Source organism: Gallinula chloropus, assembly GCF_964237585.1.
Source record: "Gallinula chloropus genome assembly, chromosome: 7".
Classification (NCBI taxonomy): Eukaryota; Metazoa; Chordata; class Aves; order Gruiformes; family Rallidae; genus Gallinula; species Gallinula chloropus.
In genome coordinates, this window is record NC_140092.1 from 29,665,594 (window position 1) to 29,800,516 (window position 134,923).

General features: G+C 47.4%; 1 protein-coding gene across 1 annotated transcript; it reads left to right on the forward strand.

The window, feature by feature from the left end:
• The first annotated feature begins 39,579 nt into the window (after positions 1 to 39,579).
• Positions 39,580 to 117,764, forward strand: STOX2 (storkhead box 2). Its single transcript, XM_084266607.1, has 4 exons — positions 39,580 to 40,008; positions 103,108 to 103,260; positions 110,257 to 112,522; positions 117,056 to 117,764. Exons 1-4 carry the CDS (start codon positions 39,843 to 39,845, stop codon positions 117,249 to 117,251), a joined length of 2,781 nt encoding a protein of 926 aa, XP_084122733.1. The 5' UTR covers positions 39,580 to 39,842; the 3' UTR covers positions 117,252 to 117,764.
• The last annotated feature ends 17,159 nt before the right edge of the window (positions 117,765 to 134,923 follow it).

Here is a 134,923-nt window from a genome sequence, read left to right on the forward strand (position 1 = left end):
ATTTTAGGCACTTACATTAGTTTCTGCAAAACAGGAGTAGCAAATAATGTAAAGCAGTCAGCTTGCTGGGTTTTCTGATGCCAGGGGCCTGGAGTACCTGCTTTGGAAGAGGCTGAGGGACAGGGTCTTTTTCAGCCTGGAGAAGAGATGGTGGTGGAGAGGGACATTATAGCAGCTTATCCCTACATGTGGGGAAGTTCACGAGAAGATGGAGCTGGGCTCCAAGGGGCAATGGTTGCAAACAAATTATTAAGAAGAAAATCTCCATGAGGATGAGTAAGCATTGATAGATCACCCAGTGAGGCTCTAGGAGGTATGTCCTTGGAAGTTTTCAAAGCCCAATTTGACCAAGCGCTGTGCAAGCTCATGTGAAGTCAGGGTTAGCTCTGCTCTCAGCAGGAGGTTGGGGACTTCCCAAGGTCCCATCCCACCTAACAACCTTCTTTAGTGAGATTACACAGAAACACGGACTTCGGAGATGCTTTCTTTCCTCCTTCTTTTCTGCTTTCCTCCTTCTTTTCTCCTTTCCTTCTCTTTTCTTTCCTTCTTCCTATTCCAGTTCGGAATGGGAGCAAAAAGCGACACCATCATGGTTCTGCAAAACTTGGTGTCAGTGGGTAATACGTTGCAGCAAACCTTCCCTTAAGTGTTTGCTGCCAGCCTGATTGCCTCCCTGGGAGGAGGGTGAGGTAGTGACCTGTGACACAGCAAATACCGCCCTCAAGTCAGCCTTTGGCTTCGCTGTGGTTCCCCTGTTCCAAACCAAGGGGTGAACAGTGACAGACAGGATGGCTTCACCAAGATCGTGTTGCAGATCCCAAGTTTTGTCACAGGAAACTGGAAGAAAAATAAGGTCGGAGCGTTGCGTGCCGGCTGGAGCCTGCCCACCACAAGCATACTGGTGCTCCAGTTTGGGGTGCCTCTTCCCCTGATCGGGGCTTGAGCCATCTGTGGGGCCAAGAGGATGGCAAGCCCAGAGCGAGCAGGCTGGGGGAGAAAGCGGGTGTCCAGCCTGGGGCGAGCAGGCTGGGGGAGAAAGGGGGTGTCCAGCCTGGGGCGAGCAGGCTGGGGGAGAAAGCGGGTGTCCAGCCGGGCTGGGGCAGCTGAGGTGGCAGCAGCACCTACGGGCGTTACAGCGCCAGAAAGCAACGTCTGTGGGACGTGAGGGGCCCCAGGGAACGTGGTCCCTGAATGGGCCGCTACGGGTGACGGGCGCTGCTGGAAAAGCCAGCAGCCGCGGTTCTCCCGTCTTCGGAAGCCGGGGGGAAGGGGGTGCCCGGCAGCCGTGCCGCTGAAAGGGCGGGAAGGGGGCGAAGCCGCCGCTGCCGGGCTGGGCGGGTTGGGGAGGCCGGGGGAGGCGGGGCCGTGCGCAGCGGGTGCCGCTAGAGGCCACTCCAGGCGCGGGGTTGCGCGGCTCTGGGCCTGTGGGTTTCCTTTCCCGCAGTCGTGGGCTGCAGGCGGGAAAGGGTTCCGCAGCCAGACCCATTCGTTGGGTTTTCTACTGAAGGTTAGAACCGTCTCAGCAGAAGGGGAGAGGGAGGTGGTGTGTCGGGGCGCTCTGTTTTTGGGGGGGGGACCTCTGGCGCCGGCCCCCGTTCGACCCCCAGGCGAGTCCAGCTAAGCTGAGGCGGAGGCGGTGGGTGTGTGTCCCTCCCCAGCAGCGGGGGGAGGCAGAGCCCTTTCCAGACGTGTCCCGAGCTGGGCTGAGCTCAAGAAGCGTCTGGACGATGCGCTCAGTCCCATCTCTGACTTGGCTGGGCCTGTGTGGAGCCAGGAGTGGGACTCGATGGTCCTTGGGGGTCCCTCCCAGTAGATCCTGCGTGTTGCACCAGCTTCTGCCAGCACCAGCCCTTCAGCCGGCACACAGCGCGGGGTCACAGAAGCACCACGTTGGAAGCGTTACCTCTGCCTTTCTGGCTCTCCATTATTTAATTCTGCCTTTGGTTTTCACCTTCCCTGAGAAATCTGTGACGCTTTAGGTTGCTGGTACTTTCTTTTTTTGCCCTGCCTCTCTCTCTCCCTCTTCCTAGCCATGAGGGTTTTAAAGCAGAAATTACTGGTGGTCTGAAAACTTCAGCTGCATGAATTAATCATGCGGATTGTGTTTGGCCATTGCAAAGTATATTTGACAGCGCCCAGCTAAGTGGCTAAATGCCTTGGTGATTTATAGGCCACTTAAAGCGCAAACATAGTTATTCGTTTACCTCATCAAAACAAAGAAGTTCGCCCTTAATGAGGATAGTTCATCACAGCTCGGCTGCCCTGAAGTAGTCTGAGATGCAGGGCTGGCAGCTGAGCTCAGGGGAGGGCACAGAGCAGGGAGCCAGGATGCTCAGCGTGGTTGGGGAAGGCATCGCTGGGCACTGGCAGGTCTCCTTGCAGCCTGCCTCGGTGGGGCTGGCAGTAATTTCAGCAGAAAAGGGAAATACAGATAGCTGTGGGGTTGGTTTGGTTTTGGTTTTCCTAATGTGAATATACCTGAATATATTTTTACAGTTACTGGGCACTGTCCTGTGAAGTATAGTCTATATAAGATATCCAGTAGCAAACATTGTTCATTTAAATACCATCCAGTGCTGTTTCTCAAATGTAGGGTAACCCAGTATCAAGATACTCCTTCACAATCAGAAGCTTCATTGAATTTTGTGCATTGTTATATATCATCACTTAAAAACAATCATACCCGATCAACTGATGAAAAGCATGTTTTATAATGCTCTTCCCTTTTCTACCTCTTCAGTATATTTTAAGTTTAGAGACACACCAAATCAGATTTTTCAATATACACTCGAGCACAACAGCACTAGGAATGCAGTTTTGGGCTGAAACTTGAGCTCCCAACTTTCAGCCTCACAGGGAGACTTTGTATTTGCATTTTTAAGCTTGTAAAAACTAGGGAGTTGGAAGTTCTGGCAAACCCTGCTTCAGCATGTTGCAGTAACAGTCGGGCTGCAATGCCTGTCTGCACAGCTCACCACCATCTGCCTGTCTCTTCCCCTCTGGTTTTTTTTTTTCTTTTATATTGTTTAAATTGGAATGACTTTGTCTAAACAACAGGCTGGCTTCCTATACACAGTATCTTCTGCTATCTTACAGTAAAAGTTTACAGAGTAAAAAAATGGCAGGAAAAATGTTCTGGAGATGAGAATGGTAAAAGGGAAGCAAAGCTTTCTTGATCCATGTCTTTCAAGGGGTAAAAGAAGGCTATATTTCTACTAGCTGTGGTTCCTGAGGGTTTTGTGACACCTTTTTTCCACCTTCTTATGAGAGATCTAGGAGAGAAATTGAACTCTCATCCATCAGTGACCATCCTGGTTGCTTCTTCCCCCATCCTAACTGCTTGGTCTCCAGCTGCGGGGCTGCTCTTCCACAGCCTTTTTTGTTCATTTTCCTTTTTCAGGCTCCAACTTCTGTTTCTACCATATCTCTTCCTTCAGAGCTGCTGTCCTCATTCCTCATCTCATCCTGCTCTCCTGGACATGCAGTGCCCCGTGGCTGGTTCCTACTCGTGTCCCGCGGTTGTGCACCTTGTTCCTGGGAGGGAGAGTGATCCTCAGGATCCAGCGAGCAACCTGCAGGACTCAAACTGGCGCAGAGCCGTTTACCAACCAGCAGGTGAGCGTGCAGTGTCGAGCCAAGGCAGCAGGAGGTGTGATGGAACGCAGACGGGATGGGTTTAAGGACAGACGTCGGCCAGGTTCCTGCAGCAGTGCTGGCTCCTTGCCCTCTCCTGTGGTCCCATGCTGGGCTGTAGCACTGATGCCTGTCTGACCCTTTGGAGGCTTGTGTTAGCTTTAGCGTAGCAGGCTGAGACAGAAATGTCTCTGTCCCACAAAGTTGGGGTGGGGGAGGGGTAGGTTTTGAGAAGTTTCTGATTATTTATCAGCAAATCAGACCAGATTTAGGCTGGGACTTAACTCTCCTCTCTCTCATCTCCCAGTGATGTTTACTTTGTGAAGCAGGAGGTTAACAAACACAGCAAAATGTGTAAGAGGGAATGAGACAAAGAAAATCTCCCCTCCCTTTGCATCCCTGTGTCTAGCCATGCTTTGGTCCCGAGAGAGTTCCTCTTCAACTGAAGAGGTTATAAAGGATGAGATTTCACTTCTGAGCAGCCCATGGAATAGCCCAGGGCAAGCCATTCCTAGAAGATGCTTCCCCCTTCTTAAGTGGGTCATTAATTTTTGGAGCTAAATACTGCAGCAAGGAGAGGAGAGAAACAAATGGGGAAATAAGTTTCCTGAAAGGAGGAAGACTGAGCTGTTATTCGTATTCACTCATCTGTTCAGGATATTATTAGATCTGCGTGGGAACAGCCTAACAAAAGGAGGAAGCTTGAGAGATGCAAACCAGGTGACAGTGATGTGCATGGGGACAGTCCTGAGGGAGTTGATGCCGTGTCATCCTTAGGCAGAGACGTGGTTATATTCTTTCCACAGGAGATCTCTACCCTGTTTCTCATCTCTGTCCTCTGCCCCCAGCATGAGGGACTGTGGGGAGGTCTTTAAAAGGAAACTCGTCAGCTTTGATTGCTGCTGTGCAATCAAAGTCAGTCGTGATGTTGCTGCTACTTCAGTGCAAGGAGCTCAAGGGAGGCATGGTGACATGGAGCTGATCTCAGGTTGTTTTGGAGATCCCAAAGCATTCACCTGGTCTGATATGCATTTCTAGGATGGCAGGATTAAGCCAGAGGAGCTCTTGTCAGAGAGATGGGGGGGAAATGGAGCTCACAGACCTGGACAAGTGCCCCAAACTAGGAGTCCTGCGGGGAGGAGTGAGCTCCTGCTGGGTCTGGTTTTGAAGCAGCCTTGGAGAACAGCAAAGGATTAGAGCTTGCAGATTCTCTCTGTCCCCTATTGGCAAATCACTTTTGACCCCAGTCAGATTTAATTACTTCAGATAGGTAACTAACAGACACTCTTATTCAGTAATTAGGAGGTGTGTGTGTGATTATATTCCTGAGGGGGGGAAAGTTGTGGCTGAAAAGTCCAGCTGGCAGCGCTGCATTCATCTGCCCGCAGCATCCAGCAGTACAAGGTGTTAACACCCCTGCAGGTCTTCCCTCCCCGGGCAGCAGCCATGGGTGGTATTGCTGTAGGCCACTTGGATGTGGGTTTTCCTTCTGGTGGTTTTGTTTCCCTGGTCACCTGAAATGAGAGAGTGATAAAATAGATCTTAAAGGATGATGTGCAAGAAGGGTAGTTTCTCTGTGAAAGCTGTGGAAATGCTGGTGTTGCTGTACCTGGCTGGCAAGGCGAGGGGAGGGGGGGAGGTCTTGCCATATTCTGTGGGAAGGGAGCATGGTTATCTCCAAACTTTCACAAAATACTAGATTTTGGATTGCAGTGGCTGCATCAGGATTTAAATGCCATGTCTATAATGTTGTAGCTAAAAGGAGTCAAAATATATTAATGGGTAGCAAGGTTTTGTGCCCACTTAATCAAATTATCCTTGGTGGCTGGATTTCACTCCTGTAGATGCTTCTAATAGGTGCTGATGGATATAGCATGGCAGAAGAAAATAACATTTGTGTTGCCAGTGACATGAATTTCTCTGGTAAAATGAGGCTACCAGGATAACCCCTCTGACTCCTGTGATATTTTTATGAAGAATAAAATTGAGTGCTGTTGTTATGATGAGTCTATTAAAAAGCATTAGGTTTGTTGTCTTCATTGTGCAGTGCTTTCTCATGCTCTCTCTTATGCTGATTGCTAATGACAGGCTTTGGCAGGAGCTTGCCTAGGCAGTCTTTCCTGTGATGGGAACCAGATGGATGGCTTTGCTCTGGCTGCCCCTCCTATCCAACACCAGGAATGGGAGGAGGGGGGATCCCTTTTGGGGAGGAGGGTGGGGGGGCACTGCTAGAAAAGTAAATGAATGTTGGAGGACCAGTTCTCCTCTATCCCCCACTTCTCTTCCCTTGAGGCTCCCTGTTTTGCAACTTTCAGCCTCACCCTTGGCTTTGACTTCTTGGCTTTCAAGGGATTGTGCTGTACGCTACATTTTCATTACTGGTACAATTGATGGAAAATCACATTTTATTATGTGAAAAATGCAGTGTTCTTGACTGTCAAATCTCCATTCAGCTGGAAAAAATCTATGTGAGGCACTCTTTTATATTTCATGTATTTTGTGCATCGGTTGGAATGAAAAAATAATGAAAGGCTGTATTTTGTCAACTTTTGCATCTGTCTGACTGGCAGCGCTGACTGATTTGTTTTTTAAATGTATTTATTTCTTGCACTAAGCACTATTATTCTCCACCCTTTCATGATAAATGCAAATAATGTGTGGAATGTTGGGAAAAGATAGATGCAAATTATTCGATCCCTCCAGGTAGGTCTGCAAAGGAACTGGAAATGTGACTGCAGTGTGGAAAAGTACTGTCTTTAAACCAGGTGCAGCAATGACAACAGAGCTACTGCCTCTCTGTGTTTCAGGTTGCTGTGGGCACATCTATTTTATTTTATTTTCTTAAAATTATTTTTTTTTTCTTTTTTTCCCCCTTTCCTCTCCTGCTCTGAAACTTCAAATGGGATCTGGGTACTTTGAACATCAGTCACTCTGTCCATGAATCCCTTTGCCCCCAGTGGGACCACTGCTGCTCAGGCACGATGCGCCCAAACCACCCAGGCTAGTGGGTTGGGTGCTGGGAGGAAGGTAAATAGCCTTGTTGTCAGCAAGAGCAGGCAGATAGCTCTACACCTCTCCTGAGAGCCAGGCTGGTGTAGCTTTTAGCATGAATCAAGCTTTCCCTTAGGGGAGAAACGTGGCTTCCTTCTCTGCACAGCTGTGTGCCAGCTGCCTTGGTACGTGGGCATGAGTCAGATGAAAGGAGGCCAGGCTGACTCGGTGTTGTGAGGTGCTGCAACTCTTGGGATATTTTCACAGCAGGACTGGCTTTTGTTCCTACCTCTGCATTGCCCCTAATGTGCTTCTGCCCAGGAGAAGTCACACTGCTCTGTGCTGATGAGTGGTGGGATGTGGCCCTTCCATCTCAGGCATGTGCTTGGGCTCAGGATGCAGCAGTAACCTGGAGACAATTGTGTGGTGTAGCCAGGAATGACCTGTTCTGCCTGGTCTGCTGGGATATATTGTATGGTTCAGCCGTGCCTCTCATTCAGGATCTCCATCCAAAGGAAAGACAATGTTTTCTTCTGTGACAACAACATGTGTGTGTGTATGTGGTGTGGTGTAGTGTCAGAATTGTCTTCATAGCCAGATCACTGTAATTGCAATTTCAAGTGAAAAGCCTGTGAAAAGAGGTGTCAGGGTGCTCCTTCTCAGCATTGTTTCGTTATTGCCACTTGTAAAATTCACTCCCAGCTCCAGTTAAGATTTTAATGTGACACAAATTTTCAGTTATTCTAAATAGTAAAAAAGTGATGTCTTTATGCTTGCTAGATTTTTCTTTCAGTGCAGGAAAAATAAACTGAGCAGTAAAAGCTTACAGAGAAAGTAATAAATTAAAAGCTTCCAGAAAAATCTAGAAAATCCTTCTTTATACCTGAGACGCTTTTTACCTCTACACTTCTTGACTCCCAACCCTGTATGTGTTAGGAGCTCTTCAGTGGTGACCATTAGGACAACTTTGGCCTGGAGACCTTCCTGGCTGGAGGAGCGTACCTCACTGTGCCTTTGTAGTGAATTGACCTGAAAATCTTTGTGTGGGTGCTGGGCTTGTGAGGACTTGCTGGCCTGGATAGTAAATGGTCAGCAGCATGTTGGTTTGAGTGAGAAAGTCAAACAGAAGAGGATCCCAGGAGAAGCTGGGTCAGAAAGGACCTCATGGCATCTCTGGTCCAGCCTTCCAGTCAGGGAAGGGCCAGCTGTGAGATTAGACCAGGTTGCTCAGGGCTTGATCCGCTCAGGTCTTTGAAGGCCTCCAGGGATGTGAGTAGCACAGCCCTCCTGGGAAAGGTCTTTGCTGTTTGTTGCTACCTGGCACTTGGAGCAGTCAGCAGGTAACTTTGTGCTGTCATTCACTCCTGAGAAGATATTCCTGAGACTCTTTGTTTAGGAGGCAGTGTAAGCAGTGATCCTGCCAGCCTGGGACGCTTCTCCGACACATCTCGCTCCCTTGCCATGAGGAGGTAGATGCAAGGGATGAGGACCTGCTTTGCCCTCTTTTGGGACTAGGTGTGGGGCAAGCAAAGCCAGCTGATCAGGGGGGTGAGAACTAGTCTTAATGCCTTCTGTCTATTCCTCCCAAAGCCTCAGCTGGGGATGGAAAGCCAAGCCGGGCTGGGCAGGACGCAGCCCAGGAGGTGCCTATTGGACTCCCAGTGCATTTGCATTTTCTAATCTGCTGCCTAAAGCATTATCTTGCTCAGACAAGTCATCCAGTACATCAGGAGCGTGTGGGAAAATAACCCAGTCAGTCTAACCAGAGGGAAATAAATGATTGTGTGGTTGGCCATTTGGAGCTGAACTAGCTTGGGATTTTTTTTCTTTTAGCGACACCCTGAAAAAAACAGTGTGAATGGGTGTGAAATACAAAGAGTTTGCTTCCTTCTCACATAGGCATATATCCAAAGGCAGGCAGAAGTAAATATCCCAAGAGCTACTCCTAAATGCTTTGGTAGGGCTTTAGAGGATCCAAAGAATCACAGAATCATAGGGGTTGGAAGGGACCTCGGGAGATCATCGGGTCCAACCCCCAAAGGCTCGGTGTGTTTGACTGGTAGGACATCGGATCTTCTTCACTTGAATTAACTTTGAATACAGGGGAAGTCTCTGGCACAGAAGAGAGGAAAAGCCACGGTGATCACCTGGGGTGTTTCAGTTGTGCTGCTTAGTCACCCAGAGTCGACTTCTCCGACTGATTCTCCATTTGTATTTGAAGAGAGGACCCCAGCTGTAATGTAAGTACGGAGGGGCAAACCAGGTCCTGTGTTAGGGGCAGAAATACGAGGCTGCAGTGGGTCAGATCTGACAGGAGGCTGACGTTTCCTACCTGGGAGAGGAAAGAAAAGAAAACATGCCCAGGCTAAGGCAGTTCTGCCTATTAAAAACACAGAGTTACTTTGCTCCTGTGAGATGTAAGCTGGATTTCACAGCTACTGTTTGCTGTTGCTGTTTACGAGATGGCAGCAAAACAGAACAGGATAATGTCTTCTGCTGCAATAGAAATGCTGGTGTAAATAATTTATTTGCTAATTGGTGGATGTGGCTCTAATGACAGAGATCTCTAACAACAATTGATTTGTACCATATCAAATCCTGTATTCTAAGGGTGGCTCTTTCCCACTGTTGGGTGTTAATGCAGTTGTGTGGATTCATCGTACTGTAATGCAGCCGAACAGCTCTTGTCCCTGCTTGGCTCAGGGAGCAGAGGCTTTTTGGCTTGATACTTGCATGAGAAAAATCCCATCCGAGTTTTACAAAGTATATTTTGGAAATAAAGGACGAAGTTTAATTAAAAAAACAAACAAAACCTTTTTTTTTTTCCCCTCAGTAAATGAGGTCATGCTGCCTGATTGCCTGGCCCATCTGTTGCCGTTCATAAGTATGTTATTTTTTTAAAGGGCAATACTAAATGCTATTATGTAGTTATCTACTTTCACATGCCTCTTGGCTTGTCAAGCACTGTCATTGTATCGACCGCTGTTCTTAAAACAGGATTTTGGTTAAAATAGTATATACCTGCCATCTGGCTGAAAAATGTAAGCTTCCTACACAACTAAGTGGAGTTGTACTGTGGTATTAGGAATAGCTCATGTTCTCTTCAAAATAGCAGCTGATGGCAGATTGCAGAAATCAGCCAGTTATCAGTTGTCATTAAGCCATTTGATACCTGACACACATGGAAAACATGCTATTTATAAGTAGGCAATTATGATATAGAACTATTCCTCTTCTTTTTTTTTTCCCTTTTTCTTTTCTCCTTCCCTTTACTCATTTAAATGTTAGTTTGGCTGGACTGGAAAGCAAAGTCTCCCTTACGCAGACCAGATGTGCTGCAGACTGAAGGTGTGCCAGACTGCCTGTAAAATTCCTGCCATCAAAAAGTGGTCTGAGAGGGGCGTTGAAATAAATTTGGTGTTCCTGTGCTGTATAACTATGGGTGTCTAAAGAGAAGTGTCAGCTACAGAGAGCCCAGGAAACAGAAATATGTGGAACCAACTGGTAGAAGATTGCCCATCTCGAAATTGTAACGGAAAAGAAGCATTTTACTTTAATAAGCATTTGCATTTCTGCTGGGAGAAAAGAACTCAAGTCTTAGAGTCAACTAAAGCTGAAACACTAAAGGAGTAATTATTTACTAAAGCTGGGCAAGGCATGGAAGACTCTCAGAGCTATAGGCACCAAGCAGTAACATGAAAGCTTAATGCTAAGCAAAGATTCACATACAGTGCAAGGCAGAGGATGCTGCTGGAGAAGGCAGTGAGGCATGGTGATGCTATGACCTGTTCCCTTGTAACACGTTTTGGAGTAAATGATGATTACAGAAAACAAGGCAGAAACAGTGTGCTGGAAAAGAAGATCAAGTATTACTGCTGTGAGTGGAAAGGTGAACAAAAAGAGCAGTTGAACAGGCTGGGGTGCTGTAAAGGCTATTAATTTTACTCAGAGATGGTATGAGGAGGTATTATTTTCATGCAGGCTGTGGCTTAGACCGTGATTAATGTGCTTCACTGAGATTGAACTCTTCTGAGCACATCCCACAGGATTTTGGTTGAAAATGCTGTAAAATAATAGCTGATTATTCTCACAAGATTTCCATTACATTAAACCACAGAGGTTTTGAGAACTATGAGGAGTCTCCACTGGCAAACTCCCTGATCTCTTTTCCTATATGAGGGTTGACTGGACAATTGATGTCTTTGCTGTTTTGGCTTCAACACAGTCATGATTGGGTTTGAATCTGTTGGGTTTGGATCTGAATCCACTTGGCTTTTCAAATGACATCTGAGATCCTGGTTGTGAAAGGTCTCCAGTAATTTTGCTTTTGGAAGTTCACCCACAACCATCCATGTGTGATGAAAACGCATTCAGCTTCATAATTACAAGTTTTAGAGTGTTACACTCATCGGAGGTCTGTTCTAACAGAAAATTGGGTAGCAAAGGTGTGGGTCAGAGGTTGTGGTTTGTTTTTTGTTCGTTGATTTTCCTCACCAGAGGAGTGTTTAGAAATATTATTATGGTGACTTAATCATGTCTGCCTGGCTTCTGGCTTTGGGAGCCCTTATTAGGCCATCAAAGCAGTTTTGACAATCTCAGCATTTTGGCAACATTGCAGCCACCTTGACCATCAAAAGACTCAAAGCTGGTGCAGGGAGCACTCCCTGCAGAGGAAGCTTCACAGGGATGAGCAGTGCCAAGGAGCAGTTTGGGCTCTCAGGCACTCCGTGCCAGATGTGTGCACACATGCCAGCTCCCCGCGCTCTCCTGCTGAGTGTTCCTAGGACAAAGCCCCGTGGTCTGCAGGTGCTACAGGGAAGCCTTCTTCTGGAAGGTTGGTTGAGGAGGGACAGAGAGAGACCCCCTTGCAGAGTGGAAAATGCAGGTGTTTGGCAGTTCAGGGCGGCTTGGTGGAAAACACCTCCCCCTCTTCGCTTCCCAGACAGCGTACAGTTATTCCCCAGTCATGGCTGCTTATTTGCTAATTTAGTAGCTAACCACTCATCTGCTCTAGTATGCTCCTCCTCCTCTCCCAGCCACCAGCTCTCCCAGTTTGCTCACTTGCTCATCAGCCCATGGGAGCAAATTTACTACCTGGTTTGGTCCCCTTTGGCTCGACCTTCGCAGGCCATTTCAGCTCCCCCTACCCTGGCAAAAGGTTAGTGAAAGCCCATTGATATGCCTCTCTTTTCTTTGGTTTGTAAGTTTTTCATGCATTCATGCTTATCTGCACTAATATAGGTCCAGCAGACAGCTAATAAAAAAAAAAAAGTGATCTAAGATCTAAGTTTGCCTTCTGTGTGTGGGTTTGTAGAGAAAATTGGGAGGGAGAACAAGCACTCACAGGTCAAAAGTAGCTGTGTAGGCAATTTTATTGAAGGATAGAACACAGTGTGGTGCTTTACTTCTCACATTGAGATGAAAAAAGTGTTAAAAACACTGATTATAGTTGAAGAAAGCATTTTTGAGTGTATCAAAAACCTGTAAAGAGAGTTGGGAGAGGAGCGTGGTAATTGGGTACCAGTGTGAGAAACGGGCAGCATCCTGGAAGACAAGGATGTTGCTCAAAAGAGCTCAATGGTTTAGCAAGTGTGTAATGAAGTTTTCCCTTCTCTGTGCTGGAGGCAGATGCCAGTAATACTGGATGTGGTTGCTTGTTACTCCTGATTTCTGCATAAAGATGTTAGGAAATGATATAAGAACACAGTGGCAAAAAGCAGTTGTCTTTTTCAGCTGGGTTCTGGGAGCATTCCCTGTCCAAATGGATTCATTGTGTCAGGTGTAAATGTGAGAACTTACTCTCAGCAGGCCTGAATGGCTAAACTTTTCCCAACAGAAACTTGTCTGGGAAATGAGCTTTCTGGGACATCGTCCTGCTGATGTTCTCAGGTTAATTGTCCCATGTTGATTTTTCTTATGGAAGCTTAAGTCATTTTCTCACCTTCTCAAATTCTGACCTCTTTGTGTCAGTGTGGAATCTGGTACCAAACACCCATATTTAGGCCACCAAATGCACCAAATGTTATGAACGAATTTTTTTCTTTTTTTTTTTTTTTCTAGGGGAAGCAGGGGGTGGGGGAGAGAAATTTTAAAACTGGTTTTGTTAGCAGCAGCATATAACTTGCCATTGGCTATGGGGAGCATCTTTCCTTGACTCAGGAAGTTCTGCTCTTACCAAGAAAGAGCTAGAAAGTGAAAATTTTCTTACTGTGGCCTACATTCCTTGAGAAAACTTTAGGTGTGCCAGAAAATACATTCCCTGTCTGGACCACACAGCCTTTAAAGCAGCAGCAGCAGCCAGAATGGCTCAGGGGTTGCCTAGGGAATTGCAAGACAAAGAGGAGCTTCCCGGTGCCCCCAGAACCTTGCTTAAGGGCACCAGGTGATAAGAGTCTCTCATCTTCCAGGTGGAAGATGCCCAGGAGCACCCTCCAGGCTCTGGAGTTTAGTGCTGGAGAGGCAGCACTCTCTTACTCCTGCTTCCTCCCAGAGTAACCACAGTATCCCTGTCGTATGATACTTCTCAAGAGAAGAACATGTGTGCTGAGGGTCAGGGTCAGGTTCAACAGGCAATAATGTCCAATGTGACTTGTCTAATTAAGTATTTTTTTAGGTATGGTTGAAGTTTTTGATGAGTGTCATGCAGTAGTTGCTGGTGCCAACAAGTATTCTGCATATACATTACTGAGTATATTGCAAAGAAAATTAGTGTTTTGGCTTAAAATGAAAAAAAAAAAAGAAATAATAACTTAAATTCTATAAACTTGGCACGAAGTACTCTTGGTGGCAGCAGTGGTGGAGGCAACATAAGATTAACCTTCAGTGAAGAGGCCCATCAGGGTAGTTTGCTCTGGAATAATGACTTTCCACGATGTAAGAAAGCAGATATTTAGGGTTGTACACATATCGTGTAGGATGCACAGATGCATGTAATTAACAGCCTTGCTGTTCTCCTTAAGGCACTTTAGGACTTCATGTGCTAAAACCTAAAATTCAAAGTTCTGAAGGCTTAAGAAATCCCAGACTTGGGATTTCTGGTGCAACCATAAGTTTTGGTGTCCTCTTGCATCTGGGTTACGATGGACAGAGACTCTCCTGGGGTGTGTGCATGGACCTTGCTGTTTCCGTAGCAGAACACATATGGAGTTGCTCTGTTTCTGTGATCACAGCAGCCCTTGGAGGGAAGGATGTGTTGCTGTTGTCATTTTGCAGCTGAAAGCAGGAAAGAATTCCTGCTTCATGCTAGTTACACAGTAGATGTGTGAGGGAAAATACAGTGAGAGCCACTTGATTCGGGGCTGTTCTGTTGGGAAGGGTGTCCTATGGCAGTGCACTGGTGGTGGTACTGCATCACCACACGTGTTCACACATCTTCTCACCAAAAGGGTATGTAAGAAGATATGGGGAGAGCTGCAAACTAACATGTTTTACCTGAAATTATGCAGGTATACTTGTTAAACAGTCTCTTTTTGCTGTAGGGGACTCTCATTTCGTGACTGTGGTTATGATGTGCAGAAGGAATGGTTGGGGAGTACTTCTTGTGCCTGCTGAAGGGGATGGTTCTGGCATGTGGGGTGATCCTGTACTGTCCTGTGTGAGTGGGATTTCTGCTCTAGGTAATGTAAGGAAACTTAGAGCTTTAAAAGAGCAGTGTCATTTGGACTTTATCATCATGAAAATACGATTAAAATTCATCATTGGCTACAGGGAAGATGCAGGGTTTGGCACATGCAAGGGGTGCGTTACGTTACCCTCCCAGGTAGCAAGCAGAAGCCCACACAGTGCTGTGCTTGAAGCCTTGAAGACACGGGTTGCCTGTGGATCCAGGTCTTGCCTAGATGAAAGGCTCAGGTTGAGTTAGGTGAGGCACTGCAACTGCTCACATACACTTTGGTCATGACAAATGCAAAATTATTTGACTTATTTTACATCTCAGGGAAAAGCCCTGGGGCTAACAGCACAGCGATAACCTTCAGCTGATGCTGGGCAGCTTCATTATCAACTGGCAGCTGAGAGAAAAGCAGGAGTGTGGGTATAGGTGCTGCTGAGGTGGTTTCAGAGCGCTGACCGCTCCCAGCTGAAGCCCTGCTTAGTGTTGAAATGCAGGTTAGCTCGCTTTAAACAGGAACAGGCTGAATTCAACCAGCCAACACACATCTACAGCAGACTTGCCAAATGCTTGAGGGTTGCCTGACGTGTGATGTTTCTCAGCTCTGCTTTAAATGGGTTGTTTGGCGTCGCTGTCACGTTGTTCCCGCAGCCCAGCAGAGGTGCTGTGTGTTCAGCAGGGCTGCAAGATGAGCTGGCTGGGGCAGCTCGTGACCCTGGAGCAGAGCTCCAAGCAGCTCACCTCACTTGGGATTGCTGCAGGGGGCTTGTATGAGGAGGGAGAGACATCAGACGCTTTCTGCCTCCTCTGCTGTGGTGCCTGCCCAGCTCTTCTCTCTTCAGGTAGACCCTGCAGGAGCCCATGGATTTCTAGGAAAGAACATATGGAGAACTTGGGACTGGGCTATCAGGCATACTGCCAATTTAGCTTATGGGCAGGAATGAAAAGAGATGGAAAGGACTCACTTTTCTTTGGGGGAGGGAAGCTGGCCACAGCAAGCTGGCTGGCTGTACTTCTTTCCTTGCCACTGCTTTATATAAAGGAGAAGCCAAGGAGAAGCCTAAAACTTGGCCAACTGCATGGATTCATAGGGCAGAACCAAGCACAGTGATGATAATTGGCTGGTCTGCCTTGTACTTGGGCTGTGTAAAGCAGAAAAAAGGACGTGTGTATGAACTCTTTCTCAGTTCTTCTCCAGAATATCTCCTATCATTCCAGGCTAGAGCAGAAATTATCAGTTTGGGAAAACTTGTATTTTTTTGGAAGAATTTTTCTACTATTACACTTTCATGCCAGATTTTTGTTCAAGAACAGTGGGGAGACCTTGGGTGTTTCAAGTTTCATGTAAAATAAGAGAGCTGCTCTTGTCACGTGAGCGTGTTGGTGCGACACATCTGTTCCATGCAGCATGTATGTGTGCAAACAGCATCTTTTTTATGACCTATGAGCAGGTTTTAATCTTGATCAACTTTGAGTTAGATTTTGAGTAGAATGCTAATAAACTAGTTAAAATGCAGAAGCCTTGCTTCTGGAAAATATTCCTTGTTCACGAAATGGATCAGAATTCATCATCTGCTGCAAGAGTATTTCTGTTAATCTTCTTAAAGGCAGCAGATAAGATTTCAGAATCAGATTAAATATTTGTATTCCCCATTAGGAGCCCTCCACAGTTTTGCCAGACAATCAATAAATCCTCTTCAGGCTCCCAGTTCCTCCAGTCTGCATTTACCTCTTTCATGTTGAGCGCGAAAGACCTTTTATAGACAGTTAATGCACATTTATGTGGAAGTTGAAAATTACATCAGAGGTTGGACCTTCCCTTATGTTTGTTTCTCTTTGTTTTGTTTCTTTTAGCTGAGAGTAGGGGGAGATGGGCTCTCACTTGCATTCAGCAGGAGCGACCCGGGCAGTGTGTAAGCCGCGTCCCACTGAGCTGTTCAGCTGTCGTGAGTGTCTCGTGGTTAAATCTCCTGCTGAGGGTGCTGTATGCTCCCCCCACCCAGCGTCTCAGCTCACTCTCAGCGTGCATTTCCCACTGTGAGGATGTGGGAGGAGAGCTGACAGCTCGCTTGCAGGCGGAACACAGGATACTCGATGGGAAGAGGGTGTACAAAACAGCTGCTCTGAGCTCTGGTACTGAAGATGTTTGCAGGATTTATTGGTTAGTATTTTTAGAAAACAAGAGTAATTAAGGAAATAAATATTTGCCATACATACAGTGGATTGTGTTTAATATCAAATGATGTCATGTTTCAGGGGTGCTTTGCCTATTACCTCTGTATGCAGCAGAGGGCACTAGGTGGTGCTCAGCTTTTGAAGTGCAGCAAAATTCTGCATCTTTCTTCTATGTTACCCAGAGAGCTGCTTGCCTTAAGAATGCTTCTTGGGTGTCTCAGTTACTATCTAGTACTTTTTTGTGTGTGTTTCTCAGATTCTTTCCATTGTGTCTGTGTAAAACCTGGGGAAATGGCCCATCCAAGGGCAGCCTGTTGGTAGTTTTGCATGTTTTTTTAAAAATTAATCAGATGTTATGCTCATTTTTTTAGTTCATCTGCAGTCATCCCTGTCACTTTGACTCCTTGTAAGTTTACAAGCACAATTGTGATGAAGCTGGAGAAGACATAGACAGATATCTCCTACTGCAGTGATGAGGTAGGGGAACTCCTAGAAAAACAGGGTTAAATTTTGAAGGATTTGCCAACCTGGAGGAACCACTGCAAGATGAGAGACTGTAGTATTTTGATGACAGGCAATACATTTTGCACAATGCCATAACCACTTTTCAACAGAAAGATAATCTAAAATAACTTTTCTGGAAGCTGTCTGATATAAAAACCTGAGTGGGATGGTTCATTGCAAGTTTCATAAACCTACACTAAAAAGTAGTTTATATCACTACCATCTCTTGAGTGCATTCAACTTGCCTGGTTCAAAAATAAATTAAAATAAGGCAAGAGTTTATTATAAAATGCAGCACATCAGGGAGGAAAACATTCTTCACTGTAAGAAATGAAGAGGAGAACTGTTTCTTCTCTGAAGAAACAGCATGGTGTGGTCAGCCTTTGGCATGCTCATACATGCAACCTTGGCTGTAAGTTCCAGTATTCAGTAACACCACTGCTGAATTCTTTCTATATTGAGAGTGATGCTATCCTCAAAATTTAAGCTATTTAAAGTGCCCAGTAGCCACTGTCCTGTCAAATCAGGCAAGGTCAATCATGTGCAAATCTGTACTGGTACAAAAAGATGACATAACCACAAGCTGCAGTGGCATAATGCTTCAGAGGTGGGCCTGGGTGAACAACAAGGTCCTGCACATGGGTCACACAGAGTCATAGAATCACTGAATGTCAGGGAAATCCCAAGCACAACTACAGGCTGGGTGGAGATTGGATTCAGAGCAGTCCTAAGGAGAAGAACTTGGGGGTGTTGGTGGACAAGAAACTCAACATGAGCCAGCAATATGCCCTTGCAGCCCAGAAAGCCAACTGTGTCCTGGGCTGCATCAAAAGCAGCGTGACCTGCCCAGGGGATTCTGCCCCTCTGTTCAGCTCCTGTGAGACCCCACCTGCAGTGCTGCGTCCAGCTCTGGGGTCCTCAGAACAAAAAGATATCTAACTCCTGGAGCAAGTCCAGAGGAGGGACATACAGCTGATCAGAGGGCTGGAGCATGTCCCCTACAAGGACAGGCTGAGTGGCTTGTTCAGCCTGGAGAAGAGGAGGCTCCAGGGAGACCTTATAGCAGCCTGACAGTACCTGAAAGTGCCTATGAGGAGGTTGAAGAAGGGCTGTTTGCAAGGGCATGGAGCGATAGGACAAGGGTTAATGGCCTTAAACTGAAGGAGGGGAGATTTAGATGAGATATAAGGAAGAAATTCTTCTCTGTGTGGGTGGTGAGGCCCTGGCACAGGGTGCCCAGAGGAGCTGTGGCTGCCCCTGCGTCCGTGGCAGGGTCCAAGGCCAGGTTGGATGGGGCTTTGGGCACCCTGGCCTAGTGGAGGGTGTCCCTGCCCGTGGCAGGGGGTTGGGACTAGATGGGCTTTGAGGTCACTTCCAACCCAAACCTTTCTACGATTCTGCATGATGCATCTTAAAGTTTGTGCTCATCCAGGTACTGCTTGTCATGACCAAAATACTTTTAGGAGTTCAAAAAAAAAAGGGGAGATGATTCTTCATGGCAGAGGGATTGACCTGCAGGACTTCTGGCTGGGCAGTGCTGTGGGTGCAACATGTCTATGTAGGCTGATGGGGAGACTTTGGCAGAGCAGTCTCATGGATACTACTTGACAGAGGAATCACAGCAGGCACAGCAAATCCCTTCAGCTGAAAATGTGGTGGGACACACACTCATGACACAGGGATTGTTAGGGGGAGGTATGAATGCTGCCTTATTCTTCCCTAGCTGTGCACTGCTGGCCTCTTTAGGCTGAATATTGGGCTGGATGTGTATTGGGGATTGCTGGGGCCTTTCTTCTATTTTAGTGGTCTTATAACTCAGATTTTTAAAAATGAAGCTGTTGAAAGCAGTTCTTGTGCAAATGAATCATAAATGTAAAGCAGTTTCAGGTGCCTGACAAACTGCATTCATTGCTTGGCTATCAGAATATAAATCACAGTTATAAACCCACGCCTGTGGAAGATTTCTGCTGTATTTATTCAGATGGCTTCCAAGCCTCACTTAAGAACGTGTTTCTCTAAATGTTTTCAAATGCCTACCCTCTCATATTTTTTTTTTGTTGAATAGCTTACTAAAATGGTAGGAACTGAATAACTGTGATATTAATATTTCCTCCCCCTGGCCTCCCATACTCTGTCGGTTCCACTAATAGGTCTTCGAGTTGCAGGATGTTAGAATTTGAAATCGAGTAGTTGCTTTCTCTGATGTCTTGTTAGGAGAGTCAAAGTATTTGAGCAAGTTACAAATGCTGTCTGCTGTCTGAATGGCCCAGATGTAGAATTCTGGACTGATATAATGTGTGTTCATTGCAGGAGTCCTGTGGCCAGAGCAGCAAGTCCAGTCCTGTATTCTAGCAGCAAGGCAGCTAGTGCTGGCAGGGAATTACAGCTGCACATCCCACACTTGCTGCACCTCTGTGCAGCAGCATAGCATATCACCATCACTGGCTTCAAAGGCAAGGCCTGACACCTTTGAAGGGAGCCTTTCCTTTAGTGGCAGAGTAATCTTCCTAACCCTGCACTGGCAGGTTCCACTGAGCAGGCGGAGCCCCTCTCATCACGGCTGCAGCTCACGCAGGTCGTTGTGCAGGAAGATGAGGAGCACCAGCCTGCTGGTGGGATGCTCCTCCATCCAAGCAGAGCTCATCTTCCCCACATCTGACAGGGAGAGCCAGGAGCAGAACAGGACTTGGAAATGCCAAGGGGAATCTTGCTGTGGGTGCCGGGAGCGTGCGGGCACTGGCTTCTGGCGGGGGGTGCATGCTGTAGTGTTTGCCAGCCTCTGAGGAACAGCTTTTCCCTTGGCTGGGTTTCACTGTGGCTGGCCAGTCTGCCTGGGCTTGGGAGGGTGCTCAGAAGTGTACACTCCAAGGTTTGATCTACATTGCTTTAATCATCCCAAACAAGCCAGTCCCGTCCACATGCAAATACTTAGTAAGTGTTGAACTGTGTCATCCTTTTGTCTTTCATTTCACAGTTTAATGTTTTTCTTAGTTTGGCAGCTGCTGTGTGTTACAAGAATCTTAAACGAGCCCCTTGCTTGGAGTTGGCCTTTTTGCTTATTTGGGCATATGGTTTCAGATAGGCATCAGTATTTCAAATCCTGCTTTCCCCTTCTCCGTACCTCTGAGCGGGAAGTGCTGGTGGTGGGGCTGGTGGGATGGTCTGGAGGCACACAGGCATGCCTGACAGGAACTGGGCTGAGGTGGGGCAGAACCAGTTTCCAGATGGAAGCTGATGGAAGCAGGAGCCTCAGGCTGGTGGGGCTTCCACTTACAGGTGGAAAGTTTTGGTGTGGTAATGAGCCCTGTGAGCAGTCTCTCTTCTTCCTGCCTTAGATCACTGTTACATTAGAAGTACATTCCTTTTTTCCTACACCATTCTTCTCCACGTCAAACAAAACTGCTTTATCATAAGGTTGAGCAGAAAACCCCAAACCACACCAAAACTCTTCATTATTTTTTTCATGGGACTTTGTACAGATATTTTTGTATTCAATATAAATCTGTGTGTCTCAAAAACTACCTATGCTTGTCAGTTCAGAGCAAGCTGACATATAGGCCACAGTAATACATGCCTGAGGAACGTCTTTTTGGTCTCTTGTCGGGATGCAGGGTCAGCTCTAGGAGATGTGAGTGCTGTTCCTAACCGCTCCCTGTATGGTGCTGGGCAAGCTCCTGGGACACTCTGGAGAGCAAGTGGTGCACCAGAGTGTTGCCCTTTTGGGACTCTTATTTGGAGCCTGCTGAATTTCCTCCTTTTTTTTTTTTTTTCCTGGGATGCTGAAGCCCACTGGGAGCCAAGTGGCCACATTTGCAGCTGTGGGACTTTGGACTTCTGTCAAAAAGAAATTTAAAAACATCATCCTCTTGACTTTGAAAGATGAGGCAAGGGACATCACTGGAGAGCTTTTAAAAATGGAAAGTATTAGATTGTGTACCGCTGTCTCATCAGCTGGGAGTCTAACTAGCTAATGTCCCAGAGTCCTGGGAGGCTGTTTCAGTTACTTGTATTCCAAGCTACAGAAATGCTGTGATATATTCTATAACTGATAGACCACGCTGCCGTGTAGGATTAATAAACCCCACTGACTTGACAACTGAAGTACCTGGAAATTGGTTTGGTTTTTGTTTCTTGTTTTAAGATGTAGATGTGATTAGGAAAAAGATGGCTAGTCATTTCACTTATTTAGAAAGAACTTTAGGGTTTTGGGGTGGTTTTTTTCCTGGTCTGGATTGATGTTTTCATTGTATTTGCATTAATGTACAAAATGTAGTGTTCTTTCTTCGTAGAAGAATAAAGAAAGATGCCACCCAAGAAAAAAAGAAAGTTGTTTCCTCTGTAGACTTTCTGGTCTCGTACAGCTCTCACTATTGTGCGTATTTATGCCTGTTAATTTTTACTGAAATAAGAGTTTCTTCTAGTTAAACTTCATGCACCCACAGAATTTCTCTTTCCTTTTTTTGTTTTAAGAAACAGTGCAAGCAAATTCAGTTAGAAAACTAAGAGCAATGTTGTGGGAGATGAAGAGGACGGGCTGACTTTGTTTCTCCTTCCCTACATGTAGAAATGGAAATGTAGGATTGTATGAGTGCACTTAGAGCATCTCAGACTACTGCACGCGGGAGGGAGAGAGGGAGGGAGTCAAGCACTACAGTTAAGCAGATGGTGTTCATGAGTCTGTCTGTGTAACACTTCCTACACCCTGGAGTGGGTGGAGGGACGGGGGTAGACTTCTCTACACTGGCACAAAGGCGCAGATGCTGCATCAGGTAGCTGCGCTGCCCTGGCCAGATGTGGATGGGACAGATGTGAGCGTGCCTCCTGGGAGCCCCGCTTTCCCACACCGTACCTGCTTCCTCCTTCTGGGCTGCAGCTGTGGGATCTGCTGTACCCACGGTCCTGCTGAGGTCACTGGGACCGCGAGTTGTTGTGAGAGGAGTTGTTTGAAGTTCAGTAGTTTATTCAGAGAGGCTCACCTGTCAATTCCTGTGGTAATATACCTAGGAATGTGGAGGAGGATCTGATCCATAACCAGCTGATCTATGCATGCCCGTCGGTGAGGGTGCCAAGAGGCACGTCCTGCATCACATTTACATCCTGGTAATTCAAAGAATCTCCTGAAAAGTGTCTTCCTCTACTTTCAGGACTCGTGCCAGTATGTAAAATTACACTAACTACCTTTAATCCTTTACTCACTTTAGTTGGAGCACAAGAACACCGCGGAGCTTTTACCACTGGGAAAACAACGTAAAAGCTCTTTGTCCAAAAAACACGATCTAGGAGGAGGTTGCCAATCTCCTGTATGGTGGTAAGGCTGGTTGTTAGCTGTAGCTGTAGGTAGCAGCATTCCTGGAACTGCAGACAGAAAATGCTTCCTGGTGATTTTCACAGGGTTACTTGGTCACACAGTGACCTTTCTTTCCTGATTCTCAGCAGCTAATTTGTCAGCTGAAATATTTTAATTCTTTTTCCAGCACTGTATTTATACATAATTGGATATTATGTGTTTAGAATGGTTGCATTATTTTTCTATGCCTATACAATAATGAGAACAATTAAAAGAAGATAATGAGAACTAACTTAAAGAGGGGGCGAGATGATCTGAGAAGAATCTGTGTTTTCAGGAATGGCTCTCATGACAGGGCTTGCTGACATACAAACAGTGCTTTTTCTTTCTCAGCCAGCTGATGGTGGTTTCATCACGCATCGTGCCAGGTTAGCATGGGTGGTGTTGCATCAACAGGGGGTAGCGAGGAGGCTGCAGTGGCAGTTCCTGAACATTGGGAAGGGTATGAGGAGCAATGACAGGCTCACTTCCCCACCCTGGGTGTCCTCAGCTACTTCTGTCCTGTCTCCAAGCCAGGGAGCGGGGCAGCCGTCACTCTGTGAGCCTCTTCTAACCAGCTCTCTCTCCAGCTGCGGTGTTAGACACACCAGCCACTTAACTCCCTGGCCCTTGGAAGGGTCAAGTGTGGCTCTTGTCATTGCAGGAGAACACATGGCAATTTGAGGTTATATATACTGAAGGATCAGGAGAGGAAGTCTCATGAGGAGAGGCTGAAGTCCCTTGGTTTGTTCAGCCTGGAGAAGAGGAGGCTGAGGGGAGACCTCATTGCAGTCTGGGGCTTCCTGATGAGGGGGAGCAAAGGGGCAGGTGCTGATCTCCTCTCTTTGGGGGCCAGGGATAGAACCCAAGGGAACAGCATGAAACTGTGCCAGGGGAGGTTGAGGCTGGATGTCAGGAAGAGGTTCTGTACTGAGAGGGGGGTCGGGCACTGGCACAGGCTCCCCAGGGAAGTGGTCACAGCCCCGAGCTGGGCTGAGCTCAAGAAGCGTCTGGACGATGCGCTCAGTCCCATGCTCTGACTTGGCTGGGCCTGTGTGGAGCCAGGAGTGGGACTCCATGGTCCTTGGGGGTCTCTCCCAGCTCAGGACAGCCTGGCATTCTATGATACTTGATGCCTTGATGTTGTGTGTAAGTAGTGGTATGTACTGTATACATAACATATACATAGTATATAATATAGCTGCTGCTAACATAAGGAAAGTTTCTTTTTTGCAAACATGTGAGTAAATAAACAAGTTCAGCCCACATAAGTCATCAGACCCAGAGTGATAACTCATTGGCCATCTGCTTCTCTCTGCAACGTTGTTTACCTTGCCTGCTTTTCAGATAGGAAAATGTATCACTTCAGCTTGTCATCTGCAGCCAATGCAGTTGTGGCAGCCACCCTTGGGAATGATGGGTGACGATGGTTTGTTTCTGACCGTGAGAACCTCCAAGAAAAAGCTGACTTGCAAAAAAGTCAAGCAAACCATGAACTAATGCATGAATTATGATTTCTCCAGTTTTTCAGAAAAACTGGTTTGCTACTGGAGTTATTTATTTTTAATCTAAAGCCAGTAATTGCCCTTTTTGGTAAGTGTGGAACCCTGGCTTGTGCAGGAATAGGTTCAATCATGGGGCAACATAATTAAGTCTCTTTAGGAGCGTTCTGTACCTGATAGTTTGGCTCCATCTCATGGGAGGTGTTCCTGCTTGTAATACCTGTAGTAAGTTGTATTCATGTTGCAGGATACATCTCCATACCAGACTCTAAAGCTATGTGTCTTCTTCTGGAAAGGATCTCTTTCCATTAGAGATGGGTAGTGTCACCTTTTTTTTTCAATTTAAGAGGGGGGAAAAAAGGGTCTTAATGGTTTCTGAATTTGTTCATGGTTTTGACCACTGAATATTCTCACAGTTGGTAAGCTCAGGTCTCTTGTCTTAAACATTATTTTTGAGTTAGAATTTCTTACCTAATTGTTCCAGAGGTGGTAGAACATTGGTGTTAGAAAATGGATGTGCTGAAATTTGTGTTTCTAGCCATGTCACCTCTTGATCTGTTTGTCCTGAAGTCGCCAGGCTTTGCACTGATTTTCAAGATGAAGCAATCAGGGAGAATGTGATTTTCTGAAGTGCTGCAGATAAACGTGGATCTGTTCAGACATCCTCTGAGTCAAGATCTTACCACTTTTGAAGTGGCCTGCTCCACACCACAACTTGCTGAAACAGGAATCTGTGTGGTTGTAGGTGTGTGCTCAGACAACAGTGCTCTCACTTGGTTTGTTGGGTTTTTTTTCTTTAAACAGGGAAAAGTAACATGCCTTGCAAACTTCTCTACCTGATTCCACTGAAACAAGAAGTCAAACTCAGTATTTCAACCAGTGGTTGACAGTAGAGTTATGGAGAAATCACCCTTTTACCCTGCTAGTCCTGCATGTCTCGTTAAAGTTGATAAGCAGTCTCACTCATCAGAAATACCTGAGTGCAGAAAAATTAATTAATAGTGAATCATCACCATTCTTTTGCACCTCCTGGGTGGTTGGTTACTCTAGGTGAGGACAGAGGGTACCAGTAGGTTTGTTTCCTGCTGGTTATTTTGTTTTCTCCTGGAGTGCTGTGTGCAGTTCTGGGTGCCACAGTACAGGAGGGACATGGAGGTGCTGGAGAGGGTGCAGAGAAGGGCAGCTGGGCTAATTAGGGGTCTGAGAACAGGGCTTAGGAGGAGGCTGAGGGGAGACCTTATTGCTCTCTACAGCTACCTGAGAGAAGGTTGGGGTGAGGTTGGTGTTGGCCAAGAGGCAATGCTCTCAGGTTGCCCCAAGGGAGATTCAGATTGGGTATTAGGAAAAACACCACAAGAGTGGTGAAGCACTGGAACAGGCTGCCTGGGGCGGTGGTGGAATCGCTGTCCCTGGGGGTGTTTAAAAAACGGGTTGATGTGGTACTTCAGGAGATGGTTTGGTGGTTTGGTGGTGTAGGGCTGATGGTTGGACTTGGTGATATTGAAGGTCTTTTCCAACCTTGATGATTCTGTGGTTCTGTGAAACCAGGCTGACTGACTGCAGTTGATATTGCAAGCAGTGTGAGTCACTGCAAGCCTGAGCTGGGTCTGTGAATCATTGCTGTTGACTCCTAGGAAATTTTGTGGACCTGATCTCCTCTAACAATAAAGTACCTACCTACCAGGGTTCTTCTAGGGACACCTCTTTGGCTGCATCCTTTGCCAAAGCCTAGGTGTGGGTTACAACTGCCTGGAGTTCATGCCTATTGTGTAGGGCTGAGGAGTCCAAGGGACAGGCAGAGACCACTGTGTATCTTGCACTGATCCTGCCATGAAGAGTGAGGATTGAATCCAAGGAGTGTTTCTGTCAGCCAGGGCTAGATCTGACAGTGCCTGTTCTCCAGCATGCTTCAAAGCCTTGATACTGCTCTGCTGGCCCAAAGCAGGGGGTCAGGGCAGGACCTCTGTTTCAGAAGACCCCTGTCCTCTTCCAAACTGCAGAGAGAGACAATATTGCCAGTGTGACTGACTTACCAAGGCATGTTCTTCTGTGTGCTGGGCTGGCATGGTATAAAAGATGTCTTTGTTCTGTAATCATAGGTCCTGTGCTTGTTTAATCATCATGGAACAAGAACGCTTCTGCTTACCCTTCTTTGCCTTTCATCCTCCTCCATCCCACCTTGCCAAAAGCATGTGATGTTCCTGAGCTTGCTATAAGCTTTGGGTCCTTTTCTATAGCTGGAGTGTTTCTGTGAACAGGCTTTCCCTCCTGTGAAGGTACCCAAATAATGTATTTCTGTCTAGAAGCAGAGGACAGCAGCTTGTCAAACATGCATATGGCAGTTTATGTGGGCCAGGCTACACTAATTTGCAAATAACCCAGCATTAAACAGCTTGAATAACTTCAAACTGCAGTAGCCTGGCTCTTCATGATCACCACTGATTTAACCATGCATTTGCTGCTGACTGGAGTGCTTGCTTCTATTAACCACTCCAACTAATTAAAGGCTTTTCTAACTCTTGGTACCTTTCAGGAGACTGAAGTCCAAAGGTTTCTCAGACTGTGGGCATCACTGTGGCAACTGGTTAAATTCCTCCTCACCTAAACAACCTGTAAATCTAAACAGGGATGGTTCTATGTCTGGTAGAGCATCTAGCCCGAAGCTAGTGTGGACTGGGCTCCTGAGACCTTATGTGACAAGCAAACCAAACACAAGCTCTGGAAAATGAATGCAAAGCGAATTTTTTATTGAGTTCAGGACTCCCAAATGAGAAAGAGGAGTCACTGAGTGTTCAGGGTGGGGCAAGGGCCAGAAATAACTTTCCTGCCACCCTGTTTACCCCCAGGGAGATGCAAGTGGACAGAAAACCTTGAGCACCTACCAGGTGCCTGATTCCCTACCCAGTGAGCAACTCTCTTGCAGCTTAACCTGACGCTACTTCTTGGCAAAGCCGGTACACTAAACTGATATTCCTTTCTTTTTTCCCAACCTGCCTTGAAAACCCCCAGCCTCCCAAGTAATTACCTGTATTTGCTGAGGAGAATTGCAGTTGGAGAAAAGGCTTGTTAGTTTATGGGATAAGAGGGGATAAAACAGGTCTCCCAATCCTCATTCAGGTCTCCCAGTCCTCATTCCTTTTGTGTGCACTGGAAGGCTCTTGGCAGAAAGATAGCTGGATTTCCAGTGCAGCAGGGAACCCCACGGACTTCTACTGAAATAATAGGGCAGATGCTACAGAAGATTATGCAACAAAACCTATATGTTACTTTTAAGTGGCTGTTTTTTTGGTAATTGCTGTAGGACCATTTATTAGGTAAATAATTAGTTTTTCCAGATAAGAGGTAGGATGCAATTTACATCGCAGAGATTTATGAGAGCTAAAAGGTAACACGTGCACATATTGGCAGCTGTTTACAGCACTAATCTGTGTGTTTCATTTCATTTCATCCCTGAATTTTTATTTCAAAAGCTTCAGACAAGGCGAGATTCAGAATATGGTGGCTGAAAGCAAAGCAACTGAGAAATGTATTTGAAAAGGCTGCATATGATATCCATTCCTTTTATAAGGAATATTTCCATTATGACCTCCTCCTGCTTTGTGTTTAACATTTCAAAGAACTTTGGGGGGGACTGTCTGTAGGCTGTGTCTTCATGAAGCCAGGAGCCAAGGATTTAAAGTATTGTCACTGCTGGCCCGAAGCTGAAAACTGCAGGCGGTTTTAATCTCGGGGAGTTGGAGGGGGGGTGGGGGTGGTGGTGTTTAAACCCAACCTTTTGTGTTCAGATTAGGAGCCCAAGAGGATAGACTTAAGGGGTGTTAGTGAGAGTTTTTTCATTGGCAGCTCAGTAATAGCATCGGGCTTTGGAAATACTTCATTCCAGTTCTTTGTTATTGCAGTAATTACTACGTGGTGGGTAGAAATCCATAGAGTTTGTGTTAAGTACCACAGCAATGACATGAGGATGTGGGCAATAAAAAGAAGTACTTGTTTTTATAACTTTTTACTCCTTGGATGATTGAGGGCACTTAAATAAATGCCTTCTCGGATAGTCTAGCATTGTTCCATTCCTGGATATCTGTGTTTATTTTGTCTTGGTTCCATCAGCTGGGATAATAGTGAGATCCATCTTTGGACAGGAAGGAATAAAAAAGCAATTTGACACTGGCATCATGCTCTGACTAATGTGAAATCTGACAGCTGTAGAGACAGATTGCCTGAGCTACCTTACCCTGTCTGGGAGATGGAAAGGTTACCAAACATCTCCCCCAGCAAGAACAAAGATCAAAGACAAGTAACCCAGCACTTGCCTGTGGAGTTTCTTTTACTTTCTTTTGGAACATAAGAAATATTTGTCCTGAGTACTTGCTAACTCCTGGAATAGCTGGGGGTAAAGAGAACTTGACATTTTTAGGGATGGAAACTCGGTGGCTCCTCACAAGAGTTTCTGAGACGAGCACTGTAACTAGTTTACTGTAACATTTACCCCAGTTGGCTAGTGAAGTCAGGCACTGAGTTCAGCTCAGTGGTGATCAGTTTTAATGAAGACTAAAGACTTTCTAGCTCTTCATTTTGTACGTGATTCTCTCAGATAGGACTCTAATGCCAGGAAATTCCACTTTCATGTAAATTGTCTCACTTAAGACGTTTGCTTCTTTTGAAACAGACCTTTTTAGATTTCCAGCAGTATTACATGGAAGTGGTTCTCTGGGCCTCCAAAAAATTCATTATAATATGAAAAGCGGTTTGAAAGAAACCTTATCCTATGCCAGTGCCATTCACATGCTTTAAAGGATGTAAGTATGCTTTTGTGGTGGGAGTGAGGAGTATGCTTTGCAGAGCTACAGAGCAGGTTTTGTCTTTATATTTTGGGATTTGGCTTTTAGTTTACTTTTCTAAATTTCACTGTTTCAATTTGGCGATTGCAGTGCTATCCTTCTGTAAGAAGGGATGTTTTCCCTCCTAACATCTCCAGATTTCTCTTGTTCTCAGCCTTGGCTCTGGTAGGGAAGCTGAGTGCTGTAAAAATTCACACCAGAGACCACTCTGACATCCAGTGTGACACGCAAGCGCTGTTGTAGAAGTCTTTTGCTCAGGTGAGCCTTTGGGTGCTACTCCTGTTTGGGTGCTACTCCCGTCTGGACACCTACCTGAGTGACCTGTCCTAGGGAGCTGCTTTGGCAGGGGGGTTGGACCCGATGATCTCTTGAGGTTCCTTCCAACCCCTAAAATTCTATGATTCTATGATTTTTGCTTAGCTCCACAGAGGAGTAAAAGACCTTGCACTGACCTTTAGAAAATCTGGGAGGTAACAACGCCTTGCTGGATTTAAGTCCCTTTTTGTATTTAAAAACAATAACAAAACAACTGGCAGCCACCCAGTAATATAGAAAGGATACATAGAAAAATAGAGCTCCCTGTGGTTGGTACATTTGCTTTAGCAGATTGCATTGTTACGTACAGCATCACTTGGTAAGACAAAAGCAATTCTGTTTGGCTAGTGCCCACCTGAAGAATTTAACTTTCTTACAAGGTGATGGGAAAATGTTGAGATCCAGAGCTGCAAAATGTTTTCCTCTTGTTCCTCCATTAGCATACAAAAATCTCTGCACTCAGGAGAAATAATGGTGCCTGTCTAAACCTTCATCTGAACAGGGCAATGGGAAATTGTCCCTGGGTGCACACAGAGGAGTAATGCCAGAGCTTCAAAAGCCAAGGAGAGGATTGCAACAAACCATGCTCATGGGCAATAGGCAGGCTAGCTGTCCCAGGAGCAGAGCCTTCCTTCTGACAGGTGCTCCTGTGACATCAGAAGAGACCAGAGAAGCTCCAGGGTCCCACTGAAACTAATGATTAAAGAGGACATGGGAACAAACTGACTCTGCAACATTGTGGTCTGGTCCAGAGAACTGCAGGCCGAGTTCTGCATTGATTTTCCAAGCCTTTGGTCAGGCATGTGTTGAGTCACCTAATTTCTGTCTGTGTTTATGACTCCTCTCTAGAGTTTCTTCCTAGTATATGCCAATGAGACAGCCTCTGAATCTAAGGCTGTAGTAAAATAGCCACAAATGAATTGAATTGCTTTTCTGCGAGGTGGTGAATCAGTGCTTTTTCATTCTTGGGTTTGTCTCTTGCTTCCATTCTTTTCAAACTGATGGGTGGAACCATACATTTTCAGTGTTAAATCACTATTTTGAAAGCTTGTTTAATACAGGCAGGGCTTCATGCACATATGGAAGTAAATTCATGACAAGAGGTTGTTTACAAAGGGTGGAGTAGCCTATTTTCAGGCCTCCCAACTTTTCTAAGGTTTTTAAGACCTCTGCCTGTTATATATGCTATATATACATCTATAAAATATACTAACTCTATTGCACAGCTGTATAAGCAAGAATTTTCAGAGAGAGCTTAGTCCTGGGCTGTTCCACAAATGCTCTGTGGAATTATAGCAGCTGCTGGGATTTAGTTGCCTTGGTATGCTGCATTGGTTTTTAGGACTGCCCATCAAGTATGTTCATTGTCCCATTTGCAGACGTGCCAGCAGTGCTTCGTTGGGTTTTGTGTACAGTAATTCTTCTAGACCAGAATTTAGAGTTTAGGAGACTGATAAATAATAGCCACACAACAGGTAAAACTGTGCCTGCTTGCTATAGCTAGTGGCTTTCTTTTCTTTCTCAGTGGAGTTTTCTTTTAAAGGTGCTGACCTGATACGGAGAATCCGCTCATTGTTTGTCCCCCTGTGTCACCCAGGAGCTTCACCAGAGCCCAGGGCCTGCTCATGCTAGGTGCAGTCTTTGCAATCTCATGAGGTGTTACAGGAGCATAAAACAGAAACACAGAGGAATGGAAGAGGCGCAGGGATGTGTGAATTAGTGTTTAAAAACATAATCTGTAATGGCTTTTACTGCTGGTAGGCTTTCTATTGCAGGCTTACTTCTTGCTCTTTAGTTTTTTCAACTCTGAAAGCAGAAAGATGGGCTGTCTTTCCAACTCACAGTGCAGCTGGCCCCCATATATCAGCATGTTTCTTAAATACCAGGGTACTAATGATATGTGACACCAGTGGAAAACAAGAAAGTTGAGGCCAGCATTTTTGGCACATCTTTTACTACTGTGTCCTTTGGAAGAGCAGCCAGTGAATGAATCGAGTTGCTGTAACTCCACTTCTCCAAGTTTTTGAGTTCTATTGTATGTGAGAGGTTTAATAAATGCCTGACTGTATGGAAAGCTGTGTGGGATTCACGGTTTGCCTCCCTCTCTGGTTTGTTTCATGCACTGAGGAGTTACAGGCCCAGCTTCCATACGTTTTAACTAGCTGCTCCCAGTCAGTGATAACAGGAGAGGGAAAGCCTGTGTCAAAGTGGGAGCTGCAGCCTGCAGCCTGCGCTCCTTTGCCTGCAGTTTTAGGCAGTCTTGGGTACCCAGGTTTAAAACCCTTCTGCGCCAATTGTCTTCTGCACAGAGGGAGCTCAAATTCAGTCTGAAGGTCTGGCATGAAGGAAAAAAACAGGGGAGCCTTTCTTCTCATACATAACAGGGGCAGGTTTTTCCTGAGAGTCCTGCGGGTTAAAATAAATACCGCAGCGCATGAGCCGGCGCAGAGAGAGAGGAATCGGTGAGCTACAGCATGTGTGCAGCAGCAGCAGCACTGCATTCCTGTCATCACACATTCCCAGGGCATAACAGGGAGGGAAATACGATCCCAAGCTGCTTTAAGAGGTGCTGTAATTAAGCCAGGATTACTACCATGGTACAGCACAACCTGATAGCGTTCTGGAGTTAGGCTGAAGCCTTGCTTCTGATAAGCTCTGAAACTTGTGTGTGTGTGTGTCTGTGTGTGTGTGTGTGTGTGTGTGTGTCTGTGTCTGTGTCTGTATGTGTTTTAATACTGGGAAGTTTTTTTCACTTGCACCTTTGACCTTGGGATTTTTTTTTTCCCCTTTCTCATTTTGGTGGAGTTTCTGAAATGCTCTCTCCAAGGAGAGAGGGTTGTCTGAGCAAGCCCAACTCCTTCCTTGCCAATAAACCCATTGAGTGAGGCTGCCTTATTTTGTGACCTGGACCACAAGCATAGATTACAAGCCCTTGGCTTCTCTTGCCTATTTGAGTAACAACAAGTACTAGTGAGAGGTGACAAATTAATAGTGTTAGTGTCACAAGTCTAAGGGCTGCTGTGAGAAAGGGTGTGCTGGATCATGAGTTTTCTGGTTTGCTTTTGCCAATAAATCTGATTACAAAGACCTGGAAGGGAAAACCAGTATTCCTACAGCTAAAGAGAGTTGCAGCCTTTTGCCAGACCTCCTTAACCAGTGAGGGATTGCACAAACCCATCTTTTTTAGTCTGAGTTCTGCACATTTGTTAAGGCAGAGGCACAGGAATCTGTGCATGAAAACAGTGAGTTTATGCAGTGAACAATTTTCCCCCTTCATAGATTTCTTCACATTAGAAATGCAGGTAAAGTAGTTTCTCTGGAAGGCTGGTATGATGGTCTGTAGATCTAATCAAGTGACATATTGCCAAGGCCTGTGATGCTGTGCCTGAGTTTGGTGGTTTCCCCAGTTATGATCTCTCATCAGTCACAAAATGACCTCCTGCTCCCTGTCTTCACTGACTGCCAGTGACTGTGGCCTTTGTTAGAGCAAAGTCCCTCCCATGTCCCAGTAATACCAGCACTATTTGTAGTCTTTGTGACCAAGGCTGGGGACCGGGAAAGGACCCTTAGCATAGACCTGCAGGGAGGGAAGCCCCGAGGCTTTGTGCCAGGCATCCTGACAACAGTGCTGCTTCTGGTGATGTAGGTGTTTGTCAGGCACCACCTCAGCTGACAGCAGTAAAGCCGTTTTCATTTCCTCCCTGTGAGACAGCCTGTGCAACAGGCAAGGGAGGGGAGAACCCAGGCTTTGAATGCATAGTTTGAGAGATGGTGAGTTTAGAGGAGCAGCGTGTCTCAGCAAAGAGGGGGGTTGCTTTCCCCCATGTGTGTCCTGTTATTTTGCCATTTTTATTTCAGCATTTGGCCTGCATGCTTATTTCATGTGAAAACCTCACACTGTCAGTCTCCAGCCAGTCACACTGAGGTGGTGACACCAGCCCACCCTGCTACCAAAACCTGCTGCTCTCCCCTATGGACACGTGTTTGTCATGGAGAGGAAAACAGAAGTAGCCCCGACTGAAACTTGAAATACCACATTACAAGAGAGCAGTTACCATGTATCCACACGTGCACAAACACACACACACAGAGCTCACCACATCATACTCTGCTACATCTTGTTCAATTGCCTAATTGCCTAATGGGAGTGGGGACCTTTGAGTTCTAACAGTGTATTTGCCACTGATTTCCCACACTCCTGAGTCAGTAATATCCTTTTCTTTTTGTCATTTCCCATCAATAAAATGGGAACAGACCTGCTTAATAGGTGAATGTCTGTGAAGATCAAGTGCAGGAGATCTCCTTAGTCATATTTGTTTTATGGCTTTTTAAAAAGCTAACACAGAAGGTTTTCAGAAGCTAAGGTTTTGAATTGCTTCCCCAAAAGCCTTCGGGCTCCCTATGACTTTGGACTGAAGTAGGGTTGGGATTGAAAGCTTGAACGTGGAATAATCCTGTTTTACCTAAGTCTCTTTTCTGAAATTCACAATGTTAAACCAGTGCCTTGGCAATGGCTACTACTACCTTGCTAGTTCCTGATAAGGAACTGTTAGGTTAAAAGGGAGGCAGGATGCCTATTCTTACTTTAGTTCAAACTTTTTCCCCAAGATCTCCATGCTCTATTCATCCAAGCCTCACCTCTTCCTCTAGTCATTCAAGAAAGAGATGGTACCACTTGGACTTTAAATACCAAGTGATAAAAATAAATGTTTTATCTGACGTTCAACAGAAAGCTTTCGAATCAGTGCTATCCCTCAGTTAAAAAATAAACTGGGGGTGAATACCAATAAAACCCCACAGCAAACACCACACCAAAAAGCCATGAAAGCATCTCCTTTTCCTCTTCATCAATGATAGCAAGTGATCAGGATCCCATCAGTTCAGGTTCTACTTGCAGTATTCTCCCTCATTCCCAGCAACCTCCAGCAGACTTTTTCCATGTTTCTTTTTACAATCAGGCAAAACTTTACCAACATGTCACAGGTAGGCAAAAATATTTGGGAATCAAAGCAGAATAAAGAAAACAAGGATCAACACCCCCAGGGACAGCGATTCCACCACCTCCCCAGGCAGCCTGTTCCAATGTCTCCTTTCAGGTAGTTGTAGAGAGCAATAAGGTCTCACAGAATCACAAGGTTGGAAAAGACCTTTAGGTTTATCAAGTCCAACCGTTCCCGTCCTATGCTAAACCAGATCCCTGAGCACCTCATCTACCCATCTTCTAAACACATCCAGGGTCAGTGACTCAACCCCCTCCCTGGGCAGCCTGTTCCAGGCCCCAACAACTCTTTCAGTAGCAAAATTTTTACTAATATCTAATCTGACCCTGCCCTGCTGCAGCTTTGTGCCATTTCCCATTGTCCTACCTCCTGTCACCTGGCTGAAGGTGATTGCCCACCTCTCTAACAACCTCCTTTCAGGTAACTGTAGGTGGTGATAAGGTCTCCCCTCAGCCTCCTCTTCTCCAGCCTGAACACCCCCAGCTCCCTCAGCTGCTCCTCATATGATTTGCCCTCCAGCCCCTTCCCCAGCCTGGTTGCCCTTCTCTGGACTCGCTCCAGGACCTCAATGTCCTTCTTATGGTGAGGAGCCCAGAACTGGACCCAGCACTCGAGCTGCAGCCTCACCAATGCGGAGTACAGGGGCACAATCCCCTCCCCAGACCTACTGGCCACACTGGTTTTGATACAAGCCAGGATGCCATTGGCTTTCCCTCCTCATGAGCCCTGTTCTCCAGCCCCCTGATCAGCCCAGCTCCCTCAGTTGCTCCTCCTAAGCCCTGTTCTCAGACCCCTAATTAGCCCAGCTGCCCTTCTCTGCACCCTCTCCAGCACCTCCATGTCCCTCCTGTACTGTGGCACCCAGAACTGCACACAGCACTCCAGGTGTGGTTTGTCCAGGAGAAAACAAAATAACCAGCAGGAAACAAACCTACTGGTACCCTCTGTCCTCACCTAGAGTAACCAACCACCCAGGAGGTGCAAAAGAATGGTGATGATTCACTATTAATTAATTTTTCTACTCTCAGGGATTTCTGATGAGTGAGACTGCTTATCAGTTTTAACGAGACATACAGGGCTAGCAGGGTAAAAGGGTGATTTCTCCATAACTCTACTGTCAACCACTGGTTGAAATACTGAGTTTGACTTCTTGTTTCAGTGTAAGCAGGTGGAGAAGTTTGCAAGGCATGTTACTTTTCCCTGTTTAAAGAAAAAAAACCCAACAAACCAAGTGAGAACACCGATCTCTGAGCCCAAGATGGTCTTGAAGGTGATGATTCTACAGTCCTGTGATCCTCCTTGCCCCTGTTGGAACAGTGGGATTAAACAGCATATTTTTATTTACCTGAAACCATGCTTATAAAGGTACTAAGCTATTGTTCAGCCAGCAGGACAGCATTTTGTAGCTGGGAACTCATCTTTCCCTACCCTGCTCTGCGATATCTGTATGAATCCAGACATTTATTTTCTTTTATTTAAAAAAAAAGTAATTTTAAAAGAATAAAATGTTGTGGGCTTTGGGTTGGTGGGGGTTTTTTTCCCCCAAAGCCCTCATATTTTAGCTTTCAGTTCATCTGAAGAAAATGATTTTATTTCAGTTTGGCCACCGAAGCAAAAAATCAATTACACTCACAGTTTTAGCTCTATTTCCAAAGAAAACAGCCAAAACCCAAACTTGGTCTTTAATTATATATTTGATTCATCCCAGTAACAACACTTGACTTCAAACAATGCAAAAGCAGGAGGAAACTTGCTCTGAATTCCTCTCTTCAAAGGGAAGAACTCTTTCAGATACCATGTCAGAAAACTTTCAGCTGAAACCAAAAAAGTGAATTCAGAGAAAAACTGAATCTGAGGAGTTTTAGCTGACCCCAGGAAAAATGGCTCAGTACTGAGAGGAGGCCTCCAAGATTGTTTATACTCCTCACATTTGAGAAGGGAAGGTTGACTTATGGATTGCATATTTCTTTCCCCACCACTACTTCCCACACCTCCCTGTTTTAGTATGACAGTAACTTCTCATAGTTGTAGGAGCAAATTATTATTTGCTCAAAAGTACCACACAATGAAAACACACAACATCCTCTTACCTGTGCCCTAACCTGTAAACCAGTCTGATGCCCACAGTCAGGAAGTACAACATACCATGTGTTACTCATATGTGCTCTTACTACTCTTATTACTCTCATGACAGTTGCTACAAGTGTACAAATTAAACCAATTAGTAGTACTCAAAAGGCTCCTGTGCACTGTCACCAGTTTGTTAGTGCCCAGGAAATTGCTGAAGAAGAATCAGGATATTGTGTGCTTTGTTGGACAGCTGCAGAGCTTTCCCCTGGTTTTTCATTTGATACTTGTTAGAGGAGCTCTGAAACTAGACTCAAATGTTTGGAGTTGGGGATAATTATGTAGAAAGCCGGCACGAGGATCACTGTGGACTTGTTTGTTCCCCACCCCGCTTTGTTCTGTCTTTCTACTTCTTGACCTCATTTTTCCTCCTCATTGCTTATTCCTATTTGTGTCTTGCCTCAGATTATGCCTCTTGTTCTCATGTCTTTTTTAATGGAACAGATTGATATCTAGGGCTGTGTCTAGACTAGGAGAGAGGTTGAGTTTAGTTCAGCTGTAGGTTGAGGTTAGCTGGCCAGATACATTGAATCACTCCCCTACAGCGGGGAGCACACAGCCATCGTTCCTTCAGCTGTCAGACAGAGGAATGGGAGCTCACACTGCTGGCTGGGATTTAATTTGCTTTTACATCTGGTAAAGCAGGTAGGGTTTTTTAGGTTTGGTAGGTATTGCTAACCAATCTATCGCAACCTCAGCCTTCAGTGGGGAAAGCTGAACGATCCCAGAAGCTCTCCTTACCCTTTTTCTGGTCTGAGGGTGAACACATGCTCTATTATAAGCTTTGTGTAGGCTGATGAGTAAATTGCTCGATGAGTAAGTTGCATGATGGAAAATAGATTTTTATTAGTGGAGCTCTAGGCCATTGCTTTTGCTCACCTTACTTCTTCCCTTCGCTACCACTATACAGACTATCAATGAAACCAAGTCCTTCCTGATGGCTTTCCACACAGTTGGTTGGAGTTGAGGCTGAATGAGGACCCTATAGTATCTACTTTTCAATGTTCTTGCTGGGTTTCATTCATGTAATTTCTACTCATTGAGAAAAGGGCGGCTGTGTATGAAACCCTGAGTGATTCTTCAGGGCATGTTGTGTCCACAGCAGCAGAGCCGGGCGAGCTGAGGTGGGTGCTGAAGTGATTAACCCAGAGCTGCACCGCAGGGTAGCAAAGGGATGGTGTCCCAAGGTCTGTTGGCTTGGATGGTCCATTTGTTCCTTTTACTGATTCATTGAAGATTGAAACTTTTCAATTACTGACAAAATTGATGGGCAGAGGCCGACTTTATGGGGTTCAACAAGGCCAAGGGCCAGGTCCTACACTTTGGTCATGTAACCCCAGGCAGCATTACAGGCTGGGGCAGAGTGGCTGGAGAGCTGCCTGGAGGAGAAGGACCTGGGGGTGATAGTGGGCAGCCGGCTGAACGTGAGCCAGCAGTGTGCCCGGGTGGCCAAGAAGGCCAACAGCATCCTGGCCTGTGTCAGGAACAGTGCCCAGCAGAAGTAGAAGTGTCCAGTTTTGGGCCGGTCATCACAGGAAGGATGTTGAGATGCTGGAATGCATTGAGAGGAGGGCAGTGAAGCTGGTGAAGGGTCTTGAGCACAAGTCCTATGAGGAGCAGCTGAGGGAGCTGGAGCTTTTTAGTCTTGAGAAGAGAAGGCTGAGGGGAGACCTTATCACAGCCACCTGCAAGGCGGTTGCAGAGATGTCAGGGTTGGTTTCTCTCAGGTGACAAGTGATAGAATGCGAAGGAATGGCTTAAAATTGCACCAGAGGAGATTTAGGTTAGATACCAGGAAGAATTGCTTTACTGAAAGGGTTGTCAGGCATTGGAACAGGCTGCCCAGGGAGGTGGTGGAGTCACCATCACTGGAGGTGTTTAAGAGGCATGTACATGAAGACATAGTCTAGAGGTGGGCTAGTCAGGGTTAGGCTGTGTTTAGAGTTGATGATCTCTTCCAACCCAGGTGATTCCATGATTCTGTGATTCTACATTAGTCCTCTGATTTTCCACACTCTTAGAAATGTGACACGACCCGCTCTAAGGAAGGTTACAATAACTACAGAAATGTGAAGATAAGTAATTTATCGCCAACATTTCAAGTCCCTGCATTGCTGTGGCCTCCACTGGCACCGCCTGACGTCAGGCGTGCTCAACACCCGTCTTGCCAAGGTGTTGAGCAACCCAGCCCCATCACCCAGAGTGTGTAAAACCCCACTTCCCTGGGCCTGCTCCAGCTCAAGGCCGAGCCTGGATGAACTTATGGGGTGAGGATGCTTTTTTATGGTGTGCGACTGGGGAGAGCCTGCGGATCTTCAGGCGCCGCTGAGGTTGGATAGATGGGTGAACCCAGCAGGCTCCACGCAGGGATGCTCTGGCCATAGGGATCTCCGCCGTCCTTCCACCGTACCCGTTTGCCCCGAGGTCGGCCCGGGGCAGTGCCCGAAAGGCCCTTGGGACAGGCCCGGCGGGCCGGTCGCCATGGCAGCCCTGCCCTTCCCCTCCTTCCCGCCGCTCGGGGCGGCGCGCGCCGCCGCCCCCTCCCATTGGCTGCCGCGGGCGGCGCCCCGAGCCCGGCGGTGCGGGGTGCCCGGCGCTGCGCATCGCGCTGCGCGCCCGCCTCACCCGGCACGGCCCGGCCCGGCCCCGGCGCTCCCCCGCAAGAGCCGCTGCCAGGGAGGAAGGACGGACGGGAAGGAGGCGGAGCGGGCGGAAGGAGGCCGGGCCCCCCCCCGCGGTGCGCGGGGCTGGAGAGCCGGCCCGGCGCCGTACCGGGCAGCGCATAGCCCGGCGGGGCCCGCAAGCCGCGCCGGGACTAGCATGAGCCCGGGAGGCCGTGCGGCGCCCGGCGCTCCGGCAGCGGCTGCTCCCGGCGCGGCGGGGCGGAGAGCAGGCGGCGGGCGGGCCCGGTAGGTGGGCGGGCCGGGCAGTGGCTTCCCCAGCCGCCTCGCCCCCTGCACCGGCCGCCCCTAGCGCGGAGCCGGCGGCGGTCCAGCGGGCGGGGGGCCGGGTCGGCCATGGCGAGGCGCGGCGCTGCCGGGGCCCGCGGGCCGCTGCCGGCCGCCCGGGCGCCGCGGGCCTGAGGCGAGCGGCGGCGGCGGCTGCTGTGTGTGTGTGGGGGGGGAGGAGGGCGGGGAGGAGGGTCGCGGCTGCTTCCGCCGGTCCCACGGCCGGGAGGGGCGCCTGCGGGCCCTCCCTCCTTCTCCTCCTCCTCTTCCTCCTCCTCCTCCTCCTCCCACTGCTCCTCCCGCCGCGCCGGGAGCTGCCGCTTGCCTCCCCAGCGCCGGGCGCGCCGCGGTCGGGGTCGCAACCATCGGCCGCGGGTTTTTCCTCATTTGTTTGGGCCTTTTGTGTGGCTGCTCACAGTTGGCTAAGCACGGCCGGGCTGAATCGGGCCATTGTTCGGGACCCCCGAGCTCCCACGCTGCACATCTCTCGTCCCCATCCCTTCCCCCCCTGTCCCCGTCCCCCGTTCCCCCCCCTCCCCCTTTCTCCCCTTCATTTCTTTTTTTTTTTTTTGCCTGAGAAGCCACATAACGTGCCTTTCCTCCGTGCGAATCTGGGAGCCGTAAGCCGGACCGATTGCAAATGAAGTGTAATGCATTGTGGGACGTGTGTAAAATTGGATCATTCGAGGGGAAAAAAAAAAAAAAAGGAAGGGACCTGCGGCTGGCGCCCTAGAAGAGGCAGCGGCGAGATGCGCGCAGGTTGCGCCCCCGCGGTACCCGCGCTAGGCTGATGCCCGGCAGCAGCGCTCCCCCGGCGAGCCGCACGGCCTGACCCCATGCTGCGGCGGGAGGATTAGGCTCGGGCATCCTCAGGATGAAGAAGACGCGGAGTACGACCTTGCGGCGGGCCTGGCCTAGCTCCGACTTCTCCGATCGGGCCTCGGACCGCATGAGGTCCCGCAGCGAGAAGGACTACCGGCTGCACAAACACTTCCCACCGGCTTTTATTTCCCAGGCATCACGGGGCTACATGACATCAGGTTTGTAACATGATTTGTGGGTGCGGGAGAGGTTTGGGGTTTGGTTCGGTGGGTGGTTTGATGGTGCTTGGTGGGTGTTTTAATTGGGAAGCGGGCTGCTGCGGGATGTGTGTGTGTGTTCCCATCCTCTGGCGAGGCTGTGTCTCTGGGTGCAGAGAGGAGCCCGCAACCGGGAGCGCAAGTTTTCATGAATAATGCACCAAAAAAAAACCCAACCACATAGCATACATCCACCATTTTGTACCTCTGCAAGATTCCCAGCAGGGCCCTCGCAATATGGTGTTTAAAATCTATTAGTCAAGTGAAATAAACGCCCGAGAGGAAGGGCCGCGCGTCTCTGTCGTGGCCCCGCAGATGGAACCCGGCTGGGTGCGCAGAGCGTGGAGCCCTTTGCTCCTTTTGTGCATAAAAGCATGTGCTGGGTATTTACTGCTGCTCCGCGCCTTCCCCTGCTCAATGCGGTCAGCTCTGGCTGCAAACTCATCAGGCTTTCCTGTATTTTTTCCATTTTGGAAAGGAAAAGGATCACCTGGGATCGCGAATGCCTCTCGCCTGGTTGCGGGCTCTCCCGGTTCTGCAGTGGCAGGGCTGGCTGTGGGGAAGATGACTGTAAACACGTTTGCATTCATTATTTGAAGCCTAGAAGGAGACCAGACCTCTGTGTGTGTGTGGGGGGGGGGAACACACACGTGTGCATGTATATTCCTCTCTCTCCATCGCTTTCAAGGGAGGCCGTAGGGAAATAATGGATGTTGCACCAACATGTTTGTGCATGGGAGAGACCGCAAACAAAACAAAAACCGGCGCAGGGAAAGGCAGGCGTGGGGGGAGAGGCTTGGCCTCTGACAGAGTGCTGGTGCGATTTCGGAAAGCCTCGGTGCTGTTAATGGAAGCTGCTCCATCCTGAAATGCATCTTCATGGCCTTGGAATTCAGACATTTCATGAACTCCCGAAAGAAGACTTGGGAAAATGCTGATGGGGAGGGGGGCTGGGGGGGCAGAAAATCCTGGAAACCTCCTTTGTTGTTCTGCCGCCTGCTTATTGTGACGATTGGGCATAATGTTTCATTACTGTGATGGCAAATCCCAATTTATCGTGAGGGCACGCGTTCCCTCTGAGGCTCCATTTAGGTTGAGTAGGCAGATTCCTTTAAAGGAGAAAAAGAGGGAGAGGGGGAAAACGAAGGTATTTATTATGCATTACTAAAAGCATTTCAAGCCCTGTGCTCCGTCCCCGTCCCCCCCCCCCACTATTTCTGCTGCAAAGGTTGAGCCAGAGATTGTGGTGGTTAGTTTTATGCTCACTTTCCTATCTCTCTGGCCTGAATAAACACATCTCTGCAGTCAGGATTGGCTTCTCCTGTCTTAAAAATGTCTCACTGCTGTTCTTAATGCCTGAGCACAGGGGAAGTAATACACATCCCAGTGAAAAATCTGCCCGTGTAAGATACTGTGCTGTTTTGGCAATAGCCGCCCTGATTTTTCCCTTTCCTGGGGAGCCACGTATGGAGAGGAAATGACAAGGATAATTTATGCTTGAACAGCTGAAGAAGAGGAGAATGGTGGTGGTGGTGGTGGTGGAAGGGTTGTTTTGTTTCGTTGGCGCTGCAGGACCGGGAAGCAGCTGGAAAGCCAAATCTGCCTGTACCGTGGAGGTTTTCCTTGTTCTGCATCCCGGTATTCCCACTGTAGGACACCCGCTGTGTTGGCTCTGTCGAGGTCGGTACTTTAAGGCCTGTCTTTCGGCGTGGAAGCCTGTATCTAGAAGAGAAGGGGCCCACGTGAACGCCTTGCACCAAGCAGTGTGGGGGTTTTCTGCTTGTTTTTGATTCTTCAGGGAAGCAGCCTGGCTCAGTAGAAGCCTTATCTTGGCGAGACCCACGCAATCCAACCGGGAGCTCAAGCACCAGCAATCTGCAGAATCAGATCTGACACCCAGCATTAGCTTTTGGCAGATACCTGTGTCATTTGGGGGAGGAGGGGAGCATAGATTTGTAATCTCCTCTCAGTGTTTCAAAGTAATCTCCAGACCCCCAAAATACTGTGTGTGTGAATATACAGTGCACTGGTTTCAACTGCAGTGACTGAAGAAGGACAAATGTGTGTAGTTTGAGTAATTTGCTGAAGTGGTTGGAGGGAGAAGACCATGAAAATTAAAATCAGCAAATGTTTGGTGGCTGTTGGGTTTGTTGTGTTTGGTTTTTTTAAAAAACTAACACCTTAGCAGGCTTTTTAGCTGGAAATGCAATTGTTTTCTCTTGATGGATAGTTTCCCCATTCGTTTATTTTTAGAGGATCTTTATCCGCTGCCTTTGCAAATATTAGTTTTGGGAAGACTGGCTACTGTATTTAAGACTTCTCCCTACTTAAAGGAAGCTCTCTTCCTCGCAGGAAATCTACAGGAAGTCTTCTGGCATCAAAAGTTGTGGGGATCAGGAATACAAATAAGTTCTTTGTCGCCCTGAATGTTGTAGGGGGAGAAAGTGTCCTGAAACACATGGCCTTTTCAGAGGGCTGCATTCTGTTTATCCAACCATTTAACCTCATCACCATTAGCATTGTTGTGGTTCCCTTCTCATTAAATGCCGCATTGTTTGGGGTGGGGCTGGAGGGTGGGAAAGAAACCTTTGGGGTTTTGCCTCAATTACTCTGCTTAGGGAAATGTGATAAAGCAGAGGGGTGGGAAGGGGCCTTCAGGAAGATGTTTTAAAAAGCCTGAAACGTTAATATTTGCCCATGCCTGGATGAGGGATGGAGAACTCAGGGAACGTAGGAAATCACACATTTCTACTGCTGAATAATCTCTTGATACACGCTATTAAATGGGGTGTACTCCAGGGTTTCTTTAGGCCTCCTAGCAACCACTTGGTTCAAAGGCCATGCAAGGAGCTCATTGTTCATGTGGAATATTAATTTCCCAGCGGAGGAGTGACTTGGAGAGAAAAAAAACACTGGGAAAGAAAACTACACCAATGTAGAGCTTTGACCTTGCGTGGAAAAGAGATGTTGAAAAGTTTGAATCCAGTAAAATTCGTACACCCTGCTGAAAAAGGGGGAAATGCCCTTGAAGGTTTTGATAGATTGCTGCTTAATTGAAGGGAAAATAAAGAAATCTTAGGAACTGTCAAGCAGGATAAAACCTACTGAAACTTAGGAGGGCTCCAAAAAGCCACCAGAAATAATAGGACTTTTGAACAGTTGGAAGCTTGTTGACTCCTCTTTTTGTTCATTTTCCCCTCCTAAATAAGAACGGCAAGCCCTGGGTTTTGCTTTAGCAGAGAGAGGAACTGCAGCCTGTGGTTGACCCAGATGTTAAATGTTACCAGAAATAAGTAGCACTCTGGAAAGAAGGAATTTTTTCTGCAGCCTTTCCTGAGCTGCTTTAATTGAAGATCTTGGTGTCAGAGGTAATGTGTCAGTTTGAGATGGGGGTGGTGTAGGGTAACAGTCCAGCACACACAGCACGAAGGAAGGTCTGAAGAGCTTTCTGCAACAATAAAAACTTAATTCCAGAGCATTTTTACTTGAAGGTTACCCTCTGAAAACTTTGCAATTATGTTACTGATCCTTGCTATAAAATTTCCTTGCAGAGGTGGTGGTGCTCTGAAGTTGAAGTATAAAATTCAGTCTCTGTGTTGTCCTACTGTTGCTGGAGTTTGATTACCAGGTTGAAGCAAAAGGGAAAGTAGAGAAGGTCGGCACTATGATGGTATCTGTGCGCAAATTAAAATGTGGAGGAGGAAAAGATATCCTTATTCTCTGCCTCAAGGATGTCTGATGGAAGGTCTAGGACTGCCTCTTCAGCCTCCTTTAACAGTAAGAGGGATCTTGGGAGTCATTTGAGCAAATTTGAGAGTCTTGAGTAATTTTTCATTAGAGGTTCAAGTTTAAAAAAAAAATAAAATTAATATTTGGAGATAACCAGGCGTGATCTGAAGAGCTCAGCTTAGTGTAATTGGGGAATGACAGATACATGCAAACCCTTGAAGCTTGTTCAGTTCTCCTGTCCCTTAATTCAGTTATCTAAATGAATACGTTGTAGCTTGAAAGTAGCTGTACTGTAATTAATATTTAATGGAATAATCAGTATTGCATCACCTTCTTCTTCTCTCAGCCTGGTATTAAGAAACACCTTCTAATTCATCCGCTTAACAGTAACGGGATCTCTTTGCCTCCCTGGATTTTGAGTAGTTTCAGGCTGCCTTAGACCAGACCCATTAATGGGGCAGTAAAACTGAGAGCGTGTGGGTGTGAGTGGCTAGCAGGGCTGCTTTGCCTCCGGGCTCCTGCTCTGTCTCCTTGGCTTCAGCCTGTGCTGGGCTGGTGAACCCCAAGCAGGTTGCTGTGTTCAGTTACCTCGGGGGCCTTACTTGCTTCATGGCTTGGGAAATCGTGGCTCCTGTGCTCGCTCTGCCCTCCAGTTCCTTTTGGCTTTTGGGGCATCTGCTTACCTTGTCAGAGAAGTGGCAACTTTGCAGCCTGATGTGGGGACAGGATCTGTGTGTGCTCTGGCTTCAGACAGCAGTCTTGGTGCAAGTTCATGGACCAGTCATGTTTCTGCTGTTTCTAGGTCATTTTGTTTTCCCCTTGCTTTCTTGCTGTCCTGATTTTGGCAGGGCAAGAGTTAATTTCCCTCCTAGCAGCTGGCGCAGGGCTGTGGTTTGGATTTAGGATGAGAATCGTGTTGATAACACACTGATGTTTTTAGTGGCTGCCAAGCAGTCAAGGACTCTGCAGCTTCTCCTGCTGGCCTGCCAATGAGAAGGTGGGGGGTGCCGAAATAACCAAAGGGATATTCCCTACCAGATGACATCATTGCTCAGTATATAACTGGGGGGTGGCTGTGAGGGGGAACAACTTGGGAGCTAGATAAGCATCACCCTCAGGTGGTGGGACATTGTGCTGCTTGCTTTGTGTAATAATTGTTAATATTATTTTTCATGTTCAGTTACTGTTAATAATATTATTATTCCTCTTCTATTAAAGTATCTTTATCTCAATATATGAGTTTTACCTTTTTATTTTATTTTTTCCTTTTGGGTTGTCTCCCCATCCCACCGCAGGGGTGGAGGGAGGGAGCGAATGGCACTGTGGCTGTCGTAGCTGCTGGGTGGGTTCAACCATGGCACTTCCCTAAAAGTCCTTGGAAGGCAGTCATCTCTCCCCCCTCTGTAGGAGGGACCCTGGCTTCCCCTCCTGCTGCAGCCCGTGCAGTGTTGGCTCCAAGGCTGGCATGCAGTGCTGTGCACATACCAGTCTGCACCCCTGGTCCTTTCCCACCAGATACTGAGGTGCTTTCAGCGTATCTGTGACTCTGCTTTTAGCCCAAGCCACAGGCAGTGTCCCATGTACCCCTTGTGCTTTCAGCTGACAAACTGCATTCCTGTTGTTCCTCTTGGCTGCTGCGACCTACGAGCAAGGGGAGCCAGAGCAGCCACTTTTTTTCCCCAAAGTAAAATCAAAGAGGAACTAGTATAAGAAAGAAACAGAAGCCTGTGTGTGCCTATCTTACCTAGATCCATTTGGATTTCTATCTTGTTTCACAGGTCTCATCCCCTCAGGGCTATGTTTCAGGTTATGTTTCCTCCCCAGCCTGTGCTGCTGCTTGCAGGCAAAGTGCTGATGTTCTCTCTGATGGTTTGCTTGGACCTTTGGCCAAGTCAGGGTGCATGGAAGTGCACCAGGATCAGGTCACTGAAGGGTGTCACCTCACTGGTGTTTGCACAGAGGTGTCAGTCTGAACCTGAGTGCATTTTTAGGTGTGTTCTCTGGTATTCCTGTGACTGCAGTCATTTGTTATATGCACACTAGACATTGTGAGAGCCTACTGAAGATAGAGGAAGCTCCTCTTTCAGGGACAGACAAGGGTTCAGAACGCGGTACTGATTCTTCACAAATAGCTCCCAGTCTTTCACAGGTGTAGAAGTTTCATTCTATCTTTGTTGGCAACATTTGATAGACCTGAAGGGTGTTGAATATCTTGCCATTTTGGAATTGAATACAGCCACATCTTTGCAAAATGCATTACCTGTTGGAGGAGGCTGAAACGTGAGGATTTTGTGGATCACCTTGGTTTTCAGCCCAGTGACCTGCTCAGTTGTGAGCAACAACAGAACTTCATTTGTATGCAGGAGAGTTCATCCCAGACCAAACTACCATCCTCTGTAACATTCTTTGCACGCTTCAAAGAGGTCTAAGTACAATTAGGTATGAAGACTAAAAAGATGATATTTTGCTATGCACCTTGTAGAAGTCCTCCAAACATTGGGGAGTTTCTTTCTGGGGTTCTGAGGAGCTTCTTTAATGGGATTCTGCTCCATGAGTGGTAGCAGGTTGTAGAAAGTATCTCACTGAAGTGCATTTAAACTGAATCAGCATCCTGTCACCTAAACACTGGGCTGTGATTTGAGAAAAGCAGCATTGAAAAAGATTTTCAGACACAATTACTCTTGGCTCATCCTGTGCTTGATTTTTACCTGGTTGGAACAGGCCAGACAGTATTAAAGCCATGATCAAAAAGTGTCAGCTAATTTAGAACTTATGTAGGGATTGCTAAATAGTACAATAGATATTGTGGTGGGGTGGGGTTTTTTTAATTGACAAGTGGGTTTTTATTTTATTGCATTATTTTAAATGCTAAAGCTGCTATTAAATTATCAGTACTGGGCATTAGATGGTTTTGGTGGAGTAGATGTAAATCTGAGCCTAGAAGTAAGGATTGCCCTTTGCAAGAAGTGTCTAAATGAATACTTACTACAATTCTGCCTAACTGTTGTGTTTCATTTTCACCAGAAAAAGGAAAAGTATTAGCAACCATTGAAATGGAGACCTGAATGCCTGAACTTAACCAGAACACTTTCAGTTATAGGTATTTTTTTTCTAGGTAGATTAAATATGAGGATAGGCAGAAAGAAGGGTTAAAACCTTCTTTTAAAGGCTCAGGGAACTCTGTGCTTCTGTACTTGTCCTCACAATAATGTTTGGTACCAAGGCCAACGGTGACTGGAGTAGTTCTGGGGAAAATGCTTGACTATTGAAGCTCAAAACTCTCCCAAACCTGGGTTTGTTGCTTCCAAGTGGCACTGCCTGTAGCTATGAGGAGGTATGAAAGTTGTTTTTAGCTAGTGGCTAGCTTTTTTTTCCTGCACATTTCTCAAGTTGGCTGCTCTGCTGATGCTGGTTTATATCTGACTCTTGGATGACATATAGGTGCTGGAATTATCTTGTTCAAATAGACTGTGGAGGAGAGGGGATTAAAAAAAGAAGAGAAGAAAGGAGGACCTGGCTTTACAGGAAGTGTGTTTGGGCGTGTGGTGTGATGGAGCGGGCAGAGTGGTCTACTTTAGGCAAGAGCCCTGGGCTCCATTGGCAGCTTGTAAGCAAACAGTAACCAAACCAAGGGAACTTGATATCCAACAAGCTTGAATTCATTATAGAAAGCATAGCGATTTCCCCTTTACCCCTCCTCCAAGTAGAGATTAAAATGACTGGGTGTGGAAGTCAGGAGGTGAGGGAGGTGTTCCCACCTTCATTTTCCTGGGTGCCCAAACTGTTTCTGCAGTTCCCTACATGTAGGTTGTTACCTGTTCGGTAGGACAACTGTCTCCTTTATTCTGTACTGTAATACTGCTAAAAAAAGGTCCTATCTCAGCCCAGGCCTTAAATTGGTAACACTGGCTAAGAACAAATATCCAGAAATAGGTGTGTTTGTTCTGCAAGTGAAGTCCTGCATTCAAAGCAAACTTTGGAGGATGATATTTAGAAGAATTTTCCATCTCTCCCTCCTGCAAGCTGAAGAAGAAAAGAAAGCCTGTTTATAATAGCAGCAGTAAATGATGTGGAATGATTGTTACTCAGTACTGTTATCACTTCTATCTTGTCAACCAACTCCTCACAACCCAAAGATCGTTCTGTTTTTCATTAAATTGTAGATGATGTGATTCCTGCAATTTTCAAAGCCTAGGAGTGGTTCCTGTTACTTCAGTGGGAAATGCTGTCTGTAGGAGACAGCCACAAACGCAGGATTTATGAGAAATTTCAAGTCGTGGGGATGAAAAAAAAACCTCAACTCCCAGGTCTTGATGGTTTGATTTGATAGGGTGGGAAAGCAGAATACAAAAGAGGAAGAATAAAGGTTTTATTTGAGGAACTGCTTTTAATTTGTGGACTTTTATTTGGACCTGTGATTTTTGAGGGTGGGATTGGCCTGTGCGTTGTGTGTGAGTTTTGTGTTGATTGTAGTCGTACTAGGGCTTTTTATCTACTGAAAGTAGGGAGACAGCAGAAGCATCTTGCAAGCCTTTAATTTTGTGTTGGTCTGGTAAAGCTACAGCTAATGTTTGTTCCTCTGTGTTCCCTGAGAGGTAGGGGTGGCTGGGCAGCGCGTCGCACGCTTCGGCTTCCCGCTGAAATGGTGAAGCAGTAGCTGCTTCTGTTCACCAGTTGTTCTTTTCTGGAAGTTGTCCAGGTGACAACTAGAAGAATTTCAGCCCTCTCTCTTCCTTGCACGTTACTGACCAAGGGGTTTATTTTGCAAAGTGTGTCTAACATCAGAGTAGAGCAGACTCTTGGACACTGATTGCCATCTTCCCAAATGTGATGGAGAGTGCAGCTGCGGGTTGGCTGGGATGTTGGGACTGAAGCTACTGAGAATCACAGAATGTCAGGAGTTGGAAGGGACCTCCAAAGATCATCTCGTCCAACCCCCTGCCAGAGCAGCATCACCCAGACTAAATCCCACAGGAACACATCCAGGAGGGTTTGAATGTCTCCAGAGAAGGAGACTCCACAGCCTCTCTGGGCAGCCTGTCCCAGGGCTCTGTCACCCTCACAGGGAGAAAGTTCCTCCTTGTGTTCCCATGGAACCTCCTCTGCTCCAGCTGCACCCGCTGCCCCTTGTCCTATCTCTGGCCATCCCTGAGAAGAGCCTGGCTCCTTCCTCCTGACTCTCACCCTTTACATATTTATAGACATGATGAGGTCACCCCTCAGTCTCCTCCAAGCTAAAGAGGCCCAGCTCCCTCATGAGGAAGGGGTTCCACTCCCTTCATCACCTTGGTGTCCCTGCGCTGGGCTCTTTCAGGGAGTTCTCTGTCCTTCTTGAACTGAGGGGCCCAGAACTGGACCCAATATTCCAGGTGTGGTCTCAGCAGGGCAGAGCAGAGGGGTAGAAGGAGCTGTCTTGCCCTACTAACCACAGCCCTTCTCATACACTCTAGGAAGCCATTGCCCTATCTCTTCTTGAGTTTGGGTATTGTCCTCAGCATGGTACCCCTGTCCATGAAGCATCACGTGTACCTGTTCCTGAGGCGCTGATAGCAAATAGAATCTCTGATTTAAATGATCTCAAACCACCTTTTCCAGGTACCATTTTCTTTCCCAGCTGTATTGTTTAAAGGAAAAAAAAAAAATGAATAGGCCTTTGTATTGGGTTTGACCTCAACGTTTTGAGGCCCAAAGAGCATAATAGACAATTCAGAAATACTTATTTAATGTGGCCTGGAAAAAGGCAAAGTTTGGTAGGAAAGCTGAGTTCATCATAACACAGGAAGCTGTGTTGGGAGAACCTAGATTATATAAACCAGTTTTCATGCCCCTTTGTGTTCTTTTCATTTCCTCCATAATTTCCTATGGATTTCCTGTTGATGACCTGTGACCTACTTTCAGAAGATGAACTTCTGACCATATGTGATAATGTTTTAAAGGCCATAAATTGGACTGCTTATCTTAGAAGCCAGTAAAGATGACAAACTAATTTTCATTGCCATACTTTAGTTTGCCACTTAACTTTTCAGAGTGTTCCAGAACAAAGCAGCAATCTTCATTTCCATAGGATGTTCTAAGTTCTGCTCCCCTGAGAATTTCCATTCTTGGGTCATACAGTGGACTTTATTTTACCACACATAAACCTTAAAATAAATAATTTTTTTTAACAGGGTGAAACTGAAATGTTGTTTTTTACAAGGTTTTCTTCACATTTGAGTGCTTTTAGGTGTAAATGCCAGCTGATGAGTAGAAGGAACAAAAGCTTCAGAGGAAAAGGTTTATTGGCTTTAACATGTTGGAAACAGCTTCAATGCCCAGGTGCAAATTGAGTGTATCTGCTGCACATCTCTTTTGGGAGAGGGAGGGCAGGTACTGCTGGCCATGGAAAGTTCACCCTGAGGTCCGAGGGGTCCCTCAGCTTCTGATGGCAACTTCAGGGCAGGTTTACAGCTGCAGGGCTGGAATCAGAGCAGAGCTTGCTGCTTTGCACTAGTCCAGTCCAAAATTATGAATGAAGGAAACCCGTCTGTGGGGAATATTTAGGGGCTTCTAATAGGTTCCTAGGTATGGAGTCTCTGCTTTCAGTGTGGGTAGATGTAGTTGCTTTGTCCCTCCTTAGTTGAATGTGTTCTATGAAAGAAAATCTTTACTATGAGGGTGGTGAGGCACTGGAGCAGGTTGCCCAGACAGGTTGTAGAAGCCCCATTCGGATTGGATGGGGCTTCGGGCAACCTGATCTAGTGAACCCAAGGCAGGGGGTTGGAACTAGATGGGCTTTGAGGTCCCTTCCAATCCAAACCGTTCTGTGATGATTCTATGATATTGGTTTGTGGTGGAAACTACCTTAGGGAAATTATGGGGTGTGGTGTATATGTATTCACTTGGTCAGTAGGATCACAGTATGGAAGTACTCTGAGACCAGGGCTCAGTGAAAATCATTTAGTCTTCTGTATGGGACAAGTGACCATTGAATTTCAGGACTGAACTCTTGAAATCATATTCCCATGGGATGTCTGCATAAGAATGGAGCTGGTTGAAGAATTTTTACAAAACACAGAAGCAAAAAAATTGTTTTCTGTGTTTTTTTTCCAGGCAGCTCTATAATGAAGTCTCAATTTCTGACAGCTTTTTAGCATTTCTTTGGAAAGAGGTAGAGCCAGCTCTAAATTAAATGTTTTGGGGGTGGGTTTTTTGGTTGGTGTTTTGTTTGTTGGAATCATGAGGCCTTTTCCTTTAGGTCAATCCTAGGTTCAGTCTGTATAATTATTTTAATTGCAGAAATATGCTCTGGTAACCATGAGCACAATTAGGCATCTTTTGGAAACCTCCCTTTAAAGAGCACGGCCTTAACTACCTTTTTTCTGAGGTATGATGTAGCTGTGTATGGTATTGTGGGGCCCCCAGTGCAAGAAAGATGTGGGACTGTTGGAGAGGGGTCAGAGGAGCCACAAAGATGATTAGAGGGCTGGAGCACCTCCCCTATGAAGAGAGGCTGAGGGAGCTGGGCTTGTTCAGCCTGGAGAAGAGAAGGCTGCGGGGGGACCTCTTTGCAGCCTGCCAGTCCCTGAAGGGAGCAGAGAAACAGGAGGGAAATCAACTTTTTAAAAGGGTAGAAAATGGCAGGACAAGGGGGATGGATTGAAGCTGAAGGAAGGAAGGTTTAGATTAGATATTAAGGGGAAGTTCTTTACAAAGAGAGTGGTGAGGGGCTGGAACAGGCTGCCCAGAGAGGTGGTGGATGCCCCATTCCTAGAGGTGTCCAAGGCCAGGTTGGATGGGGCCCTGGGCAACCTTGTGTAGCTCCAGGCCTGGAGGTTGGTGTCCCTGCCTGTGGCAGGGGGTTGGAACTGTGATCCTTGGGGTCCCTTCCAAGCCAGACCAGTCTGTGATTGTTTATTTCAGAGCCAGATGCAAAAACGTTTCATCAGCTGGATGGTCTGCAGCACTGCACTGCGCAGGAAGGCATGGCTCTGGGAGTGGATCCGATGTTACATGTTTCCAGCCTGTGCTCTGTGCGTGTGTACTAGTGGTTTGACGTGAGAATGGACACCAAGTCCCCAAGGGTTTGAGTTTGTCCCTTTGTGGGAAAAGTGCACCAATTTTTGGTTGACTGTTCAGGTAGGGAACCTTAACTCCCAGCAGTGCTGTTTCCCCAAATGACGCACGTGTCCGTCTCCCGTGCGCGTATTCTTTGCCTACATCAGGGAACTGGAAAGGCTGAGGAGGGAATAACTGTACCTGCTGAGTGATGCTCCCTTTTAATTGAAGTCTGCCTGCCTTATCACTCTCTACAGCTACCTGAAGGGAGGTTGTGGTGAGCTGGGGCTCAGCTTCTTCTTGCAGATAACTAGCGACAGGACAAGAGGGAATGGCTGCAAGTTGCACCAGGGGAGGTTCAGGTTAGAAATGAGGAGAAATTTCTTCTCAGGAAGAGTGGTTGGGCATTGGAATGGGTTGCCCTGGGAAGGTGGTGGATTCACTGTGTCACTGTCCCTCGGGGTGTTCAAGGAAAGGTTGGGTGAGGTACTCAGGGACATGGTTTAGTGAGTAATAGAGGTGGTGGGGGAATGGTTGGACTAGATGATCTTGGAGGTCTTTCCCAACCTTCACGATTCTGTGAGTAAGGGCCATAGATTGGACAGCTAGAGAAACTGGGGCAGGCTTTCCAAAAACAAGGGTGGGTGTGATGGCAGTGAACAAAAAGAAGGCTCGTGGGCAGAGCTGCTGTTCTTCCAGAGCAGACTTGCATTATTGCATCCTGGCCAGCAGTACTTCCACAGCTCACCCCAATTCCATTTAACTGGCTGGGATTTAGATCAGGACCATTGCTCCTTCACTTGCATCCCTCTGAGCTCATTTCAAAGGCCAATAATTGATAGAACTTCTTTTCCTGCCTACCAGATGATAATGTCATTCAGTTTTCATGCCAGTGCTGACTGTTCCAAGTCAAGCAGCAAGCACACAGCAGTGCAGTGCACTCAGCTTCTCCTGGTTCCCTTTTTCGCATCCACAAGGAATGCACTGAAGTACAAGGAAGTGTTTCCCTGTAGCATGCATTTAGATTTAAGTAATAAAAAAGTCAAGGGGGGGAAAGCTTTACTTGCCTGTGTGGTAATTCATTACCAAGTTAATGGCGTGGTTGAATAGGAGGATGTATTTCAAGCAACGTTAAAACATACGAAGCCATGGTGACAGATTTAACTCATGGGTTGGTGTCACACAGGAATTCCTGATTCTTATAACTGGGATTTGAATGGTAGTCACATCATCACACGTTCTCTATTTACATAAGATAGGTTGGGAGGTCGTGGAAGAGGCACTTGTTAGTTATTTCTGTGATTCCACTTACTCCCTTCGTTCAGTTAATTTTGTTCCCGTAGTTCCTCCCTTTCCTTCCCCTCTGAAACCTGGGCCTTGCAAGCCATCTCATCTCGAAGGTGACACATACCTAGATGAAAGGCCTGCATTAAGCAGGAGTTCCTCCTTGCATCAGCTCTTTGACATTCCAGAAATGTCATCTCCTGATTCACGTTGCAAGCAGGATCTGGTGCCGAGACGTTACTCATTGCCAAGTCTCCCACTTATTAATCAGGCAGAAGTGCTGTTTCAAGACAGAGCTGACCTGAGAAGGTACCACAGAAGTGGATCCTACTATTTTATGCCTTCAAAGTACCCCCTTGCCCTATTTTGAAGGTGTTGCCTGGCTCACAGGGACAATCTTGGGTGAGTGGTAATCGCTCAGCTGATAGCTAAAGGCCTTAACTTTCCAGTGTAGCTTCCTGTGCCTGTGACATGCTGGATGTCTCACTGAAAGCGCTGTTTTTTGTAGGAGCCAAACATTCAGCATCTCCAAAGACTGGCAATTTGGGCTTTGGAGGTTTTAAAATCCACGTATCTGGATTTATACCTGGGCCTGAAGTGACCCCATCCACGTGCTCAGTAAATAGGGCACCTTTACAAAGTGACAGAGCGTAGAGCTGACTACCTGTCCGGTTGGTACCATCTCTCAGGAGAGCTGCTTGAAGCATCCATCAGATTTAGGTCCCCAAGCCCCATCAGTTCATGGACCAGCATCAGAGCAACGTGTTTTCTGGGCTGGGTTTCACGTGTGTTGTGGGTGAGGCAGCTGCGTGCGGCGCTTGTTCCGGTGATGCTCCGTGTTTGCCGCCCGTGGTCCAGCTGCCTGCACATTCAGTGGAGCTCATGGCAATCATCTTTTTGCTGTCTATGTGCAAAAATAGCTTTACTGCACATGCTGAGCGGCATAATATGTTTATATAGGTTATATATAATTTTACCTTGTATTTATGGTCTTTCTAAGACTGCTGTCTTTAATCTCCACCCTTCTGCTGACGTTTTTATATTCTACTTGTTAATACAGCATCAGAGCACATCCATTTAATGTATTTGGTTTGGGGGAGACTGGATTGTGTACCAGTGGGAGTATATTTTGTTTATGTTTTGTATAAATCTGCAGGTGTTTAATTTCATATAACATGCTGTTAGCAATCGCAATTGATGTTGCAGATGTGTTGCCTGGCAAGACTAAAACATAAACATTGGGAAAACAATGCAAATGGGAGGATGCCTAACAGTGAAAATGATAGAAAGTGATGAAATTTTAGTAATAGGCTCGAGTTTAACAAAGTTTAATAATTCTCTCTCATCAGTCTTTGAGTTTGTCACCTCTTGTTTCATCTGCAGTAGTGTTGTCAGCCACCACTGCAGCACTGAGTGTCTCACAGGCAACGGGTTCTTGTGTGTGTGTGTGTCCGTGTCCGCTCCAGTCCATGATCTAATTTAAGCATCTAGTGAGTGCTTCATCAGAGTGACTCCAAACTAGATGATTTTGTAGTCTGCAGTTACTACTGCATGTTTAAAAACCCAGCATTTTAAATTGTAGAGCAAAATAAAAATGTGTCCAGTGTTCATGACAGGTTCCAAAGCCTCTGCTTTGTCCACTCTTGAAAAAGTGTGTACTTTTTTAATCTGTATTAGCTAATCTAGAGGCAACAGCAAAGGTCAAATGTTAAACGTTTCATTTGGCTTCTCTAATTGTAGGATTATTGAAAATGACCTGATAAAATGCTGGGGTCAGGTTCTTCTTTCTATGCCTGTGCCATGCTTATTGATTTTTAACTGAATGGTCACTAGTTTGTGGCAGTGTGGGAGTGACAGCAAGGCTAGTGCTGGCACAAGTAGAGTCATTTCTCTATAGATGGATAACCAGGCTACAAAATTGGACTTCATTTGATGACAGAGAAGCCCAAGGATCATTTGCAGTATGGAAATCAGTCCTCTGTTCATTAGTGCTGCTGGTTTATTCCTAATTGTCTGATTTAAATAGGGGTATTCACGCTCACATTGAACAATGCTGTGTCCTTGCAGCAGCACCATTGAAATGAGCAGCGTTACTGCTGTGACAGCAGGGAGCTCAGTCTGGTTTCACACGTACATGTAGGCTGGTGAGCCCTGCTTGCACAAGGGGCAAAAGTGGTCCTAGAGCTCGTGTGCTCAGGTGAAGGAGAAGAATCATAGAATGATAGAATCTCCTGAGTTGGGAGGGACCCATAAGGACCATGGAGTCCCACTCCTGGCTCCACACAGGCCCAGCCAAGTCAGCGCATGGGACTGAGCGCATCGTCCAGACACTTCTTGAGCTCAGCCCAGCTCGGGGCTGTGACCACTTCCCTGGGGAGCCTGTGCCAGTGCCCGACCCCTCTCTCAGTACAGAACCTCTTCCTGACATCCAGCCTGAACCTCCCCTGGCACAGCTTCATGCTGTTCCCTTGGGTTCTATCCCTGGTCCCCAAAGAGAGGAGATTGGCACCTGCCCCTTCACTCCCCCTCGACAAGAAGCCCCAGGTCTCCCCTCAGCCTCCTCTTCTCCAGGCTGAACAAACCAAGGGACTTCAGCCTCTCCTCATGAGACTTTCCCTCCAGACCCTTCACCATCCCCACTGCCCTCCTCTGGACACTCTCCAGTATTTTTGTGTCCCTCTTGTACTGTGGCACCCAAACCTGCACTCAGTGCTCGAGGTGAGGCTGCCCCAGCGCAGTGCAGAGCAGGACAGTCCCCTCCCTGGCCCAGCTGGCCATGCCATGCTTGATGCAGCCCAGGATGTGGTTGGCCCTCCTGGGCTCGCTGCTGGCTCATGGTTTCCTTGCTGTTGACCAAGACCTCAAATCCCTCTCAGCATGGCTGGGCTCCAGCGTCTGATCCTCCAGGCTGGAAGTATAGCCAAGACCTTGGGGCACTTAAGTCAAAAGCATGTAGGTGAGGGAAGGGGAAGAATTGGTGTTTAAAATGGTTGTTGCTGATTATTATTTGCAGGTAATCCTGAAATCAGGGCAGATTCTGTGATCAGTTGTCATGCACTGCTGAAACGTGCTATGGTGTGACACCACAGTTTACCTTTCCCTGAGCTACACCTTTTTGTCATCAGGAAACACGCATCAGTATTCTATTGTGCAACCAGACCAAAACCAAAAAGTCTATAAACAGGTCTCTAAGAATTATTTAAGGGCCCCTAACTTCAGAGTATGTCATGTACTTAATAGGTAGATTATGGCAAAAACTAGTGATAGGTAAACCCAAAGCATTGTCTTGTTAATCCCAATCTCAGAGCTCTTTGTGAGCAATTTTTTTTTAACAATTTCATAAAATAGAGTTATAGAATGTATTGGGTTGGAAGGGACCATCTAGTCCAACCCCCCTGCAGTAAGCAGGGACACCTTTAATGAGATCAGGTTGCTTAAAGCCCCATCAAGCCTGACCTTGAGTATCTCCAGGGATGGGGCCTCCACTATCTCTCTGGGCAACTTGTTCCAGCATCTCACCAGCCTCATAGTGAAGAATTTCTTTTTAATGTCTAATCTAACCCTACCCTGCTCTAGTTTAAAACCATTACCCCTCATCCTATCGCTCCATGCCCTTATAGTCCTTCCCCAGCTTTCCTGTAGGCCCTTCAGGTACTGGAAGGCTGCTATGAGGTCCCCCCCGAGCCTTCTCTTCTCCAGGCTGAACAAGCCCAACTCTCTCAGTCTGTCTTTGTAGGAGAAAGGATTTCACCCTTGATGCTTCAGCAGTGAGCTGGGTGACTGCTGCAAACCTGCAGGCTCTCCTCTCCTTGCAGAGCATAGCTGCCCCATCCCTACTTTGGGGTAAGATAATTTACTTAATTCAACATCAAGGGGAACACTGGATGTGTAAACATGAAAAGAAAGGGCCACAAATAAAGTGGGAACATTTAGCTGCTTTTCACAACTCTGAAACAAAATACATGCAGTGCAGCATTAGCAGGTGTTTATATAAAATAAGCTAAGGTATCACATCAAGCAACGAGACCTCTCCTATCTCAGGCACTTATCTCTTGCTAAAGCCAAGCAGCTCCCAGGTTGAAGTTGCTCAGTATTTTTGAAGTGGGTGTGGTAATGAGTTGTGCTGAGCAGCTGGGGTTTACCTGTGGGCACTTGGGCTATTGTTTTTGGCCCGACTACTTTCATCTTTGAAGACACAGAAGTGATGTCGTCAGAAGGAAAAGGCCGAAGTCTAATGAGCTTAATTTCAAAGAGCTGATGTTGGTAGCTGCATGTAAACCTTCCCTTTAGCATTTGCGTCTCAACTTTGCCATTTTTGGAAGTCTTTGGTGTAGAAATATTTACATCATATCAGGGTAAGTCCTCAGCATCCCTCTTTCCACCTCTTCCACAGTCACAAAAGGCTCTGATGGAAGCAAGGTGGTTGTTCCTGTGATCAGGGGCAGGGTAGTGGGACCCTGAGACCCGTTGGACCCCCTGCCACCAAGCCTGTCTGACCAAGCAGTTGCAAATGGGTGGGAATAACATGAACTAATTTGTTGGATGTCTCGTGGCTCCTGCTGTGTCCTGGAGTTGTAAAAACTGCCTGAAACCCGCTCAGAGAAGAGGTCACAATGTATGGAGGCATGGCTTGGTTTTAGGGATCTAGAAGTCGTAGTTACGCTGGGATCTTTCTTGGTACACGTGGGTTTATCGTCTTGGATTTGTTCAGGGAAGAGAAAAAGGCATAACCTGCTGCTGTAGCTGGTTGCATTCAGATAAGCAGTTCATGTTTGCTGTAGAGTTTAAAATGGCAGAGATTTTATTAGGGGTTTTTTTCTTGTAGAATGTGAACCACAGAAGCTGGGATCTTGCCTTGCTTGTCCTCACTTTGTGATTGTAGGGGATGGTGTCATCTCCTGTTTTCAGTGCTGTCTTCAGTGTGATTGCAGCTATAGTTTACATGGTGGAATAACATCAGGGAGCAAGTTAATATTGGATTTGTAGCTTTGCTTAGGGTAGTTCATCAGACAAGACCAACCAGCCCTTCATGTGACCTTAGCAAATGCTCTGTGGTAGAGCAAACCTCAGAGATACTGTGGACTGGCTTTGGAGGTCGAAGGTGGGATGTGCTCTCCAGTGGTTCCCAGAGCATCAGCAGTACAGAACAAGTGGAGCTGTGGGGTTTATGGGTTTAACAGTAAGTGCACGTGCTTCTAAGTGTTTTCTATTTGATTTCAGATCTAGCTCTCCTGAAGTTCCCATGCTTCTCATCTTGACTAATCAAGGGTTAGCTTGGTTTTTTTCCCCCTTCCCTTACTTCTCCCTCTCTTCACCCTTCCCTCTCACTCCCCATGTTGCAGTTGGGAATAAGTTCAGTGTCAGAATCCCTAAATTGTACTGGGACCAGTGAAGTCAAGGAGTGGGTACTTCTTTCTAGCCAGAGAGACAGGGAACCCAGCAGCTTGATGATATTCAAGAGCAATCAAGCAGACCTCAGATCCAATAAAACGTTGTAGAAGGTTTGCTCATGCCCCTGGCTTTTGAGAGAAACGGTTTAGCATCGGTTGTGTAAAGAGGAGTCGAGCCTGCCTGGAAGGAGCTGAGTTGTGCTGTTTAGAGGTGCATCCAGACAATGCTAATCCAGTAGTGCAGGAACCCTGAAGCCCAAAGTACAGACATTTCAAAGGATGTGTAAGTTGTGGGTTTTGCTGGATTTATAGTCAATTTTTGTCTGAAAATGTCATGAGAAACCTTCCTCACACTGAGGAAAGAAGTTGTATCTCAACGATTGTGTCACCAAGAGGAAGAGTCTGCTTTTTTATTTATTTCTGTTGCTGATGTCTTCAGGTGTCCTCTGAAACACTTCACATGCCTCAAGACTGTCCGTGTCCTGACAGTGAATGTCTCTCTTCTGAGTTATTTCCAAAATAAAGATTTACCTTCTTCATGGGTGCTTTGTCAGCAACTTTCAGATAGATCCCTGTGACATTGGTGGGAAGTTTGACTTGCAGAATGTCAGCAAGTATGGGGAGAATTTCAGAAGACCAGAGGCTGAGGGGAGACCTTCTCACCACCTACAACTACCTGGAGGGAGGTTGTAGAGAGGTGGGCGATGGTCTCTTCAGCCAGGTGACAGGAGATGGGACAAGGGGAAATGGCACAAAGCTGCACCAGGGCAGGATCAGATTGGATATTAGAAAAAAAAAAATTACTGAAAGAGTTGTCAGGGCTGGCACAGGCTGCCCAGGGAGGGGGTTGAGTCACCTTCCCTGGATGTGTTCAAAAAAAGGGTAGATGAGGTATTTAGGGATATGGTTTAGCATAGGATGGGAATGGTTGGACTTGATCTTCAAAGGTCTCTTCCAACCTTGTGATTCTGTGATTCAGGCAGTGATTCTGAGCTCTGCTGGCTCTCTCACATGAGATCTCAGCTCATGTGCAGCAGCGAGACATATTTGCTCCTCACCAACAACCTGAGACCTTCCTGCCTTTATTTCTCATCACCTCTTCTGGGCTCTCTGCTCCCAACTGGTGACCCTGCTTTCTGGAAAGATCTATTCCCACAACTTTGCTTCCTGCTATATCATGTAGGCAGGACTAGAAGGACAAAGCCTTGTAGGTTTTGGGAAACAAGACAGGGTTTATTTTTTCAGGGGAATCAAAACAGCTCTGACTGGTCAACATAAACAAGGTATCAAGACCTGTTGGCTTTCAGGGTACACACAATTACTCTTCAAGATACTGTGAATATTAAAATACCATATTTGGACTTTCTTATGACTAAGTGGTGTTGTCACCATCCCTGGATGTATTTAAAAGATGGGTAGATGAGGAGCTTAGGGATATGGTTTAGTTGAGGACAGGTACGGTTGGACTCGATCCCAAAGGTCTTTTCCAACCTCGTGATTCTGTGGTTCTGTGACACGTGTGTTGTCTCTGGGTACATTTACTTGCACCCCAAAGTAGCAGCACTTCCCTCCTGTTAGTCAGGATGTTTTGCTGGGATCTGTACTGTGCACTCAGGCCAGGCTTGATGCAGACTGGATCGTCTTACCAGTAGAGATGGACCTTCCAGCAAACTGGATATAGTTTTAGTTTCTCTTGCTACTGCTTTTATTAAAAAACAGCTTAATTTAAAGATCAAATGGCATGGCTCACTTTGCTATTTGTGGGTAAGTCTTTTGTTGGTTTTGGTGATCTGAAGCCTTGGGGCTTGGGGGAGAGAGAACGCAACTGTGCTCATCACATTGCTCTTGCAAAAAATATTTGGGCTTCCAGGACATTTATGTTTAAGTAACAGCTCGAAACTATTTAGAGGCAAATGTGTGCTGCTTGTGTCACCAGCTGACAGGTTGAGTGAAGTGATGTTGAATATGTTGACCTAACTTTATACAGCAGATAGCAAAGAAACTTCATCCCAGAAATACAAATTCAGGTGTTAAATGATCTAGGGTGCTACCTTTCGCCCATTCTTCAGCCAATCATTAAAAATAAGTAAAAGAAGAAAGAAACTCTAAGAGTTTGGGTTGAAATACTCTGACTTTCAATCCAGTCATTCTTCTGTGCAAGTAAAACCCCAAAAAACTTTTGGAAATACCACGTGGCTCACTGACATTGCACTTATGTCCCAGTGACAAGAGTACTTGTTCTAATTCAGGGGTTTAAAGTGGTTTAGTCAGACTTTTATATTTGAACTAAAATAAACAGGCATATGGCAAGTGGAAGAATGTATAATCATTCTGCTGCCTCAAAATTCTTTTGAGGTCAAGACTTTGAGAAGGGGAACCTCTAGTGAGGCTTGTGAACACAATGGGAACAGCTGGTGCTCAGCACTTTGGAAAATGAGGTCACTTTATTCTTGGTTGAAATGTGCAAAATGGGTCATCTGGGCATAGGCTTAAGACAAAGGCTAAGCACGTGGCCATGTGTAACCAAGTTGTCCACATTTCCAGAACTACTTGGTTAAAAGGATTTCGTTAAACAAGGAAACACTGGGGTAGGTCTGCATTTTCCCCAACTTTTGGAAGCATAGCTCCCACCAGGAAAATAAATGGCTGCCACGTATTTTCAAAGATCTGCTCATCCTGAGGATGATATCATCCATATTTTCCAGTCACCCCTCCCTCTTGTGCCTTTCTGCTCATCCTTCACATAACCTACTTTAGGAAACACTGCCCTATTGTAGGGTCCTTGGGAACGCTGGCTCTCCAGCAGTCTCAGCCCTGGGACTTCTCCGGTCCTGCCAGCGAAACAATGGAGAAAATTCCAACCATGCACAACACATCATCATCAGAATCTGAAGATGCATTAGGAGAGATAACAAGAACTCTGCTTAAATTTGACTGTTGAGTTTTCATTAGAAAAACTCCATCTAAACATAGACACATTGATAGTGTTAAGACCCAGATTCTGCAGGCTCATTAATTGTCCTGCTGTTGCTCACACATCCAGGGTGATGGTACGAGTCACAGGATACAGGTAATCAGAAATAGTGTAGCCAGTAGGTCTGGGGAGGTGATTGTGCCCCTGGACTCAGCATTGGTGAGGCCACACCTTGAGTGCTGGGTCCAGTTCTGTGCCCCTCACTAGCAGAAGGACATCAAGGTCCTCAAGTGTGTCAAGAAGGGCAACCAGGCTGGGGAAGGGGCTAGAGGGAAAATCATATGAACAGCAGCTGAGGGAGCTGGGGGTGTTTAATCTTGAGAAGAGGAGGCTGAGGGGAGACCCTATCACTGCCTACAACTACCTAAAAGGAGGTTGTAGAGAGGTGGGTGATGGTCTCTTCAGCCAGGTGACAGGAGATGGGACAAGGGGGGAAATGGCACAAAGCTGCACCAGGGCAGGGTCAGAGCAGATGTTAGGAAAAAAAAATTCACTGAAAGAGTTGTCAGGGCCTGGAACAGGCTGCCCAGGGAGGGGGCTGAGTCACTGACCCTGGATGTGTTTAACAGATGGGTAGATCAGGTACTTAGGGATATGGTTTAGCACAGGATGGGAACAGTTGGACTTGATGATCTTACAGATCTTTTCCAATCTGGCGATTCTGTGATACCTGAGTTTGCAGGTTTGAGACCCAATATTGGCTGCTGTTTGACTGTTGCATGTGGCACATCAGAAGTTCAGCATGAGAACTGCTCCATACTATCAATAGGAGTGTGTGGGTCTTGGATTCCAGACCCCGTCTCCAGTGATCCCAGTAGCCTGCACAAACTGGCATCTGACTGAACACCCGAGAGATCAAGATGGTAGGAAAATTCAGATTGGAAGGGATCTCAGGTGATTGTATGCCAGCCTCTTCCCCATGAATACAGGCCACTCCTCTCAGGTGGAGGTGAATATTGGTGAACAAACAAGGTTTTTTTTAACTCAAGTAAATTCTGTTGGTTTCCTGGGGGGGAATAAATAGTACATGCAAATCACACTGGCCTGAAGCAAAACCTTGAAGCCTGTGCTAAAATAAACTGCACCCCTCATTCAAGAGCTACCCATTTTTGTCATTATTGATGTTACCTACATTTTGTTTATCTAGGCCTGTTTTGTGCCACTTCATGCTTTAATTGCAAAAAATACTGATTTTCCTTGATTACATAATACTTCTGTGGCATTGTTCTCATTTTTTGTGCAGTGTTGTGTCCAGTTGGTGGAATAACCCTACAAAGCAGGTAGTGATGTTATCAAGAATGAACAAAGCAGAGGGAAATAAAGTCATGCTCAGATCCTGTGTGATTTACCTCCTGAGGTGGGCCTGTGCCAGAGAGAGCCAGGGCTGCATCTCATAGCTAGCACCAGGTTACAGATGTGCCTGGGAGGATGGTTCTCATTATTTTGTTGTTATTATTATTGTAAATTTAATTTACTGAGGCAGGCTTGGTGATTGCCTTCATCCAAGTGAGGTAATTTGGCTGTCTGAACCAAGCTTACGTTTTGGCTGGGTTTTAACAAAAAGCTGTCAAAAAGAGCATGAAGGAAGATGACAAAGTGGTGATAGCAGCAGAAATTCATTCCAGACTGGAAAAGCAGAATATAAGGAGGCAGCCCCATGGCTGGCAAAGTACAGCCAAGGGCTGAGCTGTGATACCAGCACACATCACAGTATCGTAGAATCGCGGACTGGTTTGGGTTAGAGGGGACCTCAAAGATCATCTAGTTCCAACCCCTCACTAGACCAGGTCTCAGAACAAAGTGGTGTTTGTGTGATGTGTTTGTTGTAGGTTTGGTTTTGAAGAGCCTTTCTCTTCCACTGAAGATGCTTTGACTGAACTATACACTATATACACACAATGTGGTACGTATTGAGTGGCAACTAAGTAGTTAACACCAAGATGCATAACGGGCTGGGGTGTTTTCTTCTCTGTACCACAAGGTCTTGGACACCTTTCAGCTGTCAGAAATACTACCTGGTGATAATATCACATGGCTTTACTACTTCCAGCTTCAGCAGCAGAGGGAAAGCACTTGAACAGCAAAGTGTTAGATTCCCACAGTGTCTGTCTGTTTCCAAGGCTTGCCTTGGGTCAGTCGCTGCGCTGAGCAGCGATTCATCACCAGCTGGCAGGTGGAACAAGCGTGGCTGGCATCACAGACAGAAACAAAATCATCTGCTGGGTGCCCAGATGAATGGGCTCTGTCTGGAGGAGCAGTGGTGGTGTCTGACTTGTTTTCCTGTCGTGAATTGTGTCTCCCTTTTGACTTCATCCCAAATTCCAGTAGATGGTTTTCAGGTGACGAAGGAGATGGCTCTGGCTTCTGCAACCACTGTAACTGATTCTTGCTTTGCAGATGCTGTGGTTTGACCCAGCAGGCATTCTCCAACCCCCCTCCACAGTGGGAAGGGGTACAGAAGTGGGGAAAAAGTAAAACTCATGGGTTAAGATAAAGACAATTTAATAGGACAGAAAAGGAAGAGAATAATAATAGTAATGATTAAAGAACATACCAAACAAGTGGTGCACCACACAATTGCTCACCATCTGCTGACCAATGCTCAGCTAGTTCCTGAGCCCTGGTCCCAGCCCCTGACCAGCTTCCCCCAAGTTATACACTGAGCATGATGTCATATGGTGCAGAATATCCCTTAGGTCAGTTGGGGTCAGCTGTCCTGGCCTTATCACCTCCTGACCTCTTGTCTGCCCCCAGTCTTCTTTCTGGTGGGGCAGTGTGAGTAGCTGAAAAGTCCTTGACTGGGTGCAAACATTGTCTGGTAACTGCAACATCAGTGCCTTCTCATCCTAAATTCACAGCACAGCTCTATACCCCCTGCTAGGAAGGTAATTCACTCCATCCCAGCCCAAACCAGGACAGCAGAAGAGGTATTTAAAGGGTAACAGTGTATTCACTAGCCATTCCACAATGTAGTTTGTATTTCATTCCATCCTGGATTGAAACTCTTGCTGCACTACCTAATTAAGTTTGGAAGTTCCTTGCCTGGGATTCCTCGTGCAGTTCTTTCCTCCTTGCAGGAGTTCCATACTCAAGAAGCTGTGTACAGGGTGGGTTCCATTTAGGAAATAACCTTTTCTGATACCCCTGCAGTACCTTTTTCATGACCAGGTCTGTGGCAGTGTTATACAGATGACACTATCTGCATGCCCTGTAGGGAGGCAGCAGTGATTGTGGGACTCTGTGTTGGGTTACACATTTCCCTTGGGGTGGGCAGTTTGCTTTTCAACTTTCTGCATGGCCAGGACTTGAAAGCAACCTTCCATGAGAGTGTAAATGTCACTACAGGTAGGTTGTGAGCCAGTTCTAGTTGTGCTTTGAGAAGATTGAGAATGCATGTGTGCCCATCATGCGGAGCAAGAGGTGTAGAGAGGCTCTTTGAACCCTTCATCTGCCTGGAGGGAAACTGTCCTCTGTGTGGATATTGGAAAGGAACCTGAGGGATACTGTTTGAGGACAGCGTGCCCACTCTAAGTAGATTGCTTGCTGGGATAAAAAGAAAGTATATTCCTGGATGGGACTTCTGCCCAGAGAGGGGGTGGGTGCCCCATCCCTGGGGGTGTCCAAGGCCAGGTTGGATGGGGCCCTGGGCAGCCTTGTGTAGCTCCAGGCCTGGAGGTTGGTGTCCCTGCCTGTGGCAGGGGGGTTGGAGCTCTGTGATCCTTGGGGTCCCTTCCAACCCAGACCATTCTACAATTCTATGTTGTGGAGCTTCGGGGAGATGGTTGTAACAAACCCTGCTGAGATCATGGAGCAGGGCGAGACAGGGAAGCCCAAAGGGGATTCAAAGTTGACTTCTCCAGGTATTGGTGTTCTTGGGTAGGCAACAAGAAGAGGAGACTGGAGTGAAAGCTGGCACACTAGATGTCTGTGCTGCAACAAGTGACCCAGCTTGTAAATTTATATATTTTAAACATAAATCAACCACCCCCAGCCCACCAACTCTGCCCAGATCAAACTTGGAGCCCTTTGCTTCCTTACATACCAAAGGTAATGGCTGAGTAACAGCCCTGAGGAACGCTGTACTGCAGCTTGCCATCCTTAGCAATGGATGATATGTCAAACCCCTCAATTTAAACAATGCTCAGGGTATAATTAGCTTTGTCCACGATATTCCAGTGTTGACTGTCATCAGAAATGGTACTTCTGAACTTCATGCCTTGCTAAAGTCTTTCTCACCTACTCTGAATCTCCCCCTTAGGTTTCTGTAGAAGAAAAGTTTATTCAACAAGTAAGGCAGGTTTGCATGGGTTGGGGGTATATATCTCCCAAACACACAGACATTTGAGCCAGCACTTTTTAAAAGTCTTTCCTGTGCTTTGGTTCTGCAGCACGGAGCTTGTGTCAGCACCATAGGGTGGTGGTGGACGCTGTCTGCATCCACTTTGTTAGATTCTGGTGTTGGGTTTGCATTTGTAAGTGGAAGCTGTGGGGGCCCATATAGATGCTTTGTCATGCATATGAGGCCCTCATGAAAGCGTACTTTATGCTGGCTCTGTGAGTCTTGCTTTCAGGGTTTTCTGTCTGGCTTTTTGGGGTTTTTTGTGCTATGGGTTAAATCACCAAGGTGATGCTTTTGTTTTGGTTCTGTGGGCAGATGACTCCCAAACTCTGAGACCCTTTGTGATTTCCTGGTGAAGGTTGTCATTATGGATACTCATATGGATACATCTCTTTGCAAGCATTGGCTGTGCTTTGTGTCTAGGAGCAAAATTGGTTGGATTATTCTTGGAAATGAAGTACAGTGTTCTGTTGAGATTTCTGCCATGGGTTTGCATTCTTATTTCCTTGAAGGCAACACATTTTTTGCCCAACAAAAATACTGATGTCCCCAAATATTTGGTGTAAGGTACTTTTGTCCCAGTCTTTTTCAAGAGTGTGTTGTCCAGCAAACTTGGACCTTTGCTGGTTTACATAACTTCTCACAGTAACTAGCAGTAAAAATACTTGCTGGTTGAAGGAAAGCGTGCAGGACCTAAGGAGACAGTTTGTTAGGACCTGGAATGATGGTGAAATTTTTGGTTTAGCCTGACCTCTGCTGGGTAAAGCCTTGGACCTGACCCTTCCTCTATCCCAACCCAGCCCAGCTCTCCCTTTCCATCCACCATGACCTGCCCGTGCTGAGAGATCCATGTCTTGGCTCTGCAAGCACTGAGACTTCACCAAAGCTCACGTGGCCGGCGTGCAACTGAAGAGAACCACGCTGCTTTATTCCTATCCCAGTTATTGATTTGGGTTGCACTTGGGTGCCTGTTGTGCTGGGCACAGGAGACAAAGGGCTGTAAGTGCCCACGAAGCCTCAGGCTCTGGGCAGTGCACTCAGGGAGGAGTGTGATGGAAGATGCAAAATGCACACAGAGTCAAATACTCTCCTGTATTTTATATTGCCAGCAAATTCTGCCAGTGAAATAACAATGCAGCAAAGAAGAATCTAGATTATTAACAATAGTTTGCAAGTGAGACCTCTGTTTGGAATGTGGTGAGCATGGAATAAATCATCCTTTGGGAGCGTTCGTTCTCTTCTTTGTAGCAGAGCCGTTACCTTCCCCATCCTTGTAGTTACGTGCACAGCAGCCGAGTTGTAAACAGCCTTATAAATGATGCATAAACTGGATTGATTTTGGTTTAAAAAGTACTGATAAGAAAAATAGAAGTGACTCTTAAACTCATGTCATTCAACTCTTGTGTGGTGATGAGAACCTCTGTGTATGTGTGTGTTAGAGGGTACGTCTGTAAGAGGAGAAAACTGGGAAGATAAACAGAGTCCCTCTGGTCCAAAGGGAATATTCCCATCAGCAGGAAAGGTGTAGTATATTCTTCTAGCATTTAGGTCGCCTCTGTCCAGTGGTTTGATGTTAAACTCTCATTTTCCCAAGACTTTGGCAAAGCAGAAGGCAAAATGAGGAACAGCCTGCCTGCCTCCAAGCCAGCGTGGCTACTGGAATAGCCAGAATTGCCTTCCCCTCAGTGGTGAAGCCCTCCACCCTGTCTGCAAGGTCAGACCCAGAAAGGTTTGCCCCGGGGGATGTTCAGGACCAAGCTGGCTTACAGACCTGCTGCCTGTCATCACTGAGGCTGGGAAGAGGGAAGAAAGGGGGCTGTGGGGTATGGTATTCACACGTGCCAGCGTGACTTGCCTGAGCAGCACCGTAAGGGAAGCGGTGTGCGTGCGCTGGTGTGCGTGGCACACGCTCTGCACAGCCGCTCTGCTGGGGGACAGGGGTGGGATCCGTGTTTTGTGGGGTTTTAAGGAGCTTTGAGAACTTTGTGAAAAGCTGTGACTGGAACTTGCTGATCTTTTCTTTCTTTTCTGAGCACTGACACCCATAGGCTGCCAAATGTACCCAATTTGTTAACAAACAGAAGAGCTGGAAGGGAAAAAAAAAGCCCCAAACAACCCCCACCCCTGACTTTAGGGGTCATTCCAGCTGCTTGTACTCAGTTATATTGTGTGTGAGATATGTAAAATAAGGGGATGTCCTAGTGCATAGGCAATCAGGGGGGAATGGGCAGCCTCTTCTCAGTGGTCTGTGGGGACAGGACAAGGGGCCATGGCCTCAAGTTGGAGCTCAGGAAGTTCCACACCAATCTGGGGAAGAACTTTTTCCCAGTGAGGGTGAGGGAGCCCTGGGACAGGCTGCCCAGGGGGTGTGGAGTCTCCTTCTCTGGAGAGATTCCAACCCCGTCTGGACGCCTCCCTGTGTGACCTGTCCTAGGGAGCTGCTTTGGCAGGGGGTTGGACCTGATGATCTCTGGGGGTCCCTTCCAGCCCCTGTGGTTCTGTGATTCTCATTTCTAACTAACCTTATCTCTCTGACGTGGGGGGCTGCTATAAGCAGGATAGGTTATGTATTCACAGGAGATGTTAACGGTTGACTGTGTAACTGAATGTGTAACAAGAAATGGAGATTGGTAACCCATGGAGGCAACCACTGGAAAATTAATCTACCTGGGGTCTCATAAACTGTCTTGAGCTTCTTCTTAATGAAGAGTTCTCAGGTCATACATGCCTAGACTGGGAGAGATTATGGGTGGATGTTAACAGGATGTTGAGCTAATCACTGACACAGAGCTGGTTCCCCTTCTTTCTTTGCTTTGAACTTTAATTACATCCTGAGAATAGAGAGTGAACCAAGAAGCAAAAAAATATCCCTCCCCAATAAATCTAAAACAGCCCCCCCCAATATTATTTTGAATTGCAAGTCATGGGGATGAAGTGAGAGAGCTGCTGTCTGGAAGGTATTCTGACTTCTGCAGTAATCAGGGTAGAAATCCTTCCTCTCTGCACCAGGTTGTCCTGTGAGTCAAAGGGCTGAGCAGCATGTGGAGGCTGTGGATTCCACCCCACTTCGAGCCCTGGCACCCCCCAGGTCAGCAGCCCAGGGTGCTCAGCCTGTGAAGCGGGACCGGTCAGCCTGGGGCTTCTGCTGTGGTTTTCACGTGTTGCCCCAAAGAGCCGCCCCAATTTCGTGTGGCCAAGTACAGAGCTTGTTAGTTTTGTCTCTTCAGCCTGGGCAGCCAACAGGGCCCTTTGTGCTGATGTTTTTCTGCTTGTTACACCTCTGCCCTGATCATAAACTTCTCCAGTTTTTCTTTTGGACAAGCATTTTCCTTATCCTTCAAGTGCCAGGGCTTCATAACAGATGGTGTCAGCATCCACTGGGAACCCCTCAGTATAGGTGTATCTCTCTTTTAAATCTTTCTCTTTTTTTAACTTCTAGCTTAAATTTTTAAAAATTCATCCATTTCTGTAATGCTGTAGATGTTTTCTTCTCTCAGGAATTTAAAAACTGTCAGTTTGTCTCTTTTTATTTTTTCATCATAACTGTTTAAATCTCTTTCTTTTAATTAATTTTTTTCTTTTTCTTTTTTTTTTTTCCTCTTCTCCCTCCCTTCACCTTCCATCCCCTTCTGGAATAACATTTCCCCTTTCTCATCCTACCAGGTGTGCTCTTTCACTCCCTGCCCCATCCCTGTCAGCCCTCCTCCCCATCCTTTCAGGGAGGAGAAGACTACACTTGTAATCACCCCTACTTTTTATCTCCCTTCTGAATCTGAAGCAAAGCCTTTCTGATCTCCCTGTGTGTTCTGGAGCAGAACATGCCAGGATTGGGACAGGGTGAGGCTGAAAGCAAAATCACTGAACCAACCATCCAGAGTCGTCTTGAAAGCAAAAAGTTAACTTGGTGATTCATTATCTTCTTAGGAGAGCTAGAAAGTTCTTTCTGTGTTTGAACATTTAAAGTGCTTGCATTTTGAATGAGCTCAGGAGGTTTGTTTGATGAGTGAAGGTACTGGGATGAGAGTTTTAAGTGCATCCTTGGAGCACATTTATGTGTTTTGGAGTCTGGCATTTGTCACATCAAAACATTTCAATTGTTTCCTGTGGTTTTGGGGAATTCTTTCTTTTTTGGGTTGTTTTTTTTTGGGGGGTGGGGGGGGTGTACAGGGGAGTAGTCACATAATCAGGATAATGGCTTTAACAAACGGAAATGGCTCGTGTGAATAACTCCAAGCAGCTCCTCAGTCAAGCGTAATTAGAAACACATTTTAAATCACTCTCACCCATACAATTTTGTGTGCAGCCTTTGGGTTTGTAATAGGAGGTGGCACAAAATTAACTTCTCTTCTGAAGAGGCTGCGTGGCTCCATCCATGGTGTTCCTGAAACATCATCATTTTTATTGTTACTTTTTTTTTCTTCTTTCCACATGCTCAGAATCTACCTGGATTTTTGTGGAGCTCTCTACAAGGTGTGAGATCCAGTTAGATAAAGCAGACGTTCAGGATGAAATTTCTAGCTAAAATCCTTTCCTGCCTTTTTCATTTTAGCTGTGTCTTACTGTACTGCACTTTATCTCCTTCTCTGGAGAGATTCAAGATCTGTGTGACCTGTCCTAGGGACCCTGCTTTGGCAGGGGGGTTGGACCCGATGATCTCTGGAGGTCCCTTCCAACCCCTGTGATTCTGTGATTCAAGAAGCTGGTGCTACTTTCTAACAGGCATTTTGTTTTCTCAGCTAATAGCTGGTTAATGAATAGCCCCAATTGTTACAAGAAGGATGCAGCCAGTACAAAAGAGGTGTGGGGACATTCCCAGTGGCGTGTCTGCCTCGTTTGGTGAGGTGCTGTCCATCATTGAATTTCATTTAAAAATGAATGATATTAGGTGAGACGTCATAAGAATGTCGCTGGGCTCTCTTGTTTACACCTTGGTAATAGTTAATTTAAATTAAATGATGCTACTAAGGGTCTGGACTCCAGTAAGAGCTGCTAGAAAGACTTGTGAATCATCTCCGTTCTTGACCACGATGCTCAGGTGTAAGGTCACAGAGATGGCAGGCAAGTACTTGCCTGTGGTGTTTGGGTTTCAAGAACCTGCCCACCAGTTAGATCCTCTTTTTGCAATGCTTGTTGATTATATTGCTGGTTGGTGTGTTCACTAGCAATGAGAAGATGCCAGCTTTCCATGGGCTTTGAGTGTTGATGAGCTTTGAGGCAGACTCCCAGCAGCTCTTTAAAGCAGTCTTGGGGTTTTTGCCACACAGCAACCCAAACTCGTTTTTCCAGACTATTTGTATGTGTTAAAAGTTTGTGATGCAGAATGTTTTCTTTGTGTGACTTGCTCACTTAGAGAAAGGTTTACCCCTTCTGATCCCTTGAACATCAAATGGATCCTTGAACGTCATTTTGTTCCTAAAACTGAGGGCTGGCAGTCCCTTCCTATGGAGTCCCTTGGTTAGGTGCTCCAGATCTTACTCCCAGGAGCAAATTGTCTGCTCCTGAGACTCCTGACTCATGCAAGTTACTGAATCTGCAGCCTTGTACCAGGTCCCATCCTGACCTGAAAAACCCTGCTAGCTTCACGTTCTTTCAATGGGACCATGCAGCTCCAGCAGCAAGCCTGGACTGCTAAGCATGACAGTGCCCTTCTGAGCTGATAAGCAGCTCCCAGGGCGGGGAGGATGAAGTCATGCCCTAGACACCATCACCATTCCGGTTCCTTTGCTTGGGGCTTCTCTTTATCGCTTCAGAATCAAGATTTGAAATTTAACATAAACGTTTACAAAACAGCCCTGTAGCCCTGCAGGGGTTTGTCTCACTGCTTGCTCCTTTGTAGCCTGACTTCTAGGTATCCAAATGCTTCTCCAGCTAACACTGTTCCCACAGCTGCTTTCTGGTGGGGGCCTGAATCAGAATCACAGGATCACAGAATGTCAGGAGTTGGAAGGGACCTCAAAAGATCATCTAGTCCAACCCCCCTGCCAGAGCAGCATCATCCAGACTAAATCCCACAGGAACACATCCAGGTGGGTTTGAATGTCTCCAGAGAAGGAGACTCCACAACCTCTCTGGGCAGCCTGTCCCAGGGCTCTGTCACCCTCACAGGGAGAAAGTTCCTCCTTATATTCCCATGGAACTTCCTCTGCTCCAGCTGCACCCACTGCCCCTTGTTCTTTCGCTTCCATCCCTGAGGAGAGCCTGGCTCCATCCTCCTGACTCTCACCCTTTACATATTTATAGCCATGATGAGGTCACCCCTCAGTCTCCTCCAAGCTCAAGAGCCCCAGCTCCCTCAGCCTCTCCTCATGAGGAAGGGGTTCCACTCCCTTCATCACCTTGGTGTCCCTGCGCTGGGCTCTTTCAAGGAGTTCTGTGTCCTTGAACTGAGGGGCCCAGAACTGGACCAGATATTCCAGGTGTGGTCTCAGCAGGGCAGAGTAGAGGGGAAGAAGGACCTCTCTTGCCCTACTAACCACAGCCCTTCTCATACACCCCAGGATGCCATTGGCCTTCTTAGCCATGGGGGCACATTGCTGGCTCATGGTCACCCTGCTGTCCCCCAGCACCCCCAGGTCCCTCTCCCTACGCTGCTCTCCCACAGTCCAGTCCCCAACCTATACTGGTACCTGGGGTTGTTCTTCCCCAGATGCCAGACCCTACGCTTACTGTTTTAAATCTCATTAAACCTCTCCCTGCCCAGCTCTCCAGCCTGTCTGAGTCTTGCTGAATGGCAGCACAGCCCTCTGGGGTGTCAACCACCCCTCCTGGGTTTGTGTCCCCAGCAAACTTGCTGACTGTTCCCTCACCCAGGTCATCAGTGAGTATATTGAATAGTACAGATGAAAGATGCACGTGTTGTAGGTATTGGAGTCCCGTTGCTTGCTGCTGCTGCAGGTGACTGTTAAACCTGTTCAGAAATGGCTCTAGATCCGTTCTGAAACCAGGCTTTGTCCCTGTCCTTCCCGTTGGAAGTGTCATTGTCATGGTGAGTGATCTCAGTGTGAATTTGTGTGTGCTGCAGCAGTGCTGTGTGCTGCGGGCGCCTGGGGAGCTCTGCCCCTTGTGCTGGCTGCTCCAGACCCTCACTGTCTGCTCTGCCTAGACACAGAGCTTAGCATGAGGAGAGGTAAACCTCTGTGGCACAAACTCAGGTGGGTTTTATGGTTTACATTTTAGATGAGAAGAGGAATTATCATGCCAGTCATTCATGTTAGATGCTGACTAAGCCTTTGGAAGTAACCTCTTCTGTAGCATTTCAGTTGTTTCCCTCTGGTTTCTTCCTCAGTTCATTTTCTCTGTGAGTGTGATGGACAAGTTCCCTGTTTTAGACTTCAAATATCCCTGCTTGCTTTTTGAAACATTTCTCCAAGCTCTTTTTTCATTATTATTTGATTTTTTTTTTATGCATGAAGTGCTTAATGCCCTCAATCTGCATGATAATGTTTTGTATCTAACTCTAAAAGCTCCCTTAGGACTGAAGCCTTTTTTTAAATGGAACAATTTAAACATTTTCCACACAAATGGGCACTTGGGGCAAATGTCATTATAAAAATTGTAGGAGTATTTGTTAGGTATTTTCACTGGTTTTTTTGTGGGTTTGGGTTGGGTTTTTTTTTCCTTTAAGACCTGCCTTTAGTAGGCACACTTGAAATTACAAGTCAAATGGAGTCAGCACAGTTTCTGTTACTGGCGGAGATGTAAGGAGTTGGTAAGGCTGGGAAGTTAGATGTTAATAATAAGAAGAAATAACAACCAGTCTTCTCTGCTTCAGTCAACATAGTCCAGGTGTTGAGGGTGATGTAATGGTGTTGCTGCTTCCCTACTCCGAGTGGTACATATGTATTTATAAACATTGCAAACCAGGCCTTGCAGTTGCAACATAAATCAGCTGAACAGGGATTGGGATGCAGAGAGGGGCAGAAACACTTCAAGGTCAGATCCTGCTCAGACTGGAGTGAAACTAAGGTGGGAAATAAATGATACTGGATGTTCTTGTAAGGATGTAAGTTGAACCGTGCTGTAAAACTGGAGGCTTACATATGGGTGGCTATCAGGCAGCAGCTTTGTTTTATGGAGGTTTTTTGGATTCTAAGGAAATTGTTTTCTGATTTGAAACAGAGCTCCAACGTGGTCTCATCTCACGTGGAAGAAAATCCCAAACCCGGTATTTTTAGACCAGGCTTAATTCCAGCAGGATTAGGCTGGTTTGTTTCAGATGTGACTGTTTTGTTTCGGATTTGCCTGTTTAAATGGTTTTTAATATTGCTCTACCTAACACAGCCTTTCAGAATGAACTAACTCAGAGAGAGAGAAAGAGACGCTTCATGTAGGAATGCACTGACAGGAACTTCTGATGTTTGTCAAAGTGCTTCTCCCTCTCTCTAAAATTGTTCACAGTATCAGTATGTATTTCACAATATCACTATGGTTTTCTGTTAAATTTTAGTATCAGTGAAGTTCTGTTCTACCCAGTAGGACATCATTCACGTGAAGCCATTGTTTCTGACTGCACCTCACCTGTGTTTTGGAGAAGCACTCCAGCAGTGGGTAGAGAAAGGCAGGATCCTGCCTGTCTTCTCCAGCCTGGTATTTTCGAGGAGAATGGTTGGTATCTGATGTCTAATAGACCATATTCCTCAGGAAACTCAGTTATTGCTGGTGATGGTTTCTAACGGATCCTTGGTGTGCTACTGGTGAAGATGGGTACATGCTGTCTCTGTCAGAACAGCACTATTTTTAAACACGTTCTTGGAATGTGTGCTTGCTACTTATATCCCTGTTTCCTCCAGCTATGTGTCCTTACTTTGTTCAAGTGCTGATGGTCTATTGGATATGACAAACTATGCTTGCTTTTGTGAAATGTGCCCTTCATTGATAGAACCAGCACTGCAAGACCTGAACCCAGATGCCATTACATCAGGCAGGCTTCAGTAAGCCTTCTTGAAATCCTTTGAAAATTCCAGCTGTCATGGGCACATGCTGTCACATGTGTTGGTCATGTTTTGTGGTGAGTGGCCATATATGCAGTGCAGTTTCATGATAGCTGAACAGTTCTTACATAGAACTAGTGGTTCCTAGTGCAGGAGGTCCCCCTTCTCCATGCCTGCATTGCCTGTGGGCTGCTGTCTCCTGCTTAGCTCTGAGACAGGAATCTCCTCTGTCTCTGTCCTAACAGGACAGCCACTCAGGGTTTGCCATGAATTATTCAGGGGTGTTTGACAGCACTTGGCTTTCACTGGGTTAGCTGCCTCTCCTCGATTTGGCTGGGATGGAGTTATTTTTCTTCTTAGTAGCTGATACAGTGCTGTGGTTTGGGTTTGGGGTGAGAATAACACTGGTAACACACTGGTGGTTTAGTTGTTGCTGAGCAGTGTTTACAGTTAAGGACTTTTCAGTTTCCCATGCCCTGCCAGTGAGGAGGCCTGAGCACAACTAGGAGGGAGCACAGCCAGGACAGCTGATCCTGACTGCCCAAAGGGATGTCCCACAACACATAGCATCATGCATATAGTACATAAGCTGGGGGGAGCTGGCTGGAGAGGGCCATGGCTCAGGAGCTCGCTGGGCATCGGTCAGTGGTTGGTGAGCAACCAGCCACTTAGATGATTAGCATGATCATTTTATGTCCTATTAAACTGGTTTTAACCCAAGTTTTACTTATTTTAATTCTCTCCCTCATCCCACTGGTGAGGGGAGAAGTATGTGAATGGCTGTGTGGCTGTTTTAGCCACCAGCCAGCTTAAACAACAACAGTCCCTGCACCAACTCATGGTGGGGGATCCTCAATGAATGCCAGCTGTCCTGGGGTGGGTGAGGGGAGCAGTGGTTACCCTTCAGATGGGTTAGCTCTACGGTGCAGTTAGGCATCGCTCAGTGGTTGGGCAAACAGCAGCTTGTCTGTGAACAAAGGGGAAGTACCGTCAGTATCGCCGGCGGTGTGATGGATTCCTCGTGCCATTGAGGCAGCAGTGATGACATCCAGTCAACAGCATTTTCAGTAGCAGTCCAGAGGATCTAGCTGAAAACAGTTGTTAGCAGGGGCTTTGTTTTCTGCTGTTGGTCAGGCCAGGCTGGTTTGGTCTTTTTGAGGCTTATCCCAACACACCCTTGGGCAGTGCGGTGGAACAGGGGCCGGGGGCTCTCCTCAGCTCTGAGCAAGCTGCTCAGCTTTGGTTTCTCCACAGCTGTTGAAGGGAGTTTGGTTCTGGTCCCACTGCCAGCTTAGATGTTTCACCTTTTAAAAGCATATCTGATCCCTAGCAAGTTTTTAAGCACAGACAGGAGTGTTTAATTTATAATGCATGTGTCTGACATGAGTGTTTCAAGGGCAATATCTGTATGTATGGGGGTTTTATTGCCTATTTGTCTCTCTGTTACAAGTGGAAGACTTCTGGTATGGGAGAAACCATTTTGCATAAACTACTCAGTAAGGTTTTCCAGATGCTTAGATTTTAAAATTATTTTAAAAAAATAATAAAATCTGAAAGGGCCAAACATGTGTCTAGGATGTGCTGTGAGCTGTGAGCTGGGAGCATGACTTCATCGTGTTCAGCAGGCCAGAGCTAACTCTCAGCTAGTCAGCAATGTAGCTGCTGCGCCACAATGTCCAACACAAGACACAAGACCTATCTGAAAGGCCCAGGGAGTTACCCTGGTCCCATCAGTTACACCACTGAGCTCACCACAGACACGTCAGGCAGCTTTGTGTCATCTTGACGGCCCCGTGAGTCAGCGCTGGGCTCCTGGTGTGGTTTAGGGAAGCCTGACGATTAGCGTGCGGGAATTACCTGTGCCGGGGCTTTTCCTGGTGGCTGGAAGAGACCAGGCATGCTGCTTTGAGGATCTCCTCCTGGAGTGATCAGCACAGGTCCTCAAACTTGGTTGTTGCTCTAACTGACTTGCTTGATGATCATCTGTTAGGGAAGTTCAGGCTGACGCTTTTGAGCCTCTTGGAGAGAATCATAGAACCACAGAATGGTCAGGGCTGGAAGGGATCATCAAGTCCCAACCCCCTGCCATGGGCAGGGACACCTCTCACTAGACCAGGCTGCTCAAGGCCCCATTCAGCCTGGCCTTGAATGCCCCCAGGGAGGGGTCATCCACCACCTCCCTGGGCAACCTGTGCCAGTGTCTCACCACCTTCATAGTGAAGAATTTCCCAATATCCAACCCCAATCTACCCCTTTCCAATTTAAAATCATTCCCCCATATCCTATCACTCCATGCCCTTCTAAAAAGTCCCTCCCCCACTTCCTTGTAGGCCCCTTCAGGTACTATAAGGCCACTATATGATCTCCCCAGAGCCTTCTCTTCCCCAGGCTGAACAACCCCAACTCTCCCAGCCTGTCTTCATAGGAGAGATGCTGCAGCCCATAGAACATCCGTGTGGCCCTCTGGACCTGTTCCAACAGTTCCATGCCCTTCTTATGTTGGGGAGTCCAGAACTGGACATGGTACTCGAGGTGGGGTCTCATGAGAGCAGAGTAGGGGGGAGACTCACCTCCCTCAACCTGCTGGCCACACTCCTTTTGATGCAGCCCAGGATACAGTTGGCCTTCTGGGCTGTGATTCTGTGATTGCCAGGTCATGACGAGCTTCTCATCCACCAGCACCCCCAAGTCCTTCTCTGCAGGGCTGCTCTCAAGCACATTGTCTCCCAGCCTGTTTTGTTGACAGTGATTGCTCTGACCCAGGTGCTGGACCTTGGACTTGGCCTTGCTGAACATCATGAGGTGGGAAGTTGGAACAAATTGTGTGCTTAGCCGAGTCTAATCTTTGCCATAATCTTTCCTTTCTAATAATGATGGGAAAAAAGAGCAAAAACATCCTGTAAGCTTCCATCAAAAAACCAGAATGTTACTATCTGGGCAAATCCTGTATGTGGAGGTAGTAGTTAGATCATGCCAGGTTTCCAGTTAACAGAGCTGTGTGGAGAAAGCTAAGGCATCCTTTGCTTTCAGGTGGTGCAGAAATGCCTGAGCACCAGGTTTTTCCTCCTTGTCTTCACAAATGAGAAGCCGACAGAAATGATGATTTTTGGTTGTAGGTTCATCATCCTTTAGCTAATAGTCACAGCACATCTTCTGCACGTCGTGCAATTTGGTTGAGCAGTTACTAGTTTAGCTGTGAGCTACTGTCAGTCATGTTGTCCTCCCTGGTTGTTTGCCAGGTTCCTCCTCCTGTACTTGAGGAAAAAGGGAATCATGAATGTTTAATAACTGCAGGTATGTGGTTGGTCCCAAAGCCAAAACCCAAAACTAATAAAATCATTATGACCCTCTTTTTTTTTTTCTTCTTCTTCTTCTTTGTTTCCAGAGGAGCCTTTTAAATAGAAGTAATTGATAAATATGTAAAAAGCTGGAAGATCCCAAGGAAGAAGTGATCTCATGCTTCCTTGGCCTCACAGATTATATCTGCAACGTTGTTGGCTCTGTCTGAACTAGGCTGTGAAGTCCTTCGGGCAGGGCTTGTCTCCTTTGAGATCAGCCAGTCACTGCTGATGTCACCTGGTAAAGGACCATTTCCTCATACCTGACTTGTGGAGGAAGTGATGGGTTTCAGTGGCATTGGTGATGGCAAGATGGCTGCTGGCATTTAAAGGGCTCAGGGATAAATGACAAACAGAGAAGCCAGATCAGTGTGTAGGAAAGAAAACACTCTGCACATATTATGGTGGCAGAGCTTTTTAACAACCTTTGCAGCCTCCTGGCTTGCAGCTCCTGCACGGAGCCTTGGCCTGGGATTTCTGATTAAGAGGGGATCTGATCAATGGTTATAAATATCTCAAGTGTGGGACACAGGGGGACATGGGCAACCTCTTCTCAGTGGTCTGTGGGGACAGGACAAGGGGCGATGGCATCAAGTTGGAGCACAGGGAGTTCCACACCAATCTGGGGAAGAACTTCTTCCCGGTGAGGGTGAGGGAGCCCTGGGACAGGCTGCCCAGGGGGTGTGGAGTCTCCTTCTCTGGAGAGATTCCAGCCCCATCTGGACGCCTCTCTGTGTGACCTGTCCTAGGGACCCTGCTTTGGCAAGGGGGTTGGACTCGATGATCTCTGGAGGTCCCTTCCAACCCCTACAGTTCTGTGATTTCTCTGCATGCTGGAGACTGCACGGGCGTAGGAATTGCCTGCTGCTGCTCTTTTATACTGCCTGGCTCGGGAAAAAAGGATTTATAGAGGGGTTTCATTGGGCTTTTTCTTCACTCTTTCAGCTCTTTGTTTGGTATGAAAGGGCTGTGCCAGTGGTGGTGTGGACTGCGTGCTGGGGAAATCCAAGCGCTGGTGCTGCCGTGCAGCGCCTCTGTCCCGCTTAGAGCCAGGGCAGTTGCCTTTCCAAACTGGGATTACGCTGCCACGGTACCTTCTTGATCTTTTTCCCCATTCCTTTCAAGTTAGCCAACTCCAGCATGGGGCTGCATGTCAAAGTCTGGAATAAAAGCATTTGTGTGGGTTCCTTCAGTAATCCCGAGGATGAGTGAGCTCATCAAGGGAAGAGCATTGACATTCAGGCTGCATCAGTGGTTAATTGGCTGCTGGTCCGGTCTCAGCTTCCCTCCTGCATGAGGATGAGGTCATGGTACAACCGATCCTCAACCACAACATGCAGCAGACCTCACGTGTGTGACCAGGGCTTGCATCAGCTGCATCCCAAACACTGAGTGCTGCCACACAAATACTTCTTTAGCTTTCTCCTGAACATCCATGGGGTTGGTGTGGTGGGGCTGGATGTGTCACTGATGCCCGTGGATCGCAAGACACAGCAACCCAAAAAACCCAAATGCCCATTTATGCTCATGAAGAAAGCCTTCTGCCCAAGTTCAGAGCAAAGTTCCCATTCATCCTTATCATCCACAGCAAGGGACCGTTTGTTACCCCATGATTTGCCTCTATAAACTAATTCTGCTGCATGCATTCGATGCCTTTTGTAAGGACTACATAGTCAGACATCATTTTACAAGCAGAACCAAGAGAGATGGAGGACATGGTTGGTTTCAGCTTTCTGATTCACTCTGCAGCACTGGTTTCCAGCATGTCTGCTGTGTTTACAAAGGATGTTTGGGTCATAGGAACTCCTGCATCTATTCAAGGTAGAAGTAGCAGGTCTTTCTACCCTTCTTGTGCAAAACCACTTCCTTTATGGTGGTCTTTTTAGACGATAACTTCTTTAAAAGGTGGGAAAATGGCTTAAGTTTCCTAACAAGTGTAGTTTCCACCTCAGTAGCAGCCAAAGAGGAGGAGTGTTCTGCTGTGGTTCTGCTTTACCTTCTTAAACTTTAAAAACAAAACAGCAGAAAGCTTGGATCAATCATGAAGCCATGCTGGGTTAAAATGTGACATGAAGTACTCAAAGGGTTTAGCCCTTTTGAAGAAGGGGATGGATTTGTGACCATTCAGGTTTACTTCTGGTGTCAGCAGCACCTGTCCTGTCACAATGCAGCCCCAGGGGAGGCAAAGGGCTTTTTTTTTGGAGAGTCAAGCCCCTGTCTTGCCTTTCCTCCAGGTGGGAAGGCTTCTTGTGAGGAGAGAGTGCTGCTCAGAAATCAGATGGAAATCTGCTTTACCACCATGTGAAATCACAGGATCACAGAATGTCAGGAGTTGGAAGGGACCTCGAAAGATTATCTAGGCCAACCCCCTGCCAGAGCAGCATCACCCAGAATAAATCCCACAGGAACACATCCAGGAGGGTTTGAATGTCTCCAGAGAAGGAGACTCCACAGCCTCTCTGGGCAGCCTGTCCCAGGGCTCCCTCACCCTCACAGGGAGAAAGTTCCTCCTTCTATTCCCATGGAACTTCCTCTGCTCCAGCTGCACCCGCTGCCCCTTGTCCTGTCTCTGGCCATCCCTGAGCAGAGCCTGGCTCCAGCCTCCTGACTCTCATCCTTTACATATTTATAGACATGATGAGGTCACCCCTCAGTCTCCTCCAAGCTGACGAGCCCCAGCCCCCTCAGCCTCTCCTCATGAGGAAGGGGTTCCACTCCCTTCATCACCTTGGTGGCCCTGGGCGGGTAGGGTGGCCCGTTCGGGCCGGGTGCCCGTTGCTGTCCCTCCCTGCCGGGGGAGGGTCCCGGCGCGTTGCCGGTCGCCGCTCAGGTGTGGGCGGGGAGGTGCCGGGGGCGCGCCCGGCACGTCGCCGCCCGCCACGCGTTGCCATGGCGACGGGTGCCGCGCTGTGCCCTCCCCTCCGCGCGGGGCATGCAGGGACGGTGGCGGAGCGGGGCGGGGCGGCCGCTGGTGAGGAGCCGCGTCGCGGGGAGGCCGGCGGGGTGGGCCGGGCTGTGCCGTGTCGCGCAGCGTTTCTTCCCCTCTCGGAGCCCATCGCCCGCTTCGCTGCGCAGTGAAACCTGCGGCAGCGCGGGGCGGTGGGTGGCTGCGCTGCGGGCCGCGCTCCCCCCTCCCTTACCCCGCTGGGCGCTGTGGCGGGCGGGCCCGGGCGGGCCGGTTGTACCGGCGGAGCCGCTCCGCTCCCCTCCCCTCCCCTCCCTCCCTCAGGGCAGCGCGGACGGTGCCCGCTCTCTGCGTTGGCGCCGGGCGCGGTGCTGCGCGCAGCACGCGGCCGTTCCCGCGGCAGAGGCCGCGTGTCCCCCCGCGCGGGGCGCGTCACGCTCCGCTCTGACGTAAGCGCGCGGGAGATAACGCGGGGGGCGGGCGGGGACGGGACTCGCAGCCTGGCTGGGTCGGTCCGGTACCCACAGGCCGGGGAAGCTGCGGGGTGCAGCGGTGCGGTGGGTAACCCGGGGTGTCTCAGCCCGCGCCTGGAGATGCTTCACTGGGGAAGAGCCGAATTCGTATTTAAAGGGGCTGCGCCCTCTCAGGGCGGGCCTAAGCCCCGGAACGTCTTCCCGGCCTGCTGCTGGCGCTGCTCCTGAGCGTATCTAACGGCTGTCCCGCTGAGTCTCCCAGGGTGAGACTCTGCTGAGTCTTGGAACAGCTGCTGCGAAGCTGGTGGGTGTTTTCTTCCAGTCCCTGAGGGGAGCAGAGAGACAGGAGGGGAATCAGCTTTATAAAAGGGCAGATAACAGCAGGACAAGGGGGATGGATTGAAGCTAAAGGAGGGAAGGTATAAATTAGATATTAGGGGGAAGTTTTTTACAGAGAGAGTGGTGAGGTGCTGGAACAGGCTGCCCAGAGAGGTGGTGGATGCCCCATCCCTGGAGGTGTTCAAGGCCAGGTTGGCTGGGGCCCTGGGCAACCTTGTGTAGCTCCAGGCCTGGAGGTTGGTGTCCCTGCCTGTGGCAGTGGGTTGGAGCTCTGTGATCCTTGGGGTCCCTTCCAACCCAGACCAGTCTGGGATTCTGTGGAACTATGGGTTCGGTGTTAGCGCTGCTGCCCGCAGTGCGGGGAGGCCTCTCATTCCGCTAAGCTGCGAGTGGCTCCGTACTCGGAGTCTCCCTGAAGCTGCGGGACGCCCTCGCACTGTGCGGTGGCATTACGGTTGTGGCACAGCCCAAGTTGCAGATTAGAAACCCGGCTGGTTTGGGGGTTTTATGATCCTAATCTTTAAAAGCTGGGACAGTCCTTGTCAGATAAATTGCGTGTCTGTAGTGCTGCACCTCCTGTGCTGGGCCTGCTGCACACGTGAGATGAGTTTCCATGCATGCAGTTGCTGGTTTCCAGACATCAGGCAGCCTGAGTTACCAGGCATCTGGAACAGCGGCAATTCCAGAGTGCAGGAAAAGTGTTCTCATGTGCAAGTGTTCGTGGAGCATGGGGGTTCTGTGAATAACCTAAGTCTGATCTCACCTGGTAGCATTCTTCCTTTCCTTCCTCACCCTCATCCCGATGGAATATAACTTCCCTTTTAAAGCTGGAACCAAATTAACCTTTAATTTGTGCTCTGTGTAGTTGCATGGAAGCATCAGTGGTTCCTTGAGGGGCCAGGAACCATTCATATGTGTTATTTTGGGGTTGCTTGGTGGTGGGGAAGAGGGGAGATCTGGGTTGTGGAAGAGTTTCAGGCAGGTTCTGGAGTTCTGCACTTTACAGAACTTCTAAACAGGGTATTTTTTGGTGAGTAAACTAGTTACTGATGGGGAAAAGACCAGCAGGAGCGTGATGAATTACTCATAGAAAATGTTTTATTTGAACAGTAATGTTTATGGGAAAGATTCCCATGACTACGCTTTGCAGGGAAGATTCTAAGTAAATAATGTTTCTTGCATTTTAAACAGTATTCAAATCACTGTAACTTACAATGTGGGGTTTTTTCAGTCTGTCTGAGGAACATAGAATCCCAATTTGGAATCACCTTCACAAAACCTTGCCTTAACAGTATGATGGGCTAAGGCAAGATGTTTCCATACTTCCTTCTCTTATTTTTCTTTCTTTTTTTTGAGGGGGAGGGAGGTGGTGGCTTTCTGGTACTCAGTGCCACCCTTGAGGACCTGTGAATAAGCTAACCACCAGACAGCTTGAGTGGTCTGACTGCTGTCTGTACTTGCAAAATCAAATGACTGAGGAGTCGAAAGATGCAGAAGCTTTTTTGGGATTCATCTCTCATGTAATCATAGAATGGCATGGGTTGGACCCCAGGGATCATAGAGTTCCAGCCCCCCTGCCACAGGCAGGGCCACCAACCTCCAGGCCTGGACCTGCAGCTCAGGGCAGCAGCCTGCTGCTCCCTCAGTTACTCAGGAGCTGACAGAGGAAGCAATGTTGTAGTTTACAGTGGTGTTGAACAAAGGGTATATGTCAGGCAAGGGCAATTTACAACCATTTATTTTCTGCATTCTCCTAATTCTCATTATTTGCAGTAAAACCCATCTTCCTGACAGGCCAGCTCCTTCATTCCCTTAATCCCACAACAAAGCAGTAATCCTTTATGTGTGACTTCACAGGCTGTTGCTACGGAGAATGCTGTGATGTCACAGAGCCAGTGCTGTGACGTCACAGTTGGTGGAAGGCATCGTTGAAGGACGTGTCTTGCTTTCTGGAGGCCTGGCTGGGGAGAGTTTTTGTACCTCTGGTGTTCTGCAGGCACTTCACAGGGATCACACCAGCTTGCTTAATGACTTGTCTGCCCAGGTGGTGAATGATACAGTCAGTGGCTGTGTGCAAGGGGTGAGTTTGTGTTTGGCAAGGTTACTCCTGCCCTTGAAGGAAGTTACATTGTCAGCCAGAAAACGTCACCGGGACTGCACAAGGTTGTTGCATTCTCAAGTCTCCAAAGACAGTGTGAGGATCTGACTCTGAATGCCAGAATTACTTTCTCTAGAACCAAGGCCTCCTTCTCTATCTTTATAATTGCCAACCCCAAAACTTTCCTTGGACCCATCAATTACATCAGAATTCCCATAGAAAAAAGTTTGCCAGGACTGGGGCAGGAGACAGGTAGACCACCTGCACACCTTAAAGAAGACTTTCAGGCTTTTATTTACTAAATGGTTATATGAAGGAGGTAGGTAACTTCAGGCACTGTAGCTGAAAATCTCAGACAGTCCCCAGGAGCTTACACGCATGGGTTCTTTCACATTCAAGCCTGAGCTTTTACACCTGAAAGGGGTGCCTAAAATGAGGCGCCTGAGTAACTGTCCTGGCTTTCAGAAGCGCTGAGAGTACAGCATCACTCGATGGAGAGAAGGGGTACTGCAAACCGCCAGCAGTTTGGAAACTCAACCTGTCACTGTTAGAAACAACACGCGGCGGTAGGAAGGAGATTTGGCTCTTTTATTATCTCTGCCTTTGACCGTGGCAGGAAGTGTTTAGAGAGGTAGTGCTCACAGCTCTGAATGTCAGTGGTTTTCTGCTCTTCGAGAGAAAAGCTGTCAGAATCCAGGAAAAAATACTAGCACAAGGAGAGAGTAATTCCTTTGTTGTAATGTTTGCTTTTGGAAGATATTAGGGGCTGTGTGGCTGAACAACAGGAAGACACACTTTTGCCTCCAATAAAATCAGCATTGCCTTTTGCTACTGGTTATTCCATTTCTCATTTTCATGTTTTTATGTGTGATGTGAAAGTTTTCATAGAATCTCCTGAGCTGGGAGGGACCCCCAAGGACCATGGAGTCCAACTCCTGGCTCCACACAGTCCCAGCCAAGTCAGAGCATGGGACTGAGCGCATCGTCCAGACGCTTCTTGAGCTCAGCCCAGCTCGGGGCTGTGACCACTCCCCTGGGGAGCCTGTGCCAGTGCCCGACCCCCCTCTCAGTACAGAACCTCTTCCTGACATCCAACCTGAACCTCCCCTGGCACAGCTTCATACCATTTCCTTAGGTTCTATCCCTGGTCCCCAAAAAGATGAGATCGGTGCCTGCCCCTTCACTGCCCCTTGTCAGGAAGCCTCACACCACGATGAGGTCTCCCCTCAGCCTCCTCCAGGCTGAGCAGACCAAGTTCCTGCAGAGGAATTCAGCAGGATTATGCACGTACTGCTTCCATTGATACAACTTCTGGAAGTTGTATAAGCTAACTCAGACTAGAAAGATGTTCTTATTCCAGAAGAAATGGGGATTTACACAGGTACAATTCCACCAAGATAATTCTGGCAGTAAATTAGTCTTTTAAATAAAACCAAAGCCCTGAGGTCAGTTTCCATCTTACCCCCCTTATGCAGATGTTCCCCAAACTGGTTCCAGAGAGTGTACCAAGCTAGAGGCTGTGTAACAAATGTACAGTGCAATAGCTGGATGAAATGCAGTACCAGAATAGAAGTACCACGTTTTCAAGAGGAAAATCACAAGCCCCGTGCAGAGGCTTTGCAGAGCACACGTGGCATGCAGGATGCCCCTTGTGAAGCCCTGGGATTTCAAGTTCTTGTGGACCACACCTTCCTTCTGTGAAGTGATGTGGGCATGTGTGTTTGGAGGAGCTGTTCAGAAAGCAGCTGAAGGCTTCTAAAGACAGTACTGGTGGTGACATGCTTAACTGCTTTCACATGTTTCCCTTCAAACTGCCCAAGCCATTAGCGTGCTCCCTCAGTGGAGTGATGTTGCATGTGTGCCTTATTAGCATACACACTGCTCATTTAGTCTCAGCTTTCCTTACTGTCCTGTAAGCTCCCCCTTTTCCCCTAGCTTTGATATTTCATCCCAAAATCTTAGGAGCAACCCTCTGGAAAACAAGCTAAATGTTTCTTTTTAGGTCCTCTGCCTGTTCCAGATCCTGGGAGGGCTTGTTCAAAGCCAGCAGAGTTTGCAGTTCCCTCAGCCAGAGCCGGGCACCCCGCCTCCTGCCCCAGCTGCTGGGGATGCTCCTTTGCTGGGTCCTTGGGTCCCCAGTGTCTTGGGCTCCGGGCTGCTGGTAGGGCAGGATATGTTTGTTCTTCCAGGCTTTTAATTGAGGCTTGGAACGGGGCCTTTCATGGAATCCTTTGTGTGCAGGGGGTGAAGGTCAGCCTAGAAAACAAAACAAAGGCAGCACCCAGTGGCTGCAGAGCACATGCAGATCGGCCTTCACAAAACAACTGTCCTTTTGTTCACTTCTCTCTCCGCTGCTACACGCAGCTGTTCCCACTTCACTTCTTTCAGCAGTCCTGTAGACCCTTCTATTTTCCCAGCCTTCCTACAGCTGGAGGTACTAATTTTATTTCTTACCATTTGGTTATTATTCCTGCTTCCGTTCAGCCCCACTAAGCATTTGGATCCTTTTAGCAAGTCTTCTTTCATCATTACCATCACATATGCTGCGTCTCCTGCTTTAGGAGTCAAACAAAAATCATCATCTCTTTCCTCACAGTTCCTTTTAACCCTTCCTGTGTTTTTTCTACTTACTTTCTACTTCTGTTTCTCGTTGTTCTCTCTGGTCTTCTACTGCTGCTAACTCAACCTTTATAGCCTAGGTGCTTCTTGAAGTAGCCTCTACATATAATCAGAGAATGTGTAAAGTTGGAAGGGACCCCCAAAGGCCATCCAGTCCAACCCCCTGCAGTAAGCAGGGACATCTCAGAGAGCTACAAAGATGCTAAGGGCCTGAAGCATCTTCCTTATGTGGAAAGGCTGAGTGAGCTGGGGCTGTTCAGCCTGGAGAAAAGACTAAGAGGGGATCTGATCAATGGTTATCAATATCTGAAGTGTGGGACACAGGGGGAAATGGGCAGCCTCTTCTCAGTGCTCTGTGGGGACAGGACAAGGGGCGATGGGCTCAAGTTGGAGCACAGGAAGTTCCACATCAATATGCAGAAGAACTTCTTCCTGGTGAGGGTGAGGGAGCCCTGGGACAGGCTGCCCAGGGGGTGTGGAGTCTCCTTCTCTGGAGATATTCAGGACCTGTCTGGATGCCTCCCTGTGTGAGCTGTAGGTGTTTCCAAGGGCTGGTGTGGGCAGCAGTCCCAGCCTCCCAAGTGGGGGAGGCCAGGTGGGGAGATGGGTATGCACCATCCCCTTCACTGTAGGCAATACAGGGTTTACTGATGCTGAGAAATGCTTGTGAAGCAGCAGAGAGCCTGGTTGAGCTCCAGCTCTGACAGAGACGATTTTCACCCTTCTCAAAGAGGAGTCGTGTCCTTGGGCCCATAAGGTCTGGGTGAGTTAAAGTACTGCCTGTGAGGGTAGCTCCTTGCCAGAACATGGCAGGAACTATAAGCCCTTTTTTCTTATGGTCCAGAATAAGGAATGACAACATAATGACAAGATAAGGAATGACTTTGTTGTTGTTGTTTTAATGTGTGTTAAGAAATATTATCTTGCTGTGGCATAAAATGTAGGTAGTCAGTCAGAGCTTGGATTGCTCCAGTCCCTATGGATTGACCTCAAAATCTTGTTATGTGTGATTTTTCTCTGTGCCCAGTGATTACTTGCCAAATTTATTTAAGAAACTGTCCAAGATTTCACCTTTTGCCTGCCTTTTGGTTTAGTTCAATGTGAGTTGAGATGATGGTAAGCTCCTGAGATCATCTTGGGAATCTAGTCTTGATACCCTAGTTTAGGTCTCTGCTGAATAAGAGGCCAAAGACACAACTATTTTTATGTGTGCTCATCTTTCAGAAAACTGGGTCATAGTGACACTTGGGGAGCACATGGACTCTTCCATGCTCTAGTGCTTCATAAATCCTTGCTGAAAGTCCAAGAGAAAACTCTTACCAAGCTCAGTGTAGAATACAGAGGAGAAGGAAAGGGGAACGACCAGTTCTGGTCCCTGGAAAGGGTTAACAGTGCTCCGTGCAGCAGGGATCAATACCAGATGTTTGGGAGTTAATATCTGTATTAGAGATCTGAAGGATGGAATGGATAACCAAGTGGTAACCCTGTCTGTGAGATCACAGTTGTTCAGGTTCATTAAGACTGCTGAGGAGGACTTCAGGAGGTGCTGGCAACAGCTGAGTAAAGCAGCTGAGCAGCTGGGCAGAGCAGTGGCATCGGCAGCGCAGCGTGAGGCGGTGCAGTGAGCACTGAGAAAATCCTGCTCCCATCTCTTGGCTTCCAGACTTTTGAGGAGCATGTTGCTGGGAGTCAGCAGTGAATGTGTTGGACTGATGTGGGGGGTGGTAATTTAAAGTCTGAGCATAAAGCCATGTAAATAGGGAGATCTGTAAGTCCAGCAAGAGAGCTCTGTCTGCGCAATTCATAAATTCATCCTTGCTTTGGATCCCCTGTTCGGTTTTATGGCTCAGGGAGCTGTACAGATTCCTGAAATCTCACTTGAAGAAGAAAAGAGCAGGAGGTGGGGAGGTGTCACTGTTGTAACAGTAGTAAAATGCCTGGTGCAGAATTTGTTTTGCTGCTTCCTGTAATAAAACGTGTGCTCAATAAAATTAAGAACCAAAACCTGTACGAAACGGGCACAAGGAAACATTTAATCTAATGAATTGCTTAATTGTGAGAAGCCCTGGTTCCAGGGCTGTCATTTATTTGGGGAGGTAGTTTTTGGTTGCTGCGTTTGCTTGATAGTCACAGTAATTGGAATTAAAAAAGAATAGAAATCCGCCAGGCCTTGAGGATCTCACCTGTTTCTGTCTGGAGGGAAGGGCATTTCCCTTCAAGATCACGGAATCGTAGGGGTTGGAAGGGACCTCCAGAGATCATCAGGTCCAACCCCCTGCCAAAGCAGGGTCCCTAGGACAGGTCGCACAGGGAGGTGTCCAGATGGGTCTTGAATCTCTCCAGAGAAGGAGACTCCACACCCCCTGGGCAGCCTGTCCCAGGGCTCCCTCACCCTCACCCTGAAGAAGTACTTCCCCATATTGGTGCAGAACTTCCTTGAGGCCCTCACCCCTTGCCCTGTCTTGAGATGCAGTTGGCTTTCTGATGCTTCCCATGAGATGCTCGACCAGCGTGAGCGAGGCAGCGGGTTTGGTGAGCTGCTGCTGAGCTGCTGTGCCACAGCATCGCCCCTGTTCCCATCCACGCTGCCGACCCCCGCGCAGGGGAGACCGAACGTCTGCTTCAGAGAACACAGAACTGGTTTTAGCCATTGCAGGAAAGGGGGGGCCACTGTATCAACCCCCCACAGGTAGAGCACAGGGTCAGAATATCCTGGTATAGCCTCTTCACCTATTAGGATGTAAGGTACTTCGATTTCATTGGCATTAAAGTGCATCTTCCTATCCACCCCAGGGGAATCAACTGACCCAGTAAACTCTCAGCCGCTGAGCCTTCCGAGTGTCTAACCTTTTCTTTGTAAAATCACCTCGGTGCTGTTTTAATTGATTCCATGCCTGGCCTTTTCATCAGTTCTCTCCTAGCCAGGAAAAACTGGGCTGTTAAAGGCTGCTGCAGTACCATGGGACTCATGCTCAGTGGTGCAGGTTCTTATTTTAACCTGAAGTTGTCTGCCAGTCATCGCTGGTTGTTTGAAAAGCTGTAACCACCGCAGTAGCATCTTTGGGATGAAAAAGCTTCCCGTGGTTACAGCAGTCAGTATAAAAGAGAGGGCACACTGCACCATGGGGTTGGACTGCTCACCATCCCTTCACCTTCCAAGAGTTTTAGCTGCCAGCCAGACTCCTGCTGAATATCTGCTGCAACATCCCTGGCCCCACTGAAAATGGGTTCTGGCTAAACTGGAGTGAGTGGTGAAGAACACGTGGCTAACACAGGCTGATTGTTAACATTACAACAGCCATGTGCTTTCAGGAGGGTTTGTGAAGGAGTATTTTTCTCTGCCTTTATAAAATTCGCACCATAAAGCATATAGGTTTAAGATTGTTGGATTGGTTTTCTTTTGTTTCTCATGTGCTCAACTCTCTCTTGCCAGATCTCCTCTCACATCAGATTTTTTTAAATCCCTTCTGCCTTTCCTTGCATTTGCTGTTTGCTGCAAGGAAATGGGCAGGCTTTGTTTTTGAGGGTAGTGTGTTCAATGACAGCCTAGTCTTAACATTAATCAAATTAATTTAATAATAACAGGTTTCTATGCAAAAAAAAAACCCTCAACCAAATCACAAACCTTCCTCCCCTCCCGTCCCATGGCCCTAGAATGTTAAAGAATTCTTCTGTATTGGTGTAAAATATCACATACTTTCCGTGAGCTATAATTTAAAGGAGTCTCTTTAAGTAGCTGAGTTCTAAAAAGACAATTGTTTTACCTACAGGGCTTTTGGGGGAGGGAGTTTTGTGGGTTACTTTGATTTTTTCCTGTTAAGACTTGATGGGTTCATTCAAATGCCGTTTGCTGGGTGGTTGTGTTAGCGAGCGCGGCGCCAGGTTAGGGCTCTGTCCTGCATTAGGTAACATTTAAAGTAGGGTTTGTTTTTCATTTTAGTTTTCATAATAAAGCAGAGATGCTTTAGAAAGCCAGAATTGGGTGGCCAGAGATCTTTAATCATATCCACGGTGAGCTGTTAAAGTGTAACAGGCAAGATCATGGCCATGGGAGGGGGGACAAAAAGAGTATTTAAGCTCCTAGACAACATTAGCACAGAAACAGATGGGCATTACTCTTTGGGATATTGCTGAATCTAATACCCTGATCGTGTTCCCTCTTAGGTTTTCCTAATTTATTCCTTACAGAACCAGGAGATTTGGTCAAGTAAGCCAAGTGGAACTTACTAGCACACTGCAAGTAAGTTGTTACTAGTGGGGCGCTAATATGTCAACGTTTTGAGTGTGAAGAGATTTCCTAAAGACATGTGCCCTCATATCTCTCTGTTGTTCCTTCCTCTGGTGGCCACAGGCTAGGGTTAGGGTAGTGATAGGGTTAGGGTTGTGTTCCCAGTGCCCTGCTTGGCTGCTTCCTGCTCCGTGAAGTTGGTTCTTGTAGAAGCGATGGTAGGTGGCGATGGTAGACGCTGTTGTCCCTGCAGCTCTAGGCTGCTGAGTGCTGATGGCTGATTTGAGCCTCCGAAATTCAGGATCCACTAAATGGGTGCAGGATAGTCTGAACTTTCCCATGCTTCTGATAACCTTGGCATGTTTTGGCAGTGTTCTTTTTTAGCCTTTTTTTTTTGTTGTTCTCCCCACCCCCATTTGAGCACATTCACAGAATCACAGAACTGTAGGGGCTGGAAGGGACCTCGAGAGATCATCAGGTCCAACCCCCCTGCCAAAGCAGCTCCCTAGCACATTCCTTTTTTCCTCTTCAGTTTCTCTCTGGTGATGGTGAAGGGGCTGTGGCAAAGCCAGGGAATCCCAGGCCCTGGCTCAGGAGGACTCAAGGATGTGTGTGGCGTTTGATAAAGGAGTCTCTGTTCAACTCCAGCACAATGTGTCTGCCAAGGAACAGAATGGGGTCTTTCCATCATTTGCTTTCTCAGTGTCTGAGGGGGATCGATCTGAGGCTAGGCTGTATTCTGTTCCGGGCTGTTTGGATGCACATGCATGCATGGAGTTACACAGAGAGAGAAGTATATGGTCTGTTTGTGTCATACACTGTCAGTGAGGCAGCTTTTGTTCCAGTACCAACTGTGTTTATGCTGCTGCAGGAACTAGTGCATGTGTGTGCAAAGAGTACTGTCCACACAAGCCTGGCTGCTTAGCTTTGCCAGAGTGTTGCTGGTGCAAAGGAAGAGTGGATGGGAGCTCTTGGTTTTTCCTTTCCTTAGGTGCCTGTTGTAATTCACTTTTAAGCACATGGACATTTTTCATCTTGGAATGAGTTTCGTTGCTGTGAAGTGGGTGTGGGCTCAGCAGACAAACAACCAGATTTCCGCAGGATGATCCTGGGGGACCCAAACATAGCAAGTGCCAAGTTGGATTCATTAGAGGCTTTGCGGCTGATCCTGGAGCCCCAGGGAAGACAGAACTCCTGTAAAGTTGAAGGAAGATTTCCTGGAGTGAGGCCTTGCAGGGAACACAGAAATGGAAGGCCGAGCTTACAGCAAAAGCCCAGCTTCTCATCTTGGGGTCGTGGCGACTGCGTGACTACAGGGGTAGCAAAGCACCCACTTTACCTTATTAACCTGGTTCTAATTGGGCTTTGCTCCATCACAGTCCCCACAGACCTGTAAACAAAAGTAGTTTGTTAGTTGGGTAACCAGCTACTGGCCTCTTGGAACACTGTCATAGGCCTGGGTTTGCCTCTCACTGCCAGGGTGGTGGTAAGGCAGCACGGGGAGGTGTTGGCCTTTGATTTGATTCAGTCCTGAACACCTCCTGTGTTCACTTCAGGAGAACCAAAGGGAACTCTGCTGTGCTGGGGCAGCCTCACCCGAGCACTGGGTGCAGGTTTGGGTGCCACAGTACAAGAGGGACACAAAAATACTGGAGCTGTCTTTGGGGACCAGGGATAGAACCCAAGGGAACAGTATGAAGCTGTGATAGGGGAGGTCTAGGTTGGATGTCAGGAAGAGGTTCTGTACTGAGAGGGGGGTCGGGCACTGGCACAGGCTCCCCAGGGAAATGGTCACAGCCCCGAGCTGGGCTGAGCTCAAGAAGCGTCTGGACGATGCGCTCAGTCCCATGCTCTGACTTGGCTGGGCCTGTGTGGAGCCAGGAGTGGGACTCCATGGTCCTTGGGGGTCCCTCCCAGCTCAGGACAGTCTTTCATTCTATGAACTGCCTGTTCTAGCCCAGCACAGTGAGCCCTGAAGTGCTGTGTTTCTCGATCATACCCACAGCATACCTATTATGCTTCAAACTGTTTCAGGGTGTTTTGGATACAGGAACCTTTCAAGAAGTGCCTTATGACATCATTCTTTTTCTTTTGTTTGTTTGTTTGCCCCTCTTTTTCTGCGTCTTCTCATTTTGATGACTGGATCACCACTACAAATAGCCCTTCTGCAGCTACAGCAATTTTAATCATTTCCTTCTCTTCAAAGACAACCCCCAAACTGAACATGTTTCTCCAAAACAGCAGCACCCCTCTCTCATCGCACGCTATTCCTGCCTCTCCTTCAGTGTTTTCCTGATGCTTTTAGCTTAGCATATCCTCACCCAAGCAGAGGAAAACCTAGCCCTGGGAGCGAGATCCTGACACAGTGACCTCCTTCTGAGCATTTACCTTCTTTGTCAGCAGCAGCAGAAGCTGAAGCAGCTCCTCTGGCTTTCGGCACTCGGAGCGGTTTGACATTCTGTGTCTGGCAGGGTTTCAAGGGCTCACTTTGTTGTGAGCCCAAATGGTGAATGGGATGATGAAAAATGAGCTTGCAAGAACTTGTCCACTGCTGGTGCTGCTGCTGGTGCAGCTTTTTTTGCTAAGCAGCGTGCAGCAGCAGCAGCACAACTTTGGTGGGGTGCAAGCAGAGCTCTTCGGTGCACCCGGGTCTGCAGCGTTCTTCAAGACTGACAGGAGCAGAGTAAATCTTCCCTTGTAATCAGTAGAGTGAAAACTGGTAAGTGTTGTGCTGAATAGGGAGTTGTTTAAGAAAGCAGGGCTCTGTGTGTGTGTGTGTGTGTGTGTGTGTGTGTGTGTGTTTGGGGGTACGTGCACTGGCGGTTCTGCATCTTGGAAGGGTTGCTTGTTACATCAGGAAGGTGTGTAAGGGGGTACGTGTTTTTTTGTCTTGACTAGAGGGTTAAAGCTTTCGCTTGTCTTTGCTAATGCATGTAAATAGCTTTCTTGTCTACTTAATGAGGAGGCTGGCTTGTTATCCTGTACAATGCAGCTGGGCAGCGTTCCAGAAGCCGAGGCACTTGGTTTCAAAGACAAAGAAGCCAGCGCAGACGTAGGGAGAAACCTGGAACCTTGCGCCGCCGTGGATGATTTTTTTTTTCCCAGCGATGACTCATTTCAGTTCACAAAGGATTCTGGGCAGGGTAGTGAGAAGTCAGGTTGGCTGATCCATTCCTATGACTTCACTTTGCAGAGAGCCAGGGAGAAGAGGAGTGACACTGCAGAATCCTGAGGCACTGCAGCGGAGAGGTGTTTTTGCGAAGACTGTGAGTGCCTTCGGAACAGGGGGTGGTGGCAGAACGGGCTCCCAGCCCTTTGGTGGAAATAGGGCAAAAGGAGAGAGGTGTTTGCAAAACACGGCGTGGGAGTTAATATTTGCAGTCCCCTTTAGATGTGCTGCCTCCACCCCCCCTGTCATTTCTTTAACCATTTATTTCTCATGCTTATGTGAGCAACGTGTGAAACAATGTTCCTTTCCATGGACCTGCGTTGATACTGTAGGATTTTTTTTATTTTCTGGAAGCCCCCTGTGCCCTGCTTTAAGAGGTGGGTGTTCAGCATATTACTGCCTAAAAGCATGCTTTGTTTTTCTTCTTTCAGGTCCTGTGGCACTGACCTATGCTGCAGCCAGCCAGCCAGCTTCCACAGTGATATAAAGCCCCAATATTGCACACTGTTGTTACGTGACAGCTACTCTGGATACTGTACTGGAGCATGGAACCAGACCATAGGGGTTCAGGTAAGTCCCCCCTTTTTTAACATATTGTGTGCCAGGAATATAGACACAGACATTTGTTAAAAGATGCATTTGAAAAATATTGCTTGAGGAAACACATCCTAAAGCACACAATATATTAAAAAACACAGTCTCCCACCCTCCTCCTTCCCAGATTAAGCAACACCCTCAAAACCTCCTGGACTGAATCCTCTGGGAAAGTTCCGTGCTCCAGCAGAAACTTTTTATCCTGTTAGTTCTGACACGTGCTGGGATATCACTTTGGATCAGGAGGCAGCTGGCCACAGGACGTGAACCAAGAAAAGGCAATGTAAGCCACGGGAGATGATAGGCACCAGGAACCCGCTCAGGATGAACCTGTGGAACTGTGGACAACTTGGCGCCTGTTTCTGACAGTTAGTGCCACTTGGTGACCGTGGAGCTCATCTTTGAGCTGGGGCTGGAGGATGAAACAGATCCATTTACCTGGGTGAAGTGAGTAACGGGCGAGGGACAAGAGCTTTGATCCGAGGCCAGTGTTTGTCGTACCACGGGTGGCTACTGGGAGCGCTGTGTTCTCTTCAGGCTGGGCAGGACTGGAGTGGTCACGCTGCCAGGTCACGTTCCTGAAGCGTTGGCGGTCTCTGTCCGTGGGGGAAGGTAGGTTCTGGCATGGGTGCGTTTCAGAAGGAGCTGCCCGCTGAGCGAGTGTGGTGCTGCATTTGTTGAGGCTTCGTTTAAACTGCTCTTAAACAGGAATAAACGGACACATCTTTAAGGTATTCTTTTTCCTTCTGACTGTTACTAGTCCTCTGATGGGTGTAACTGTCTGGTGAACACAACCTGCAGCTCTGTTCGCAAAATACTCCAGGAAATGTGGTTTAAGAGGAGGATTTAGCTGGACCTGTGAATGGTGCAAGCAGCACACCTTCTAATTTCCTTTATTTCAGATTTTGCCATTAAAATGTCTTCTTTTTTTGTGTTAGTGTGCTAGTGCAGATCCAAGGTATGTGAGAGTAATTTGGGCAATACCACAGAAACCTGGAGATTCCTCGTGTTCCCTCCTGATGTTTAATCGGGTGGAAATGTTGTCTGCCTTAAAATGGCCATGGTATATCACTGTTGTGAGTTCACATAAGGAATGTGTTATTTCTACATCTACTTGAGCATTCTGTAATTAGAGTGATGCAGTCACAGGGATTGGGGAGGGGGGGGATGGGGTAATGTGCAACCCAGACCCTGTGAGTAAATCTATAGATCTGCTTATTCTAGAAGCAGCTTTTTATTTATGGTATTTTTGGAAAAAAAAAGTGATACTGTTCTAGGCTGCAGAGCCCTCTTTTTGCCTCTTCCAGGCAGTTTTGGCTTTATTAGCTACCTTTGTTTGAAGGCATCTCTCTGTGGTTCTTCCCAGACTGGAATCATGGGGTTGCTGACCAGAGCAGGCTGTTGGCGAGACATTTTTGGCAGGGATTTCTCTAGCAGCCACTGGTACAATCACGAGGTGCCATGAAGTTGCTCCAGTCTAGTTTGTTGTTTTCAGATTGACAGCAGAGTTCTGGAAGCAGCAAAAGTAGTGATGTCAGACTTCATAGAATGATAGAATCTCCTGAGGTGGGAGGGACCCCCAAGGACCATGGAGTCCCACTCCTGGCTCCACACAGGCCCAGCCAAGTCAGAGCATGGGACTGAGCGCATCGTCCAGACGCTTCTTGAGCTCAGCCCAGCTCGGGGCTGTGACCACTTCCCTGGGGAGCCTGTGCCAGTGCCCGACCCCCCTCTCAGTGCAGAACCTCTTCCTGACATCCAGCCTGAACCTCCCCTGTCACAGCTTCCTGCTGTTCCCTTGGGTTCTATCCCTGGCCCCCAAAGAGAGGAGAGAGATCAGCACCTGCCCCTTCACTCCCCCTCGTCAGGAAGCCATGGACAAGTGGTTTTTGACCAAGAGGCTGGATGGAGAAGAGAAACTCTGCTTTGGCTTCCTGTATTTTCACAGGATGCAGAGTGTCATCAGAGGGTCTCTTCCCCATCTCACAGAAACAAGTGTATAAATTCTAATCAAGTGTGGCTCTGCACTGTGATTTCCTTAACCTCCCATCCCAGTGTCCACACCAAATCAGTTCCATTTGTAAGTCAAGAGGAGATTTTTCAAACAATCATTGTGCAAACTTCATGAGACAGGGAGTTTGACTTCCAGGTCACCTCTTTCCAGCAGCATAATCACTAATAAAAATTCTGTCATCAGCATGCACTTGATAGTTTAATTGCTGATACATGGTGCAGAATACAGTCTACCTCATTCTCTTGGTGGTACCAAGACTTGGAGAACAGAGACACGAGATACACTGGCACAGGAAAGGTTCTGGCTGGTGTGTTGGTCTGTGGTGTGTTAAGGATAGTTATGGTTACCTAGTTTTTTGGAGTTTTTTGAAATCCACTGAAGAAATGTGCTGTGTAAAAGCTAAGTGGGACAGGGAGGAGATTGTCCCTCTCTGCTCTGCCCTCGTGAGGCCCCAGCTGGAGTCCTGTGTCCAGAGCTGGAGCCCCAAGACAAGAAAGATGTGGGGCTGTTGGAGAGGGGTCAGAGGAGCCACGGAGATGATCAGAGGGGCTGGAGCACCTCCCCTATGAAGAGAGGCTGAGGGAGCTGGGCTGGTTCAGCCTAGAGAAGAGAAGACTTGTGGGGGGACCTCATTGCAGCCTTCCAGTCCCTGAAGGGAGCAGAGAGACAGGAGGGGAATCAGCTTTTTAAAAAGGTAGAAAATGGCAGGGCTAGGGGGATGGATTGAAGCTGAAGGAGTGAAGCGTTAGATGAGATATTAGGGGAAGTTCTTTACAGGGAGAGTGGTGAGGGGCTGGAACAGGCTGCCCAGAGAGGTGGTGGGTGCCCCATCCCTGGAGGTGTTCAAGGCCAGGTTGGATGGGGCCCTGGGCAACCTTGTGTAGATCCAGGCCTGGAGGTTGGTGGCCCTGCCTGTGGCAGGGGGGTTAGAACTCTGTGGTTGTTGGGGTCCCTTCCAGCCCAGTCAATCTGTGATTCTGTGATTCTGTGCTACATGATCTTTTGTTCTAAGTAACAGTTTTTTCCCCACAGGGTGATGTGACAAATCCCTAAGGCATAAATGAGGATAAAGCCCATTTTGTGCTTAGACATTTTTGAAAAGTGCCACTTAAAATAAGTCATCTAGAAAACTTTTTTTTCTTCTTTTAATTCTTTAGAAAAAAGTTTGGAAAGGCACTGCAGAAACAGAGCTAAAATATATACATACATGTATATATATATATATCTCATATTTAAAGAAAACATGGCAGTCAGCTGGTGAAAAGTGCTTCCTGAGCTCTAGTTTTCATTTAATTGGGAACATAAACATATAAAAGTCAAGGATAGTAATTTGATTTCAGAAGAAAGCTGCTTGAGACAAGCATCAGTTAGACCTAACGGGAGCCATATGCTGGATGTTTTATGTAAGTGATGTGACCTTCCAAAGGAAAAAACTAAATCAGGAGAAGCCTATTTGATTTTTTGAAAGCAGATCCTTCCTACAGAAGTTACAGGAAACCCTCTGATCAGCAGGCTGAACGGTATTTTTGTGCCTAATTGATGTTAATACGTTTGATTAAATCCTAGACACGAGAGACTTGTGCATCAGAGAAGTTTATTCACTAAACTATAACTGTGGCATGTTCATGACTTCCCAGAGCCACAGGGTAGTTAGTATAAACCTTGGCAAGTCAGAGTGTCCCCACGTCAAGGGGCTTGTGGCTTCCTGTCACTACGTGTGCTCAGAATTCTACAGGTATGGGCTGCCCCTTTTAAACCAAGAGCCAGTAACTCTCTCCAGCAGACAGCTGTGGACAACAAGCTCTGGTGGCACAACAGAGGGGGCACAGGAGTTCCCTGTGGAAAAGCTCTTGGTGGGAAAGAAATCATCTTAACTGGTGTTTGCCCCTTAGAAAATGGAAAGAAAAGCACTCACATAAACCAATGTTTGTCAGCCATTTCTATTGCATTTAAAGCCATTTAAATTATGATTTTATGGACAACTTCTTTGTAGTTAATTAAAAGGTTGTTAAGCTTCCAAATATTTGCAGGCAGGATGTATGTTGCCCTGGCACCCTTACAGTGGCATGCTTTGCTGGATTGTGTTAGCATGGAGGAGGTGGTGGTGAACTTGGAACACAAGTTTCACAAGGAGTGGCTGAGGGAACTGGGACTGTTTGGTCTGGAGGAGGCTCAGGGGAGACCTTATCGCTCTCTACAGCTACCTGACAGGAGGTGGTGGTGAGCTGGGATCAGCCTCTTCTTGCAGACAACTTGTGACAGGACAAGAGGGGATGGCTGCAAGTTGTGCCAAGGGAGGTTCAGGTGAGAAATGAGAAGTTTCTTCTTAGTGGTTGGGCATTGGAACGGGTTGCCCAGGGAGGTGGTGGAGTCACCATCCTTCAGGGTGTTCAGGGAAAGGTTGGATGAGGTACTCAGGGACATGGTTTAGTGAGTAATATGGGTGGTACTAGATGGTCTTGGAGGTCTTTCCCAGCCTTCATGTTGCTGTGATTCCAGGAATGGTTTATGTTGGTGAGTTACATGAAGCGTGTTCGTTCTTCAGTGGAGACTCTTGGCTTGTTCCTCTCGACAAGCGCCCAGCTGGCAGCGGCCGGAGGTTCTCGCTCCGTGTGTTCTGCACACTGACCTAGAAAAGCACCCCCTTGCTGGAGGCATGCAAGTGCATTCCGTGCTGTGTGAGGCAAGACTGTGCAAAGCACAAGCTTACTGAAATCCAGGTACACTTTATGAGTCCATAACTTGTACTAAGCCAGTCTCAAGGTAACAGATCCTGACTGGGGGTGATCCCAGAGGTGGGGGATCTCTGCAGGCTGTTGGCAGTGAGGGGAGTAGGATGAGCTGCTCCCAGGGGTGAGCAGAGTAATTGGTTTGAGGTCTTGTCTGAGTATCCCTGTTGGGGCAGCTGGGAGGCTGCAGAGCAAACCTACATAAATCAGCAGCACTTGCTGGGCTTCATGTATAACCTTCCTCCAGTCCCTGTGCCACTCCATTGGTGGTCAGTGGCTCCAAGTCCAGATGGAAGGCGGTGACAAGCTGTGTTCCTCAGAGGGCTGTGCTGGGACAGATACAATGATACTGACATGACATCAATCTGAGTGGTGATGTTAATGTGCAAGAGAGACGGGATGCCATCCAGAGAGACCTGGACAGGCTGGAGAAGTGGGCCCAGACAAACCTCATGAGGTTCAACAAAGCCAAGTGCAGGGTCCTGCACCTGAGTTGTGACAACCCCCATTATCCATACAGGTTAGGAGATGATGGGCTGGAAAGCAGCCCTGAGGAAAAGGACTTGGAGCACTTGTGGATGAGAAGCTGCACATGAGCCACCAGTGTGCATCTGCAGCCCAGAAGACCAACCCCATCCTGGGCTGCACCACAAGGAGTGTGGCCAGCAGATGGAGAGAGGGGATTCTGCCCCTCTGCTCTGCTCTGGTGAGACCTCACCTGCAGTGCTGTGTCCAGCTTTGGAGCCCTCAGCACAAGAGGGACATGGACCTGTTGGAGCGGGTCCAGAGGAGAGACACAGAAATGATCCAAGGGCTGGAGCACTTGTCCTATGAAGCCAGGCTGAGAGAATTGGGCTTGTTCAGCCTGGAGAAGAGAAGGTTCTGGGAGACCTTATAGCGGCCTGACAGTACCTGAAAGGTGCCTGTAGGAAAGCTGGGGAAGGACTGTTCCCAAGGGCATGGAGCACTAGGATGTGGGGTGATGGTTTAAACTAGAAAAGAGGAGATTTAGATTGGATATTAGAGAAAAGTCCTTCACTATGAGGCACTTCACTGGCACAGGTTGCCCAGAGAAGTAGTGGAGGCCCCATCCCTGGAAACATTCACGGTCAGGCTGGATGGGGCTCTGAGTGACCTGATCTAGTGAAGATGTCCCTGCTCACTGCAGGGGGTAGGACTAGATGGCCTCTAAAGGTCCCTTAAAACCTAACACATTCTGTGATTCAGGAAGCTGGTTATGGCATTAAGGCTCATTCCTTACATCCTAAATGGCGTTCCATGAGCAGGTCATGTGGGTGCAAGGGAAAGAAAGAGGTTTTCCTCCCACTCTCCCATCCCACTGGCTGCCTACATGGCAGTTTGAGCACGTGGCTGGGAGCAGACACTGAGATACTCTTGCCATGGTGCTTCCATGTGAAGGGCAGTAATTTCTCAGCTAAATCTGCATAATTCTTCCCATAATTCCAGTGCTTTTCAGACATGGAACTGGTCATTAAAGAAACTCGTCCCCTGCACAGTGGCTGTTGATCAAAGTTGGTAAACTTCTGTGTCTGCTTGATTGCAAAGATTCATCTATGAATGAGTTGAAGCTGACAGCAGGCATAATTATTAATAAATAGTAGTACCATAACTGTGATGTTCTTTATCTGTTCTTAAATGATGAGGGGACAAGTGGTGTTTGCTCCCATGTCATGCAAGAGTTTATCTCACGTTTCCCTGTGAGCTGCCTACGATCTTCTCCATTGGCACTGTCTGTCAAGCACGTGTAGCAGGAACTTTTCAGGTCTGCATGACAAAAATGTCCAGAAAAGGATGTGTTTTAAGGGTATCATTGGTCAAATAAGAATGAGAAGGATCTCAGGGTGCACTGCATCAGAGCCAGAGGAATGCTGCTGCATTGGGACAGCGGTGCTGGTCTGGTTGGGCCAGATTAATCAGGAGCAATTGGGAGACAGCACAGCACAAATGTGTATTTTACATCATTGTTTTGTCTTTGGTAATGTGTATCACTGTTGTACAACAGATTGTACAGCTGGTGCATTGAAAAACACAGCCTCACTGAAGCAGTTACACAATTTGCTACTGCCACCGATGCCTTTTTTCCCCTCCAAGTGCTGAGCACCACACAAGCTTCAATCGTTTTCATAATCAGTTTTAGAAACTGCTGTTCCCATTTAGAGGATGTAATAGGAATGTAGAATTAATAGGGCAAATATTAGATCCTCTAAATTGTGGAGGAAAGTTTGAATTTGAATTCATTTCCAGTAATTTGATTCCTGACTTGGTCACAAGGTATTGCTCTGTGCCAGGGGAAATAGGGTGGTGATTTTCCTGAGAATTCAGAGCCCTTTAGGTAAAACTTAATCCCAGGCTGTTGACTGACCTGTGGCCAGAAAGGGATTCATAGTCAAGTTCTGCCTGTTAGTCTCTGTTATTCCTTTTCCAATGCCAAAGAAAGTCTCATAGAATCACAGACCATTAGGAGCTGGAAGGGACCTCCAAAGATCATCTAGTCCAACCCCCTGCCAGAGCAGGATCACCCAGACTAAATCCCACAGGGACACATCCAGGAGGGTTTGAATGTTTCCAGAGAAGGAGACTCCACAACCTCTCTGGGCAGCCTGTCCCAGGGCTCTGTCACCCTCACAGGGAGAAAGTTCCTCCTTATATTCCCATGGAACTTCCTCTGCTCCAGCTGCACCCGCTGCCCCTTGTCCTGTCACTGGCCATCCCTGAGCAGAGACTGGGTCCTTCCTCCTGACTCTCACCCTTCGCATATTTATAACATGAATAAGGTCACCCCTCAGTCTCCTCTCCTCCAAGCTCAAGAGGCCCAGCTCCCTCAGCCTCTCCTCATGAGGAAGGGGTTCCACCGCCTTCATCACCTTGGTGTCCCTGCGCTGGGCTCTTCCAAGGAGTTCTGTATCCTTGAACTGAGGGGCCCAGAACTGGACCCAGTATTCCAGGTGTGGTCTCAGCAGGGCAGAGCAGAGGGGGAGAAGGACCTCTCTTGCCCTACTAACCACAGCCCTTCTCATACACCCCAGGATGCTATTGCTGGCTCATGGTCAAGAGAAGGTCCAGAACAGAATCAAAAAGCATTTATTACAATGCACATGTATGTGTGTGTTTGCGTAGTCACGGTAGTGTTACCAAATCATGATTTCTCCTCTAACTTTCAGTTTTAAGATCTTTTCAGTAGTTTTTTTGAGTAGGGTTAATGAATTATTCTTAAAGTCAGTAGGAAAGAAGTTACAGCAAAGTTAATTTTCAGGCCATCCTGTGACTATTAAAACTTCTCTCCTAAAAAATAAGTAGTCTATACAAAGATGTTTGACATGCAGATCCAGCAGAGGATATCTGGGTATCGATCTTAAGACCTCTAAATAGAGTGCTGTGCTTTACCAGCTGAGTGAAAATGCTATTAACTTCACAACAGTTTTTCCCTGATCCTTGTTGCTATTAAGAAAAATATCCAGTGGAAGTGGTGGGTCTATACTGCTGGCCTTTGAAGGGGGAATGAAATCTCCACTTCTGTGTCCAGAGAAATAAAAGCAACTATTTTGTTTGGGCTGTAGTATCCTCATGGGATATTAAAGCATGAGGTTTTGCAACCCTAAGTGCTAATTTGTAGATGTTTTTTTACTCTGTCTACTGTATCCTTTGAGGAACTGTGTCTGCATGGTGTATGTCTTCTGTTTTCCAAAGTTCACTGTGTCTAAGTTTTGAAGCTGCTGGGTGATTCTCCACTGTTGCTCACGACAAACACCAGAGTGCCGTGCGCATCTTCTCCCGTTGTATCTCTACATCCTTGTTCTAGGAGGAGATTTTTAAGGAGAATGCTTCATTGCACATCTCTTTGTCTTTTTTACAGGTGATGTATCACCCATCAGCATGTCTCCCATCAGTCAGTCGCAGTTCATTCCACTTGGGGAAATCCTTTGCCTGGCCATCTCAGCAATGAACTCTGCCCGAAAACAAGTCACCCAAGAAGCACTAATGGAGCACCTAACGACCTGCTTCCCAGGTAACTGGAGATGAATAAATCATTGGTCAGGTGGGCAATGGGCACGTGGCTGTAAAAGGGCAGCTAAAGTATCTTCCTACCCAAAAGGTTGCTTCTCTTTTTGGCTTCCTTTGAAGAGGGAGTTTCAGTGTTTGGTAGCCTGCTTTTCTCACTGCTCTGAGTGGGAATATGGATGGCTCCTGAGGTGCTGCCCAAAAGTAAAAGGAGGCTCTGGGGTTCTAATCCTACAGGCTTTTCTTTATTCTTAAACATAGTTCTCTTTCACAGGGTCATCCATGTGAGATGCATTTTGCAGGATTAATTCCTGATTTTATGTAAATATTAAGAATAACTTGAGGTACTAAACAGCCAATGGTGTTGGCATGTGTCTTTTTTCAGACTGGTATCAGGATAAGCTTGTTTGTGATTTTTCTCACAAACTAATCTTCTTTATCATGATAGTGGGAAGAATTTGGGACTTCTTTAGTAGTTTCAGAGAACAAAGTGTTTATCATAGCCATAGTAGATTTATTCCACCTTGTGGCTTTCCAGTCAGTTGTAAGCCAACTCCTAAGAGCTTTGTTGACATCATTCAACACTTGACAAGTTCAAGTGTCGTTGTCCAGCCTCCCTAGAGCTAACCTCATGGAGGTCTCTGTGTGAAGCATTCTCTATTAAAGAGCAGGTTTCTCACATGCTGCAGTATCTTCCACCACCTATGACAGGCTGTCAAAACTAGCATGGCCTGATTCAAGTAACAAAGTCCAGTGAGAATGATGTGCCTGCTTCAGGGAGAGGTTATATTTGAACTGAAAGAAGGTTTGGTTTCCAGGGGCATTCACAAATATGTTCACAAATACTGGTGTTCAGAAGATGGTCTTGTCAGCACTTGATAACAGTTATCAAATGGTGAAATGAAAATACCTTGGATTAAAGATACTGTGACATCCAAAGAAGGAAGCTTGTGTTAAGAATGCACTCAGGAATATGTTGCTTCCCTACTGGCTGTACCTGGAGTTTGTGAATCATGCAAAATGCATCTTGTTGAGACATCTGGAAGCGTGGTGTAAAACCACTGGGCAGAGGTTTACTGCTTGAGAGACCATAGCTTTTTCACTTGTACTTCATGTGTTAACTGGCAAGGTGTGTAATCATTCTGTCTCTCAGTTCACAGTTCTCTAAACTGGTTGAGAAACTTGTGCTTCTTTTGCAGCTCTAAAAAATCAACTAATTAAAAATGCATCAGTAATAAAACTACTGTCTTCTCTGCCTCATTGAGGCAGCTGAACCATGGCCCTGTTCTGATGTCTTGAATTCTTTTTGCTTACCTTTCAGAGCAAGAGCTGCTTAAAGCCTTGAAGGTTAGATGGCTTTTGCTATAACTGGTATTAAGTTTTGATACTTTAAAGCATAGTTCTGAATTGAGATGTCTGCACTTTGGAAATACATCACTGCAAGTGTGTTTTGTGAATGGTGCCTTTCTGAGCCAATTTGTGGGTTTGTTTCTCAGGGTTGGGGTTTTTTTTGTGTGTGTGCTTGGCTGGTTTTGAAAGTAGCAGTGGAAGTTGTAAGAGATGAAATGTGAAGTTCACAATGGTAATTCCAATTTCATTCATTTTTATGGCTTTTTTCCAAGCTCTGTTTTCTCTGTAGCTAGAGACTAGAGTCCTATTTTCTCTGTGCTAGAAGACTTCTGTAGATTGCAAGTATATTTCCAGTTATTCTATCAATGTATTTATATAAACATCATTGCATGGTGGAAATAATTTATTGGTGGCATCCCTTGGGTTTCCTGGGAGCATGATTATCAGTTGCCTCAGTGTTATTCTTTCTAGACAGAACCATACATCAAGAATAATTCAACAGGCTGGATTATTTTCTAGACTCTGCTCTGAAGTAGCCTGAGGCGAGTTAGCACACAGTCTCTTGCTGCCTCTTTTTTTCTTCCCCACTAGCCTTGAACACGTGTGTTGCTCCAGTCTGGGATTAAAACAAAAAAAAAGGAGAGCTTTGTTTTTCCTACCTCACTTCCCAAAACACAATGAAAATCATTTGTGGGGGGAAAAAACCCTCCACCCTTTGTTGTCCATATTTTTCCCCCTTCTCTAGAGAAACTCCTTTCTCTCTCAGCCACGAGGTGTTAAACACAGTGAATAGACCTGTTCTCTCAGCATGAGGATGATCCAAAAATTTAGTCCTCTATGATAAACAGAACCCCTTCTTCTCCTGAATGGCATTTTTCACTTCCCTGCCCAAAACTCTCAAAAATCAGCTGTGGCTTTTTGAACCCTCCTGTTCACTGTGGCTTTTTTTCCAAATACCTGGTACCCTCCTATATCCTATATTTAATTTTCTTACCTAGGTGCTGATGCTCTGAGAGAGGGGAGAGTGTTACCAGTGTAGATGTGTCTGTCATGGCCACATAAGCTCTCTGCATCTCACCCTGTAGCAGAGCTTGTCTGCCTGTGTTGTTTGTGCTTTAATGAACAGATGCTTTGCTGCGTTTCACGGCGTGTATAAATTTCCTGAGACCCCAGATGCTGTTCTCAAACTGCCCAAGAATAATAAACCTCTTTCCTCGATGCAGGATCTTGCACTTGTGGTCCAGCCCTTATATAGTTTGCTGAGCCATTGTGCAGACATAAATCTGGGCCATGGCTCTATCTGAAATAAGGTATGCTAATTATTTATAACATCACATAGCAACCACTCCACATCCTTAACTAGTATTTCATGAGCCAATCAGAGTATTTCTTTTATCCCTTGTTAAGCCTTAGCATCAGCTCAGGAGAAAATCATTTTAGCAGATTTAACACCATTTAAGTACTACTTCAGATGTGTTTTTCATGAATTTATTTTATTGGGAAAGTTTGGGAGGATAACGTGGGTCTTATTTGTGCCTTTTGTTATTTGTCAGGTTTTTAAAAAAGCAGGAGGGCTCCTGCTGCACGTGCTCCCATTATTCCAACTTGGAATTAAACATGTTTGTGCAGCTCCACTTCATAATTTATTGACCACAGGTTTAAATCCCATACATTAAGTGTAAATCTTGGAAATCCTGTATAAGGAGCTAAGAAGGTAACCTTTGTTCCTGTGTTTGGCAGCCAGACCCTCTCATATCTGCATGAACCTGGCTGAAAAAAGCATCTGCCTTTAGTAAGGGTTTGTTTTTTTCTTTTCCTTGCCCAATTTTGTTCACAACATCCCCTAAAATCACTCTGAGGTGTGGAGAGTTCCAGTGTGGGAGATACATGTGTGTGTGTTGGACAAGGTTGCTTTCCAGCCGACGAGCAGATCTCTGAAAGCTGGCAAATTCCTCTGACATTCACCTTTGGAACTCTTGGCTCTTTAAATATGTGAAATGTATATGTAGCACTTAAAATAAGTGTCTTACATTAACCGAGTTCACTCTAGGTCAGCCTTCTTTGTGAGCAGCAAACAAGACATAATCTGCTGTCTGGAAGCTGAGCGGATGGCAGAGCAGACTCTCTTGAGATGCAGGAAATGTACATGTCTGATGATTCAGTGTCCAGACAGTTTCTGCTTTTGAATTATTAAACCACTACATAATCTTAAATAACACCACTGCTGTCATGCAGTGGTTTATGTGCTGGAGTCTCTAAACTACTGGTGGGTTTTTAACTCCTCTTCCTGTTTAATGCAGGAAGGGAGACCGTAAGGAGACTACTTCTGAATGCAGTGGGGTGGGTTAGGTATAGACACGGTGTGGGCAGGTTGCTATAAAGATAAAAAGTCTGGAGAAAGGCAGGAAATCTGTGTTTGAAATGGCAACTGTGGGAGCCAGAGTCATGTCATTGCTCCTGCCCACCGTGCAGGAAAACCCAACCCAAGCTTGGGTCTGCTTCTGCTTGTGTGAGCACCTGAAAGAGATGTGGACACCACCTGTACCTACCATTAGCTGACATTGCAGAGCTCCAAAGATCACAGGAACATCACAGGAATGTGCTGTGTGCTGGGAGTGATTAAAGGGATAGCCTCCAACTCCAGAGAGAAGGTGGACATCCAGTATCAGACACAATTAACCTCCCAGCACCCCTGACTGCCCAGGCACCCTTATGTTTTTTTCTTGGTGCTTATCTGCACATTCTCCACTCACAGGGCTTAACGAATGCAGCTATTGTGCATCCAGTGCCCAGAGACTCATTTACCAAACCCACTGTAGTCATCATGGTTTACTGGGGGGAAAACACATTTTTACCATGAACTTCCAGTGGAGTTTTGCCTAAGTCATTGTAAAGCATCAGAAGACCCATTCAAATCTGTTACCCTAACTTTTCTGTTAGCTCCCAGGAGAATGTTTTCCACTATTCTGTGTTTGTTCTAATGTTTTTGAAACAGCATGTTAAGAAAAGGTTTTAAGTGAAATAAGGATGAAGGACCAAGTTCTTGCAGACAAAGGTAGGTATATGTTGAGGTATTTATGTGTAGTGCATTGATCATGTTATGTAGAGACAGGAAGAGGGATGGGCTGCTGCACAGCAAGTCCATCTCAGTTGGACCAGGCTTGGACCCTGCTGTGCATGGAGGGAGAGGCACGTGAGCTTAATTTTGGGGTCATCCACTTCTTGTGGTGATGCAAGGCATGATGTAAAAGGGGTGATGTTACCCAAGCAGACGTACTGGCCCCACTGTCGGAAAGAAGAGGTTAGATGATGGCTGCTGGTTGTTATGGGATTTGAAGTCAACCCTTGGTGTTCCTGCACATGACTGAGAGCCATGCAGAGGGCAGCCTGCTCTCCAATTGGCAGCACCTCGCTATCCAGAGGAAGCTCAGCATGTTGTTTACCTCAGTCCTGAGAGATTCAGGACTCTGGCATAGGGAGGGGTAGTCCTTTGTGTCCCTGGCTCTCTGGATTTCAGCTTTTCCCATCTGTTGCTATTTCTGGCACATTTGCTCATCCAGAAATTGTGGGGGTCTTTGTTTCTCTCTTTCACCTCATAACTTGCGGATACCCACATGAAATGGGTGGAAAATGTACATTCCTGATTCTGCATGTCATTTGTGCATCCTTTCTGATTTCCAGTCTCACTTATTCTCTTGAATTCTATCCTGTCTTTACCCCTTTTACTTCCTGTCTCTGGGTCAGCCCTGGTGTTTGAGATCCATGGACCATGCCTGAAACATATTCACTGTCTCCACATTCTTCTTTCTCCCTGGCACTTCTCTGCTGTAACTGCTTTCAGTCACCTGTCCACATTGCTCCTAATGCTTCCCAGCTCCCAGTGTAAGATTCTCTGGTACAGGTATTACTGGATCTGAGTGGTATGGTCGTGTCTCTAAACTCAAACAACCTTCAGAGCTGGGGATAAGAACACTTCCTGTGGTGCCTGCAACCCCGTAGCGAGGAGGAGGATGAGCTAAGGAATTAGTATGACTTCTTTATTTCTTCTTGGTAATCTTCTGATGGGGTGTCAGTCATAGTGCTGGATCCCTGGCTGTCACCCTCATGTTTGCTAACACAAGGAGATCAGGGAACTCCAGTCAGCTCCAGCCTTTGTCATGACCACTGGTACCATGTGGTACTGATGGTACCATGCCTGTGGCAGGTCACCTGGTTGAGATTTCTTCCCCTGAAGCATTTGTGTGGAAAGCATATTTACTTTTCCAAAGTGGTTTTGCATCCACAGTCCCACAGAGTTTCCATTCTTGAAGATACCAGGTTGGTCTTGACAAGGCATGGACCAACCTGATCTGAGCTGCCCCGGCAATGAGTAGAGACACTGACCCAGATGACTTCACGAGGTTCCTTCCAACCTGAATTACTCCCTAATTCAATTGTTTTTTTTCTAAATTAGTTTTGTTGAAAGGAAAACTAAGACCCAGAACAAATAATATTAACTTTTTAATTTTAAAATAGACCATCCAAACTTTTGAAAAATGAAACTCCCTAGTTCTACAAATGGAAACCAGGTTGGTACCTAGCGTTAAGTTAAACTTCAAATGAGATTTCTTCCAATAAAATGTGCTGATTGAAGGTAGCTTTTTCCACTGAAAATGTGGAAAGGTTCTATTTGGTAGCATAAATAGACTTTTTAAAACTAGCTTGTAAACGAAATCTCTTGTTTCTGAGCTCTAGATGGAACTTCCAGCTCTGCACAGTGTGCTAACATGGTATTTTATCTAATAAAACATTGAAGAGTTGTTCTGTGCCACTGAACCCAGCAGGAGTGCTGGTACTGGAAATGACCAGGCTCACAACGCCGGGTCTACCGTGTCGGTGCTGTTGTGGCATCGACGCGAGCGTGTCGCACTCACAGCCCTCCTGGTGTGTGACACATACACTTAGGTAGTGTGTCTCACATCTCACACGGGAGGCAGGGAACTCAGGAGCCCGTTTTTTAGGAGCTGAATCTTCCAGTGTAATGGAAAAAAACCTGTTTGGGTAAGATGAACTGTCATTCCAGGTGTGTCTTTTTTTGGAGCAGCTGCTGTAGTTGAAACGTGTAATAGAAGAGGAAGTCTTTTCAGTCTGTCAAGTCTGTGGTAAAGGGGTGGTTTAGGAGAATGCTCTTTTTTTTTCTTTGTAGTATTCTTCTGTGGAAAAAGTACTTGGGCATCCAGAGTAACAGATAACCACTGGTTTCTATGTGACTGGGCATTATAATAAATACTTCTGGTGAATTGGGACATAAATGTTTAGTTGGAAGAAGAAGAAAAGTGAAATGTTTCCCCTGACAGCCTTTGATTTCTAGCAATTCCCTCTCGTAGCTTAAGGTCACCTGTGCAATAGAAGTGACTAGAAGTTCTTTCCCCCTCTCCCCCTTCTTTTTTCTAACACTCCATTAATGACCTCCTTTCTATTTAATTAATAATTGATATACCTGAAGCATAGGAGATAAGTGGAATAGCAAACAGGGAAGAGGAAGCCTAACAAAGTGATTTGCTGGAGTTGTTTGTTCAACCTATTCCAGTTTGCACGTTGTCAGGGAGAGGGGACCCAGAGAGTCCTGCCTGGTTTTATGCACTCCCTGATCCATGTTTCCTGTCCTTTCCAGGAGTTCCAACACCCAGCCCGGAAATCCTTCGACACACCTTGAACATGCTTGTACGGGAGAGGAAAATATACCCCACTCCGGATGGTTACTTCATTGTAACCCCACAGACTTACTTTATCACACCATCCCTCATAAGAACTAACAGTAAGTGGTACCATTTGGACGAGAGGATACCTGACAGGTCTCAATGTACCTCTCCTCAGCAAGGAACTATAACTCCATCCGCCTCGGGATGCGTCAGGGACCGCACACTACCCAAAAACCACTGCGACTCCTGCCATTGCTGCAGGGAGGACATGCACAGCATGCATGCATCCACCCTGCAGAGGAAATCAGCAAAAGACTGTAAAGACTCATACTGTCCTCCTTCCTTATGTCAGGTCCCACCTACTGAGAAAAGTAAAAGTACTGTCAATTTTTCTTACAAAGCAGAGACGCTCACCAAGCCCAAGGATGTAGAAAAGCAGTCGAAGAAATTTGGACTCAAATTATTCCGATTAAGTTTCAAGAAGGACAAGACAAAACAGTTGGCAAATTTCTCTGCCCAGTTTCCTCCGGAAGAGTGGCCACTAAGGGACGAGGACACCCCTACCACTATACCCAGAGAGGTAGAAATGGAGATTATCAGGCGCATCAACCCAGATCTGACTGTGGAAAATGTCATGAGGCACACTGCACTGATGAAGAAACTTGAAGAGGAGAAAGCTCAGCGGAGCAAAGCGGGATCTTCAGCTCACCACAGCGGGCGAAGTAAAAAGAGCAGGAACCACAGGAAGTCGCATGGGAAATCGAGGTCACACAGCAAGACTCGGGTATCCAAAGGGGATCCATCAGATGGCTCCCATTTGGATATACCTGCTGAAAGGGAGTATGAGTTCTACGATCCCTTGACTCGATCCCCACGGGAAGGCTGTTTCATAATAGAGCACAAGGGAGATAATTTCATAATGCACAGCAACCCTAACATGATAGAATCTCACTTCCCCATGACACCGGAGTGGGACGTGTCCGGTGAGCTGGCCAAAAGACGAACTGAAATGCCTTTCCCTGAACCTTCCAGGGGAAGCTCCCACTCCAAGGTCCATCGGAGCCACAGCCATACACAGGATAGAAGATCGAGGAATGAGCGGTCCAGTAAGGCTAAAGAAAGGTCTAGATCCATGGATAACTCCAAGGGACCTCTGGGCTCGGCTACTTTAGGCACACCTGAAGATATAGGTGAAGGCTGTAGCCCAGATGACCAAACAACCAGCCAAACTTACATTGACGACAGTACCTTAAGGCCATCTCAGTCGCTCAGTCATCAAAGGGCTCTGATTTCATCTGCAAGCTACAAAGAGACTTGCATCCCCGAAGTAGCTGGCGGCAGTGTGGAGACCCCCAGTTCTTGTAGCCTGTTGGATCAAAGCAAGCCTACAGAGAATTTGCCATCCTATAGCGAGCTCAACTCCTGCACAACAAAATCTGCAGTGGATGACTATTTTCAGTGCAACACCTCCAGTGAGACTGTGCTCACTGCTCCATCACCTCTGGGGAAGAATAAAGAGGACCATGACACACTGACAGGGACAGACGGGCACAAAAAAATGACTCCTGCAGAAAGACAGTCTCAACATATTGTTAGGGAACCCGGGGTGCACAAAGAGGAGTCCCCAAAGTGCCCAAGCAGCAGTTCAGCGGTCGCTGGCCAAACTCCAGAGGTGATCGCGAATGGGCGGCTGGTTCAACACCATAGTGCTGAATCAAGCAGCCTTGACAAGAGGAAAGAAATATTTAGCAAAGACACCCTCTTCAAACCTCTGCACAACACTCTGTCTGTGAACAGCTACCACAAGGCTGGCACGCCCCTCTTAAAGCCCCACCAGAAGACCCCCTCCGACACGTTGCCGGTCAGGTGTGAGAAGCTTGAACAAGCGATAGTAACCTCAGTCACACAGGGCATGCCTGTCTCACAGAGGCAGCAGGAGTCGGCTGGGAACCAGGAGGCCACCTTCGACTACTACAACGTGTCTGACGACGACGACTCCGAGGAAGGAACCAACAAGAACGCCGAGGAAGAGAAGAACAGGGATGATGTTGGCACGATGCAGTGGCTCCTAGAGAGAGAAAAGGAGAGGGATCTGCAGCGGAAGTTTGAGAAGAATCTTACTCTCCTCACCCCAAAGGAAACGGAAAACAGCAACAACCAGAGAGCCACCCACTCTGCCCGCCTGGACAGCATGGACAGCAGCAGCATTACTGTGGACAGCGGGTTCAACTCTCCACGGTAGGACTGTCACATTCATTGCAGCTTTACAGACCAGAAAGTTCCATTTTTAGTCATATATGTGTGTGTGGTGGTGCTGAGGCAGAGCGTAGAGCCATGTTACAGGATTTCACACCTTTTCAGACAGCTCTGGAATCTGCCGCTCCGATGTGTGGGTGTCCCACCACGCTGTAAGCAACCAATGACCATTTGAGGCATTGACTCTGTATTTGTTTGTTTTCTGTTTGCTGAACACCCCCTCACCCATTTCCTTTTTTTCCCCTGTATTAAACTTGTGTTTGCATTTAGAATAGAAGGGATGAGCTCCTGCATAACCCCCCTCCTTTCCCCTTCCCTCTGAGATACCATCAGCAAGATTAATTGGAAGACTAGATGTGTCTAGGGGGCATGATCTTTGGCTGAGATGAAAAATAAATCCAAAACAGGACGATTGTTTTGGGTTTGTTTTGTTTGTTTTCTTCAAAAACGTTGGAAGTGCATGTATCACCATTCCAAACTGGTGAGACTGGAACAGCTGCTCCCCACACACAGCTGGGAGAAGTGCTCACAGGATGTTTGAACTTCAGAGGTGACCCAGCGCTGCATGAACCCAGAGAGAGAGATGCCTTCCCTAGGATACTTGGGGAAGAACGGTCCAGGCATTTGCATGTGGTGGTGCTGGTTAGTCATTCCCATTCCAGGTATCTCCGATGTCGTGGGAAGTCGTGGTGTGCTAGGGGAGTCTGACAGGCGTAGGGAGGAGAGAGTTGTTGGTGTGTTCCCTGCCCCAAAGGTTTCTCAAGCTCATTTCCAGGTTCAGAATCCTTCACTGGAGCTGCTGCCTTTCCCTGCTAGTCCTGAGTCCCTGCTGGGACGGAGCATGCCTGGTTTTGTTGGCCCTGCATGGCAACCCCTTGGAGTTCAGAACAATGGCTCCAAGAGCACAGAAGTAATTCCCAGTAGCAGTTCTCTGATAGTGTCTTACTTAAGCTTCAGTTATTTATCGCCGGTGTCTAAAAATAGAACCTCCAAAACTGGATTTGTGGTAGGTAAAAGGAAATGGGCTGGGGGAGATTTTGTTTTGGTTTTCCCCCCCAGAAAAGGTATTCCTAAGAATCCTAGGGTGGGGTTTTTTAAAAAAAAATCCCTAGCAAAAGCTCTCAGAAAGGCGTGTGCAGGATTCTTTGCTTCTACACAGGGCTAAAGTCCTTTTCAGTTAAAGTCACTGTACTCCAGAACACATTCCTTGGGGTTCCATGGCTGCTCCTGTGTGAAGTTAATGAGCAGGCTGTAATTACAGGGCCTGGGGGTCGCCAGGCTAGAGCAGGCTTTGAAGAGTTTAAAAATAAATAAATATTGACCAATAATTGGAGCAAATCCCACCACTTGCGTTGGGCTCAACTTGAAAAAGAAAGTGAAGCAGCTTTTGAACTTGTTCCTGATCGTTCTGCCGGTGCTTGGCATTGCCATTACACACAACTGCTGTATGAGGCTGCTCTTTCTTAAAGGTGACCTCTTCTTATCCTAGAATCATAGAATGGCAAGGGTTGGAAGGGACCCCAAGGATCACAGAGTTCCTGCCACAGGCATGATCTTCTAGCTGAACTGCTTTCCTTGCAGCATTTGCTTCTTGCCCAGTCCCTCTTGTTCCACAGAGAGTGTTTCACCTCCAGGATAGGACATTGACTGGATGAAAATCAGCTCCTAGCCCACTATTTTGCTAGCTGTACGCCAGCTGAATATCCAGCTGGAGTTCCTGGTTGATGCAGAGGCAGCCCTTTGCTTCCCTAATTGTTTACACAACAGCTAAAATTTCTGTTGATGTTAAACTTAGCTAGCAAGAGAACAGAGCATGTTGGATCTCATGCTGCCATACCACTTGATTCAGATCAAAAGGGAAACAGAGAAGCAGCTTTTAATAATGATTAAGTTCCACACATCCCTTTATTCTATTTTATTTTATTATTTTATTTTATTGTATCTTTATTTTATTTTACTTTATTTTACTTTACTATTTACTTACTAACACGTGTCTTGTTTTGGCAAGGCTACATAAAGTAAACACTGCTTTTTTTAATTATTATTTTTTAAAAAGCAACATTCTTTAGGGGATTTTTGTGGTGTTTGTGTTGTGAGGCCAGCGTGCAGCGTGGATGTTTCAAACGCTTTTCCGTGAGCTCTGCATCAAGATGATTAAATTGGATGGTCTTGCTGAATTTTAGTCGCTCCTTGGTGTGAGTCTATAAAAATTAATTCAGCTGAGGGTGAATTCAGCCCTGTGGCTGTAATTACTGTGCTGTAAGTACTTTCCTACCCTATCATAAAAATGCACTTCATGGTGTTCCCTTTTCCGGGAAATATGGAACAGAAAAGCATCCAGCATCCATCTGGTAGGAGTCACCTAGATCTGACAACATCCGTTAGTGGAGTCATAGTATCATACAATCATGGACTGGTCTGGGTTGGAAGGGACCCCAAAGGATCATAGAGTTCCAACCCCCCTGCCACAGGCAGGGCCACCAACCTCCAGGCCTGGAGCTACACAAGGTTGCCCAGGGCCTCATCCAACCTGGCCTTGAACATCCCCAGGGATGGGGCATCTACCACCCCTCTGGGCAGCCCATTCCAGTACCTCACCACTCTCTCTGTAAAGAGCTTCCTCCTAGTACCTAAAGCCCTAGGGAGTAGTCCCAGGATGTATTTGAAGAGATATGCAATGGTCATTTGACTTCAGAAGCGGTTGGTGTGTGAAATACCTGAATACAGCGCCACTGGGGACATGGTCTGATGGTGTTTTGTTCACTCCTTTCGTGCAACTTGTGTACAGCAAATGTTAGCTGTCAATATTATTTTGATTCCTTTATTTTTAGAGCTTATATAATGCTGCTGCTCTTTTGTCACCTAAAGAAAGAACTGATTTTGGCGTTTCTCTGCACGCGGAATTCCCACTGCAGTCTTTGTGGTGTACACCTTGTAATGGTACCATTTGTAATACTGGAATGGGAAATGTGTGAAGATCTGGAATTGGTGGTCCCATAAAGAAATGGTACAATATCGAATGATGGCTGAAAAGCAAAGGTTGCATCTCTTTTCTGTAAAAAGGAGGGGGAGAGGGATCAAGACAGAAGTTCACCGTACGTCACTGCAGTTCAGGGAAAGCTCGCGCTGTGTGTCACCCTCAGGAACTCCTGATGATCAGCAGAAGATGACCAGTACTGTTTTGATGGGTTTGAAAGTCCTACAGGAGTTTTCCTACAAAGCATCATTGATTTTCCAGATTTGGTCAGGCTCAGATGATCTCAGGCTGCCCTACAACACAACAAGGGGTGTCGTTCTTCCCCTGTGCTGTGCGCCGGCACGTGTCTCCCCTGCCCCATCTGAAGTTGTGTGTTCCTACTCTTCCCCTGGTGTTACCACTAATCTTTCCTGGTTTGCTTTGGGTTTTTAATTAGTATTTAACTGAGAGCGGTCCCTGATGGGCTGGCTGCAAGGCTTAGCAGCAGGAACACGTGGCAGGGTCAAGTCTGCAACAGTCAGGCAAGAGCCTCCCCTTTGAGTGTCAGGTAAATGCAAGTTAACTTTAAACTGCCCATGCAGCTCCATCATCAGTAGCTTCGTTTCTTAACAAACCCACTCAGTCATCTGAATATACTCTGTGAACAGCTCTGTAGCAAGTGGTGAGGTCGTTTGCAAAGAAGGAGCGATACAGGTGAATGTTCCAAAACTCCGTCTCTCTGTGCACAGGAACATGTTATTTGGAGGTTATTTTATTCATTAAGAAGTATTAAGAATGGAAAGAGAGCAGAAAGAGTAGCTAGCACTGGTAGAACTGGCCTCAGGGTGTCTTGGCTGAGTTCTGTAATGGCTGTAAAATAGGGGCTCCTCTGCATTTGTAATTCAATGGAAGTGCCAAGTGTCCTGTCACTCCTGTGGTCAATGTGTGGTAGCCCTGAAGGAACTTTGTTGGCTTTATGGGTGAGATAGCAGCACCAGCCCTTGCTCAGGGCAGGATCAAGGGCCAGGCAGTGAAGGTCTCTCAGAGCCCGGTGTGTTGCAGAGCAGAGTCACTGTGTTTCGCGGCGCTGTGGGGTTGATGCAAGGAGTGGCTTTAGTTAATGTTTGTGTGTAAAGACAGAGGTAGAGGAGCAGACAGGAGGCAGCTGTGTTACGTGGTTGCTCTCCTAGCTCTGCTCATGTCATGAGGTTACTTTGTGTAAGTGACACAGGACAGACAAACGCTCTACGTGCAAGATGGAAGCTGTTTCCTGGAGCGAAGTGTCCGGATGCTCAGTACTGGTCCAGCGTACGGTGACAGCTTCAGCTCTGCTCAGTGTTGTACCCATGTTACAGCGTGATGACTGCCCAGTGCTGCTGGAGCCCCTTTTGGAGGACCATATGTGTACCACCAAAACCAGATGATTCATTGATGTGACATTCCATACCAACACAGGAAGCCCATTCTGAACCACTGCGTCCTCCCTCCCTGTCTGGTCGGTAGCTATATAGGGCATTTCATCTATGAGCGTGCGTATATCTGTTTCTTTTCCGTTCCAGTACTCGTGAGAGCCTGGCATCCAACACTTCCAGCATTGTTGAAAGCAACAGACGCCAGAACCCCGCCCTGAGCCCCGCGCACGGCGGCGCGGGCCCGACGTTCAGCTTCCGGGCCGCCGCAGACCCGCCGCCCAGCGAGGCTGAGAAGCTGCAGAAGCCCACTAACTGCCTGCAAGCTTCCGTCACCAGTGTCTGACAGTCACCCTGCCTCCGGCCCGCCGCCTCGGCCTGCGCCCACCAAGTTTACCACACTGGGACTGATGTTTACATCTTTGGGGGGGGGGAGGGGGAAAAAGAAAATAAATTTTAAAAAAAAAAGCATCTCAAGCACAGTTTTAGTGTTTACTTAAACTGTGCTGCTGTGTAGACTAGGGGCGACAGAGAAATCTTTATTTCAAGGTATTGCTTTTCACATTTGCGGCTCTGTAGCAACAGAATAGCAGTAGGGATAATAAATATGTACACTTTTTGCTTCACTTAATTGTAACTGAGCACATATATGAAAGTCTAGACACTGTAAGTGTAATCTGCATTTTCGATGTCCATGCAGTTGCCAACTTCATTTTAGAACAAAGCAAAACACAAAAATGCCACAGATGTGTGATGCCCCCCGGTCAGAGGCTCAACTCTGCTGCGGAGTTGATCGTTTCTTTACGTCACAAACTGAGCCACTGCTGAACGTAACCAGCCAGGATCACCCTGAGGAGAACCAATGCCAAACGTGACAAGCGATGACCTCAGCTCTATCTGTGAATTCTGAATACTAACCAGTCATTTTCACTGTGTGTTTTTGTGACACAATCTTGCAAATACCCGTTTAACCGAGTGGAAAAAAAAAACAAGAGGTTTGGGGTTTTGGGGTTGTTTTGGGGTTTTTTTTGGTGGTGCTTTTTATTTTGAAGTGGAGGGTGGGAAGGGAGATGGCTTCTCCTTTTGCGTTTCAGAAGTATGAGAGATGTTTACTGACAGAGACTTGCTTCTTGACCTTCCCTAGTCACAAATGAGGAGGTGGGCCTTGGCGTAGAGGGGAGGGAGGGGGAAGTTATAACTGTCACGGAGCCACAATGTGGAGTGACACAAAATATAACAAGTATCTTCAGTATAAATCGAGTATTAAAAAAAGATGATCTTAATAATTCTTGTGTCACTTCTGGTATCACAACTTGCCAGTAACGTAGGAATCAGGATAACTAATTTCTTGGAACAAAAAAAAGATTCTTTATGATATAAATGACGAGTATGGCCTGAAGAATTGATTTCTTTCTAGTGGAAGGACATAAATCTATTTTATGTAGCTTATTAAATAGAGTGCCTAAATTAGGCTATTAAAAAAATAGCGTACAGTGTAGTAAGTATCAGAGAACAAAATTTAGAGAATTATAAACTTCTGGCCTTTCTATTCAGTGGATGTTATTTGCCATCTAGCGTTTCGCGGGCGCGTCTGGTTCCTAGAAACTAAACGTGCCCGCGTGGTTGGCAGTAGAAATCGGAATTCTGTAGGTATGGTATATCCTAATTGCTCTCCCCTAAACCATTACTCCAACGTAATTAGTGCTGTGCTAATTACTGCGGAGTAACTTATGCGGATAGTTAAACTCCAAGAGTGGTTTTTAGGTATAGGGTCACATCTTGCTCTGTTACTCGCGCAGCCCGGTAGTGCAACCAACCGACTGCAGGTTTAACTCTTTTTTCTTTTTTATCAGAACAGACAAATTGGTGGAAGAACAACAAAGGTATTAAAACATTCAACAGCCCAAATTGTTGCATAGAAAAGGGATGTTTACGTTGTCTAGCTCTTGTAGTACACAGGTATGAAACCCAACTGTACATATTAAACGACAGTGTTTTCATCAGGTTCTGGTGACGTGTGTAACCCTGTACACAAGGTCATTTGAGCTTCACTCATGTTCTCTGTTGTCATCAGCAGTCTTTAACTGGAGATTCAGCTCTGTGGTACACGGTTGGATACAGTTCCTTTACTTCCGAAGCGGCTTTCTAGCTCTGGACACGATGAGGTCCCGGTTCTGCCGGGAACACCCAGTCACTGCACAGGTCTGTTTCCCGTGGGGTCAGTGCATCATTTCCATTTCAGAGGAGCAATAAGACCTTTCAGTGCACATGAAGGAAATTATTATTGTGCTTTTGGTTGGTTATCAAAGTCACTTGGCCTTTAGCCTTCTGCCTTATCATACCTTCCAAGATGTGCTCTAATTACCATACACCGCTTTGCATGACGCATCCTATTACTCAGCCTGTAACCCCGGCATACGTATTCCATACGAACTGTAGAGTCAGAGTGTTTGTGGGGAATTGTCATACACTATGCAGTGGCTGACTGTGATTCTGTTTCTGAGACGAGCTCTGACACCAGGAGTATGTATCAGTTCAGTAAATAAAAATGCCAGAACGATTAAAAAAAATTCACAGTGATGCTCCAAAGTAGTAACAAACAGCAGCGTTAAACTGTGAGCAGCAACAGCAGATTCCACCTTTTGGGGGGGGGGGGGGGGAATATCTGCTTGTCGTAAACTAATCAGAATTTGATGCAGGCAGCTGGTTGTACAGAAGACATGATTCCACCAAAACACAAGAGTGCATAACCTATAAACTGTGTAGTGTGTCATTTCCTAAAGTTCCCAGAGACCAGCAGACAGCATAAATGTCATATTAACGTTGACATGGCATTGTACCGATACTAATGTGACTCTTGGAATATGGAATGTAAACAGAAGTTTCAAATAGAAACGTTCTAATCTTGAAATTGCTTTTTTTTTTAATTATTTTAAGCTTTATTTTATTTTATTTTCTCCTTTTCAACTCAACAATGGCATATAAGGAAATTCCATCTTGAGGTTCTGGTAACAAAACCGCGAGAGTGGAGCTTGAGTGCTTTATGTCACCCTAATCCTTTGATGAAATCATAGCCTTGTATTACATGGTTGCTTATCTCATTCTTCTTCTTCTAATGTATGGATTTAAAGGTTTACAGAGTTAGGTTAGGTTGAATCTGTGTTGTGTTCAACTGTAAAGGGTCAACACAAATCTGTCGGCATTTTGCACACTTGATATGTATTATTATAATACAACATGTTACTTTTATGGTAATTTTTTTTACACATATAACTACCTCCATGAATTTGATGAAATGCAGCAACATGAAAAGCGTATTGTACAAAGCAAGGGGTAAAAACTTCGAAGCATTAGGTCATGGCGTTCTCTTGTGTGTCAATGCTTGTGTATGACGTCATCGCGTTTCCATCGCTACAGTTTCCTTCGGCAGCGTTAGAAAGAAATCTGGCTTTCAGATGAGTCACTTAGAGACTTCGGCAAGGCTGCATAATTGGGATAAAAGTGAAAGGGAGGCTGAAACCTCCCATCCTCTCCCCAGTTACTGCTCAAATTTCTGCCTGGTAGAACTTGAAGATGTATTTGTAATTTAGCAAATTACGAACATCTACAGTCTGTGAACTATGATTGACAGTTTGGGTTTAACAGAAGACACTCTGGGTATTTCCTTGGCAGCCTTCAGACACTTCGGGCCCTATTCTGCCTCCATCTTTGCCGCCATATCAGGTCGTAGTCCCTCTGACCTGGCACGGGTGTGAAAGCAGCTCCGCTTTCAACGCTGCGCTCGCGGTTCTCTGTGCACCCGGAACGCTCGCTCCTGCGGGAATTGCCAACAGCCTTTAATTGACTTTGCTGGGAGCAGGAGTAGGGTCCCTACTCAAGGTGTGTGCCCATTGTTCAAAGAACGTGGGCGAGTTTTGAAGACGAACCAAGCTGGCTACCGAGCGGTGCCCAGCTGCAACAAGCCACCTTTCAAGAGGGAAGAGAGAAAGTTCTTATTTTTTTTCCCCCCACAAAATAAAAACCAAAGGAAGAAAGTGGCAGTCGAACCTAAGCAGGTCACACTGATATCCAAATCCCCACTTAGGAACCCCTCTTTCAGCAAACCTAGTACCGTGACCCTGATGCAAATTAATACACAATCATCAGCTGAGCTAATTTTGACAGTTTAAGTATTTCAGTTAACATTTAAAAGCACTCACTAGCTGTTTGACTCCTTATAAAATGTCTGTTGTGGGCGAAATGATGTTCACTCAACTTTTAAACTGCAAAATGTATTGGGAAACAAGCATTTTGATGAAACCCGTGGCCTGAGTGCTCACTGGCAGGAGTCACCGTTAGACAAAGAGCCCAAGCAAACCAGTACTGGGGGGGGGCCACCCAAACCCCAGATGCTACTTTGCACTCCCCTCATGCCTTTGCATCCCAGGGCTTCCTCGAAGCGCTGGTACCAGCAAAGCCTGGTGAGGAGGGCAGAGCTCTCTGACCACGCTTTGCATCCAGGCACGCTGGGAAAACCACAAGGCTCAGAGCCTGCAGACTGGTTTTCTTACCCAACAAAGAAACGTTGAAGTTACCAGAACACGTTTGGTAGTCAACTGAAGTGTTTCATCTTGGTACTCCAAGGTTACTCCTCTGATGCATTCAGTTTGTTTAAAGAGGGAAAACAACTTTGCCATCCATCCTGCAGACACTCTTGGGTTAGAAGTGCCAAAACCAGTTTGCGGTCGCCCGAGCACTGCCAGTGGTGGGTTTAGAAACAGTCCTTTTAATGAAAGATTTGTTTTTCAAATAGGTTTTGCAGAGCTTTTCCCAACACAAGTGGTCAAAGCGTTGCGCTGAGAAAGCAAATAGCACTCCTGATCTGGTGTCACGCCCACAGTTTACAATTCTCTTTGCTCTTCTGAAGAAAACTGTACAGTATTAGAGAGAAATGTTCTATTTTTTACGAAATTCTTTTAAAAAAAAAAAGTATATATCTAAAATGTTCCCCCCAGCATAAGTAAAGTGCATCGTTCCTGCATGCAAAGCATGCAGTGGACCCACCGAAAGCCAAGCTGGTGCTAGAAGAACACAGGACTATCAATCACACCTCTTTCGTAGCCATGCTCTACACATTGGGTTCAGTTACGCGGGTGGAAACCCGGCGTAACACCCCCACACACACTCCCCCTGATCTGTGGGTCTGACCAAGATGGGAATGGGTCGTTAACTCCATTGACGCTCAGTTCTGAGCTGAGGGTTTCCGTGTTCCTCCTCACGCCACCTCCCCGCCCCAAGACACTCACTGCAGAGAAGGAGCCAGGGCTGGGGACAACACCCATGTGCACCCACCTGGCTCTGGGAGCACAGCCTGGGTCCCATCCCCAATGGGATGCATCCCCCTGTGTTGTATCCCTGATGGGTCGCATCCCCAATGGGATGCATCCCTGTGGGTTGCATTCCTGATGGGTCACATCCCTGATGGATTGCATCCTTGATGGGTCACATCCCTGATGGATTGCATCCCCGTGGGTCGCATCCCCGATGAAACGCAGAGCCGCCCGGCCAGGATTGCCACCACAGCCACCACGCGTATCCCACCTGGGAAGGGCAAATCTCAGTGCCGCCCTCACGTTGTATAGGGGTCAGAGCCACCCAAAGGATACCCACCCCAGAAGTACGAAAGGGCCCTTGGAGTAATTGGCACAGATGTTACTTTTATATGTGGAGGAGACTTAAGTTTAAAGGGATCATAATTCTGCAGGTGATTTTCTGTGAGTGACTGAATGTGGCTGTTGCATTAGGTTTAAATGAGTAAGTAAATGCAAGTGGGACTTACTGTATGTTAGAAGGGAGTTTTGCAGCCAAGACTGCCTTGTATAAATGTGTTTGCACTGAAAAAAAAAAAAGAAAAAAATTAATTAAAAAATTACTTGGTCTCTGGTTGCTGTAAAGGTCATCCAAGATGGATGTTCTGTTTATATTGTATAGTATTTCATATGAAATAATTACAGTTCATGAAATGTCTTCCCTAACGTTACTGATTTCTAACAGCACATTTGTAACATGGTTTTTATTGTGTCGGTGTACCATATTGTAAATGATGATTACTTGTCATGCTTAGGATAATAATTTAAAGGGAAAAAAAAGACAAAAAAAAGGACAAAAAAAAAAAGGACAGGGATTTTTGTAAGTCTATATTTGAAAGTCCCTCCATATGGTAATATTGTGTTCATGTTCTTTATGTAGTGTTGTGTGGAATATCCATTTTGGATTGTGTTACTTTTTAAGATATTAAATAACATTTGGTTATATGTTTCAAGTGGATTCTTTGCCCCCACCGGTGGTTTTTAGAGAAAAATACTTCATGGTTCCATTTAGCACCCTGTTTCCTTCCCTCACTGAGGGAACCTTGCACAGCAGACCAGACATCCGAGAAGAGCAAGGGTTGTTACAGCTTGCTGGCTTCACATGTGCTTCCTAAAAGGCCTCTGAGCCATTCCAGTAGGAAGGGAGAACACTCACTGATTCTGAAACCATCCCAGTTTGGATGGGACATAGAGGAGGAATGTGATCCCCATCCCTGGTCTCTTCATCCAGGTGACAGGAGATGGGACAAGGGGAAATGCCCTCAAGCTGCACCAGGGCAGGGTCAGGTCAGATGGGAGGGAAACATTCTTCACTGAAAGAGTTGTGGGGATGTGGAACAGGCTGCCCAGGGAGGGGGCTGAGTCACCATCCCTGGATGTGTTTAAAAGACAGGCAGATGAGGTACTTAGGGTTTAGCATAGGACAGGAACAGCTGGAATCAATAATCTGAAAGGTCTTTTCCAACCTTGTGATTCTGTGAATGTTTCAGCACCCAGCTGTGATGTCCCCGTGCTCCAGGGAATGAAAAAAATCCCTTTGGGCATCCCAACAGGTGTCCTGTCCCTCTTTTCTCCTGCTGCCTCAGGAGCCAAAGGGAGAACCCTGTGCACACACCCACAAGAAAGGGCTTTACAGTCAGGGCTTTGTGAGCTGGTGCCTTGTGCAGGCAACACCAGGCTTGGGGGGGTGGGCAGAACCAGACCCTAAAGGCCTTTTCAGTGTTGCTGGTGATGTGTGCAAGCACTGGTGGGCCCTGGCAGCTTTGTTTCTGCTGCTGTCCTGGTGGTGGGCTTGGTTTTTAGGGGGTAGATTATCTACAGAGAGAGATGATCTACAGAGAAGCTGCTGTCGAGACCCATCACGCCTCACACCTTCCAACTTCCTTGGGAACTCGGCCTGAATTCCCTTTGTGTTTATTCTGCTGGTGGGTGAACTACAGATCTTGCACAAGGCACCTCCTCTCGTGGTGCAGCGTGGCCGGTCACGCAGCGAAGGCACCACGGCTGGGCTGGAGAGCTCCTGCTGGGGGACAGGCAGCACCTTCCTGCTGATAGTGCTGACGTAAGCGGCTTCCATCATCTGCAGATACCTTGCACCTAGACCATTTTTGAAGGTTTTCCTTATCTCCAGGATAGTTCCCTTTTCCCATCAGCCTCTCAACCGTTTTCTCCTGGTTTTTTCCTCCCAGCTTGCTTTCTAGAAGTCCTTCCATTATATCCCTTTTTTTTCCCATTGCTCAGAATCCTTTTTGGCATCTTTTTCCTCCAGGCTGGGTTCTTTCCCCACACATTACATGACATGAGGTGTCCCCTGCCCCTTTTTCTCCTGCTCCCCTGTCAAAACGTCACCCGAATCCTATAGAGCCTTTTCTCTGCTTTTCCATTGCTTTCTCTGCTTTTGCTCTCCTCGCTCATCAGAAAGGTCTCAGAGAAGAAAAGGGGATGGGCTGCTTCAGGATAGACACTGCTGTCATCACTTCCCTTCCAGTCATGCTGTTGTGCTTCCAAAAACATTCAGGAGTGTCTATATGCCCCCACTTTTAGTCAGTTCCTTCTGTTCTCTTCCTCCTTTCGGCTGCTGCTCCGTTGCTTTGACCAGGTGCTTTTCTGCCCAGCGTCTCCATCCTCTGAGACCTCAGAGACCCAAACCCCTCCATAATGCAGGAACAGGTCAGGTTTGTCTTCCTCAGGGTAGCGAGCCAGGCCCCAGGTAAACGTGTAGGGCAGCAATTGTGAAAACACCCAGCTGTGCTGCTCAGAACAGCTGCAAGGAACATGGCCTCAACTTACCAGCCTCCCCTGCACTGCTGGGGTGGAGCCCTCTGCTCCCACCCTCCCAACCACCACAGCTGGCACGAGAAGGGTGGAGGGAGAAGGGTTTTGTAGCAGAGTCAAAGCTGCCTGGGCTGCCACAGCTGCCGGTGGGTTCATGTTGCGATGGCAGCGCTTGCAGGCACCAGCCCCTCTGTGCCTGTTCAGCCAGAGCAACAATCACAGAGTCACACGGTTGGAAAAGACCTTCAGGATCATCGAGTCCAACTGTTCCCATCCTATGCTAAACCATATCCCTACGTACCTCTCTACCCTTTTTCAAACACACCCAGGGATGGTGACTCAGCCCCTCCCTGGGCAGCCTGTTCCAGGCTCTCACAACTCTTTCAGTGAAGAACATTTCCCTAACATCTGCTCTGACCCTGCCCTGGCACAACTTGAGGCCATTTCCCTTTGTCCCATCTCCTGTCCCCTGGCTGAAGAGACCATCACCCACCTCTCTACATTCTCCTTTCAGGTAGTTGTAGGCAGTGATAAGGTCTCCCTTCGGCCCTCTCTTCTCCAGACTATGGTGGGTGCATTGAGAGGCAGCTCTGGTCTGGAAGCTGTGTAGCTAATGAGCCCTGGCAAGTGACATCTTTTCAGTTAATTGCACTTCATCAGTAAGCTACTACCTGTCGGGGTATTCACCAGATCTAACTGCAGCCTGCAAGGTCCTTGGGTATGTCTGCGGTCGAGGAAGCAAGCAAAGCTTCTTCCCAAGGGGACAACTCATAGCAGCCCATGGATGGAAGCTGGGGCCACTGGTCTCCCCAAACTAAGCTTAGCTTTGGGGACATTCCCCCTCCTGCCACCCTGCTGTGCCACCACACCCACCAAAACATGTGCAGGAGGTGCCTTCCTCTGCCTGGACCCAGCTCAACCCTGTCCCTGAACATCCCCCTGGGTCCTATTAGCCAGGTTTTGGGGAACTAAGGACCTAGGCAGTCCATTTCATGGGGCAGCTCTTGCACTGAAGGGGTCTGAACACAAACCATGTCCCACGTACCCTGAACCCGCCACGGCAGCGTAGCTGGGGTCAACATGTGCCATCAAGGTTACAAACTCAAGGACAGAGATGCAAACCCCAGAGCCAGGTGTCCCTCAGGATGGTGACAGTGACCAGAAGGAGGACAGAAGAGAAGGGCCTTTGCCTCTCCAGCTGCAGCAGGTGAGCGCTGCCTCTCCTCCCTCCGCACTGCTGCTCCTTGCAGCCGGCCACCCAGCCCACCCAAGCCCCCCTTGCACCAGCCCCTTAACTGCCACTCACCTGCAGCACAGGGGGGGTGGGGGGGTGAGGGGCCTTTCTCTGTCCAGTTTAGCTCTTGCTCAGGCCTGAAGCAGACTTTCCAAAGAGTCCTGTTAGCATCCAGCTGCCACAGCTTAACATGCTTCTGCTGGACACACATGGGATGATCTTCAGCTGTTGGTACCTACAGCCCAGTGTGGAGAGATGGTATTTCTCATGCTTCACCATTAAAGAGCAGAGAATTCACCCAACCACAGCTCTTGTACAGGGGAAAAAAAAAAAAAAACAAAACAAGAAAACATCTTATTTTCTATAATAGAAGTTTAAAAACCCCAAGACCTCCAGAAAACTAAATCCTTACAGAAGGATGTAGTTGTGAAAAGCTCTTTCACTGCATTTAAAACGTTGGCCTGGAGATGGATGGATTTTCCTTGAACCAGAAACTAACAAGAGACTATTGCCTCAGAATATTGAGACTGTTGGGGATTTCAGAGCTGTTTGTCTTTCTAAAGATGAACCATTTGGGATGATGCTGAGGAAGAAGCTGCTCTTCTGACACCAGATTAGTAACAGGACAAACTAATCGGGTCTGGGCAGTTGAGACCCACCAGCTTCTGTCTCAAGAGAGGACAAGGTGACTAAGTTAGTCCCACATGTCAGGCTGAAAAGACAGACTGGGGGGTTTTTGGTAAAAAAATAAGAAAACAATCTCTGGACTGTACTGCTGTGTAGTGTGTGAATTCTGTGTCTCACCACTGCTGCTTTGTGCAGTGGATTATGCAGAGCCAGTGGTGCAACCTTGGCGTGGGTCTCCACAAGCAGATGGGCCATCAGCTCCTGCCCAGATTTCTTCCAGACTGGGGCCTCTGCAGTTTGAGGGGGAGAGAAGGGGAGGGGTGGATGCACATCCCCAGGAGGAGAACAAGGGAATGGGAGTGTTGGGGCTTAGAGATTTCACTGAGGCACAGAGGAAAACTCAAAAGAGGGCAGAGGAGTGTGAGGGTATGCTTGAGCAGCAGGGGGGTCTCTGTTGGGAGCAGGAGCTGGAAGAGATGTCAGCTGAAGACAGAAGGAAAAACTCTTTGTTGCATGGAGGTCGAAGGATCCTGGGCTCCCCAGAGCCAGCTGAGGGGGGAACTCTACATGTGTGAGTCTAAAATAGAGATGCTGGAAGGTTCTGACATGTGTCTGTGGTTGTGCCATAAGGATGTGGTGTCCCCGAGTGATGCCTGGCCAGGAGCTGGGCAGATAGGGCTGCCTTCCCTGGACATGCCCCACTCCCATGCAGAGCAGGATCTGGAAAACCCCCTGTGGGAAGGGATGGAGTGGGATGCAGCAGGACCCAGCTGGCAGTGTTGCTACAGGTGCTCCTCCTCTCTACTGCCCAAGCACAATGGCTCTCCTGGTTAACTCCCAGCCTGAAGAACAATTGCTGCCCTTCACCTTTGAGGCAGAAACCAGCCACAGCCTGCAAAACCAGCAGGTATCCCCTTCTGCCCAGGCAGACCCCTAAAACACAGGTCATTATGGCTTTTCTCAACCTCCCCCTGCCTGTGTGCACAGGAGGTGTCTGTTTGGGGAGATTTTGCACACCCTCAAGGCTCCCACATCCATCTTGGAACAAACCCTTTCCCCTTCTTTCCCTCCATTCCTACTGCATGTGCAATAACTTGCTGTTTGTTCCCTTGCAGAGGCTGCAGAGCCCCTCTGAGCTCAGTCTGTGTCCAAAAAACCCAGCTCCCCTCTCCAGCAGGAGGTCTGTGATGCATCCCAGATGTTAGCACGTGGCAGCAGTCTCCACACTGGAGGGAAATGGATAAGCAAGGAGCAATTTCTCCCCCTTCCTCAGAGGCAGAGGAGTTTTGGTCTGGCTCCATTTACCACACTGGTGTGTGAGACCTTTGAAACATCTCTCAGGTGTTTTCCGAGCCAGCTGTGCCCAGGAAAGGCCCCGGCTGGCACAGGGAACTGGAGGGCAGATGCAGAACTTACATAAGACTTGTCTTGTGTCTCCTCTTTGGTTACCTGCTGCCAGCTCTGAATTAGCTCATTTCTGGCCCTTAAAACAGAAGAAAAGCACTGCCTGAAACCATCCCTTCCCTGCAGTGGCTGTTAGTGTGCTCAGCACAGCCTCAAACTGTGTTCCTGGCTCTCTCCAGTTCCTAGAATCATAGAATGTATAAGTTTGGAAGGGACCTTTGGAGTCCATCTAGTCCAACCCTCCTGCAGAGAGCAGGGACATCTTCACGTTGCTCAGAGCCCCATCAAGCCTCATCTTGGATGTCTCCAGGGATGGGGCCTCCACTGCCTCTTGCAACCTATTGGATGGCCTCCTCCTTCCCACCCTTGCACTATTCTCAGCAGGGACAGCTTTTTGGGGCTGGGTTTGTTACCAGCCAGATGGACCTTTCTTCACTGGCCAAGACATTGGATGCAGAGCTCGTTATAAGAGAAATTACTCAACCAAGGATGTGGCTATTAATATGAAAGCTGTTCAGCCAAACAGGGTCTCCACACTGCAATGACTATGTACACCCCAGACACTGGTGTCCAAAGGCTGATCCCCACAGAGAAGCTCCCTACCTCTTCACTACTTGTCATGCAGGCTCAGATGGCACTGTTAGGGCTGTCACTGCCCACACTGGTGACAAACAGCAAGGCTGGTGGATGCAGAAAGGCAACTCCTTTCTCATAAAAATCTCCCATGTGTCATCAACACCGTGCTGGAAAGGAAAACAAGATTATTGGGGTTTTTTTTCAATAAAGAAATGGCTTAAATAGCTTCATAGAGACAGGCAAGCAGCCCATCAGAAGAGATGGTTTTACTTAAAGGCTGCAAGTGGTGAAGACCTTGCCCAGTCTCCCATGCTGTCAGCAAAGCTTTGGATGAAATTTTGTCCTTCTCAGGAGGATTATTGTTTGCCAAAGCTTAATGTTAGCAGAAGTGACCCTTTCCTGTGGAGGAGGAGGGGAGAAAACCAAACGAGCTATCTGTAGTGATCTCTGTCAACAGCTTCTTCTGAGACAAAGTCTGTGTAAGTCACAGCAGGAAAGAGATTTGCATCAACAAGTGACTTGGGAAGAACAGACTATGATGAAGCAAACAGGACCAGTCCCTCAGCCTGGGCTTTGGGAGAAGGTCATTTCTACACCACAGTGTCCTGGTGATGCCTCACACCCGCTGGATGTGTGGGGAGAGGCAGGCAAGGGGTAAACGTGGGAGGAACAGCATGAAGAAGTTGTGGTAACAGTCATGGTGGCATCCTCTTCCAAATGGGATCACAGACTGGTCTGGGTTGGAAGGGACCCCAAGGATCACAGAGCTCCAACCCCCCTGCCACAGGCAGGGACACCAACCTCCAGGCCTGGATCTACACAAGGCTGCCCAGGGCCCCATCCAACCTGGCCTTGCACACCCCCAGACACGGGGCACCCACCCCCTCTCTGGGCAGCCTGTTCCAGCACTGAGCCTTTACAGGATACATCCAGCTGCTACTCCTCCTTGAGAGAGTTTTTCTTTTGCTGGAAAGCTCCCCATATCACAGTTATTAAATATCTGGATGTCAGCAGGACTTGGGACTGTTCACCCCATTTGTTTTTGCAGAAAGAGGCTGAAATGCAAAGAGAAACCCCAGGGGTCTCTCCTGTTTAGAGAAAAATTTGTAAAGAGTTATTTGTCTTCAAAACTGTTCTTATATGGAAACATTTGAGACTAAGGCAGGAGGGGACCTTCCATGTCACCCCATCCAGCTCCTGCAGCAGCATTGGCAAGCAGGTTGTACGACCCAGCTCATGAAGTGCATGAACTCCACCTCAGAAGACATGAAAGCTTTCTTTTCCTCCTTCACAGCTGCTGCAGGAAAGGCTGCTTTCAAACCTTCATTTTAAACCCCAGAGTGATTTTCTTCTTAAATCCATGCTCAGGGCCACCCTCCACGGCTGGACAAGCGGTGCTTTGTCTTACAGCTGAAAGATGTGGGGTGCAGGACATGGGACATGGCCAGCCAGGATCACCTCTGTGCCACCCCCAGGATCCTTGGGGACAATCAGTGAGCTGCAAGCTGAAAACCACAGTGCTACCCACTCTGGCAAACCCAGAAATGAAGTCTTGTCCCCAAAAGCTACACCAATAATGGGAAGACATGGAAGGAGTAGTAAGGGAGAGAGAGATGATGGATGGAAAGAACTGGAAAAAAGAAATTTGAATTTGCCAGAACCTCCTTTTGCCCAGGGGTCATGAAGAAGGTCAGTTATATACATTCACATGCAATGCAGTGGACAGGGACCCTGGCACAGAGTCAGCCCAGTGCAAGTGGTGGATCAGATGGGTGTTTGGCAGCTGATCCCCAGCAAGTGCTGCCTGAACTCCATAGCCTTGCAACAGCAGGTGCTGCCTCAGCTTCCCTTTTTCTATCTAGCAAGGAAGCAATGCCAGTGTCTCCTGACAATTTGGAGGCTTAATTAATATTCCCCAAACACTGTAATTGCTGAGTAATGGTTTAAGACATTATTAATGTCTCAAGAACAGAAGGCTGCTCAGGAGCCTCCAGGGCTCCTCCCACAGCCACAGACAACTGGTCACGCAGGGGATGCCCATGTGGTGCTAGCAGAGGATGCTGATGTTTGGAGGCCATCTGCCTGTGACCCTCAGTATGGGGTACAGGGCTGCTCCTGTGCCACTCCTGAAGGCTGCTGCAGTCCTGATATTAAAGTTACCTTGTCTGCTGCAGTCAAGGGAGGAATGAAATGAGCTCCCTGGCTAAGCCCTGGCCCATGCTACCTCAGGAGGATGGGTGCCACCACTTCTTCCTCCACCTCAGCCCACTCTCCTCAGCCCTCCTCACTGTTTCCTTGCTCTCTTCTATTGCATTACTCAGCATCCCCCTGCACTGCCAAAGGCTGGAAGTCCTGAGAAGCACGCAGGGACTGCCACACAGGCAGTGCCACCTTCACCCAGCACAAAGACACAAGCAACAACAAGCACTAGAGCAAGGGGCTACATCATTCATCCCCACAGCTCTCCACCCCCCCATCTTGCATGCAAATTCCATTTCCCACTGGTGGGAACAGGCTTTAATGACAACAAAAGCAGCTGTAGATGCAGACCAAGTCCCCTGGGTTTCAAAGTATCTCCAGCTGATTCCTGTCAAGGATCTGCTGAGAAGGACCTGGGGGTGCTGGTGGATGGGACACTGAACACGAGCCAGCAGTGGCTCTGGCAGCTCGCAAGGCCAATGGGATCCTGGGCTGCGTCAAATCGGGGTGGCAGCAGGGACAGGGAGGGGATTGTCCCTCTCTGCCCTGCCCTGCGAAGCTCCCCTATCTTGATCACCCCTGTTTTTGCAGGAAGGCCGCAGGTTTCCCCCCCCTCCCCGCCCCGAGGCCGAGGGTGGTGGTGGGGCTCCCCCAGGCCCTGCGGCTGCCTGCGCCGCGCCGGCCGGCAGGGAGCGCTGCCGGGCCGGGCACACCGGGCCGAGAGCCGCCCGCTGCCCTCCCCAGGAACGGGGCTCGTCCTTCCCGCCCACACCAACCCAGCCCCGGTTTGGGAGGCTGAGCCCGGACCTTCGCGGTCACCGCTTCGCTAGTTCAACGCGTAAAAAGAGGGGCGAACAAGGCGCTAAGAGCGGCGTGCGGGGAGGTCTCCGCTGCCTTTCCCCCGCCAGGCCCCGGCTGCCGCCGCCTCGCCTCAGCCCGGCCGAGGACGCGCTGTCGCTCCGGTGCCGCGGCTTTACCAGCGGGTCACGCTTCCACTGGAAGCGGTGGGGAAAGGCGGCCTGGCTTTGAGGCATTTTGTCCCAGGGAGAGAGGCTATCGGACCGGGGCAGGCCCGCTGGCAGCTCACCGCGGCCGCCTGAGGAGACCGGGCTGGCAGAGCAGAAGCCATGTCCTTGACATGGAGCTGCGGGGTTTGGGCAGCACCGTGCCAGCTCACAAGGCGCTCGCAACCTGCAGGTTTTATCAGAGCCATCTCCGCAGCTGTGAGCAGCTGTGCAAGTCTTGCAAGCTACAGCGCCCAGGCAGCTCCAACTCTGGAGCTGGGGTGGTTCAGCCCCAGGCAGTGGCTGAGCACCAGGCACTGCTCACTCACAGAGACAGAGCCTCCCAGGGTTGGGATAAGGACAGTTTGCTGACAAAAGCACCATGGAAGTAGAAAAAATAACAGCCAATTACACTCACACCCAGTAACCAGTTACACACACAGAGTACCTTACCAGAGTGCTGCACAATACCAGGACCAACCACACTCCAACTGCTCTGGAAGCCCCCAAACAATATCCCTTCCTAACCAGCCCCTTTCATGGGGGAGTAGTGCCGGGTGGTGTGGAAACAGCCTGGGCTAACTCAGCTCACCTGGGCTGGCTGCTTGGGGAGGTTGACTCTGGCCTGGCCAGAACCAGGAGAGAAACACTCTTATTTTTCAGCATCCCACAATCACCTTCCTTTCACATAAACGTGTTTCAGTACCTGCCCAGAAAACATCTTTCCTTGTAGGTGGAAGTTGCCTTTTGAAACAGCTGCTAAGGATTCATTGTGTTAAAATGGAGAGTTTCAAACTTTTCCCTTCATCAACCTGTGTTTTCTTTTAAAAAATCCTGTTTGGATTTGCAGCTGCCTGCCCTCTGTGCTCCAACACTACAGGGAAAAAGACCATGGGGTAATGTTACACCCAGCTTCACCAATGCCTGTGCCTTCATAGAATCATAAAATGCATTAGGTTGGAAAGCCCATCTAGTCTACCTCCCCTGAGGTAAACAGGGACATCTTCAGTAGATTAGGTTGCTCAGAGCCCCATCAAGCCTGACCTTGAATATCTGTAGGGACGAGGCCTCTACTACCTCTCCAGGCAACCTGTGCCAGTGCCTCACCATCCTCGTAGTAAAGAAATTGTTCCTAATATCCAATATAAATGTAACCCCTTCCAATTTAAAACCATGCCCCCTCACCCTACTGCTACATGCCCTTCTAAACAGTCCCTCCCCATCTGTCTTGTAGGCCCCTTCAGGTAATGGAAGGCTGCTGTAAGATCTCCCTGGGGCCTTCTCTTCTCCAGGCTGAACAACCCCAACTCTCTCAGCCTGTCTTCATAGGAGAGGTGCTCCAGCCCATAGATCATCTTTGTGGCTCTCCTCTGGACCCGTTCCAACAGTTCCATGCCCTTCTTATGTTGGGGACTCCAGAACTGTACAGTCTGGCAGCAGCTGCATTTTGCCCCCGGAGAAGGAGCAAGAAAATGTAATGAGCTGTGCAGACACCAAGGCCAGAGAAGGGCTGGGGAGGAGGTGGCCCAGGTGCTGGAGAGAAAGATGCCCCTGCAGCCTGTGGGGAAACCCATGGAAAAGGCTGAGACCCCACCTGCAGCCCGTGGAGGGGCTCCACGCTGGATGGAGCAGGTGGAGACATAGAGGAGATGCTGTGACCCTAGGCTGGAACAAGCCACTGCCAGCACTTGCAGCCACGAGGAGAATCAGAGACAGAGAGATGAGTGTGAGAGATTTGCACTGGAACAGGTTTGCTGGGGGAGGCTGGTGACCCCACAGAGGACTGGGACTGAGAGACACTGTGATTTATGACTGCACCCATAGTTGTGACCCACGCCAGGGCAGCTGGTGAATAGATAAAGCCCTGGGGAAAGGATTCATGTTGGAGAAGTTTTTGGAGGACTTTCTCCTGTGGGTGAGACCCCACGGTGCAGCAGGGGGAGGGTGTGGAATGAATGCCCTCCCAACGCCCCCCCACCCTGGCCGAGAAGGAAACCAACTCGCAAGGGACTGAGCGAAGCCCCATCTCCCAGTCCCTGCCTCCCTGTACTGCGATCAGGGGGGAAGAAGGGAGTGAGATCATGGCTAGAGTGAACTCTGCTAAGAAGGGAGCGGGGGGAGCTTAGAGGTGTTTTAAGATCTGCAAGAGGAAAACAGCTCATGAAGAAGTAACTGAGAACCCCATTGTTTCCCAGTCCCTGCCCCCCTGTACTGCGAGCAGGGGGAAGAAGGGAGCAAGATCCTGGCTGAAGTCTGCTAAGAAGGGTATGGTGGGGAGAAAGTGTTTTAAGATCTGGTTACGTTTGTTTTAAGATCTGGTCACACAGCCAAATCCAGTTTCTTCACTGTTCTTTGTAGTTGTAGTGTAGTATAATAAAGTAGAGTGGTTTTTCTCTTCTTCACTTTGTGTTGAGTCTGTTTTGCCCACGTCATTGATGACAGAGTGATCTCTCCTTGTCCTTATTTTGACTCCTGAGCCATCTTAATATATATTTTCTCCCCTGTCCAACTAAGAAGGGGAGTAATAGACTGACTTTGATGGGCACCTGGCCTCAAGCCAGGGCCAAACCACCACAGGCCCCTTATCCTTGAAGACCCCAGTGGTGGTTCTTGAGGTCTCGTTTCCATTTGCACCACCCCGTGCCAGGATGTGGGGTGTATTGTGAGGGCTCCTGAGAGCCCAAACCAACTGAACCCTGGTACAAGTGACGAGGCACCTGACCTCTGTGCAAGCAGCTGATGCGAGGGTAACGAGGTGGGCTTGGAGAAGTGGGTCTGTAGAGAGAGTCCAAGGCTCAGCTCTCAGGAGACCCAAGTGGCTTGTGTCCGTGTGGATTACATGTCCCTTCAT

Coding starts and splice junctions, on each gene's coding strand:
- STOX2 (XM_084266607.1), top strand. CDS start 39,843: ATGAAGAAGACGCGGAGTACGACCTTGCGGCGGGCCTGGCCTAGCTCC. Junction 40,009..103,107: donor ACGGGGCTACATGACATCAG/GTTTGTAACATG, acceptor TCTTTTTTACAG/GTGATGTATCACCCATCAGC. Junction 112,523..117,055: donor AGCGGGTTCAACTCTCCACG/GTAGGACTGTCA, acceptor TTTCCGTTCCAG/TACTCGTGAGAGCCTGGCAT.